Source organism: Podarcis muralis, chromosome 7, assembly GCF_964188315.1.
Source record: "Podarcis muralis chromosome 7, rPodMur119.hap1.1, whole genome shotgun sequence".
Classification (NCBI taxonomy): domain Eukaryota; kingdom Metazoa; phylum Chordata; class Lepidosauria; order Squamata; family Lacertidae; genus Podarcis; species Podarcis muralis.
Genome location: NC_135661.1, coordinates 73,115,767 through 73,239,241, shown reverse-complemented (window position 1 = coordinate 73,239,241; position 123,475 = coordinate 73,115,767). Strand labels below are relative to the sequence as shown.

At 46.0% G+C, this 123,475-nt stretch overlaps 2 protein-coding genes and 1 non-coding gene across 3 annotated transcripts; 2 read left to right on the top strand and 1 right to left on the bottom strand.

The window, feature by feature from the left end:
• Positions 1-8,177: 8,177 nt before the first annotated feature.
• LOC114603554 (IgGFc-binding protein-like) lies at positions 8,178-36,329 on the top strand. The gene is given in 17 exon segments (XM_077932084.1): positions 8,178-8,305; positions 11,871-12,305; positions 12,308-12,916; positions 12,919-13,092; positions 18,052-18,117; positions 19,050-20,321; positions 21,111-21,439; positions 22,437-23,118; positions 24,190-24,791; positions 25,329-25,890; positions 27,932-28,527; positions 28,612-29,182; positions 30,282-30,481; positions 31,737-32,117; positions 33,128-33,414; positions 35,150-35,185; positions 35,813-36,329. Coding segments are annotated over 16 exon segments (6,786 nt in total). The 5' UTR covers positions 8,178-8,292; the 3' UTR covers positions 35,157-35,185; positions 35,813-36,329.
• A 2,425-nt stretch (positions 36,330-38,754) lies between these two features.
• On the bottom strand, positions 38,755-109,695 carry LOC114602436 (IgGFc-binding protein-like). Its single transcript, XM_077932486.1, has 36 exons — positions 108,606-109,695; positions 107,015-107,694; positions 104,423-104,990; positions 101,291-101,868; positions 99,144-99,723; positions 96,734-96,933; positions 96,391-96,445; positions 95,263-95,591; positions 92,633-93,206; positions 91,214-91,815; positions 90,031-90,595; positions 88,037-88,614; positions 85,753-86,323; positions 83,772-83,971; positions 81,341-81,721; positions 79,998-80,285; positions 67,582-67,630; positions 66,405-66,458; positions 62,636-63,862; positions 60,967-61,316; positions 60,055-60,628; positions 59,028-59,629; positions 58,174-58,735; positions 56,576-57,174; positions 53,847-54,426; positions 53,556-53,755; positions 51,769-51,910; positions 50,058-50,386; positions 48,592-49,165; positions 47,105-47,700; positions 45,765-46,329; positions 44,330-44,922; positions 42,209-42,779; positions 40,557-40,756; positions 39,329-39,709; positions 38,755-39,174 (listed from the first exon to the last, which is right to left on the bottom strand). The coding sequence occupies exons 1-36, from the start codon at positions 109,609-109,611 to the stop codon at positions 38,884-38,886; spliced, it is 16,794 nt and encodes a 5,597-aa protein (XP_077788612.1). The 5' UTR covers positions 109,612-109,695; the 3' UTR covers positions 38,755-38,883.
• On the top strand, positions 105,032-105,107 carry TRNAV-GAC (transfer RNA valine (anticodon GAC)). The gene has a single exon. It is a non-coding gene; the product is annotated as a tRNA-Val (tRNA).
• Positions 109,696-123,475: the final 13,780 nt, after the last annotated feature.

Here is a 123,475-nt window from a genome sequence, read left to right as displayed (position 1 = left end):
AGGTATGGATTTGGTGCTCGTCCTCACCTAAGAACAGCTCTGTTGGATCAGACCAAAGTCCTCTAGTCTGCATTCTGTTCTTACAATTGCTAAGTAGATGATCATGAGGGCAGTAGCTTTCTTCTACTAGTTCTTCTGGTATTCAGAGGCACATTTACATCATAGGTTTGTGAGGATTATATAAATCAAAGTTCATATTATGTGTAACACAGCCAGATTTCAAAGCGTCCTTCTTTGATTTATTCCACAGAAGTAGCGAACAGGAGCAACACAACTGGCTTTAGGAGACACATTGTCATCCTCCTGGGTTGGCTGGGCTGCCATCTGATATTAGAGGTCCTCAGGGCCGGCTCCAGACATTTTGGCACACCACCCCAATTATAGTTTGTTAAGGGTGCTTATATACATACTGTTGAGGCTCATCACGTGTCCCCAACCCAGATGCTGATCCTCACTCCTGCCTCCTTCCTGATGCTGATCTTCACTTGGGAAATATGGAAATGAGGGGAGTGTAGATCAGCATCAGAAATGGGAGGAAGGCAGACTTATACAACGATATCAGACAACAAAAGGAAAGTCCCTAGGGTATACAGCAAATGATGCATTTGTTAAATGTTTATTTTCTCTTATTAAAAAAATTAAATACATGTGTAGACAGACAAATCTTTTATTGTCTAACACAATCAGCTAACACAGAATATGTTCCTGCTTAATGTAATGTAAATAGTTGCAATGTAAACTTACATAGTGTCTTAACAGCAGTGTAAATTCCAGAGTCAGGTGCCAAGATTAAGTTCCAGTTAGACTGATAGTCCAAGATGAGTTCCTATGTCAATCCATCCTTCTCTGAGTAAATTAAATATATTTCCTTTACTGTGTCCTGCAGCAAAGCTGCATTATACTGAATCAGACCATTTGGTCCATCTAACTCAGTATTGTCTACTCCAGGGATGGGTAACCTCTGGCCCATGCACCAAATTTGGCCTAGCAGGAGTCCCAGTTTAGCCCATGAGTCAATTTCTCACAAACCATGCCCACCTGCCCCGCACCTGATAACATATGGGTTGTCAGCTGTGTGGCATGTACTGGCCTGGCTACAAAGCAACAATCTGGCCCAACTACACTCTAGTGGGTTCCCATCCTCCATGGGTGGGCACTGGTGGGCTTACCCAGCAGCAGTGATAAGGATCATTAATCTTGATCAAGTTCATTAATCAGGATAGTCGAGGTTGTTTCACTGCCAAACCAGACTGGAGTGGTTCCAGATTATCTGCTTCCTCCAAGACCTTGACCTGGATGGCCACCACCCTCTCAATCACTTTGCCAAGGAAGGGAATATAAGAGACAGGATGTTAGTTTGCTAAATCTCTGGATTCGGGGAAGGCCTTTATAAGAGGAGCCATGTCTCCTCTTTCAACGCAATGGTCATAACCTTCTCCTTTAATAAAGCATTGACCACTCTCTGGCCCCATCCTGTCAATCCTTTCCCACTATATTTTACCAGCCTTGACAGAAAGAGATCAAGAGGGCCTGTTGATGGCCTGGCCACTACAAGTGTCCATTCTTGGGATGCAGCAACTTAAACCATACCCTCCAAGTGTCCTAGAAAAATGGGGACATCCCACTTTTTATTACAAGAGGAGGGTGATCATTTTGGGTGCTGTGACCTCGTGCAATTTCATAGTTCGAGTCTCCCCCCCCCCCCCAAAATGCAGGGTTTTTTGGAGCCGCAATCTTGCATGGCACACCCAAACACACGCTTTTGGGCACCATGCCCAAAAAGGGGGGGGGTCCTGCGGCACAAAATTGCGGCAACCAAAATGTCTGTTGAGCTCTCACAATAAAAAAACAGGAAGGTGGCATCCCGGATTTTGGCTTCAAAGTGTTGGAGGGTATGCCGAAACTGATGCCAAGGTGTAATTCAATATTGCTTCAGAGAGCTCCACCCAGCCTGATTCAACTGTGGCATCAAAATCAGCATTGATCTGAGCAATTTCCTCCTCCAAATGATTTGCAGATGTTTTGCAACTAGATACGGAGTGGTCCATTGTTAATGATGGAATATTGGCCTAGACCAGCCAGTTTAACATTCTGAACTGCTCAGTTACAATTGCAAACATCTCTGCCTTCTGGCTATGCTGGTTGGGAACAATGGGACAGTATCAGCGAAGCTCAGATGCAGATAGGAGGAGGAGAAGCAGGCACAGGCACAGGGAGAGGACAATTAACAGCAGAAAGCAGAGAGGAGGGGGAGAGCAGCTGTAATCTGAGCTCTTACCAAAGGGACAGACAGATGTGTTAGAACTACGATAGTGGGCAAGATGTTGGAATGCAGGAAAATGTTGTTGTTGTTGTTTAGTTGTTTAGTCGTGTCCGACTCTTTGTGACCCCATGAATCAGAGCATGCCAGGCACTTCTGTCTTCCACTACCTCCCGCAGTTTAGTCAAACTCATGCTGGTAGCTTCAAGAACACTATCCAGCCATCTTGTCCTCTGTCATCCCCTTCTGCTTGTGCCCTCCATCTTTCCCAACATCAGGGTCTTTTCCAGGGAGTCTTCTCTTCTCATGAGGTGGCCAATGTATTGGAGTCTCAGCTTCAGGATCTGTCCTTCCAGTGAGCACTCAGGGCTGATTTCCTCCAGAATGGATAGGTTTGATCTTCTTGCAGTCCATGGGACTCTCAAGAGTCTCCTCCAGCACCATAATTCAAAAGCATCAATTCTTCGGCGATCAGCCTTCTTTATGGTCCAGCTCTCACTTCCATACATCACTACTGGGAAATCCATAGCTTTCACTATACGGACCTTTGTTGGCAAGGTGATGCCTCTGCAGGAAATACGCTCTGCCAAATCTCATAGGATTTCAAAAGTGGCAGAGACGCGTGAAAAATACCGGAAGAGAAGGTGGGGGCTTCCGTGCTGGGGAAGGAGCACAGTCCGGACAACTCCATCTTCTGGGGAGGACGGATGAGTAGAGGAGCTCCATCTTAGTTTGTTGTTTTAGTAGTAAATCTGTAATAATTAACAGCCAGAGTTGTCTTGTGTTTGTGGGAGAGACCAAGATGTAACAATGATGCGAGGTAGTCTGTGGCCTCAGGATAAAATTTTGGGGACAGCAGGCAGGGACTGGTAGGGTGAGGTGGGGTCAGTGATGATATGGTTGGTGAGTAAAATGAGACATGAAAGTAATATACAAATGGGAAGGCAAAACAAAATAACTAAGGAAGACAATAGGTAGGACAAAAGTATAAAAGATCCTTTAACAATGTGAACAACACAACACACACATCCCAATTCTTTTTTATTAAAAAATAACAGTAACAATAACAAAAAAGAATATCCCAGAACATTTTAGCTATCAAAAGACACCAGGAATGTGTGGTCCTTTCAAGTTGAGTGGAGCAATCACTCTTTAGAGGAGGAGGAGAAAGATTGCAGGAAGGTGTGAATACTGGGGGAAGTGTAAGGTGAGAACTTTGTTTTTCTGAAAACAATGACAACGGAAGACACTGGGCGCAGAGAAATACCACCTATGGAGTTGGCAGCCAAGAATGAATGAATAACATTAGTCAAACTTAAGTTGCACTTTCAATCATGAAAGGAGTTTTGGGGACGAATAAAGGTCAAGGTCCATTGCAGTAATTTCACAATAAACTAGTTGGGGTTTGGTCGTAAGGTATTTGGCAAACTGAATGATTTAGCAAGCCAATTTTGCACAAGGTGATTTCGAAAGCCAATGAATTCTAAAATTTCAGAGAGCTCAATCCCTACTCCCATCAGCCCTAGCAAAGCATAGCCAATGGCCAAGGGTGACAAGAGTTTAGAGTTCAAAAAGTGAAATTCCGGACACAAAAGTTGTCAAGCTTTTTTCTTACTGCTTCCAACTGCAAGCTTGTAAAGGGCTTGCAATTCTGCAACATCTTGAGGGTACCAGCTTGATGGAAGGCTAAACCACAGCTTTCGCCTTCAGGGGCAGCAATGTGGGGGATCCTCGCTCAACACAACTAGAAGTGTGGCTGAGATGAGTTGGACCTGCTTCCCATTCTCAGACTCTGAGCTCCATCCCTTTCGGGTATCACCTGGCTGGGAAGAGGTGGGGAAAAAGCAAAAATCACCGGCATCTATTCTTCAGCCCCACCCCCGTCCCACCTTACCAGGATTCTGGTGGAGCTGGGGTTTGTATGAATTTAAAGGAACCGCCCAAATCCCTGGCTGCTGGTCTTTAATCTCTTCATGATAAATTGCAGTTTCTTAATATAACAGCAGTTTTCTGAAATCATTACCACATCCTGGATGAATTCCTCTTAAACTTGCCTCATCTCCTTTACCTATTCCCTAAAACGGTATCAAATATTTAAAAAGGAAAAAGAAACAACAATTGCAGAGGCTCTGTGCTGAAATAAGTAGTTTCTCATTAAAATGGAAATGCTATTTTAAGCGCAATGACCTAGGGTTAACCCTGGTATTGGAAATCCTATTAGACTGCAGAAATCCCTATTAGTTCATTTAAATTTTCCTGATTCTTGATGGACAAAGGACTCAGATCCAGATCTCATTTTCTACTAAAAACTTTACAGAATTGTAGAACTGTAGAGTTGGAAGGGACACCAAGGGTCATCTAGTCCAACCCCCTGCTAGCCAGTACTATCCCTCATATCCATGGGATGCACAGACAAAGCAAGGAGCACTGGTGCAGCAGGTGCAGGACATGGCTAGGCGAGTGGAGCCGCTGATCCACCAGCTGACATGCCCCCTGCATTCCTGTTATAAATGAGTGGGGCAAATGGGGCTTTAGCAGGGAGGCAGCTTTGGATTGAGCAAGCAAATGAAAACCCACATGGGGGTTGGGGTTGAGTTCATGATGACACTGGCATTTCCATGCCCCAGGCAATGGAGGGGGTGGCTATGCTGGCTTAGAATCGGACTGGGCATCCGTCATCTCCTTAGTGGGCAGAGGCCAATGCCATACCCTCCAACATTTCTGTGATGAAAACAGGGACATCCCATTCCACAATGATAATTTTACTGTTTATACCCCACACATCCGACTGGGTTGCCCCAGACACTCTGGGCAGCTTCCAACATATATAAAAGCATAATAAAACATTAAACTTTAAGAAACAAACAGAAACCCCCCCTTCCCTATGCAGGATTGCCTTCAGTTGGCTCGGGGGTCGGAAAACTCCATAATTTCCAGCATCTCTCCAATGAAAATAGGGACATCCTAAGGAAAATTGGGACATTCCAGGATCAAATCAGAAACTAGGACGGCTTCTGTAAATCAGGAACTACCCTGGAAAATAGGGACACTTGGAGGGTCTGTGATGCAGATGAAGGCTCTGGTGGCGGAACAGGCCAGACTGGCAAACAGCTACAGCTCTCTTGCTTAATTAAAAACAGGAGCAGAAATTACAGCTTAGCCCAAGTTGCCTAAGGGAGTGGTGTTGCAGTCCGACACGGCCGCAGCAAGTCAGGGTGGCCTCTTTATTGGTGTTTCGCAACTTTCTGACTTGTTGCAGGACCTTAGCCACACCTTAGCAGAGTATACGCAGAGTTCAAGAAAGCAATTGGCAATCGGCTGCAGACAGGATGGACGAAGCAGGAACCAGTAACTTGTACTTAAAGGTGTTTATTATATACAGTGGACTATTTACAGGATCTTTAACTTGCTCTCTCTTACACGACTCACAACTCTCAACCTCCAACTCCTACTCTCGACTGAACACATTCCAGTTAGTAGGCCATAAATCATTATTCTCCCGTGAGAGAGCTTGACCAATCATGGAGCTGTCTCCATGCCTCTGTATCACCAGGCAGACTTTACTCCTTTACATTGCCTTGGCTGTCGGCCAAACCCTAATTAACTCTGTGTGAAGCGGCACGTATTCAGATTCCCAACACTCTTGACTTCACCACAGCCAGGGAAGACATCACTTCCTCCTCTACCAGCCATGCTGGCTGCTGGTGCTTGTCCATGGTTGTAGCTCATAGCAGGTGAGCCAGAGGGCAGGGTTTTGGAAGAAGACCAGAAGGAAACAAGATCCACTCTCTGGTTATACAAGCCCAGGCCTCATTTGTTGCTGGATTCCAGAGGGTCTGGTCGATTCAGGATACACACCCCATGCCTATGCCAAAGCCTGCTAACATCTATAATCAACAAAGTTGTGACCTGTTGAAATCCCGTTTAGTTGCCCTGTGCTGCAGCCTCTTTATCATGCCTTCACCCAGGGGCGTAGCTAGCTGATTCGGCATGCGGAGCGGCAGGGGCAGGGCGACCCACCCAGGGGGGCACCATGGCGAGCTGCCCACAGAGTCTGCCTGGTGGACGCAAGCCCCATGCTGCAGTTTTGGGCAGCGCGGGGCCCTGAGCCACTGTGTCACTCCCAGGAAAGAAGCGTGGCTCGGGCGTGCTGCAGACCAAGCCCTGTGGTAAGTGCCGCCCCCTGTGGTGTGCCATTTTGTTACCCCCTCGGGGATGACACCTGGGGTGGACCACACACCCTGCACCCCCTTCTTATGCCCCTGCCTTCATCCCACTGCGCCTGGCTCCCCTGTACCCGTACCCACAGGTAGAGACTGCCTTTAAATAGGGACACGTACTGGGGAAGGAGAGGGAAAATCATTTGAATTTCACTTACTGATTTGAACAAAACATCCAACTCCTGGCTGTGGGTCTCTGGTCTAATAATGCATTTCAGCAGGCCCTTCCAATGAATACCACAATTTCTGCAACTTGGACCACAATGTCTAAAGTTTCAACATCTCATTCCAAAGAAATGTACAGTCCCTAAAACTGCACCACAGTTCCACAACTTAGCAGCTGCCCCAGAGAAGGCCCTCTCCTGGGTCACCATACCCCAAGCTTCTGAGGGCAGTGGGACAACCCAGAGGGCCCCATCTGCTGACCTTAGCACCTGTGTGCTCCACCTGTAGGGAAGGAGGTGGCCTTTTAGGTATTTGGGCCCCGAGTCTTCTAAAGCCCTAAATACGAATGTGAGCACCTTGAATTGGGCCTGGAAATTGGACCTGGCTGTTTTAAAACAGGGCTTATGTGAGATGGGCCAATAATCTGATTGCTGCCTTTTGCACCAATTGAAGTTTTTTTGAGTCATCTTCAAGGGCAGCCCCACGTAGAGTGCATTTCAAAAAAAATTTAAAAATGCCTAGAAGTTACCAGAGCAGGAAGTACAATGACGTAGTCATCTCTGTCCAAATAGTGTCACAACTGGTGAATCTGCCAGAGCTGAAAAAGGCACCCTTAGCCACTGAGCTCACCTGAGCCTTCAGTGATGGTGTTGAATCCAGAACTTGGAACTATGTAGGACATTGCAGAACATCTCTATCTCCATAGCTAGTTCCTTGAAACGGCCCTGGAGGTAGAAATGGAATCACTGAAGCACAGTTCCCACAACTCCCAAACCCTGGAGATGCACCCATAGGATACAATGGTCAACAGTATCAAAAGTCGCTGAAAGATCAAGGTGAATGAGCAGTCCCCACCATCTCTTTCCCAATAAATGTCATTAACCAGGGCTTTTCAGGGAGTTTTAAAGTACAGACCTGTGCCTAGAAAAGTGGTTCAACCAGGGTCTGGATAAGCCCTTAATTACATAGACAGTCATACCTTGGTTCCCGAACGGCTTAGTTGCTGAACAAATCAGCTCCCAAACACCCCAAACCTGGAAGTAAGTGTTCCGATTTGTGAAAGTTTTTGGGAAGCCAAACTTCCAATGCAGCTTCCGCTTGAGTTCAGGAAGCTCCTGAAACCAATCAGAAGCCGCGCCTTGGTTTTTGATCGGTTTTGGGAGTCAAACAGACTCCCAGAACAGATTAAGTTTGAAAACCAAGGTTCCACTGTACATTGAAGGATCACCTCTCCTGCTACTGCAGGATTATGCTTATGACTAACTCTCACTTCGAGTCATACCTACACCACAAAATGCTCTCTTTCCATTGCTACTAATAATTTTGCCTTTTAAGAAATTGCCTAATAAAAAACACATATTGTACATCATAGCTATGCAAGCTGCAAAGTTCTATGCGGCAATCTGAATGCTTGTGAAGTTCTGGAGAAAGAAAGTAGTTCCTTATTTACTAAGTTCTAGGAGAAAGCAGATAGTTCCTTATTTACATTGGCTGGATTATAGATTTTGCACAATGTCATACTAGGGCTGTCAGTTAGCAGGATTTCCTGTTTAGAACTATCAGGTATAACGTCTTAGGACACTGGCTGAGCCATTAAAGGATAAGCTACTATAGAAGCCCAGCTCCTGTGAATGCTGAACTAGTCAGATGCATTCAGTAGGTGAGTGAGATCACTTCCTTTCTTTGCTGAAACAAAAAAAATTCCTTCCAGTAGCACCTTAAAGACCAACTAAGTTAGTTCTTGGTATGAGCTTCCGTGTGCATGCACACGAAAGCTCATACCAAGAACTAACTTAGTTGGTCTTTAAGGTGCTACTGGAAGGAATTTTTTTTGTTTTGACTATGGCAGACCAACACGGCTACCCATCTGTAACTTTCTTTGCTGAGTTAGTGTTGCTTTGATGTCGGGAGAGGCTAACAACCTGCATGCCTGGTGCTCCTTGGCCCGCAGAAGAGCCATTTGAAATGGAATTTATTTTGTAAGATTTACATGCCACTTGGTAGGAAGATAAAAGTTCAAACCTCAAAACTATACAGCCAGTGGAAGTGACTGGAGAGCTTTGCCAGCCTGGTGCCCTCCAGATGTTTTGGACTACAACCACAGCTGGGACTCATGGCAGCTGTAGTTCAAAGCATCTAGAGGACACCATGTTGGCAAAGAATGAGTTAAGGTGTGATCAACTTTTGGAGTTCTATAGCACAACACGACAAATTAAGGGCAAATGTCTGCACCTTCATTCTCTTACACCTGCTTTTTCTTTTCTTTTAGCTTTAGGCGTTTTTTGGCCTTTAAGTTTAAAGAACAGAATTGTTGAGCAAAATAAATTAATCAGTTCACATTCCACTTTGTATGTTGACGTTTTACTAGTCTTCTTAAGCATATCTTATAATTTAGCAGAGCAGCTTCTAGTGTTCTGAATGCTGATATCTTTTTGACTACAATCATTTGAAGGAACCTGAGCTGAACTGTCATCTCAATGGGAACTGACTAACTTTGTTTTGTAAAGCGATGAGAAAAAAGTGGAATTAATTCCTTGTGAAACATCTTGAACTAGCCAAAAGAGCTTTTTGTATAACCGTAGTTGTAGCTGTTTGAAAGAAATGGAGTTAGAACGATTACAATTTGTTGGGCTGTGGGAGCCAGAATTTGTATGTCATCATGCAGGCTCTAGAAGGTATGTTGTAGATGTTCAAGGAGCAAATGATCAGAGTGCCGGGGGAAGGGGGAACTTATATGGAATCTGCAGATTACCTGAACCACTTTCTTCTGCTTTTCTGTAGTCATGGCAAAGAGGCTGCTGCTGCTTTGAAACTGGCTAGTGCTCCTATATGGTGAGTTTGGTACTAACCAGCAACTGGCAGGTTGACCCTACAAGGGAGATTTTTCTTGTACTCATATCTCTGTGGGGCAGTTGCAGATGCTGACAGAACAGGGACTTACTCACAGCCTGGCACATTTTTCATTGACTGAAAAATCTACTCCATGACTGTGGCTATCTGGCACAGAGCCTAGTGGAAGGTGACCAGTTTTTTTTCCAATGAATCCGGGGACACTTTTCAACTTCAATGGATTTTATATGGGGACTGATTTGTAAATCTGGGGACTGTCCCCGGGAAACGGGGACGTCTGGTAACCTTAGACTGTTGGCCGTGTTAACACATGTCCAGTCGCTACCATGGTGGGGAACCTATGTCCAATGTTGTTGGACTCCAACTCCCATCAGTCCCAGCCAGCACTGCCAATGGTCAGGAACAACAGTGCCAAGTAAAGGGGGCCAAGAGGAGTGCCCCCCCAAAATTCAGCGAAGGGCCTGAGACCCCTCAAAGTTCCATGTATCCACACCAAACATCAGCATGCTCCGTGACATCAGCATGCACTATGGCATGTGACACAGGACAAACATGTGGCAGGGCATGCTGATGTCATGCACATCTGCCATGGGGCTTGCTGATGTCATTTGCACATGCCGCATGGTGTGCTGACATTGCACAGCCTGTGGCTCATCTCGGGCAAATTGCCACATCTGTTTCTCTTTTCCCTGGCCTCTGAATTTGCTGCGGTCAAAACAGGTATGAGGTGAACAGCAGCAGCAGCTTCGGTTCCTGGGGAGCTGCCCTGGTCTGGCTGTTGCTCTGCAGCTTACCTGGGGCACCTTGCTCACCTGCTTGTCTGGGGCACTTGTTCACTCACTGAGCTCCTGCCTGACTCCTTGCCCTGTCTCCCTCCTCCTCCAACACTGCTGTCCCATCATCATGCTGCAGTTTGTAGCACCACCTGTGGGTAGATACACAAACAGCAGCATGACAACTTCCTTATATTTTATTATTTAGTAAATATCAACCTGCTCTTTAAAGACAGGTTTGTTGTTAAAGTTAAGAAGTTCCCAACAAATTAAGTACACCCCCTGCCCCAGAATGCTTTGGTGACAGCAGTCACCAAATTAAAAGATGCCTGCTTCTTGGGAGAAAAGCAATGACAAACCTAGAAAGCATCTTAAAAAGCAGAGACATCACCTTGCCGACAAAGGTCCATAAAGCTATGGTTTTCCCAGTAGCGATGTATGGAAGTGAGAGCTGGACCATAAAGAAGGCTGATCGCTGAAGAATTGATGCTTTTGAATTACGGTGCTGGAGGAGACTCTTGAGAGTCCCATGGACTGCAAGAAGATCCAACCTCTCCATGCGTGAAGCTGAGGCTCCAATACTTTGGCTACCTCATGAGAAGAGAAGACTCCCTGGAAAAGACCTCGATGTTGGGAAAGATGGAGGGCACAAGGAGAAGGGGACGACAGAGGACAAGATGGTTGGACAGTGTTCTCGAAGCTACCAGCATGAGTTTGACCAAGCTGCGGGAGGCAGTGGAAGACAGGAGTGCCTGGCGTGCTCTGGTCCATGGGGTCATGATGAGTCAGACACGACTAAACAACAACATATTTTAAAGCCTCATTTTTTCAGTAAAACAATAGTCTCTTTGCCAAATATTAATCAGCCATGTTTCCAATTCATGTCACTCTCGTTTTTTCCGATGTGTGACATAAAGTTATATGAACTGCTGTTTATTATAAAATGTCTAGATGTGAAAGATGAGGCTTGTTTGGTATCCAAAAGATGCCTAACTAGGAAGGAGAGAGCATCACATCTTATGGCTAAGTTTGGCTTTAAAATTAACATAGAAACAAAAACTACAAATACTGCCTTCCTGACAGTGAATAAGTGTTCAAAGTTTTTAAATGGTGCCAGCCACGAAAAGTTTGTCATCTTCTTCTTCTGTGAAATAGCTTCTGGAAAAATCTTATTCTGTTGTCCAAGTGCGATGGGGGAAAGAGATTATTTTGAATTCTGCTGGCAAGAGTGTCAGATGATTGAAACTTAGAATCATAGAATTGTAGAGCTATAAGATATATTGAGGGTAATTATGGGGGTTGGTTGGCATAGAAAGGAGTGGCATGTAGATAATCATATCTTGGTGGATTATTTCTAGGAATTGTCAGATGCTCTTCTGTTTACTTTTAGGTTTACACATGATAAGGGAAGATGGCAGAGGTTTATAGTGAAAGGAAGGAACACGTTTACCAGGTGCTCTTTCAATTCAGCTTGCTTAGAACAAGAGGGACTAGGTAGTGAAGTTTCTCTTCAGGCCTCTCAAGACCACAAACAAAACTTCTTAGAGCACAGCTTTAAGATGTTTGCACTTGACTGATTATCCCTTTCAATCTGCCTTTCAGGATATTGTGGAGCAAGTACCTGTGGGAAAGAATTTGTCACAGCCTTCCTGAAGAACTACTTGCCAAGCCAGCACAATGTTTCATTTGAGCTGCTTATCACTGGATATCAACCTGCCACCACCGTCACAGTCACAGTGAACAAGTCTACATTCCAGAAAATGGTTTCTGTCAATGAGAAAGAGACCGTGTCTGTTGTGGTCCCGGCCTCCTCAGAAATGAGGGGGAGCAATGTTTTTGATCAGACTGTGCAGATCCAAGCTGATAAAAATGTCTCTGTCTTTTCTGTCAATTACAAGGCTGTCACAAGTGCTGCCACAGTTGTGTACCCAGTCCAAGAGCTGGGCACATTGTATTACGTGGTAACCCCAGCAGACAATCACACACCACACAATTTCAAAGAATTTGCAGTTGTAGCCCATAAATCTCCCACTCGAGTCACCTGAAAGGGGCTGTGACATTCCAAGGGAAGGGTTATCCTGCAGGAAGCAAGCTTGTTGTTGACCTCAAAGCCTTCCAAGTAATCCAGCTGCAAAGCTCAGTTGATTTATCAGGCACCAAGGTTGAATCAGTTGTGTCTGTGGCTGTTTTGAGTGGGCACAGCTGTGCCATGCAATTCACAACTTGCGACCATGTTGTTGAGCAGCTCTTGCCTGTTTCCAGCTGGGGTACCAACTTCATAGTTCCCACCCCCCTCGCCTTCCAAACCAAATTTGACATTGTGTATGTCATTGCTTCCCAAAATACCTTGATCAAATACCATTCTGGAACCACTCAGGGTTCCCGTCAGGCAAAGGCTGGGCAAGTCATCCAGTTCAAAATGCAACCCTCTCAGCCACTTTACTTCTCTGCCAATGCAGGAATCCAGGTCCTTTTCTTCTATACTAGTGCCAAAAACCAAAACGTCATGCATGAATCATTCCTCATCAATATTCCAGCCTTCACCAGCTATTGCACATTGTATCGCATTGGTGGTATAAGACGGTTTGCAAATTTTGCTGTGGTCATAGCCAAAACCTTGGTTTCCAGTGGGATCAGATTAGAGAAGTCCTTACAAACACTGAGTGGAGACCAATTCCTGGAACAGAATATTCTTTTGCTCAGCTCAGTTTGGGCAGAAATGCTAATGCCGTCTCTGTAGAGCATCCCAGTACTCCTTTTGGACTCTTGATCTTTGGAGTCTCACCCTTCATTGGCATTGGTTCCACAGCCCTTTGCTCCTGTGGTAAGTATCCCAATCCGTGCATAATATATAGTCTTCTGTGCTACTAGACTGTATGGTTAAAGTAAGCAACATCTTATTTAAATATCCCTATATCCAGTGGCTTCTCCCACTCCCAATATTTCCAGCTTTTTGCCTTCCAGCACTGCATGCCAGCTTTTAACATTACTGTAGCATCGCCCATTGTCAAACAAAGTGGCCGCTTCTGGGCAGTAACTGAAAGCCATTTTATCTGTTGTTAAATTCTTGCTATTCTTCTCCTCCTCACAGCCTTGCCATGCCCTCAGAATAGCCACTATGAGTTCTGTGGCAATGCCTGCCCCGCCAGCTGCGCCGACCGCAAGGCTCCCTCTGCCTGCGAACAGCCATGCGTGGAAACCTGCCAGTGCAATGATGGCTACGTCCTCAGCATCGACAAGTGTGTGCCTGTCGGGAGCTGTGGCTGCACCTACAATGGGCTCTACTACAAACCTGGAGAAGAATTCTGGGCTGATGAGACCTGTGGTTCCCGCTGCACATGTGATCCCACCCTGGGCATCGCGGTGTGGAAACAAGCTAGCTGCAGTCAGTGAGCAGTGCACTGTGGCCGTTGTAAATTTTTTTTATTAATCAATTTCCACATAACAAATTATCAAACCATATGATCACAAACATTATTTTTCCCCTACCCCCCCAAGAACTTCCCTCAGCTCCTCTCCCTGATTTCTCTTCACATATTTTCACTGCATATTATAAAATTATACATATACTTACATGTCTATCCATCATGTTATCAACCAATAAATTTATTTATGTTTATTCAAAACCTGCCAAGGAGTCCAGTTCGTTTTCTTTTCTTTTTAAATAGTTTGTAAAAAGTTCCCATCCCTCCTTAAAGTCACAGTTGTCCTTTTCTTGCAGTTTATATGTCAGTTTAGCCAGTTCTGCATAATTCATCAATTTTTCTCACTACTGTTCTTTCGTCGAGGTTTCCTCATTCTTCCATCCTTGTGCTATCAAGACTCTTGCCGCTGTTGTAGCGTACATAAATAAATTCTTTATTTTCCTTGGCAGGTCTTGTCCTACAATCCCTAACAAAAATGTTTCTGGTTTTTTTTTACAAATGTCATTTTAAACATTTTCTTCATTTCATTATATATCATTTCCCAAAAATTTTTAACTTCTCTACATTCCCACCTGCAGTGTGCTGTGATCAATGGGGTCCAGGGTTGTCATCCCCTAAGCACTGCTACTTGTTCAGCAGCCGGGGGCCCTCACTATGCACCCTAGGCTATGAAATGTGCAATTCTCTTTGGTCATTATCTTAGCTCTGTTGATCTAGGATTCAGAGCTGAACATTTGTTGCGAATTTTATGATTGTATAAATGTATGGTGTTCTGATTGTTTTATTGCATGCCACCGTGATTTTTTTTGGTGTGAGTTGGTGGTGCAGAAATATTGTTATAAACAAAACAGAAAACAATCAATAATTTCCTTGTTATTTGACAAGATTTGCATACCACTTCCCTGACAAAAAAAACTTGTAAACATATTGTTCGCTTGTTTATAAGATTTCTTTGCCAGCGTCCACCATAAGGTCCTGGGTTGGGTTACAAAAATAGAATATAGAGCTGTAAAAATAGATAGAACCATTGCAATTATTAAATGAGTAAAGCTGTTCCAAATGGAAGAGAACAGTGTAAAGTTAGCAAGAGAGGTGGGCCCCACCAAACAATGCTTTATTGCATAAAGCAATAAAGAATATAAAAAAGCAGCATAAAAATATATATATAGGTATATGCACTCTGGCTTTCCCAAAGTAACCAGCACATATGCAGAGACATACAATATATATTGCTATATCAAAATGCTTGTGTATTAATAAAACAGAGGATCCATCTGTAAATCCCCCGAATACCCTTCGTCACCTTCATCCATTTCTTCCCCTGTGCTCATAGTTTCCTTTAATTTCCTTACAACTTGTTTTGTTACGATAAAAGGAGATCATTATTTGCCAGCTATCCTGTTCCCTCAGGGCACCATCTGCTTCCACTCCCCTTCTTGCAAACAATGATGAGCGAATGTTGGCTTTCCGGGCTCTAATGGTCCACGCAGGCCTCAGACTCCTAATCTGGGCACAGTCCAGGGCGATCCTGAACCTCCTTTTACACAAACACATGAAATTTGGCTTCCCCATTTGTTTGTTTAACTTGGCAACCAGCTCACTGGAATCTGCTGGTTTGGAGTGGGATGTTCAGACTTCAGACCTATGTCCTGCGGTTTCTGGTAACCCTTTGGGGTCTTGCTCATTGCACCAGATTTGCTAACTATGTCACTGCCCTGACACCCAATAAATAATTTATCTTCTGTCATTGGCTTAGACACGGTCAATTGTGAGCAGGTTGGTTTGGGGGATGCCAGAATATGTTATCATTTCTTCCTATTAATCACCAGTGGCTTTCCCATGGCCAAAACATTTCACAACCAAAGACATGACTGCTGCAGTCTCATCGGGAAAAGGGCTGGTCCAGGAATCTCAGGTCCCAAGTTGGTTGTTATCTTCACAGCCCATTTTAATTTAAATCTATTCTGGTAAAAAAAAAGAATCCATCAACCCTCAAGTCCCATTGGGGAGTTCCCGGAACTGGCATTTGTTCCCTATATAAAGGGAAACTATGGAAGAGGGAGAAAACAGAGGAAGGGATCCTGCAGCAGCAACTCCCTCTGTTCTCAATTCAAGTGCATCAGAAACACAAGCAAACTGAAGGTAAGAAAGAGTGGGTTTCCTTTATGAATAACTCCATATGAATAACGCCAGCAAAAACTGTTCTTAAATCTGGTGAGAGGGGAAATTCCCATTCCCATATAGAAACAGCAGATTTGATAGCAGGCCACTAGGGTTGCCACCTTTGGTAGGGCAAAATAAAGGACAGGTTGGGGGGTGTGTGTTGGGAATACACTCTCTCTCTCATGACACCAAATCCTTCCCTGCTTTGTGGGGGGGGGGGGGGTTCCCCGCGTTCAGCCTCCTGTCTCCCTCACCACCCCTGGTCACACTCTTCTCCTTGACTCATGTAGACAGCCACATACAGGAAGAACAAGGATACAGTCTGAGTTCCTCCCTTGTAGTTTCAGAAATCATTTAATGTGTCAAATAGAAGTTATTAATATTGCGGTTGTTGTATAAGGGCTTCTTATTATGACCGGAATGCAATTGAAATTAATAAGATTTTGTAACATAGAAATAAAGAAAATAATCAAGCCATCAAATCTAGCATCCGGGGGGGGGGGACCACTTTATCTAAATTACATAATTTAGTATTTGAATGATTGATATTAATAATTGCATTATAAATTGATATTGTTATAATGAGGCTACTATTGGACCGGAATTGGAAACTGATTTAAAAAAAATGTAAGAGAGGTGCTGTAGTCCAAGAGTATCTGGAGGACCACAATTTCCCCACTCCTGCAAGACAGTCCATTTAATTCTGAACCATGCCTATGTTCTGTTTTGACATAAGAGGGCAAGGTCACAATACTTCTTATAATTCTGGGTTACTATCTCCCCGCCAGCCTAACAAAACTGAAGGAGGAGGGTGTTTTGCAGATGTATGTTGCAGACTAGGACAGTGCTCTGAGTTGCAGCCCAGAGAAGACCTGCTTCATCAAACCAGTAGGGTCCATTTAATTCAGAATCCTGCTTTCAGTAGTGGCCATACTTGAAAACACCTAGGAACATAGGAAGCTACCTTATACTGAGTCAGACATTGATCCATCTAGTTCAGGGCTGTCTACGCTGAATAGCGGTATGTCTCTCCAGGGTTTCAGACAAGGGTCTCTCCAGTCCTTACCTGAAGATTCTAGGATTTGAACCTGGAACTTTATGAATGAAACACTAATGTTCTGCTACTGAGCTACAGCACAGAATCTTGGAGGTGCCGCAGAGGACGATGCAATTGTGATTTAGAGTGGAACCTTAAAAGTCAGGGTGGGGGGCTAATTTTGCGTCACACAGGGTGCCAATGAAATTTGAGGCCCCAATGTCCATCACTGGTATGACATGCTCACCCCCTCCGATAAGCTTGAAGCATGTGTAAGAATATAAGAGGAGCCTGCTGGATCAGGGTAATGTCCCAACAAGTCCTGCATTCTGTTTTCACAATGGCCAACCAGATGCCTGTGAGAAACCTGCAAGTAGGACATGAACCCAACAGTGCTCTGCCCACCTGCAGTTGCCACCAGATGATATCCAGAGACAGGCTGCCTCTTATAGTGGCAGTGGAACATGGCCATTGTGGCTAGTAGCCATGACTATGTACAAAATTATGAAAATGTGCTAACTAAAAGAGAAAAGAAGAGGTTCTTTGTAGTGAGACTATGTGTAATGTAAGTTCTGTAGATTTGCAATGTGCCAAACAAACAAACAAAACTTGTGACTTGTTTGTGAAGCACTTTGAGAATAAAATTGCATCCACCAAAATCTTGGCTCTGCTGTTATAGCCGATGAATCTCATTATGAGTGGCATCTACATCTGCAGACATGTCTAGATAGAAATCTACACTTGCTGGTTTCTGCAGATCAAACCACAGGAGGAAGCCAGGGCATTAATTATTATCTGTCCCTGGCCAGCTGGCACTATTATAAATAGATCTAACTGCTAGGAGCAGGGTAAGGAATCGATGCAGTGGGCCAATGTCTCTCTCCAGATTTCAGGGAAGTATGGCTGCATTCATCCGCATACCTGTGTGGGGAAAGCCCATTATTCTTACTGGGATTTACTCACCAGTATATGAAGAACTGCAGCTTCTGCATCACGCAGACCCCAGTTGAACTTGACTCACTTGCTCTCAAACACAGTTTGGGCTGACAACTTGTGTTGCGAAAACCTCCAGCTATTTTCATCTGGCAAATGTTGGGTGGGTGGCTATTGTCTTGGAAGGACCAAGTGTTCCAATCTAATCACAAAATGTATTTTGCAGCCTCTGTTAGTGCGCTGTCAAGCATGGGGATGATCAATCTCTGGACCAGGTTCTGTTTACTATGGGGTGAGTACTCTGTTGCATAACTGATGCTCATTGGTCTCCTTGTAGGGTGTCAAAGAGGGAGGGTAACTAGACAAAAGTCTTAACACCTCTGCCCCTTGTGAATACAAGCAAGATCCTTTCGTTTCTCCCAAAGCTGGCAGCAAACCCCCCAAATCCTGGCTGTAAACATATAGGAATCTTTCCACATCAACGCAGCACAAATCAGCAAAACTCTGGAGTCTGTTCAGTACTATTGGCTCTAATCCAGAGAATAAACAAGGCTGTACACTTGCTGTGCTTTCTTCTGCCTCCCCCTTTCCCAAATCTTCTCCTTTGTGAATGAGATTGGATTCCCTGACCTGTTTACCAATGACTTTATTTACCGTGCTGACATCAAACATCCTTGCAACTCTTCCCAGTTCATGAAGCTCCCTTTCACTTCCCATGCAGTGTCATACCCTCCAAAACCTTGGGGACCAAAACTGGGATGCTCTCTCTTTTTTGTCCCAAGCGCTCTGGCACGAGCCACCTGACTTGTGCCAGAGCAAGCATCCTTTGGTCCAGAGTTCTGCCGCAAGTCAACTTGGTGAAGACTGTTATGCAAAAGCTGAGCTCACAGCATGCTCTTTAACTGTGATGTGAACCTCCTGGTTTTGCAACTGAAGTGCTATGCATGCTGCCTTTTTCTTGCATTTTGCCTCTAAATGCCATTTACTGGGGTTTTGCAATCAGGATTGGAGTATCACACCCAATTCCTGCTTTGGGGTTTGCCACAGACATCTGGTTGGCCACTGTGAGAACAGGATACTGAATTAGTCCTTCAACAGGGCTCTTCTGAATTCATTAAGCAATTTGCAGTTAATGCATTCCTCAAGGAGCCCTACTTTAATAGTTTTTAGGCCCCAATGAAAAGTTTCACTGACTTTCTCAAACTTCGTCCCCACCCCCTTTAGGTATTTCAAGTGGCCCTGCCTGGATGATGTTCAACATGCTCCCTGCCACAGTCTCCTCTAGCCCCTTAGGAAGAGAGTTCATCACAGCTTTCATGCAGAACGGCTTGCCACGGATGTTCCAGGGAGATTTTAAGCTGCTCATCACAGGGTATGCTCCTGCCACATCCATTACTATCTCTATGAAGCGGCCTGCCTTAAGAGTACAGACCGAGGTGAATGCTGGCCAAACACTGTCAGTGAAAATCCCACCAGAGGCGGAGATGGTTGGAAGCACTGTCTTTGAAAACACCCTCACTGTCCGGGCTGACAAGGACATATCCATTCTCTCTCTGAACTACAAACCCCAGACAGCCGACACCGCCATTGTCTATCCCGTAGCAAGCTTAGGTACCGAGTACTACGTCGTTACCCCAAACGTGGGCACAGATCGCTACAGAGAGGTAGCCATCATAGCTTGGGAAGAACCTACAGCAGTTGAGGTCTACCTGAAAGGGGCTATTACATTCCAAGGAAGAGTCTATCCCCGGGGGACCATGCTCCCCATCTCCCTCCAGCCTTATCAAGCTGCTCAGCTACAAAGCCAAGTGGACCTCTCAGGCACTAGAATAGTCTCCCAGAAACCGGTAGCTGTTTACAGTGGACACACATGCGTCTCCAGGCAAGTCCATGCTTGTGACCATGTTTTTGAGCAGCTTTTGCCTGTTTCCAGCTGGGGCACCAACTTCATCATCCCCTCTTTGCCCTTTAACATGGAGTATGACATGGTGTTTGTTTCCACTTCCCAAAAGACTCATGCCAATACTCAGATGGAACAGAGCAAGAGAAGCCGGAATCTGCCTGCTGCCCGGGCGACGATGTATGGCATTCAAGGGAAAACTGCCATGTCCCTCTCAGCTAGTTCTGGCGTCCAGGTGATGTTCTTCAGTGATGGCGGAACCTATGGGAACCTCCAATATGACCCCTTCTTCATGGCAATCCCTGACATCTCCAGCTATTGTCAGGCGTACCACATCTATGGGCACGGCCATTTTGAAAACTATGCCCTTATCATTGCAAAATCTTCAGAGACTTCCGGGATCACTTTGGATAAGAGACCACTGAGTGGTCTTCAGTGGAAGCTGGTGTCTGGCACTGAATACTCCTGGGCATCACACAGCTTGGGCCAGGGATATACAGTCCACACAATAGAACATGCCTCTTCCCCCTTTGGGCTGCTGAGTGTTGGAATTGGAAATGAGAAGGCTTATGGCTCCCCAGCTATTTGTGCAAATGGTAAAATGAGATTCCTTTCCCCTCCTTCTCTCCAGCTCTTCTTTCCCCTCCTCTTCTTTCATCCTTCAACTCAGGGATAGGCAATGTTAGTGCCCTCTAGATCTTCTCATCATCCCAAACCATTGACCATGTTGTCTGGGGCTAGGGTTGGAAGAGAAATTCAGTCCTGCTTGCATACTAATGAGAAATGACCTACTTTGCACTTCTAAAACCATTATGCAAACTGAAACAACTGCCATGTGATTCAATGATGCTCAGCTCTATTATGGTCAGTCACACACACACACACACACACACACACACACTTTTATAGAAAATATAACAAGGCAGTGTTGAAAACTGGGGCCCCACATGCTTTAAAAAGCACTATTCTCATATATCATAAATTACAATAAATAGACTACAAGAACTTTTCAAAACTAGGAAAGATAGCACATATTTTCTCATTTTCTCTTATAAAATTTTATAAAAACCATAACTTATCCAGTACATCACTTAAATTACTCTTATTGATCAATTTCTATGCAATTTTTTTCTGAGCACCTAAATTTAAAAGTATTATACTTTGAAATACTTTGATCGTATTAAAAGATTATAGGAAAGGAGAAGGATAACACTCCTCACCATGCTCTTTATGCATTCTCCAAATGGTTTCCACTCCTACTCATAACTTTTCATGTTAGACTTCCATGTTCTAAGTGAACTTTCTCGTATTACTTTATCTTAAGGTTCAAGCCATTATCTACCTGAACCTACTTAAAATGACTTGGTTGCATTTTCCTCTCACAGATCCCTGCAAAAATCTCCAGTGCAGGACAAAGGAAACATGTGTGACGCAGAATGGTCAAGCGAGATGTGTCCATGAGTACATGGGGACCTGCCAGGGCTCCGCTGCCCAGGATTTCCAGACTTTTGATGGTCTGTTGGTGGACATTCAAGACTCCTGCACCTACACCATTGCAAAGTACTGTGGCAGTGACTCCACACTGGTCCCTTTCTCATTGGAGGAGAAGAGCAGCAACGTGAACAGTCAGGACGCTGCCAAGATGCAGCTGAGCCATCTCAAAGTGTATGGTTACACAGTCACCATTAACAAGGGAGAAAGTGTCCAACTCATGGTAAGAATCCAGGTTCTTTGGGTCATTTCCATTTATAACTATATAGTGGGGGTGGTGAGAGAGACCACATTAGAGTTCGTAATTTGGATCTATTCCCTTATTATTAAGAAGCTGGTAATTTGGGTACCCGAGTCCCGTGACCCAGGTACTTCCAAATAATTCCTCATATCTGTCTGCAGACCCAGAATTGTTACATGGTGTCAGAAGTGCATAATGAGCTGCAGTAACGCTAGTGAAAAAACTCGAGGGATCTCAATAAATTGGTAATCATCCCTGCCACAACCCCAAATAATCTGTTAAATGAGCTGCAAATAGCTCCAAATATCTTTTGGTCCTTTAAATGCTAAAAGTGGGGCATAAGGAGAGTCAGAGACCACAAGTGTTTCGTCCCAGTGACTCTTTTCAGTACCAGCACTAATAGGAATCAGAAAAACAAGGGCACCTCAAGACATGTTCATTCTCAGAGTGGTTTAACAATAAATCTTGCCTACTGAAGAACTCTGGGAACTGTAGCTCTGTGAGGGGAATAGTGGTCTCCTAACAACTCTCAACAAACTACAGTTCCCAGGATTCTTCGGGGGAAAGTCATGCATGTTTAAAATGATGTAAAAGTGCTTTAAATGTATGGTGCGAATGTATCCACATTTAGGTTGGAAGCTACAGGCTGAAGAGATGGCCACAAGCCTAGGTGTGATCATGAAAAAATATTGGCACATTCATGGAGTACCTAGAGGGAGAAGGGGCCAATTGGAAAAATTGAGCCTCCTCATCCGGAGGAAGCCTACTTCTCAGTGCCCCGTGGTGACCCAGGCACCAAAAGAGGAAAGGGTTATTTTGTTACATGGAGGGCATACTTCCCAGACAGCCTTGGTACCTATTTTTAAGGATATTAACCAATGACACACAGTGATGACTTATCCAGGGGACAAAGTTTGCTGGAGAGGACTATAAAGTGTGTCTCTCCCTTACCCTGCCACCCCTTCTTTTTTCTTCTTAGGTGAATGGTGTGGCAGCCAGCATCCCTGCGACTCTGGAGGGTGGAAAAATCAAGGTCTTTGAGAGCAATGGATTGCCCATCATTGAAACAGATTTCAGCCTCCGTGTGATGTATGACACTGATGGGGTTGTAGTGGTGACTCTCCCCAGCAGCTACTATGGAGCCACCTGTGGGCTTTGTGGGAACTTCAACACAGAACCCCATGATGACACAACTTATCTGAATGGTACCTTTACCTCCTCAGTGGTGGACTGGGCCAGGAGCTGGAAGAGCGATGATCAGGACCCTGCCTGTTCAGATTCTTGCCAAGGAGATTGCTTGGCCTGCAGTGATAGACAGGAGGAACTGTTTGGCAGCAAAAGGTATTGTGGGGTCATCAGTCAAATTTCAGGAGGCCCTTTTGGAGCATGCCACCCCACCGTCAGCCCCACCAGCTACTTTAATGATTGTGTCAGTGGGATGTGCTTAAAAGGAGGGGACAAAGATGTGTTGTGCCAAATAGTGGAGACATATGCCACCGCCTGCAAAGAAGAGGGCATTGCCATTGATGAATGGAAGGTGACATCCGGTTGTGGACAAGCCCAGCCTGACCAACAGGCAAAAGAGACGTATGCTGAAGAAATCACTCCCCAAGAAAATGTCCATCATTCAGCTGGTGAACCCATCCACAGCAGCACTGCATGTACGAAATGAGAGGTGGTCGCAAAACTAGGGTTGGGGTTCAAGGGAGCAGAGGCAAGGAGTTACAGGAAGAGCTCCCTTAGAGCAGGACTTAAGGGACCCTGTGGCTATCCAGATGTTGGGATCCAACTCTCAACAGCCTCAGCCACCATGGCCAATGTTGAGGGGTGAGGGGAGCTGCAGTTCAAGCAATATATGGAGGGCCATGGGTTCCCCATGCCTGCTCTACAGAGTAAAGCAACCCTCAGCTAATCCTGTGGCTTTCTCTTCCTTCATTGCTCTTCCCCATGAAAATGTACAGTCTCTGTGGATGCTCTTGAAGCAACCAAGGCTACTGGGAAAATGAAGGTGGGCCAGCAACAGTTCTTTAGGCTCATGTCCCCGAGTGTGCAATGATTCCCTGCAACTGCTGCCCCCATTATGCATCTACACAATAATTATTGAACTGCTGGGATAGCTTAGTTGGTAGAGCATGAGATTCCTAATACCAAGGTTGTCAGTTTGAGCCCTACATTAGGTGAAAGATCCCTGCATTGCAGGAGGCTGGATTAGATGACCCTCATGGTCTCTTCCAACTCTACAATTCTATCAACAGACTTGGTCCAAGTAGGATTTGGTCCATCAGCAGGTTAGTTATCTTTATGCCAGGAGTGGGGAACCTTCTTCATCCTGAGGACCATATTCCTTTCTAGGCAAGCTTCCAAGGGCCACATAACACTGGTGGGCAGGGCCAGAGGCAAAAGTGGGTGAAGCAGCATAGTAGCACACCTCTCTGTACCCTCCATCCAGACTAGCAATAAGAATGATCAAAGTATGCATTACAGTCAGGCAAAAATGCCCAGGGTGCAAAGCAGGGCCATTGATGGCCATATGAAGAGAGTGTGTGGTCCAAGGAGGGCTCTGTAGACCAGATAGAGAGGTGTGGAGAGCTGCATTTAGCCTTTGGGTCCTTGGTTCCCTTCCCTATTTTATAGTTTCTAAAAACTGACTATGAGCCCCACGTGCTGCTTGTCTAATTGATATGTAAAAGTAATATCTTATCAAATCTAATCCATTCTTCCCCACCACCCAGCAGCCGACACCTGCCCTGAAAACAGTCACTATGAGGCCTGCGGAAATGCCTGCCCAGCAACCTGTTCTGAACCGTCAGCCCCCTCTGCTTGCAAAGATCCTTGTGTGAAAACTTGCCAGTGCAATGATGGGTACGTCCTCAACGGTGGCAAGTGTGTCCCTGTTGAAAACTGCAGTTGCATGCATAACAGCCTCCGCTACAAGGCTGGGGAGGAGTTCTGGGCCGACGAGAACTGCCAGTCTCGCTGCAAGTGTGATCCAAGCCTGGGCCAAGTGAGATGCCAGAAGGCCGCTTGCAAAGGCAACGAGAAATGCGTCCTGGTGAATGGCGTGCGCCGCTGCAAGGGGACGACATACTCTACCTGCATAGGAACTGGAGACCCTCACTATACCACCTTTGATGGGAGGAAGTATGACTTCCAAGGCACTTGCATTTATCAGATGGCAGCGGTCTGCTCTGGGGACCCCACCCTCACCCCATTTTTGGTCACAGTGGAGAACAACAACCGAGGGAGTAAGGCAGTGTCCTTTACCAAAGTGGTGACTCTGGAGGTCTATGGCATGACCATCAGTCTGAGCCAAGAGCATCCACGCAAGATTAAGGTACCAAAGGGAAAAAGAATGCTGGAGGATGGGAAAGTGTGAGGAAGCTTTAAATTAGGGAACCTCAGGGGGTTGGACTTACCATTAGCACATCTTTCCCCTCCCAAGGGTTTTCTGTTTGTTTGTTTGTTTGTTTGTTCATTGCTGCTGCTTAAAATGACAATAGCAGCATCTGTGGTAGCAACTTGGACACTGTTTTTCAACTTTTGCAATACCCCATATGTAGTGTCATTCTAAGGCATTGTAGGAATCAGGAGAAATAGTGGCTGGCTGACACATATATGATGGAGAATATTCAGAGAAAATTCTACAATATTCTAGTAGTGTGGGAAAGAAAAATCTCAGAAGTGTTCTCAATAGAATGCCTTCTGAGCATAGGAGGATAAGAAGCTACCTTATACTGATACTGACCTTTGGTCCAACCAGCTTAGTATTGTCAATAGTGAGTAGTAGCATCTCTCCAGAGTTTCAGACAGGGAGCCCTACCTGAAGATGTCTCACTAAAACCCTATGGGTGGTCACTTCAATGTTTTCCAGGTGAATGGAGTCTTTGTGGACCTGCCTTTCTCCTACGAAAATAAACTGAAGGTCTACATCAGCGGAGTCCATGGCTTCATCAAAACAGACTTTGATCTGAGAGTCAGCTTTGACTGGTACAGTTATGCCAGGGTCATTATTCCCAACACTTACGCCAATGCTGTGTGTGGTCTGTGTGGCAATGCCAATCAGGATCCCAGTGATGATTTTGTCATGAAGGATGGAACTCAGACGACAGATGAAATCCAATTTGCAGACAGCTGGAAGTTGAAGGATGTCCCAGGATGCTCTGCAGGATGCAGTGACTGCCCAGTATGCAGTGAGGCAGAGAAACAGACCTACAAGGGGGACCAGTTCTGTGGGATCCTCAAGAGGAAGGATGGACCACTCAGACAGTGCCATGAGGCCATTGACCCAACATCCTACTTTGAGGATTGCATTTTTGACACATGTCAATACAAGGGTCATCATGACACTCTCTGCAGTGCCATCAGTGCCTATGTGACAGCCTGCCAAGCACTGGACATCAAGGTTGGGAAATGGAGATCAGCCTCTTTTTGCAGTAAGTTTGGGCTCTCCTGCATCTGCGCATCATGTGCTCATGTGCCTTTGCATGAGCATGTGTCAAATATCCACTGAATGCTAAAAATATATGCACCAGTCCAAGGTGCAAAACCATGATTTTGCCTCATGTATCAGGAGTGGGGAATCTGAGGGTCTCCAAATGTTCCTGGACTCCACCTCCCATCAGCCCCAGTCAGTCAGCGATAATGGGAGTTTTAGTTAAGTGACCGTTGAAGACATGGCTGGTCCACCCATGAGACAAGGGGAGAGAACTGCCTCAGGCAGCAGGATCCACAGGGGCAGCTGCTCCTGATGTAGACCTTTATTCTCCACCTTGTTCCTGATATAGATCTTCACTCACTTCTTCTTCCCTGGCAGGGAGTGATGGTGCTATTCTGTGGTTTGTTTCAGGTGCCAAAGTGTTTCGAGCCAGCCCCCCCCCGAAGGGTATTGTTCTCCCCACCCCTGTAAGTGGAGGGCAGATGCCTTGCCCCTCATTGAAAATGTGGTTTGAAGAGAGGGCATCACTTTTGTGACCTTTCAAATTTATGCTATTTAAAAATAATAATAATTAAAGATTCTCAGGAATAAAAATTGCATTAGACTATGTAGAGTGGCATATCCCCGCCCCAATATTTCCTACAGTTTTTGAGTTGAAATAAATACTGTATTTGACTTTTGATAATCTAAACAATTGCACACAGGCCATCAAAATTCACCCTCAAAGCCAATTTAGCCTCAGAACTGATCTGAGAAACCTTGTTTGGGATTCCTTCTGTTTCTGTTTTAAGGCGAGAAGGAAAGGTTGGTGACAATATTGATCAGTTCTGACACATGCCAAGATCTTTTGGATGCAGATTGCAGACTTCTGAACCTCATTGGGACTGAAATGCCCCAAGAAAAATCAACATCTGCAATGAGCAATAACACTTAGCAAGCAATGTTTGGGTGGGAACTCATGTAGTACATTGGGATAGCTGACATGTTGCCCTCCAGAATTTGCTGCCCCCTCATCACTGACCATTGTTCATACTGGCCAGGACTGATGGGAGTTCGAGTCCAACATCATTTGGAGGCCACCATAAAGTGTGAAGCTCTAATTAAACATGAATGCAGGCTTCTTAATCAATTTAGGATCCAGATTTGGGCCAGCCTTAGGCCAATCCCAGACACTCCAAGTGTCCCTCTTTTCCAGGGACATCCCTGATTTAGAGAAGCAGTTTCTGATTTGATCCCAGAATGTCTCACTTTTTCTTAGGATGTCCCTATTTTCATTGGATAAATGTTGGAGGGTATGGAGTTATCTGACCTCCGAGCCGTCTGAAGGCAACCCTGTATAGGGAAGTTTTAAAAAATGTTTAATGTTTTATTATGGGTTTTTATATATATGTTGGAAGCTGCCCAGAGTGGCTGGAGCAACCCAGTAAAATGTGTGGGGTATAAATAGTAAAATTATCATTATGGAGTGGGACATCCCAATTTTCATCGGAGAAACGTTGGAGGGTATGCAATCCAAAATGCTGGATTGGGCCCAGGATGCATAGCCCTATTGGCTATGTATTACATCAATCATTTGTTGTTCAGTTGGGCTATGACAACAGAACACAAAATCCTCTGTTGAAAAACAGCTGTCTACTAACTTAATAGTCTCCTCCTGGGATAGTCCCATAAAAGGCCCTTCGGCAGTATCATCCTTCCCTTTTCTCTTCTTTACTGGAAATCCATCCCAGAACAGCTTGCCTCTAATTGCAGTGTACTCTGGGAAGTCCTATTGCACTATCACTCTGAATGATACTTACACAATACAGTCCCCATGTAGGCCATTTGTTCTGTTCCAGCCACTCAGTCCCATCATCCTTCCAGAAAACATTAGGAATCCCAATGAACACATCTCTCTTCCTGGATGAGTGTTCCCTCCCCACTATCCAAGACCACTAGAATTTCCATTAATATAACCTTTGTTTGAAATGTAGGTTGGATGCATCCTCACTGTTAATCTGCAATGGTTGTCATTCTCCTCTCCTTTCTTCTCTTTCCAGGCACTCCCTGTCCACGCCATTCCCACTACGAGCTCTGTGGAAGTGGCTGCTCTGCCACCTGCAACAGCCTCTCAGCTCCGGAAGTGTGTGAGGCTCCATGCACAGAAGGGTGCTTTTGTGATACTGGCTTCATCCTCAGTGGGGATCAGTGCGTCCCTCCAGAAGAGTGTGGCTGCATGTTCCAGGGCAGATACTACAAGAAGGGAGAGGAGTTTTATCCTGGTAGCTCCTGCCAGGAGAAGTGCCGCTGTCTGGACAATGGAGCCACCACATGTGGGCAGTTCTCCTGTGGAGCACATGAGGAATGCAGGGTCGAGAATGGCATCCAAGGCTGCCACCCTGTGGGGTATGGCACAACTATAGCATCTGGTGACCCCCATTATATTTCCTTTGATGGACGAAGTTTTGATTTCCATGGCTCCTGTACTTACACCTTAGCCCAAGTCTGCAGCCAGGACCCTAATCTAGTGAAGTTCTCCGTGTTGGTGGAGAACGGCATGCTTGACTATGGACGTTCTCCTATTACAAGGACAGTTGTGATCTCTGTTCACGGACACACCATTGTCCTTGAAAGGGGGATGAAGTGGAAAGCTATGGTATGTAGTTCCTAGTGATGACCACTTGTGTTTGAATTTACAACCAGACCTCCATCCAGCTAATATGATTTCTTGTTTGCACAGGTGGGTGGAGAGCTCTACACTTTGCCAATGAATACAGTGGATGGGAAACTCTGGATCACCCAGGAGGGGAACAACATCATTGTCCATTCATCCTTTGGCCTCACAGTCCTTTATGATACCTCCTCGTTCGTCCATGTGTCTCTTCCTAGTACCTACCAGGGACATATGTGTGGACTTGGGGGCAATTTCAATGGTGATACGAGTGATGATTTCATGCTACCTAATGGACAAGTCACCCAAAGTGTGGATGAGTTTGGAGCCTCCTGGAAGGTCCCTGTGGATGGTGCCATTTGCTCTGATGGCTGTGGTGTGGAATGTCCCACCTGTGCTGCAGCACAGGCAGCACCATACGAAGCCAAGAGCTCCTGTGGAATGATCCAGTCCAAGACAGGTCCATTCAAAGACTGTCACTCTTTGGTGAACCCTGCTGAGTACTTGAGGCAGTGCCTGCATGACATGTGTGTGGCCGATGGAGCTGCAAAGACTCTCTGCCGAAGCCTTCAGGCCTATGCAGCTTCATGCCAACTGGCTGGAGTCAAGATTGGAGCATGGAGAACGACCTCCTTCTGTGGTAAGTCAGCAAATTTTAACCCTTTCCTCACATGTTCTATCCCTGAGGAAAATCACTCCTCTAAAGCTGTTTTGTTCTTGTCTTTCATGAGAGAAAGGTCTCCTGTTGGTACTATTGACTGAGAACAGGTCTAATGTCCGAATGGTGAGAGATAATTTGTAAATCTCAGTGAAGCTGGGTCAGACCTTTGCTTGACTGTTCCAACTCTATGAAGACACATCTTATAGCGATTTGATCTCTCTTATACAGCTAAGGGCACAACTAGTGGGGGGGGGGTCACATTAGGAAGTACCAGATCTGAAAGACCATTACAGTGGTACCTCGGGTTACAGATGCTTCAGGTTACGTACACTTCAGGTTACAGACTCCGCTAACCCAGAAATATTACCTCGGGTTAAGAACTTTGCTTCAGGATGAGAACAGAAATCGTGCAGCGGCAGCGCAGCGGCAGCAGGAGGCCCCATTAGCTAAAGTGGTGCTTCAGGTTAAGAACAGTTTCAGGTTAAGAACAGACCTCCAAAATGAATTAAATTCTTAACCCTAGCTACCACTGTAATGTACTTTCCCAAGTCCATACAGTATATTTTGTGTCTGAGGAGGGATTGGGGAGCCTAAGCTGCGTCTCTCTTTTCAGATACATCATGTTGCATTACACTAGCTCTTGACATATTTTTAGAGTACTAGAGAGAGGAGAAGAAGAAACAACTGTTCTGGGTATAATTCTATTTGCTGAATTTCATTTCCATTCCTCCTTTCCTCCAAGAAGTTCAGCATGGCATGCATCAGTGCTCATCAACCTTGGCTCTCAAGCTATTGTTGGACTCAACTCCCATCAGCAAAGTCAATGATCAGGGATGGTGAGTTGTAGTCCAATAACATTTGAGAACACAAGATTGAAGAACACTGGCATACATCATGGGAGCCAAGTCTTCAGATGTTGTTGGATTCAAACTCCCATCAGCCCTCCAAGGCCAATACAGTCAGAGAGCTACGAAGAGCTGATAGATAACACAGCTTATCTAACACAGCGTAGGAGAGCTGTAGGTAACCCTTGAATGCAGATCATCTCATTCTGTACATCTTCCTTTCTTCCTTTCAGCTCTGCCTTGCCCAGCTAACAGCCATTATGAGTTGTGCACCCGATCCTGCGATTTCACATGTGCTGCCTTATCTGCTCCATCTCAGTGCACCGGAGATTGCTTTGAAGGCTGCCAGTGTGACACCGGCTACGTGTTTGATGGGGAAGACTGTGTGTCCATGGACAAGTGTGGCTGTGCTTATGATGGACGCTACATCAAGGTTGGTGATGGTTTATGAAGCAGAAGGTGCCTCAGCATTGCAGTGATTGTGATACAGTTTAGAGAAACCTTTTGTATGTACACACACACACACACACACACACACACAAAACAAAAGAAAAAATTCCTTCCAGTAGCACCTTAAAGACCAACTAAGTTAGTTCTTGGTATGAGCTTTCGTGTGCATGCACACTTCTTCAGATACACTGAAACAGAAGTTGCCAGATCCTTCTATATAGTGTATCTATCTATCTGTAACACACACACACACACACACACACACACGTATATCTATTTATATCTATGTAAACAGACTGTCTGTCTGTCTGTCTGTCTGTCTGTCTTGCTCCAATGGCCAGATTATGGTGTATGTGCTGATTTTATGGTGGCTGTCGTATAAAAGAAGAGAGGGCCTCTTGTTTCTCAGTCTTTGCTTCCATTGCAGCAGCTGCCTATTTTGTATTAAAGTTTGATCACCATGGATCTATACAACCATCATTGGACACATGGCAGGGCCTTCTTGGTGGGAGTTCCTTGCCTGTGAAATGCCTTCCCTGGAGATGTCATCTGTCTTTTTTAAAACAAAAACCCCCATCATGTTTATGCTCATTTCATGGCTGAAAGATACTGTTCTCAGCCACATTGAAATAATCAGCTGCGGGGATATGTGGTTGGTTTAAAATGTTCTTAAGTAGGGGAGCAGGTGACGCTGTGGTCTAAACCACTGAGGCTCTTGGGCTTGCTGATCAGAAGGTCAACCATTCATATCTCCCTGATGAGGTGAGCTCCTGTTGCTCTATCCCAGCTTCTGCCAACCTAGCAGTTTGAAAGCATGCCAGTGTGAGTAGATAAATAGGTGCCACTGCGGCTGGAAGGTAAATGGAGTTTCCATGCACTCTGGTTTCTGTCACTGTATTCCATTGTGCCAGAAGCGGTTTAGTCATGCTGGCCACACGACCCAGAAAGCTGTCTGTGGAAAAACACTGGCTCCCTCGGCCTGAAAAGCGAGACGATAAGTTCTTAATTTTTAACAATGTTCTTCATTCTTCTTAATTTTTTTAAATGTTTCAAGTACATTTTTTTCTTTGTTTAGAAGTGGGGAAAGAAATTTAATAAACAAATAAAATAATTTTGATTCCATTTCCTATCCTTTCCTTCAACCCATCCTTCCCTCCTGGATTTACGGTATTGGTTTTGATATCTAAAAGTTGATTTTCAACAGGAAGTCTTATCATCTTTCCCGAATTTCTTTCCAGGCTGGAGAGACCATCATCTCCAATAACTGCTCAGAAAAATGCACCTGTCGTCCCTCAGGCCAGCTCACCTGTGCAGAAACCAGCTGTGCTGCAGGGGAGACCTGTGTGCTCACAGACAAGGTCCGCAGCTGTGTAAGGCAGGAAGGGCACTGCACACTCAGCCCAGGAGCCTGGTTCACCTCCTTTGATGGAGCCAAAGGGAAACTGCTGGCTAGTGGCATCTACAAGATTGCCTCCTACTGTGATGAGCAGTCACCATCCTGGTTCAAGGTGCTGGTGGATGTCAGTGAATGCAATGAAGACACTGTGCCAGCTGGGACAGCCGTCTATGTCTTCTTCCGAGAAGCGTTCATCTCAGTGACCAACTACAAGGAGACTTGGGTAAGCCACTGTCGGCCACAATAGTTCAGTGGAACCTTCAGCCGAAATGTTATGGGTGTCAGTTCACATCCAAAGGCAAAACCCACCTACACTGCACTTTTAATAATAGTAGTAGTAGTAGTAATAATAATAATAATACTAATAATATATAATAATAATAATAAATGTACTGAAGCACAGCCATCCTTTGACACCTGCAGTTCTCTGAATTTTGCAGTACACTGCACAAAAAATGTACTGGGGTAAAGAGTGCATAAAATGCATATAAGTTGAAAGAGCATACAAAATGCATTATATTAGGGGAAATGGCTCTGCAAATATGTGTATATGAGGCAAATCTGCATAGAAACACATGTATATGAAGAAAAATTCATACGAAAATGCTGGTGAATTTTCACAAGGACTTAAAGAGAGTTGCAAAATGATGCAAAAATGTGGAGAACTCAACTTTAGGCTGGAAAAATGAGAAACTGGGTGAACCCAAAATTGACAGATTCACCCACCCCTACTCTAAATATCAGTTGCTGGGAGATATAGCATAGAAGAGCCTTGCTTCTGGGCTTCCTGGAAACAATTAGCTGGACACTTTGTAAAGCAGGAAGCAGGGTTAGGGATGGACCTATCTCTAGTTTGTATCAATCGTTTAATGAAAGGGCTGGTGCCGTGCTGTTTTTATTGTAATTATTGATATGGTTTTAATAGAATTCATATATGCATATAATTTTAATTCCATCAATGTTTTAATTGTTTTTAATGTTTGTATTTTCTATGTTTTTAGCACATATTTTTATCTGTAAGCTGTCTTGAGCCAGGGAGAAAGGCAACGTATAATAATAATAATAATAATAATAATAATAATAATAATAATTCAAAAGTTTGTTATGTATGTCCTGTTTCTGCTTTGATCTGCCCCTCTTTTTCTTCTCCTTCTGGAATTGGGAAACAAATCCCATTCACCCCCAATGACTCTCAGCATGACTCTGCCTCAGCCTGTCCTCTTTGCCTTTCAGGTCAACGGGCTCTTGGTGCAGCTTCCAGTGAATGTCTCCAACGCCGTGTCTATCACTGAAGCTCAGGACACCATTGTCATTGACCAAAGCTCCCAGATGCAAGTTCTCTTTGGTTCCAACGGCAAAGTGACCGTGAGAGTCACGGAGAGCCTGGCAGGGAAGATGTGTGCCCCTTGCGGGAACTTCAACAATCAAGTCTCAGATGACCTGCGGCTGCCCAGTGGTCAGATTGCAGGAGACATTGCTGAGGTCGTTGATGCCTGGAAGGCTAGGGACTTCTTAGAGTGGTGAGTAGGTCTGACTGTGGCTCTTGGCTATTTGTGATAGGGTAAAACAGCCTCCCCCAGCTCCATGCCCTCTAGACGTATCAGGCTCCAACTCTCAACAGTTGCTTCCCATGGCCAGGGATGATGGGAGTTGTAGTCCAAATCATCTGGAGGGCACCAGGTTGGGGAAGCCGGGAGCAGCTTTAGGCTACAGAACTAGCCTACACTCATAGGAACGTAGGGGAAGTTGCCGTCTCTCAGGTCAGAGGGTCCATCTAGCACAGCACTGCCTACTCAGACTGGCAGCAGCTTCCCAGGTTCTCAGGCAGGGAGGTAGATTTTTAACTGGAGGTGCCCAGGATTCAACCTGGGACCTTCTGCACATGAAGAATATGCTCTACCTTGCAGAAATGACTTTCACTTCTCTCCAGGGCCATCCCTAGTGTTACAACTAATCCAGAATGCGGCAGCTAGACTAGTGACTGGGAGTGGCCACCGAGACCATATAACATCGGTCCTGAAAGACCTACATTGGCTCCCAGTACGTTTCTGAGCACAATTCAAAGTGTTGGTGCTGACCTTTAAAGCCCTAAATGGCCTCGGCCCAGTATACCTGAAGGAGTGTCTCCACTCCCATTGTTCAGCTAGGACACTGAGGTCCAGTGCCGAGGGCCTTCTGGCGGTTCCCTCAATGTGAGAAGTGTGGTTACAGGGAACCAGGCAGAGGGCCTTCTCTTCTTTTTTATTATTTTCTCTTCTTTTTTATTATTATTATTATCATTAATTATGTTGGGAGCCACCCAGAGTGGCTGGGGAAACCCAGCCAGATGGGCAGGGTATAAATAATAATCAATCATCATCATCATCATCATCATAGCTGCCTAAAGGCAGCTCTGTGCCTCCCGAACCATTGGCTTTTCTTCAAATTTTCACCCCCATATATTTCACACCAGGTCTAACACCCCACTTCCTCACACTGCTGCCCTCCTTCCCTTTCTGAGGCCCCATCTGCACTATGCATAGCAAGCAACATCATGCCACTTTAAACAGTCATGTGTCCCTAAAAAAGGATCCTAGGAACTGTAATTTGTTAAAGGTGCTGAAAGCTTTTGGGCCACCCCTTTTCCTCTCACAAAGCTACAATTTCTAGGGTTCACTGAGAAGGATCGGTTGTTATCTGGGAAGTGTAGCTCTCTGAGATGAATTTGGGTCTCCTGGCAACTCTCAGCATCCTTAACCAACCACAGCTCCCGGGATTTTGAGGGGGAAGCCCAAACTGCTTAAAGTGGTATGATACTGCTGCAAATGTCTAGTGCAGATGGGGTTTAGTCCTTGTTGGGTTGAACTGGGTTGCAAGCACTTCCTGCAGCTACAGTAGTACCTTGGGTTAAGATCTTAATTCAGATGTCCATTCTTAACCTGAAACTGTTCTTAACCTGAGGTACCACATTAGCTAATAGGGCTTCCCGCTGTGCGATTTCTGTTCTCATCCTGAAGCAATGTTCTTAACCCGAGGTACTATTTCTGGGTTAGCGGAGTCTGTAACCTGAAGTGTCTGTAACCTGAAGCGTCTGTAACCCGAGGTACTACTGTACAAGGACTTTTTATTCCCCACTCCTCAGCTCCCAACCAAAACACACACATGCTATGCACAGTCAGTGTTAGAAGCAATGTAACAAGAAGAAACATTTGGCTGCCAGATGCCACACCTTGAGGGCCAGCCTCACAATTCTCTCTCCTCTGCTTGCTCCCACAGTTACTGATACCTGCACATGAGATACTCCTTAGACTGGTAAGTGACTCTCCAGACTGCTGTTGTTTCTAAGGGCCCAATCCATGGTTTGTTTAGAGTAAGATAAATGAAGAGCGGAAGTCTGCACATCACACTAAGCCAAACCATTGCTTGGCTTGCAGAAGCACAGTACCAGGAGTTGGGAGGGGAGAAGCCGAGCAACCATCTTTGGGAGGGGAAGTTGCTATTTCCATTCCTTCAACTTATGAGAAGGCCAGCCTTTTTTCTGACCCCAACCCCAATTTCTTTATTTAATGTGTCCCGCTAGCATCCCACTACTAGACACATCCCACTTGCCTTTGAGAGCAATGCCACATCGTGTTGTTCCCAAAGCATTCTGGGAAGCATAGCTGGCAGAAAACCAAATGACCAGTGCCAATTTGAGATCGCCAACACACCTTCCTGATCATCAAAGGGACACCTTAGCCCTGTGTGTCCCTTTGACAATCTCAGATGGATTGCCAGCGTACCTTTCTGATGATCTGCCTCCTCTGTGCGCATTGGGTCCCCCCAAATGCTGAGTGCAACTCGGCGCCTGTGTTACTGTGCAACTAGAGCATCTACAAAAACAGGCTCAGCCCATGGCCTCTGCATAACACAACTCTTCTTATGCCTTTTCCTCTCTAGCTATATCTAAAATCCCAATCTGGAAGCATGCACTGGATGCACAAGCACCTTACAACAATGCTGTATTTGGTTAAAAAAAAAAAGAAACATCCAAAAGTTCCTGCACGAGTGGAGCATCCAGTTAATAAACGGAATGTGATTATCTACAATAACTGAGAATGGAGCCTTCATGTACAGAGGCAGTAGCTCTGTGTACCACATTCTGAAGACAAATAATTAGGGGGAATAGCTCTCAGCTTCTTGTTCTGCTTGTCAGCTTTCCATGAAGATCTGCCTGGCAACTGTGGGACTCAAATGTGCTCAAGTAGACGGACCTTTCACCTGTTCTAGCAATATGAAGTCCTTTATCTTCAGCCTGTCCAAATGTTTCCTGATGTTTGATGAGAGTTCAGCATCTGATCCCTTGGTGGCTTGTGAATCTCAGGATGTTCAGAGATGAAAATGTGTAAACCTATTGCACTCTAACCAAGCGCTATAAATTCATGTCCTTATCTATAAAGAAGTAAACCCTTTGACAGACTTCTGTTGTTTGTACAAACTCATTTTCTTGCACACCCAGGATGGATGCATATGCTATGAAACGGCTCTCCAGTCTGATTTAGCTTGGACCATTAAGGTGGGCCTGATATGAAATGGCATCTGCACAATTTGAGATGATTAGAAGCAGGAAAATATGGATGAATCTATTTACAGCTCATGGGTCTCTAACTAAGTTATACTTGGAGCAGACCCATTGAAATTAATGGACATAGCTTAGTCATGTGCGAACATTTAAGGGTCTACTCTGAGTAGGATTAGCATTGGCTTCTGTTCATTCATGAGTCAATTCCATCCATCACATTCCCACAGAAATGTGTGATTTTTCAAAAAAAATAAAAAAGGGTGTGAACATTTGTAGCTATATATAAATATATGTCTTTTACAATGAAATACAGATGTTTTTCCTCAATGCATGCATTTCCAAATGTATTTGACCCTAAAATAAATGTGCTTACAAATTTTAGCAGGTTTTGGAGCCAAAAAAAGCATATTGGAAAATTCAGAAAAGTGTAAAAGTTCATTCCAATCAAGTTTCTCCCACGTGTTAGCCAAAGACATGTAGAAGGTCATTTTCATGCCATCATTACTCACATGATCTGCTCCAATCAGCTGTTATTTATTACTGGGCTGTGTGATGTAAGAAGCACTGGCTGGAAGGGAATCTAAAGGAAATGCTGTTTCCCTTAGGTTGTCTTAAAGGATCTGAGTCTACTGCACCTATCAATCATCTCTCCCCCACCCCTCTCTTAAAAGAAACTTGCAGGCTTACATCAACCGAGCCTCCCGATTGAGAATCTGCAAAGGCTTGTTACATATGGTCAGAATTATTTTTCTAGAGACAAATCTGCAGATATCTTTATTGACATTCACCATGCACTTTTATTTCGCAACATCCTTCATGACTTTTTGCAGCTTACTCAGGCTTGACATGTAGCCATGCTCCAAAGCAACATTGTAAAAAACAGCTGCAGGCAACTATCACTGGTGCAGCAGGCAGGTGCCAGTCTTGATGGTCACTTTCAACTATTGCTCACTGCAACAGAGAGACAAAAAAGAATTAGGCTGTAGTCCTATAACCACTTACCCGAAATTAAGCCCCATTGAGACTTGCGTCTGAGCAGACATGACTAGGATTGTGCTATTAGCTGGTATTTGTGATCCAAAAATCTGAGGTACTCAGCAGGCAATACAGAAGGACCATGGTTTAGTGGATGAGTTTGGAAACTGCGGATCTTCAGTTGTTATGGGACATCAGCTTCCATTATCCTTGGCCATTAGCCATGCTGTCTGGGAATGATGGGAGTTGGAGGTCATTAACATCTGGATGGTCACTGATTCCCCATCCCTGGCTTAGTGGCAGAGCCCTAGCTTTGCATACAAGAAGGTCTCAGGTTCAATCCTTGGCAACCTCAGTGACAAGGATCAGATAGCGGGTGGTATGAAAGACCTTTGTCTAGACAATTTTTTTAATGAAAAAAGGTTGATTTTTTATTTATTTTTTGACTAGGGAAATGCTACTGGGGAGGATGGGGTATTAGTTCTTTATTGCTAAACAATTTAATCCAAATCTAAATCACTACTCCTGCCCCACACTGCAGACATCATGAAAGCACCTATATATTTTTCACCACAGGCCTAATAGCAGCATAGATGATTGCCCCAACTAAGAATAGGAATAGCAGCATAGATGATTGCCCCAACTAGGAAATAAATGGGTGTGTCAAAAAAACCAGAGGCTTCTTTAAAATATAAAAAAGCAAATTAAAAAATGGTGGGAGGCCATTTGTAGATCTCCCATGTCATACGTGGTTTAGCCTTTAATAGCCAAGATCTGACAGTCAAGTCTAAAACCAGGAACACACCTGGGTGAATGTTTCCAGGTGCAGTTAAGCTCACATGGCAGTGCCTGGAAAACTGCAGGTTGAGGGAGCATTTTTGTTCTATTTTTAGCCATTTCAAACATAATTTGGCTAGTCATTGATGGCTAGTCCAAGGAGTGGGTCAGCCAAAGACAGTGTTTGGAACCTGCCTCTCAAGCTCCCAAGGCAGCCCTTCCCCAAGCTCTGGAGATTTTTGGACTACAACTTTCAAATTCTCTGACTATTGGCGATGCTAGCTAGGGGTGATGGGAGTTGTAGTTTAAAATGTCTGGGAGGCACCAGGTTAGGGAAGGCTGTCCTAAGGGCAAGCCTACTCAATGCATCAAAGGCACTTTCAGTTCTATTCAGCCATCATTAATTAGCCAATTACCCAGTGGGAATCCCAGTTCCAGAAATCTAACAAAGAGTTAGCTCCCTCACAAAATTACCATTCCCAAGGATGCTTTGGGACAAGAAGACATGGCAATTAAACTGGATGTTAGTATTAGTTTTCATGGTTACTGTTGTGCCCGAAAAGGAGGTTAGGGGTTGGAAGGAAAGAGCTGTGACCAAAACTCTTTCTCAATTAGATGACAGGTCTGCCATTTCCAAGCAAACTGGAGATGTCTAGATTAGGAAACAAGCAGAGCACTGGAACAACTGGGAAGTGACTCACCAGCCAATAAAGTCTCTGGCTTTCCAAGCATCAATAACCTCAGCGATGTTCGTCACAACCTTCCCATTGGGTAGTATCAGGTCATCAGAGCTGTCACCATTGAAGTTTCCGCAGGATGCACAAAGCTTGCCCGCCAGGCTGTCTTTGACCTTCAATGTCACTTCCCCTCTGAGTCCATAGAGAACCTGAAGACCAGCCCCATGGCTGATTGCAACCACATCCTGGGAGAGGCTCACAGACACAACTTCAGAGACAGTCACTGGAAGTTTCACTGGCTGTCCATTCACCTGGAGCACACAGACAGAGAAAGAGAACATGGCACATATCAAGGTCACTTAGCTCACGAGTCTTTGAGTTGGGAGTCAGAACTCCAAACTGGGTTGTGGGCAGAGGAGAGGCACCAACCCACATGACCAGAAGGATCAAGTCAGGGCTTCTTACCCAAGCCTCCTTGTTCTTGTTGATGGCAATGAAGGCATCTCGGAAAAAGACATAGACTGCAGCCCCAGCCATCACGTCCCCATCACTGCACTCCTTGACATCCACCACCACTCGGAACCAGGCATGGGTGTGGATGTCGCAGAGGGAAGCCACTTCATAGGCACCGCTGTAGAGTATTTCCCCCGAGGCACCGTCAAAGGTGATGAGCTGGGCTCCTGAGGTGAGGGTACACTGGCCTTCCTGCTTCACACAGGCCCGCACGCCGTTCCTGAGGGCACATGCCTCTCCTTTCTTGCAGGTGAATTCTTCACAGGTGAGCCGGCCTGAGGCATGGCAGGTGCATTTTTCAGAGCAATCCTTGGAGACGATGCTTTCTTCAGCCTACAGGGGAATCCCCAGACATGCAAGTTGATTATTTGCACTGGTCTGATCAATAGCAGCTTTTGAACTGATAGGAAAAGGTAAGGTCATCAAACTTTTGACTAGAACTGGGCTGATACTTTTGACCTAGCTATATTCCGTAATGCCCAGAAGTGAAAAAAACCAAAATGGCCACCATGCTGTCAAGATAAAAATTGGGAAGACAGTTTCTGGGAAGATGGCATCCCAGATTTGGGCTTCAAAGTTTTGGAGGGTATGCCTTTGGTCAACTTGTCTAAAAACATGCAAAGGTAAGCCAACCCTCTGACATGGCCTGATATTTCCTCCTCTCCCTCCAAAACAGATGAAAATCCTCCTTCCCTGAATATTGTCACAGGGGAAATGGTTCTACGAAAGTTGGATGAGAGAGAGAGATTTTCTAAACAGCTCTAGCTTCTGTCATGTAAATTTTAAACAGTTAAAATCATTAGTAGGATTGGAATATCACTTGTAGCTTAATGGTAAGTTTTTGGATACAATGGAGAGATAAACATTTTTGATTGTTATAAAAGATGCAGGAGGAAATGATTAACAATAGGACCCACAAAGGGGAAGAGGGGAGGCCAAGAGATTCCCTGGAATCTTGTTTTCATGTTGGACACAGGGCCGTCTTAACCATAGGTGCCAGGGGTGCGGGGCACCCGGGTGCCAGGCTCTCAGGGGCGCCAGGCTGAGAGTCTGGGGCCTGAGAGTTGGCGTCCGGGGAAGAGCCTGCCCATCGGAGACATGTGACTGTAAAGTTTTAATCTGAAAAACCAAATAAATAAATTTATTAAATAAAAAGGAAAGAGGAATATATTGGACAAACCTTGATGTAGTACCCATCATGCACACAGCCACACCTTTCCATCGGCACGCAGGTTTCCCCATCAGACACGAAGCCAGCAATGCACTGGCAGCCTTCAAAGCATTTCTTGGTGCACAGGGTGGGAGCAGAAAGGCCTGCGCATGTAAAGTCACAAGACCTGGTGCACAGCTCATATTGGCTGTTGGCAGGGCAAGCAAGGGCTGAAGAGAGAAGGGAAACACAATGATACGATTGCCAAGAAAAGTTCCCCTGATTCTCATGCATGCAAGGAGGATATCAAGGGACAATTCAATGGAAGGAGTAATGGCAACTGAGCAACCTCCATTCCCTTCTCCGTTGGTGGTGGTGGGGAGGCAGTTGTTGGTTTGGGGTTTTTTGTTCTTGTTTTTATCATGTATTTTGTCCTTTTGTATTGTATTTTTTTGTTGTGAGATTTGCCCTGAGATTTGTGGATGAAGGGTGGTATACAAATTTTAAAAATAAATTATAATATATATATATTTAAAAAAATTGTAATATGCTAAGGGTTTTGGTGGGAGTGAAGCTGCTGGTCGTGATTGGCTGAACTGTCAGAATGTTGTCTGTGAAGGATGGAGCAAGCGGGAAACCCCCTCTGCCATTGGCTGAGCTAGCTGGAGACTAGTAGGGATGGGTAAATCTGCCAATCTATTTCTCTCAATTTGTCATTCCCGCCCCCTATATTAGATTAAGTTCTGCTCATTTCCATATCAATTTGGAACTTAACTTTTCTTTTTTAAAAAGTCATTGTTAAATTTTATCAGTATTTCAAGGCAAATTTCTCCAAATATGCATTTCTTTTTCTTCTTTCACAAAGCAATTTTCCACAGTAAAGTGGTACCTCTAGTTACAAACTTAATTCATTCCGGAGGTCCGTTCTTAACTGGAAACTGTTCTTAACCTGAGACGTACTTTCGCCAATAGGGCCTCTTGCTGCCGTTGCACCGCTGGCACACAATTTCCGTTCTCATCCTGGGGCAAAGTTCTCAACTCGAGGTAACTCTTCCAGGTTAGCAGAGTTTGTAACCTGAAACGTTTGTAACCTGAGGCATTTGTAACTCGAGGTACCACTGTAGTACTGTGCATTTAAAGATGCTTTTTTCACCAACATATGCATTTATTCATTTTTAAATGCATGCCCAACCACAGTATGTGTATTTTTGTCCACATTACTTGGCTGGAGAACCGCATAGCAAAATTCAGAGGAGAGCAAAGTTTGTTTCAGTTTGTGCACTGTTAATGGAAAGTGTGAAGTAGGTAGCTTTGCCTTTAAATGCAAACTGAATTGAATGTCTCCTCCATCCCTAGGCACTAGAGAGAGACAGGGCAGGAAACAAGGCTAAGGGCAGTGTGTGGGGTTGGAGGGTTAAATAAAGTGATTGGCCCAAAGCTGTTCCATGAGCTTTGTTGGATATGAGCCTGTGCCTCTCCAGCCCTAGTTCTATGCTCTAACCACTGCACCGCACTGACTGTCAGGAAGGAGGGAGGGAGGTGGAAAACCCAGAGAGCGTGAACAGAGAGTAGACCTACATTTGGGTCCAGAACTGCAGAAAAAGCTGAGGAACCGTAAAACGCTGCAGGCCTATAGTATATGCTGACCACCAATGGAGAAGCAGATCCACATATAAACTTACGGCAGAAGGAGGCTGTCCTCCACGCCTTGATGTTTGCTCCAGCTGCTTGGCACACAGCAACGTAGGCCTGGAGGCTCTGGCAGAGGATGTCCTTTGCCCCATGGGCAGCACACATGCCATGGAGGCAGCGGTTATAGTACTCAGTCGGCTTTACCAGGGAGTGGCATTCGCTGAAGGGGCCTGATGTGGCTTTGATCAGCCCACAAGAGCTCTCGACCTGATACGGCTTTGTCTCTGCAGCACCACACAAGGGACATTTCTTCCCGCAGCCATCTGAACAGCCGGCATTATTAAGCTCTACTTTCCAGGATGCCCCAAACTCTGTCACGTTCCCAGAGCTCTTCTCATTGGGCAGTTGGAATTCGTCGCTCCTGTCACTGTTGAAGTTGCCACAAAGGCCACACATCTGACCTTGGTACACGCTGGGAACATTTACCAGAATGTAACGGGAGGAATCATAGAGGACCTTTAGGCCAAAATCTGTCTGCAGGACAATATTCTTCCCCTCCTGATTTACCCAAACGTCTCTCCTGTCTATCACCAGCGGCAGGGCGTGCATCTCTCCATCCACCTATGCAGATCAGACAGAAGAGAAAAGAAAAGTACATAGGCCATTGTATTAGAATGAAGACAGACAATGGTGCAAGTTCATATGATACAGCTGGGAGGGAAGCATGATTGAGTCAGTTGAAGTGTAGGAACTTCCTGTCCCCAGGCTTCCATGTTTGTACAAATTTGAACATCTAATAAGGAGATGCATGAGCAGTAGTTACCACTTTGTACATTGCAGCATGTCGTTTTGCAAATGTGTAATTGTTTTTAAATTGCTGGTTCTGTTTGTACCTTGATAAATTTGATGTCGACATTTGATTTCATTTGATTTTGTCTCAATGAATGCTTTGCATTGTTTGATGCAGACTGCTCTGATAACTGAGCAGTACACAAATCATGTTAAATAAATCAACAGCTTAGCCAAGTCTACCCAGGCATGTAATTTTTAAAACATGCATTTTTTAAAATGTACATCTGTTTTCAAATTGCTGATTTTATCTATATGTTGACACATTTTATGCCCATTTGTCTCTAATGTTTGATTTGAATCGGTATTTTATATTGCATTACGTAAACCGCTTAGAAGTTTTAGTTGATTAAGCGGTATATTGTTAAATAAATAAATAAAATACACCAAGAATACAGAAATGGGAAGCCTGATTCACTCACACTTCCTCTTATCCTGCTGCAACCTGCAATGCTGGTTGGAGAAATAGTTAAGAATCATAAGCTGAACTTTTAAGTTGGTGGCAGGACCAGCATCAGTACTCTGAAGTATCCAGCAGATGTTGGGGTCATGAGATCTACTGGTGCATGCATTGGGACACCTTTTTTAAGCATTCCTGTGCACCAGTCAGTGCTGAGCAGCTGGGTGTGTGAACTGCCATCTTAGCGTCACTTCGAAGCATTGTGGGAAATCTAAAGGGCAGCTAAAACCAGACACCAGATGGTGCTTGGGATGATACTGTCTGCTGCTTCTCCTTCCTATAGGGGAGGGGACCAACCAGAAGGAACTTTGTTCAAGGCCCCCCTCAAACCTGGAGACAGCCCAGCCTGGTGGATATTCCATACAAGTTCTCCATAGTAGCTCAGTGGCAGAGCATCTACTTTGCATGCAAAAAGTCCCAGGTTCAATCTCGAGGTAGACTGAGACCTGTTGGCCATCAGTGTAGACCAGGCATAGGCAAACTTGGACCTCCAGATGGTTTGAGACTACAGTTCCCATTATGCCTGACCACTAGGGGTCCTGTTAGCTAGGGATGATGGGAGTTGTAGTCCCAAAACATCTGGAGGGCCAAGTTTGCCTATGCCTGGTGTAGACAATAATGAACTAAATAGACCAATGGTCTGACTCAGTGTAAGACAGCTCCCTATGTCCACTATTTCTTGGAATTGGCTACAGACCTTTCAGATCTGGGGGAAATTAATGATGGAAGATCAGCAGTGCCCAGTGGAAAGGTAACAGCGCCGCAAGGAAGTGGGAGACTTTCACATAGTGTCTCTATGTGATGTTCGTATGTGGACAGGAAGGAGACAACTTCTAGCAGATGAACAGAACAGGACACCTACCAGAACCTTCCAGGTCATTCCTTTCACAAGACTGATGGCGTAACCATGCACAGTGACAACAACCATCTTTGGCACAACTTCACTGTCGCCTGACCCCTCGTTCTCCACCACCACCGAAAAGTGTGCAAGCTCGGGATTCTTGCTGCAGACTTTGGCCAAGGTGTAAGTGCAGGAGCCGAAGAAGTTGAAGGTCTGTCCATCAAAGGTAAGGTACTGGGTTCCTCCAGCCACGCTGCATTTGCCACAGCTGATGGAGTGGCAGCCTTGCATGCCGTTCTCCACCCTGCACTCCTCTTGGGCCCCACAGGAGACCTTCTGACACTCCACAGCTCCGTTGTCTCCGCAGCGGCATCTTTCGTGGCAGGAGGCACTGGGGACAAAACTGTCTCCCTTCTTGTAGTACCTGCCTTGGTACACACAGCCACAGTCTCCGACAGGGACACACTGGTCTCCGCTCAGGACAAACCCAGCATCGCAGTAGCAGCCCTCTTTGCAGGACATTTGACATCCATCAGGAGCTGAGAGGCCGTGGCAGGTGACAGGGCAGCCATTGCCACAGAGATCATAGCGGGAGTTACGGGGGCAGGAAGGACCTGAAAGGAAACATCAGAGACCATGAACAGCTGAGGAGGAAATGATGGGGCGGGGTGGGGGATATCAATGCTAGGTGTTTATCTTATCCAGGTGGAATCAGCCAGGACTTTCTGTTCTGTCATGCACACACACAAAATCATTTGAATTAGTTTAATTTTAATAATCCCCTTCCCAACTTTGCCAGCCTGATTTTAGGCTAAAATGTATGTGCGGTGTATTATTCCTGCATTGCAGGGGCTTGGAATAGATGAACCTTGGGGTTCCTTCACTACAATTCTATGATTCTATGTTTGCTCCATCTATTACTGACCCCTAGTGTTGCTGGGAACCATGGCTTGACTGGTTGTTTCACCCACAAATGTAAGTTTAGTAAATGTATAAACTGCATTTTAGAATAATGTAAATAACCCATCTAAAGGCTATTTCAGAATATTAGGTGGTATCAAACTAAGTCAGAATAAACTCAATAATATCAATGGGTTGTACCCAATGCCAGTTCTACTTTGAATAAACCCAAACCTGACTAAGTTAGATCCATTATTTACAATGGATTTACTCTGAGTAAGTTAGATACAACCCATTCAACTAGTTATATAAGCCCATCAATTCCAATGGGTCTACTCTGAATATGACAAGCCCATTGATTTCAATGGGTCTACTCCAAGCATGATTCCCCATTAAATACAACCACACTCCATGATAAAGGAGAACAATCAAAGCACTGCAGTAGAGAACAATCTGCTTGAGAACAATCAAAGCACTGCAGTAGAAACTCTGCATGCTAGCAGCAATTTTAAAAATCACTGTAGCCCAATTTAGATAAGTGCTACCCAATACTTACTGCAGAAGGAGGCTGATCGCCATTGCCCAATCTGGATGCCTTGAGCTTGGCAGGCTGTCAAGTAAGCACTGATGGCACTGCAGAGAGTCTCATGGTGGCCCTTGTATCGGCAGACATCAACAACACAATCCTCGAAGTAGGCTGTTGCATCAATAGCTTTGTGGCACTGCTTGAATGGCCCATCCTTTCTGATGAGGATCCCGCAGTACCGGTCCTCCTTGTAGGCTTGTTTCTGTGCTTCTTCACACACAGGGCAGTTGCTGGTGCATCCATTCCCACAACCAGTGATCTCACCTATCTTCCAGCTCTCTGCAAACTGGTTGACATTGGCTGCTGGGCTCCCGCCCTTCATGATCAGATCATCACTGGAGTCCTGGTTGTCATTGCCACAGAGGCCACAAAGCGCATTGCGGTAACTCTTGGGAACAGTGACATGGACCAGTCTGTTCCAGCCAAAGGTCACGGTAAGATCAAAGTTGGTTATTACAAGGACATGGGCTCCGCTGATGTAGGCCTTCACCTTATCTTCATGGTAGAAGGGCAAATCCACAAATACTCCATCCACCTAGAGGAGACAGAGAAAATGTTGTCAAGGTGCCAAAACATAGCCTGCCAACCCAAAGAAGGCGATAGAGGAGGGTGGATTAAGAACTTGACCAAAAGGTCTATTGCTGGGAAGGAGGCACCTATGGCACTTCAGATGTTGTTGAGCTTCACTTCTCACTACCACAACCATTGCTTATGTTGACTCGAGAATAGGGGAGACAATGATTAATTGTGTGGAGTTGTGAGGGTTGTTAAGGTTTAGATACAGGAATATTGTCCATGAGAGATAGCTTTTCTGAAAACCTAGGCCACTGATGCCAGTCAGTATCAACAGTACTGAGCTAGATGGGTCAATTGATCTGATTTAATTTGAGGCAATTTCATTTGTTTATTGCTGCCTTTACTTTGCTACTGTAGCTGCTGCTTTAAGACCTGGATTACAGTAAATACTACTTTTGCTTTTTCACAAAAACAATGTTTATGTGCAGCTATTATTTTTAAGGGGGAGAAAAGGGGTAATACCAGGGAAAATCCAGTCTGCCTTAAAGCATCCTGGATCATTATTTCGAGGAGGTTAAACCAACCTTGTCTTTGCTTCCAAGTTTAAGCTGCAAAGGATAGTGCACTGCTGATCTCACTCTCGTGAGCAAGGAAAGATAGCAGCTAAACAATATATCTTCTCCTAGTGCCTAAATCAATTTCTAAAGGAATTGCAGCCCAGTGGCTTCTGGAGGGCCACAGGGTCCCCATGCCTGCACTACCCCATACCATTTTTCTCCCTATGTCCCCAATACCTTGATTGTGTGAGGATGCTCCTGGCTGATCATAATGGTTCTGTTGTAAATGTCCAAGGTAACCACAGAGGAGAAAGGCATCGTCTTACTGCCTTGGCTGTTCTGGATCAAGATGGTGAACGGAGTGAGAGTTGGGTCCTTGGAGCAGAGCCCAACCAGCTGATAGACGCAAGTTCCCGAAAAGTCATATCTCTTCCCATCGAAAGTGGTGTAGTGATGGTCCCCAGTTGCTGTGCAAGTGGCATAGCTGATGGGGTGGCAGCCCCGGATGCCATCCACCGTCATGCACCTTTCGCTAGCCTTGCAGCTGGCTGGACTGCACACCACAATGCCCAGGCTGGGATCACACCTGCAGCGAGAGCCACAGGTTTCATCGGCCCAGAACTCCTCCTCCGGCTTGTAGTAGAGGCCATTGTGAGTGCAGCCACAGCTCTTCACGGGGACGCACTTGTCAGTGCTGAGCACGTAGCCTTGGTCACACTGGCAGGTTTCCACGCAGGGCTTATCGCACGTCGAAGGAGCAGATCGGTCAGAGCAGCTGGCTGGGCAGGCGTTTCCACAGGCCTCATAGTGGCTATTCTCAGGGCATGACAAAGCTGAAAGAGGGCAAAGCAACAAAGACTTTGCAACAAAAGGAGAGATCAAGTACCAGCACCGCCACCTCATGGCCATCTACCACTGACTAACCTAGGTGTCAGAGACCAGACTGAGGATTACAGCTCTGATAAGGAATGGTGGGAAACTTCCCCTCTTGCTGCTCCTGACAGAAGCTCCCCAGGAACAGTGGAGCAGTATAGATTTAGAGAATTGTTTTGCAGAGGGACATAGTTCGGAGAACAACAGCTGGGCAGAGCTGAGTGGGGAACAGCTAGGAGAGAGAGATAACTGACTCCCCTTCACTAGAAAGTGTCCAGAGATTCAGTTTCTGCGACTTCTTTGGAAACTGACCTGGTCCACTCCTGCCATAACTACGTGCAGAGCAGAACAAAACGATCCTTCAGATTTCAATCTTCAAATTTTGAGTTAGTTTTTGGCTCAAAAAAATTAACATAATTTGTTTTAAAATACAGATATATTAGAATACAATTAGAATGCATATGTTGAGAATATATGCATTTCAATATGTATTTTGTAATGAAACGTATGTTAAAAATGTATTTCAATATGAAATTTGTACATCCCCTACCTCTCACTCGAGGAAACTGTGAGTCGCATGAGACAAACCATGAGCAGAGATTCAGACTTAGCACTAAACCAAACCATGGCTGAGCCTTGGGTAGCATGGCAGCAGCTGCAGGGCTGTGCGGGGAACATAGCAGCCATGATCCCCCCCCAACACACACTCTGCAAGCCTGCACGTTTGTTCTTTCATGCTTAGCCATGGTTTAGCTTTGCAAACCGAACCAATGAAACTTTGTTGGGGATCAGCATTTGAGGACTGGGAGCACAATGCAGGGGAGCTGCTTCCCTCCCTGACTCATTCTCACCGCAGCCGCTCCGTGCTCTCCATTCGTGGATGACCACGCCTTCCTTGCGACAGTCAGTAGCATAAGCTTCCAGCGCTTTGCACAGGATGTTTTTGGCCCCGTGGTTGAGGCAGACGTCATAGAGGCAGCTGTCAAAGAAGTTGTCGGGGCTCAGCTTGTCATGGCATTCGCGGAAGGGTCCCTCTCCCAGCTGGGTGAGAAGCCCGCAGAACTCCTCACTTCCAAAGAGCTGCCGCTGGCTCTCTTCACACGTCGGGCAGTTCCCATCGCAGACGTCCCAGCAGAAAGGGTCGCGGTCGTTCACCTTCCAGCTCTTAGCCCACTCCACCTCAGAAGCAGGCTTGTGGCCTGCGGGTGTCACCATCTCGTCATCTGGGTTTTGGTTGAAATTCCCGCAGAGGCCGCAGATGGTGCCGTAGTAGCTGCTGGGCAAAGTCACCTCCAGGATCATGCTCCAGTCGAAAGTCACCACCAGGCCAAAGTTGGTTTGCAGCACAGCGTTTAAGCCACTCTGGAAGAGCCACAGCTTCCCATCCTCCAAAGTTACAGGCAGGCTTGTGATGATACCGTTCAACTGGAGGCAGGGAAGAGAAAGTCGTCAGTACACTAGTTTCTGAAATAGCGCCCTCGATTGCCAGTTTAGGACGTTGACACTGCCTCCCACTGCCTGCAAAACTACCCTTTACATGAGCATCCTTGGCACACACATCCCTTAACTGTTCTCCAGTCCCTGTCAAAAACATTCCTCCTGGACCAGATATGTACCCTGTTTGTAGGCAAAAATAGTCACTATCTAGGACCTGGGAGACCAGGGAAATAAATGTGATAACTAAATAAAGGTAACAACAACAACAACAACGGTTTGTTGGTCTGTTTGTTTTTAAGTTGCCGGTACTCACCATATAGTTCTTACAGTAAGTACATTTTAACATTTGGGAGGGGGGAAGCTGCCAATACTGCATACCCTTGAGTAGCTCAGAAAACAAAGCACTGAATAATAATCGAGGATTTTTTTTGCATTTGCATTTGTTTATTTAATATGTCAAAATGATTGTTTGCTGTATCTATATTATGATGTTCTATGACTTTAAGAAATGAAGTTTATTCATTCATACATTCATGTAAAATTCAGTGAATATAGCATTTCTTTTTCCACGCTAGGGTTGGGCAAACATGACGGTTTTTTGTTTCTCCCCGTTTCTCATTTTCCCAGCATAATTTCATGCCCCAAAATTTCCACGCTAGTGTGTGTGCCTAAGGAAAAGGAAGTGTCGCCGGGAAAGTGTATGTTCTGGGGAGAGTCCCGAGGGCCCAATGGATAGGCCTGCAGGATCACATCTGTCTCATCAGGAACACCCCAGAGGACTTTCCTCCTCTGTAGCATGTCCTGATGTATGTAGATTCCCCTTGGGATCCTTCTCAACTCCACAGTTCTGTAATTCTAAGACACCGCTGCAAAGACTCACCCGGATTCTGCCTGCTTCCTTCCTGCGGATGGAGATGCTGTGCCCATAAACATAGATATTGGCCTGTCTCACATAGGACATGGTCTGGCTCCCCCGGTGATCATTCTTTGCCTCCACCGTGAACGGCACCAAGGTGGTGTCATTGCTGCAATACTTGGCAATTGTGTAGGTGCAGGTGCCCTGGAAGTCAAAGTCCTTCCCGTCGAAAGTGTGGTAGTGCGGGTCTCCCCAGCCCCAGCAGGTCTCGTTGTAATTCGGGACGCATGTTGCTCTGCCATCCTCCATCTTGCACGTCTCCTTGGTCCGGCACTTTAAGGCTTTGCAAGGATCTAAAATGAAAGAAAAGAACCATTGTGGGCTCGATGCAGAAGCAGAGGTCCCACATGGGAAGCCTTTGGCAAAAGAGGTGTACATCACCGCATGGTCGCTGAATACATGACGCCCTATGGTGACAGCCCAGATCCATTTCAATGACTTGTGAGTCTATGTGTACAGATGGTTGTGTTTTGGGACTGCTCCAGAAGTTAACCAGAATTTCTATGATCAGAGCCAGATGTTCTGAAAGGCAATCCATGTACAACAGTGCCCTATGGGCATAAACATGTGAAAGACAGACACGCAATCCCAGAACACATTAAGGTATGCATTCAATGGCAACTCCCCAATGGATGCTCAGTGTGTGCATCACCACAGCCTTCATCATGCCATGTGCTACATTTATTACTCTGCATGCAGCAGTCCTGTTGGGAGCTGAGACTAGGGAGGGGCAGATCTGTCAATTCCAGCTTTTCTCAGTTTCTCATACAGTGGTACCTCGGGTTACATACGCTTCAGGTTACATACGCTTCAGGTTACAGACTCCGCTAACCCAGAAATAGTGCTTCGGGTTAAGAACTTTGCTTCAGGATAAGAACAGAAATTGGGCTCCGGCGGCGCAGCAGCAGCAGGAGGCCCCATTAGCTAAAGTGGTGCTTTAGGTTAAGAACAGTTTCAGGTTAAGAACGGACCTCCGGAATGAATTAAGTACTTAACCCAAGGTACCACTGTATTTCCAATCTTAAATTGTTTTCCACATCAGTTTATGATTTTTCTTAAGAAGCGCTCATGAAACCAGCATGCTAGTGTATATTTCCCCCAGTATGTACCTATTTATGCAAGTTTGTTTAATATGAACAATTTTGCAAGTAATTTCCCCTACTATTTTTGCACGCCGTGTAATATTTCTGCACTACTATACATGCATTTTACATACATTTTACCTATTTGTATGCATTCCAAACACATTTCTAGATTCAAGCTGTAAATCTACAATAACATCTTTCCATTGCACATAATTTATATTATTATTATTATTCACTCATTCTCTGTGCTTCTTGATATTATGACCATTTTTAATTGTTCTTAATATGCTTATTTTTAATTGTTATATTTAGTGTTGTTCATTTTGGACCATTTTGGGCACAATTGTGGAAAAGTGGCATACTTCTAAGCTGACATTGGCTTCCCTGGAGGACTGCATTGCAAAATTCAGAGAAGACTGGACACGAAAGGATGGCTTTGTTTCAGTTTGCATATTGTTTCAGGAAGTGTCGATTAAGTAGTTTCATCTTGGAATGCAAACTAAATTGACACCCCCCACCCCATCCCTAGTTGAGACCTGGGTCAGCCAGGTCCTCAAATTGTCCTTCTGAAAATGCATCCAGTCTCTCACCTTTATTGACGCAGCTCATGACCCCATCCTGGACCTCACAGACCTCATCGCTGGAGCAGCTGTGTGACTCGCAGGTGACTCCCCGGCCTGGGTCGCAGCTGCAGATTTGTTGGCATTCATTCAGCATGACCTTCTCATGGGGCTGCCGGGGCATTTGCCAAGGGGAAAGCAAACCATTAAATGACCAGCCACCATAGCCTTTACTGGTAAGCACATATTTCAGTTATGTGAAGGCTAGACTGAGGAACAGGTTCCCAAACCATATGTGCTCTACCTGCGATATCGCTTCCCCCTCTTCCAGATCATTCTAGAAAGAGAACTCAAGAATCTAGGCTCCCATATATGGATATATCATGGGTACAATCTGCTAGTGTGGTATAGTGGTTAGAGTGTTTGACCAGGATCTGGGAGACCAGGGTTCAAACCTCCACTTGGTCATAAGCTCATTGGGTGACTTTGGGCCAGAGATTCAGTGGTGGTGGAGGAGAAATGAACCACCCATGAGTGGAACCTGCAAGAAAATAGTAGCAGTCCTAAAGGGGTGCTATTTTCCCAATCTCAGTGCCAATGTGGCCATTTGCAGCTTAGAGTCTACCTTCTTCTGGAAGATAAGATAATATCTGGCCAACTACTAAATGGCCTCGGCCCAGTATACCTGAAGGAGCGTCTCCACCCTGATCATTCAGCCCAGACACCAAGGTCTAGCTCCAAGGGCCTTTTGGCAGTTCCCTCTCTGCGAGAAGTGATGTTACAGGGACCAGGCAGAGGGCCTCCTTGGTAGTGGCACCTGCCCTGTGGAATGCCCTCCCATCAAATGTCAAGGAAATAAACAACTATCTAACTTTTAGAAGACACCGGAAGGCAGCCTTGTATTGGGAAATTTTTAAAGTTTGATGTTTTGCCGTATTTTTAATATTCTGTTGTGAGCTGCCCAGAGTGGCTGGGGAAACCCAGCCAGATGGGCGAGGTATAAATAAACTATTACTACTACTACTACTACTACTACTACTACTGAGTTCTGTTTACTGTTTGTCAATCCCTGGTGCTTGTGTGATGCAAGACCTTGGATAGCCACTGCATGAAGAATACAAAACTGGGATAGGCTCAGTCATACAACTGGAAGCAACCTCATAGGTCACCTAGTTCAACTCACTGCCAACAGCATCCCTGATAGGTGGCCATCCAGACTCTGCTTGAAAACCTCTAATGAAGGAGCAACCACCACCTTCGTGCCATCATCATGTTCTTCCAAATGTTTAGGCTACATCATTTTTTTTCTCGGAATTTGAACCTATTGGTTTCTGTTCAGCCCTCCGGAGCAACAGAAAATAAATGTGGCTCATCAGGGCCACATTCCCTTCTGGGCAATGTTCTGAGGGTCACATGCCAGAGGTGGGCGGGGCCAGGGTAAAAGTGGGTGGAATTTAAATATAAACTAATTTCACCTTTGTACAGTAGTCTAGTTCCCACACACACTCACACATTCCTCTCTATCCTACATCCAGACTAGAAAGAGGCATTATGAGTTCAAGGACACATTCTAGCCAGGTAAAAACACTCAATGAAGGTGTGAAGCAGGGCCAGTGAGAGGGTGTGGCCTGAGGAGAGGGGAGTGTCCTGGATATAGTCCAGAGGGGCAGATAGAGAAGCCTGGAGGGCCACATTTAGCCCCTAGTGCTAAGGTTCTCCACTCCTGGTTTAATAGCCCTTTAAATAGCTGAAGAGGGAACTTCCTACCTTGCACTTGTTCAAAGCAATGCAACACTATCTCCTTTAGGAGAAAGCACCTTATAATATGTTCCATTGTCATTGCACCCGCAGGTCTCCACTGTGACACAGCTGAGGCCATCAAAGAAGAACCCGTCATCACACTGGCAGCCCTCTGCGCACGTCCCGGGGCATATTCTGGAGTCGGTGATCCCAGCACAGTGAGTGGAGCAGAGATCAGCACAGAGTGAATACTGGCTGTTTGGAGGGCAGCTGAGAGCTGCAACAGAGAGAGTACATGGTACATGACAATTTTTTTTTAAAAAAAGATACTTATTATAATAATACTACCCATAGTTCTCAGTACTCACGACAGAAGGATGGACTCCTCCAGGTCTGGACGGGGATCCCAGCTTCTTGGCAGGCAGACGTGTAGCTCTGGATATTCTGACACAAGGCCTCGCTGTCCCCATTGCCCAGGCACACATCGTAGATGCAGTCGCTGAAGTACACACTGGGGTCCACCTTTGCATGGCAAGCACTGAAGGGGCCATCAGGCGCAGTGAGGATCCCGCAGTAATGGCGCTGCTTGAAAACCTCCTCCTTCTTTTTCTCGCAGACTGGGCAGCTGCTCCCAGAGCATCCATCTGAGCAAGGTCCAACTGCCCCAGGGACTGGAACCTTCCAGGCAGCACCAAATTTAGCTACATCAGAGGTTGTCTTGCCATCAGGGAGCAGGAAGTCGTCTTCCATCTTCCCGTTGTAGTTCCCACACAGGCCTTGCATTTGGTTCCGGTAGCTTCCTGGGACGGTGATTGTCACACGGTAAACCAGGTCATAGCTCACAATTAGACCAAAGTCGGTTTCTATCAGGACTTTAGTGCCATGCTGATAAGCTCTGAGACGTCCACCAGAAAATTCAACGGGTAGGGAATGAAACACTCCGTTCACCTGGAAGAAGGGGACATGCTGACTCTAAGGGCAGATGTTCAAAGGACACAAAACTGGTCTCAGGGATCTTTGACCCTCCAGCAATAGGCCCTTCTCTCACAAGTATTGTTGAGCTCCACCCAAGTTGACATGCACAGGGGCACCTTGTGAATGGTTCAACATGTAACAAGCTCATGAGCAAAGTTATCTTTAAGATCTGTTAGAAAGCAGATTCTTGTGTATAGATATATGTAAACATATCCACTCACAAGGATCCATTCACATGCAAATCTAGTGTGCAAATTGTATTATTGGAACTTGGCAGAAAGTCATACTTCCTGGACACTAAGGAAGACATATTGTATTATAGCAGCCCCATCTCGGAGTTGCTGAATTGGTGGCTCTTGTGCTTAAGAAACTCATCACTGGTTATTTTTGAGTAGTGCAACCGCTTCAGCACAAAAACTACAGGACCACAGCTTAGTGGTAGTGTCCATGATTTGCGTGCAAAAGGTCCCAGGTTCATTCCCCAGCATCTCCAGGTAGAGCAGGGAGAAACAACCTTTCTGAAATGCTGGATAGCTGCTCCATGTCATTGCAGAGCAAATAATACTGAGCTGGATGGACCAAAAGTTTTACTCAGTATAAGGCAGCTTCCTTTGGCCTAACCAAGGTCAAATGCATCTGTGGTCTTCCTGGGATATGCTAATGTAGAACTAGAGCCATGATTAAAGCACTGGTCTTTCTCTCCCAAGTCTGGATTTATTCAGTGAAGTAGATCTCATGTTCAAACGTAGCAGCTGAATTTTTCATTGAAATGATAGGGCTGTAACTTTTCATTGGCTTAAGCAATAGCTTTATTAATGTTTAATTGACTTAAGATGTGCAGGAGATAATATATACAGTTAGCTATGTTTGCATGAGCTCCTGGCCATTGCACTTTGTGTACAAAAGTGCAAATATATGTTAGCACCACCGAGGAGATAAAATTGCCAAGTGAAACCGAAAATGACACAATTAAAAATTCAGAGAAGATAGTTGTGACCCTAATTTTAAACATACGCATGTGTGTGAGTGTTAGATATAATTCCTTGTAATTAGCTGTATAAAATGAACTGTAGATGGCAAACTCCATCCGATGTGCACTGTCTGGACAAATACATCAGGTATAAGGTAAAGGTAAAGGTACCCCTGCCCGTACGGGCCAGTCTTGCCAGACTCTAGGGTTGTGCGCCCATCTCACTCAAGAGGCCGGGAGCCAGTGCTGTCCGCAGACACTTCCGGGTCACGTGGCCAGCGTGACATCGCTGCTCTGGCGAGCCAGCGCAGCACACGGAACACCGTTTACCTTCCCGCTAGTAAGCGGTCCCTATTTATCTACTTGCACCCGAAGGTGCTTTCGAACTGCTAGGTTGGCAGGTGCTGGGACCAAACGACAGGAGCGCACCCCGCCGCAGGGATTCGAACTGCCGACCTTTTGATCGGAAAGTCCTAGGTGCTGAGGCTTTAACCCACAGCGCCACCTGCGTCCCACACATCAGGTATAGGCAGTGCTATTTTTTTTAGAAAAAGAGGTGCCGGAACTCACCATGAATATCTCCCTTGTTCTCTTATAATAGCAATGGCACCCACCTGAGAGGTGCCAGAACTGAGTTCCACCAGGTTCCGGCAGGAAAAAAGCCCTGGGTGAATGTAACGAGCAGGTGGATGTGATTGGCCAAGACAGCCTGGTCTGCCTAATTAGGCATCCCCACCCTTGGAGTTTGGCAAATCTAAACAAATGTAGTATAAACACCAACAACTGGGACACACTGGCCTGCGAGCTCTCCAATTGGAGAACAGCCTTTACCAAAGGTGCCATGGACTTTGAAGACGCTTGAACTCAGGATGAAAGGGAGAAACGTGGTACGAGGAAGGCACAGTTGGCAAACCCTCACCGTCATCAACTCCTGCCCGGAAACCAATGTCCCCACTGTGGAATGATGTGTGGATCCAGTATTGGCCTCCACAGTCATTTACGGACTCATTGTTAAAACCGTGTTTATGGAAGACAACCTTACTCAGTTACGAGTGATTGCCAAAGAAGAAGACCCTTGGAGTTAAAATGGAGACGTATGTGCACTGCCCAGAGCTTCTTGGATAAGAGCATGGGCAGCATGCAAACACCTACCTTGATCTGTCCCTTCTTGTTCTGGATCAAAGTAAGTGTGGTGCCATAGACTTCCACAGAGACCATCTTGGTGACCGAAGCTTTTCTGCTCCCCCAGGCCTCATTTTCTTCAGTGATGGTGAAAGCCTTCAAGTTCTTCTTGTCTGTGATGGCAGCCTTAGCAAGGACATAGGTGCAGGTGCCCTGGAAGTTGAAGCGTACTCCATCGAAGGAGATGTAATGGGGATCGCCAGAGACTGAGCAAGTGGCTGAGCCAACGGGGTGGCATTTATGGACGCCGTCCACTGCCCTACACTCCTCACCAGGGCCACAAGAGGTTTCCTTGCAGGCAACCGCTCCACCAGCCTGGCACACACACTCCACATTGCACTTGCTGGTTGGGTAGAAGGTTTGCCCAGCTGTATAGTACCGCTCCTGGTAGACGCAGCCACACTGAGACATGGGGACGCAGCGGTCGCCGCTGAGCACAAAGCCTTCATCACAGACACAACCTTCTGCACAGTGTGCTGAGCAAGGCAGAGGGGAGTAGAGGCTGCTGCAGGTCTGTTGGCAGCTCCTGGCACAGAGCTCATAGTGGCTGTTTCGGGGACAGACCGGCTCTGGAATGGGAGGGTTAGAAAATGCATTTCCCATCAATATATCATTTCCCAACGAACTCTTCTATTTCCATCACTACACCGGAGACTAACATAAACCCAGGTTGTTGTGACAGCATTGCTTCCCCTGTTTCCAATGTTCGGGATGTGAGTGCTGTTGCTTATGTAGCCAAAGCTGCATCACCCCCACCCCCCCATACAGGAAAGGGAGATGTCAGCAGGCTCAGGAGAACCTTAAGGGGCAACCCACCTGCCCTAAATAGCCCAATGGAGACATAGCATGCTCAGGGGGCCACAGATTATTGGCTGCCTGTTGCAGATGTGGAAAACTGTGGGAGAGTGAAGAGGAAATGGAAGGGTTGGAACCAGGGCTGAGGGCCGCCTCAGCAGGCAGATGCTGGGAGGTGGAGAGGAATGAGACATAGGAGGAAAGAGCAATGTGTAGGGACAGGGAAATCTGCTAGTTCTGGTTTCTCAATGTTAAACCCAGTTCTCCATATTTCCACATCAGTTTGCACCTCCCCCCCTTAGAAAACAATGCCCAAATGTTCCCATAAACATTCTTCAGCATTTTAGAGCAATTTTCTCCTTATATATTTTAACGCAACTTTCCCTTTTATAGCATCTTTTCCCCCTGTGTTATTGTCATTGATATATTCATTTGTTATCCTTTACCCTACCTAATATATGCATTTTTGGAGCACATTACTTGGCTGGAGAAATGCATTGTGGAATTTGGAAAAGTGTAGATTTTGAGGGGTGGCTGCCTTTTGGTTCACCCATTGCTTTGGAAAGCGTGAATTGTGTAATTTCGCCGTCTGATGAGAACTGGATCAAATCTTTATCACTCCTATCCTTTATGCCATATAACCTGCCTTGCACCTTCTAAACTAACTCCATTCTACACAATCCAGCAATATTGAGGGGCCCAAGCTTAAAAAAAAAAACTGCCCTAGGGAGCTCCACCCTCTTTGCAACTGGAGCAAACTGGATCATACTTACTCCAGAATATGTGGATCCTCCAGATATATATGGTCACCTGTATGGCTTGGCAGGCTGCAGTGTAAGCAGCAATGACATGGCCCAGCACAGCCTTCTGACCATTAAAGGTGCAGTAGTCAAAAACACAGTCCAGGAAAAACACCTCAGGGTCAATTCTGCCATGGCACTCCCTAAACGGGCCCCTCTTGTCCACCAGGAGTCCACATTCTGCACTGACACCTCGCTGGCGCTGGGCAATGTTTTCCAAGTCTGGACACACCCTGGGGCTCACTTCTCTGCATCCAAGGGACTCGGCCACCTTCCAGCGCCGTCCCAAGGCTGTCGAACCTGAGGCTGCATCACTGGGTGCCAAGTCATCTTGTTTGTTGCTGTTGAAGTTGCCACAGAGACCGCCAAGGGCCCCTTCGTAGGACTTTGGCACAGTGACCGTGAGGCGGCTTTGCCAGTCAAAGTTGATGGTGAGGCCGAAATCTGTTTGGGTCACAACATCCCAGCCCTTCTGATAGATGAGGACTTGGTCCAGGCCCATCCTGTAGGGCAAGTTGGTCAGCAAACCATTCACCTGAGAGGGGAGATAAAGTGGGAAGGGTAAGTGGGGAAGATCATGCTCAAAATCTGGTGCTATGGCTTTGAGCTATGCCAAACGATGGCTTAGCAAAGACATTTTTGGTGCGTACAATTTACGTGCGATTGCTGACATGTGGGTTCTTTTGGACCCAGAAGAAGGCAGAACGAGGGTGGAACAGAGGGTGGAACAGGGTGGAATGGGGACGGGGCACGCACATATGTGCTCCATAGATGTGTGCAGGATTTTAACAGACTCGCTCCCCAAAGGAGGCCTCATTTAGACTCACCAGAACTCTTCCATGATGAGCCCAGCTGACTGTTATCTCCAGGCCATAGACTTGAACCTTGACCAGTTTGTTGAGGGATGTAGACCAGCTGCCCTGGCCCGAGTTCTGGACTAAGACTTGGAAATCCACCAAGTCGTTGCGCTTCTTGCTGAGTCCTGCAAATGTGTAGAGGCAGGTGCCCTGGAAGTTAAAACTCTGACCGTCAAAACCGTGGTAATGAGAGTAACCGGCTGCAGAGCAGGTGGCATAGCCAGTTGGGTAGCAGTTCTGGAGGCCATTCTCCACCCTGCACTGCTCTCCAGCCTTGCAGCTGGCAGGCTGGCATTTCATCTGCTTGCTCTGCGGGTCACAGATGCAGCGCTTTGTGCATGTGCTGTCTCCCCAGAACTGCTCGCCGGGAGAAAAGAGCTTCCCTTCGAAGGCACAACCGCAAGCTGCCTTGGGGATACACTTCCCAGCTTCTAGCACAAAACCCTCCTTGCACTGACAAGTTTCCACGCAGCGTGATGAAGAGCAGTTGGAAGGAAGAGCTTGGTCGTTGCAAGTGGCTGGGCAGGCTGAGCCGCAGAGCTTGTACTGGCTGTTCTCAGGGCAGGAGAGCACTGCAAAAGAGAGAGACAGAGAAGAACGAGGGCACAATTATCCACAATCCCTTTCTTTTTCATTGGGATTTATTATCAGAGAGATTGCACACCCATTACTCCCAGCACCAATGGTAAGACAGCCTTTAGGTAGATTGAGATGGATGCCCCAAGCTGCTGAGGCTGGGTGTTGTGAAATAGAGGCAAATTGTTTGTTATTTAATTTACAGTGTGACTTAATACAGTTGCCTCCTGTGTTTTATTTGTTTTGAGCAATGTATAAGTGTTTTGAATTTTTGGGAAGGAAAGCATTATGAGCACCACCAATTTTTCTTCTGGGAAATGGGCAATTTGCGTTGCCCACAACAGTTTCTTATATTTCCAAATGTGATCCTGGGCCCAAAGGAGCTTGGGGACCCCTGTCATAAGCAATTAATTCTACTCACAGCAGCCCGTGAGTCTTCTCCAGTCCAACAGGGTTACGCCTTCCCTCTGGCAGGCATCAGCATAGCTCTGCAGTGCTTGGCACAAAGTCTCTCGGTGGCCTTCATAGATATAGAGGTCATAGGCACAGTTTTCCACAAAGATTTCAGGGTCAACGACAGAGTGGCATTGGCTGAACGGGCCGCCCTCCCGTTTGCTGATCCAGCCACAGAAAGTCTTCACTTTGTATTTGATGAGCACCTCCAAGGTGACCTTTTTGCATTCTCCATGGCAGTCATCCCAGCAGAGCTTGTTGCCATCTTCCACTTTCCAGCTCTTCCCAAACTCCACAGGGCTGGGGGCCAAGGACCCAGCCGAGGTCTTGAAGTCATCAGTAGGGTCACCATTGTAGTTACCGCACAAGCCGCAAACGTTCTCAAAGAAGCTGCTGGGAATCTTCACCCAGAGTCGGTTGTTCCAGTCATAGGAAACCTTCAGTGAGAAGTCAGTCTCGATGAAGACAGAGGTCCCGCTCTGGTATAGACGTAGCTTCCCCTCTTGCAGGGAGATGGGCAGCTGGGAGCGTTGGTTATTCACCTGGTACAGAATATGTTACTGTTAGATATGCATTATGGAAGCCCCTAGTGTAGGGTGATAGAGTTGGGAGTTGTTCCAACTACCTGCTGTGAAACAGGACTAGCCACACCCAATGTGGCACCCAATGTATGCAATCCAAGTCATGGTGTGCCACAATAAGCTATTTAAAATAGAACTACACATGTCCATTCAGAAATATCAGGAGGGATAGTCCTAATAGGATGATCAGTCCTCAGTGTAATTAGCTGACCCATTCATCCCTGACTGACCCATTCATCCCTAGCCTGATATGGGCCCTGGTTCATGCAGTTAAGACAACGAAATGCTATTGTTCTTACCCTGACTATGCCATACTCCTTTCTGGCCACACTTATGTGGTATCCATAGACCTGGACTGTCACAAACCCTATGAAGGACACGCTCCGTCTGCCTTGGTTCTCATTTTTGGCTGTGATGTGGAAAGCTGGGAGTGTCGTGTCCGATCCACAGGTCTTGGCCAGTGTGTAGGTGCAGGTGCCCATGAAGTTGTATTTCTGCTTGTCAAAAGTACGGTAATGGGGGTCACCCAGAGACCAGCAGGTGGCAGTAGACTGTGCCACACATACAGGCTGGCCGTTCCTGATCTGGCAAGTCTCCTTCTTCCGGCACTTGGTGGAACTGCAGGATGGTTGGGGGACAGGCTGAGAGGCTGGTGAGAAAAGAGGAGGGGTTAGTATAACAGTGGGGAAGAGAGGAAGAGAATGGGCACAAGAAGAGAGAGAGAGGAGAGGTCGAATGGGTGGCCTTCGACACAATCAGAGCAATAGATTGAGGGATGGAGGAAGCCAACGTTTTCCCCTGTATAGCCCAACACATCCAACAAGTTAAATGATAAAGTTCTCATAGTAATACTTAAGCTGTCCTCCCATTGTCTGACCTTCTCCATATACACGCCAAAAACTTGGAGATGAAGGTTGGTGGGTCCATGCCAATGTTTCAGGCCCTCAACATCATGCATGCTGCTAGCTAAAGCCTCTAAATGTGCACATGCTCAAGGCAACATGTGCAAAGGGCTGCCTACCTAGGCATGCACAGCTATATAGGCACTGCACACAGCAAAGGCTCTTGCACTTGAGGCTATAGGGCAAAGACCTCCCAAGGAGAATTTCAATGAATTTTTTTTTTTAAGGATTTCCCCCCAAAATCTCAAAGCTACACATGCTTTCCTGCCTTGCACACATTTTCTACTAACATTTGAATTTAGAGAAGCTCCTGGTGACATTTCTGTCCATCTTCTCTTATCTGGCCAGCGCTCTGCTCCACTCAGCCAATCCCAGTCCAAATGTGTTGCTGTGGCAAGAGGTCCCTCCCATTTGTTTCCAGGCAGAAAAGCCACGAGAGAGTTGTATATGACTAAGACTGTCAGCTACTCAGTCCTGATTGCACACTCTCTCTTCTTGCCATGTGGGCAATCCAGAAAGACTACGTAAGACTGGGGTGGGGGGAGGGGGAAACTGCTGCTATGGCAGATGATCCACTGCCCATCAGTGTTGACAATACTGAGCTAGGTAGACCAGTGGTCTGACTCAGTATAAGGAGCAGACTGCTTTGGAAGGTGGTGACCTCTCCAACATGCAAGGTTTTTAATCAGAGGTTGGATGGCCATCTGTCATGCATGCCCTAGTTGAGATTCCTGCATTGCAGGGGGTTGGACTAGGTGACACTTCCAGCTCTACAAATCTATGATTCTAAGGCAGGTCCTATATTCCTATGTCCCCATGAATTGGAGGCTATCTTTGTATCCAACCCTTTCTCCAAGAATCTCAGTGCTATGTACAAGGAGGTAAGCCCAATTTATTTCCACAAGAGCCCTGTGAGATAGGTTACGTTGAAAGAGAGAGATTGGCCCAAGATCACGCATTGAGTTCCATTGCTGAGCAGGGATTTGGACCCTGCAATGCTGATCATCCTTTGCTCAATGGAAATTCAGCACCTTGATCTCCCACCTTAACAAGCCCCGCAACTCACCACGATGGCAGAGTGCCATTGCACCATAGGCATTCCTGCTGGCAATGCCAAAACTTAGCAGGGCAAAGGGGGAGCTGGGATGTGTCATGGAATGGGTGCTTTCTTTCTTCCCCAGACTGTACTCGCTCCAGGAGTATTCTGTTCCTGGAATCTGTCTCCAAGAGGTGCCACTCAACGCACGGCCATCCATGGTGATCCCAGAAGCAGCAGCGGTCTTAGCAACAATGAACGCAGAATTGTCAAAGTTCTCCAGGCCTCCGAGGGTGTAAGATGTGCAGTAGCTGAACACGTCAGGGATACTAAGGAGGAAGGGGTCGAAGGTCAGGCCAGAATGGGTACCACCGGTGCAAAAGAAGAAGACCTGGATGCCCACATTGGCTGTGATGTAAATGGGACCCGAACGTGAGACTTTCAGCTGAAGCACCTGCCCAGCCACAAGGTTGTAGTTCGTATGGATCCCACCAGAGACACAGGTGACTGTGGTGGGCTGGGACGCCACTATGTACGCAAGGTCGTACTTTGTCTGGAAAGAGAGTGGGAGGAGAAAGAAGGCCCGGCCCCAGCTAGACACTGGCAGAAGCTGCTCCACCACATGGTTGCAATTGGTGTTCATATTGGCGCAGGTGTGCCCACTTAGCACAGCCACTGGCCGTGCTGATCTTACAAGGGTGCCAGAGAGGTCTTGGCGGCTCTGGAGCTGGATGGCTTCGTAGGGAGAAAGGACGGCATTCAGCTTGCTGCCTGCTGGGTAGATACGCCCCTGGAATCTCACGCTGCCCTTGAGATGGATCTCCACCGCAGTGAGGTCCTGCCACGCAATGATGGAGAACTCCTTGTATGAATTGGACAGCTCTCCAGGAGGTGTGAGGACATAGTATTCTGTGCCTAGGCTGTGGACTGGGTAGATCACAGTGGTGTCGGCTGTATTCTTCTTGGAGTTGAGGGCCAACACAGAGATGTCTTGGTTAGCTTTCACCACAACGGTGTAGCAGAATTTAGCTGTGCCGGCCATCTCTGCATAAGCTGGTATCTTCACTTTGGCAGTCTGACCCCGGGCGAGGGGGAATTGGCTGTGGAACTTAGATTTGTAGACTGAGATGGTGACGGTGGTAGAAGGTGAGTAGCCGGAAACGTAGAGCTGGAACTGAGCTTCAGAGTAGTCCAGCTTATGGTTTTGCAGGAAGGCTGTGATGAACTCCCGGCCAGTGGGCATTACGGCATGGAAGCCTGGAAGAAAAGAAAGAAAAGTAAGCATGCTCTTCTACTGTCCTTCTGCAACCCAGAAAGCACTTTTTGGGGGCTGCCATCTCGCGTGTTTTTAGGCACCTCATGAGATTTGGGGAGCGAGGAGTGGGTCACCTGACTTGCCCAAGAGCACATCCCAGAAGACTTACCTCTGGGTTTGGATCTCCAAAGGTATGATGTCTGGGTATTATAACAGGGTCTATAAAACCCCCCCACCAAAATATCTGACAGTGGGAAATAAATATTTTGTTTTTCCTTTAATTGAACAAGGACTTTATGGGAAGACAGTAAAAGAATCCAAATGCCCAAGTAATGCCCACAAGTCTTGACAATGTGCCCTACCAAAGGGTTATCCCATCAAAACATTTCTGTACACACCCCAGAAATAAGAATACTTATTACATTATCTAACAGAGTACCCCCATGTCAGACGTTTCCAACTTCCCAGTGCAATAGGCATTTTTGGAAATTGGAGAAAGTGCCATGGGCGCCCCTCACAAAATGAATGTCAAAAGGGTGGCATAACACAAAATGGATCTAGAAGAGCAGAAAAAGAGACGGGACCACAAAAGATCAGAGGGGGAGGCAGTGACATCAGCCCCACAGAGAGACATTCTTTGCTGCTTCCCTCTGTTCAGCAGGGAAAAGATGGCGAGTGTCCAATCCTCACACCCAACAAAATGTGGGCATGCCTAAGGGGTGGTGTTCAAAGCAGGAGAGGCTAAGTCAGTGCAAATGGGAACTGATTGAGAAAAGCAAACACTTCTCTCATGCATTGTGGATATTTGAGGTGGCATAGACAGAGGTCATGTGTGCCAGAGAAGATACGGGCAGACCCATGAGCCCCTGGCTCATGCGGAATATCTGGGCTTCTCATGCATGTGTAGTTAGCTCTTTTTCAAAAGGTTTCATTCTGGCCATCAACTGTTTTGCTGGGGAAAGGGAGACTGAATCCAGACTTGCCTCGCTGCCCTCTAACAACCTGCTTGCTGGATTTCATTTATTACCTACTGCTACTGCAGCTACTGCTACTTCAAGCATCTCTTTAACTTTAAATGAGGCTGAGGTGGAATTTGCACACATATAAGTAATGTGAAAATGCTTTTAAAAAAAGTTTTGAAAAAAATATATTGAATTTGCCATAGCTCACCATTGCCATCTAGTGCCACACTTGTATAATGCGCTTTACAACACACTTAAAACATTTTATTTGCAGCTGTGTAGCTGAGTCCTATCAGACTAGGCATCCCTTCAAACAGGGGACTCTTTCAAAGGGAGGGCTTCCCCTCTAGGCCATTCCTTAAGTAGAGGGACCAGCCTCTGCCAAGGAGGGAATACCTAGAATCCTGTGTAGATATATCCTCTGCTTTCTGAAGCTTCAAACTGACACTATCTTCTATAATAATATCTCAGACTTTCCACTGGCTAGGAACTTGCTCTTTTTTAAAAAAGGAAAGAGTAGCAGGGAGAAATAATTAAATTCTCAGGACCCCAGATTTTGCTCAGGATGAAGAAATAGTACATTCGATTCTGACTCTGTTTATTCACACCCTCATATTCCGCGTCCTTGCATGCACACAGGCAGTGGTGGATTTACATATAAGCTAAACAAGCTGTAGCTTAGGACCCCACTCCCTTGGGGGCCCCAAAAAATTTAAAGGAAAAAACCTGGATGTACATTTCCAAAATATAAGATACAAAACAAATAAAATAAAACCTACATTCAGCAACAGTGTTTTGTGTTGTGTAGGCTCCTATGATGTAAGTAATGGGCCCCGCCTGCTAGCCTGCTCCCTAGAATATCACTGGTTTGCTCCTTTCTATATACAGGGTGCCTACATTCTGCATGGACTGGTTGCATGGCAACATGTGCAAATGACTTTAGATTCCTATTAGGTTCATAAATTACCATATAGCATATATTCAACACAAAAAACAGCGACCATTTGTTGTTGACAAAGGACAGCTGGACATATGAAGGGCCCCATTACCTTCAGCACCTTAGGGCCTCATCAAACCTAAATCCAGCCCTGCACACAGGTACACATATCGCTACACACTGAAGTGTCGTGGCCCGTCTAGTCTTATTATCTACTCTGGCTTGCAGAAGCCCACAAATGTCTCAGGCAGGGTAGGGGTTAAGACACTCTTAGCCCCGTGATCCTTTAAAGTGGTGATTCCTACTCCAGGTGGGCTCACAAAACAAGTAGAATCCACTGCATATCACCTGAAGGATGTTCATTCTAGTACATGATTTGAGGGTCCGCCTAGATTTTGCAATCACTAAGCCCACAACCAGCCCATATCCAAAGCCTGTACTCCTGACAATTCACTTAATTTGTGGCAAACCTCATCAGAGGCATGGATACATTGCCTATAGATTTCCCCAACTATGTGACTCTTATCTGCCACCTATTGTTATCTGGTCACATGGCTGAATTGCAGGTTGCCCATTCAGTTCTCCTATTTGCAGACTTTCGTTCTTGGACGATTTCCTAGTCACACCACCCAAGTCTCTACTCACCACTGAGGAGGGTGAGCCCCACAGCGACTGGCAGCAGCATCCTCATCCCCATGGCTGCAAAACAAGAAGAGAAGAAAGAGGAATGGCACTTTGGTGATCAACCTTATGATGCAAGTGCATCAAAGAGTAAGGACCAAACTAGAGCCAATGGTAAATGTGTGAATGTATTGTTTCTTTTTCTTTACTGGCATACAGTATGATATTCATTCTGCATCTTCAAGGAGTCAACCTTTCAACATGGCATCATTTATGCTTTGGAGCTCCCTGTCTATTAACATTATGCAGGTACCTTTGCTATCCAGTGGTACCTTGGTTTACAGACGCTTCAGGTTACAGACGCTTCAGGTTACAGACTCCGCTAACCCAGAAATAGTACCTCGGGTTGAGAACTTTGCTTCAGGATGAGAATAGAAATCGCATGGTGGCAGCGGGAGGCCCCATTAGCTAAAGTGGTACCTCAGGTTAAGAACAGTTTCAGGTTAAAAATGGAACTCCAGAATGAATTAAGTTCTTAACCTGAGGTACCACTGTACTGTTTTAGATGCCTACTGAAAGCTTATTTTTCTACCAATTTTTGCTTCTGTTTACTGATTCTATCTGTGTTTTCTCTTTTTTGTGTATACCCAGGTGGGGTTTTTTTAAGGTTTTGTGAATTTTAGCTGTGTTCTGTTGATAATTTTACTGATAATTTTTGCTTAGAGAGTTTTGTGATTAAGTGGTCTGCAAATCTTTCTGAATGAATAAATATGTCAAACCCTCCTTTAAGAAATACTGCATCTATCTATTAAGGCTGTCTCATTTTATAGGATTAAACGGTTAGGAACAAATGGAATAAAAAGTCTTTGATGGATGAATCACTTTATTTTATTTTATTTAAAAAATTACTATATCATTAAAAATAGCAAGAGTGGGTATTAAGCAGGCATTCCCAATTCTCTCTTGCAAAGCACAGAGTGCTTCTTCTAAGATGATGCTTGCTGTGAAGTATATTTTTTCCTCTAAAAACAAAGTATGTTTCCCCATTTACTTCATTTGCAAATCTATTAAGATATAATTTTGAATATAGCCTGCATACGGACTTCTGAAACTGGATAGCACATAATCAAAGAAAGCTCGGTGGACTTATCCATTTCCTCACACTCCTCCCATGTTCATTTCACAAGAAAAGTCCACTTACCTGCTGGGAAGCTCCTAATTCTCTCGGTGACAAGTTTGCCACATTTATACTGGAGGGAGTCCCCAGCACATTAAGGGAGCATATACGGAGGTGTGTGATAGGTTGAGTCATTGCTTCCTGGAGGAGGGACAGTAAGCTCAGATTTGGATCAATGCACATGCAATTCTCCTTACCACGAAAGTGTTTACGTGTTTAAGTTTGGATTACTTAAAGGATCATGAGTTGGAGTGCTTGGGGCAGTGTGGTTTACTCAGCGCAGTGTGCTTAGGGCCCAAGAGAGGCTTTCTGGAGAAAACCTTGAATTTCTTCCCAACAGTACTAAAAGGGCATGCAGTACATCCTCTTTTGCAGATGCATCCTGTAGATGTTTACTCAGAAGTAATCCCCACCAGTGGAAGCTGATTGATTAGGACAAATGCCTCACCACTGCCCGACCAACCTCCTATACTAAGAACTGGCTGGCGCTTTGCTTCCAGGCCCAATTCAAGGTGCCATTGCTGCTCTTCAAAGCTCTACATTATTTAGGCCCCAAATATCTGAAAGACCACCTTCTTTCCTACAGCTCGTCTCTGGGTCTATTAAGATCAACAGAGGAGCCCCTCTTGGTAGTTCTACCTTGCACATAGGTTTTGTAGTGATGGCCTGGCAGGGGACGTTCTCTGAGGTTGTGGAACTCCCTCCCACAGAGATATGTCTGGCTTCTTCACTACAGCTTTTGGTGAAATACATCCCTCTTTGACACCTGAGATATGTGCTTTCCGGGTTCTCCCTATCTCTGTGGCTGTACTCTGCTGCAGCTGTTTTTAATTCTGAATTTTAAATTGTTGTTACCTGCCCTGGGACCTGCTGGTGAAGGGTAGATAATAAATGGAATTAATGATAATGACCACCACAGTGTGTCCTCAGCCAGCCCCCTCCTGCCTGCCTTACATGCTACCAGTCTAGGGGGTAAAACTTCCTGACAGTTTCTACCCCTCCTCCTCCTCCTCCTCCTCCTTCTTCTTATCACTTGTAGCTGAGTGAGATTGTCTTCCATGAATATGGTCTTGACAGTGTGTCTGTAGGTACCAATAAACTGAAACTGACACAGGGACAAATAGAAGAAGATGCTTTTACCCCGGTATGGTTACCCTTTATCACATACACAGCCCACCAAGAAAACAACAAGAACCCGCCAACAGCATATGAATCAATCTGGCAAACACACACACACACACACACACACACACACACACACACCTCACTACAACCAACCAAACCCTAGGCCACCCCCAAGGAAATACAACAAGCGAATAGTAAGAGAACCCACACAACTGACGCTGACACAAAACCCCACACATACACTAAGTAGAAGAATTGAAGCATTGCCACCCAACCCCACCCCACTCACCATTCCCCCTCCCCCTCTTCTTCCTAACCTAACATTGTAATGTCTCACAACAAATGAAACTGACCTGTAGAAAACGCAACTTGGAAAAAGAGACAATGCATTTTTATTTATATTTTGTAAATTAAGAAATCTTTAATATATATTTTTTTAACAAGTGTGACTGTAGGTGACTATGGAGGACAATTTTGGATCTGCACATCCTTCTGCAGTGGGGACATAGATTGATCAAGGTGAGGATTTGCCCAGCATGCCTTCCACTTAGCTTAGCTTAAGGGATCTTCCTTTATTAACATCTCTAGCCTTCGTTTCTTACTCTCACACCACACGCCCCTGTCTTCACTACTCAATGCTACCGCACCTCTTACTCTAACATTTCTTGGAACCCCCTCCTTAAAAGAGTTTGCTGAGCCCTTTGGTCAATATTTGTTGCCTCCTTTCACATGGGAGGGGATGGGAATAGATCTTGGGCAGTCATGGCTCCTTAACCCTCTGTTGACTTAAATCATGTCAGTCAAGAGGATTAAGAGCTCATGCCACCCACTGGAACTCACCCACTACAAATGTTTTCTGTTATTTGATGCCTTGTGTTGCATGTTACACCGAGGGACTTGGCCAGGGGTGGCCAACTCAGTCATCCAACCAATGACATATGTGGGGACATAGAGGCCACCTTCATAACCCTAGCACTTACAGACAACTGGGCTGTTTCCCATGAGATTCCATTAGTTTCATGTAGCGCTTGAGGACAAATGGAGCACACAGAATGTGACCGTTTTGCTGCAGTAGATGCAAGAATCCACCAGAACTTTGCTGTGACCATCTGTGCAGAGCACAAACTTGAGGGTTTAAAGTGACCATTGTGGGCTGTGACATCACGAAATGCTCAGGATGACAGGCATCACTCTTTACTTGTGAGCAAACAACAAACTCAAGATCCTGGATTGTGCACCCGGTACAAAAACAGAGGTGCTGAATGAAACCTTATCTCTGCATCGACTTTTTCTCCAGTGAAGTCAGATACCACAGATGAAAAAGATGACATTATGTCAAAGGAAACTGTTTGCAAAAACATCTACACTGGGAGAAATGTACACGTAGATGCTGACAACTTTCAAAAGGACTTTTTTTTTTTAAGGGAACTAATGTGGGAATGCACAAACTGACTTTAATATTTTTAAAATGTGTAATTGACGGGCTCATCCTAGGGTTGCCATACATCTGGAATTTCCCGGACATAGCTGGAATACTGGTAACCCGTGTCAACAATGTCGTTTTTGGCGATTAAAAAAAAACATAGCTCAAAAACGTCTTTTTTGTGATTATGCCAAAAAAGCTCAACAACCCTAGTTCATCCAAACCTACTCCTTTCCAGTGAGTTGAGTTTTTTTGTTTTGTTTAATCCATACTTTCTGGCTGAGGCATAGGATATTGTAAAATAAGCAAAACTGCATACAAAATTATGTGCACTTGGGGAAATGTTGGGGGGGGGGTGGAATCATGTATATTAGACTTTTAAAAAGAACTACTGGTGCAGGAATGTAGCAAGCTGAATCTCAGACTGGAAAAAATGAGAACCTGAGACAAACAAATTAGTTCACGGTCCCACATACCCAGCATGAGTTGCAGATTTTGCTGGATTGAGCAATACAAGAGAATGAATGTGGAAGCCAAGCTTGCTGAATACCCCTGTGTATTCAGGAAACTGCTGCTGCAATATATCTGAAATGACTCAAATTGGAGGGGAAATCATTTTATGCTTGGTGTTTCCTGCTTACAGCAGGGTAACATGAAAAGCAATTTGTCTTAGGTGTCTCACTTAGCACATTTATGAGCTGGTGCTATTGTGAACCACAGGACAGCAGGCCAGGGGTTGCCCCACAGTGTGGATTGTGGATGTGTAAGAACAACAAGAATGGCACAGCAGCATTTTGGAATTGAACATGGCCACAACTTTATTGATTACAGATGTAAGCAGGCATTGGCTATGTATCCTGAATTAGCCAATGCGCCTGCAGGATGATAATCCATCATAGTTGATCCTACTGATAAGGAAGCCCCTCACAACACAAGTCATAATGAGGCGAAACCCACCAGGTGACCATTTGATGTGTTTCTATGGCTTCAGGATATAACACTCACCCTGGAGCCCTTTAACCCTGAAATTTGATCCTGAAACTGAATTTGATCCTTAGCTTTAGGCTAAGGATCCAACCCTATGCCTTTTCCCACCAAAAGTTGTGACAATTGCTCCTAATAAGGCAAAACCAAACCAAAACGAAACAAAAACCCAGACAGGCTGAAATTCCATTCCGGCCCCAACTACAGCGATCAAATAATTCCACAGCAAGGCCAGACACGTGCCCTGCCCACTTACCTTCGGACAGAGCCACAGCATTCAGGGTGGGCAGGTGGGACGTCCAGTTTGTGACTGTACTGCCCAATTGTAGCACAGCTGCCTTTGGCCTGTTACCTGGGCATAACAGACCCTAACAGGTCTGCTGCCAGAGCCCCACCACACCCCCAGGGCTGAGATTGGCCCGTTTGGCGGGCAATCCCACCAGCACCCACAGCTGCCACAGTTGCGTGGCAATACCCGCCCCCTCCCACAGATGGGTAAATAAAGACACGGACAACAGAATTTAGGTTAATGGGCAAAAAATGGCCACAACTTTATTGATTACAGGTAAGAGCGGTATTGGCCTTAGGCATTGGCCCTAAGAGACTATCCGGTTCTAACCGGGAAGGGTTAAACACCAGCAAGGGGAGCCCCCCGAGATGTACATCCGTAGGCGCTCCCCGAGGGGTTACCACTCGGGAGCACGCTTTAGGCCCTAGCCTCCATAGGTTTCGGACGAGGCGACGCCCCTCGGAGTCCTTTAACGAACCACCCTTCAAGGATTGGGGGAGGTGATGGCGTTCCTCCCCCCCGACCTCAATTTGCATAACAATACCCCCGGCCAATGCCTAACCGCCAAAACCAAGGAGTTGTGACGTTTTGCTACGAGGTAGGAGAAAAAACCAAGTGGCTTCAAATTCAGCCAATTAGCCAAATGGAAAAACTCCTACCAGGCCCCTTGCGGTGACCAGCCGAAGCCCATAGCAAAGTCCAAAGCACGCCTAAAGGGAGGGTGGGTGGGAAACCACGGCTGCAGCGAGGAGAGAAAAGGGGCGAGCCCAGGCTATCCTGACCTTAAGTGCCCTCCGGAAGATCCGCCCCCGACGCCGCCCCATTGGCTGGCGCCGTCACTGAATAATAATGAGTTCCTGAGTCCCGAAGGGCTGGAGCTAGCCCCACGAGAGTGTGGGTGGGGTCGTGAGCCCCGCAAACCCCCCCCTCCTGAGATCGGGAGTGGCTTTGACACAGGACTACCCCCGGCTCACCAGCACCCAAGCTGGGTCGCAACTGCTGCCGCCCTAGAAAAGCTAAGCCCTCTTTATTAGTGGAGCCACGCCAAATAGTTATTCCTCTGTTTACTTTCTCTCCATATGCCAATAACCCTTATCTGTAACACGACACAAAGCAATTGCAGCCACACAATCAGCACAAACTGCTTCCTGTTCTTTCCTGATTCATATGGTTGCCACAAAGCTCCATTGCTGCAGGAAACATCTCATGGTCGGGGGTATAGCAAAAATGTCCTCTGTTGACTCACAGATTCCCCTTGTCCACACCTCAGATAACTGAGCGCTCATGAAGGCTCAGAGACTCTCCCATCAACTGCCTGCTTCTGTTGCCTCTTGTGCTACCATGTTCCCCTTCCCCAACCCTCAAGGCCATGACATAGAGACAGAGAATCATAGAGTTGGAAGGAATCACATGGGTCATTTTGTCCAAGCCCCTCCAATGCAGGAATCTTTTGCTCAACATGGAGCTCAAGCCCACGGCCCTGAGATTAAGAGTCTGGCATGAGCACCTGACATCCCTGGGGATGCAACCATGTTTCAGCTAGCAGTGTCAGCCAATTACAGTGATTAGTGAAAGCTGAACCATTTGTATCCTGTGTGCCCTTTTGGACATTTTACTTGGTAATTTATCTCTTATTGTGTAATGACCGTTTGTAAAATGTTCAGGTATATCATCTCATTTATTGGCCTCATGGGCCAAATTGGGACTCCTGCTGGGCCAAATTTGGCACATGGTGACCCACAGCTTCCCCACCCCTGGTGTAAACAATGCTGCACTAGATGGGCCAGATGGTCTGATTCTGCAGTTCCCCCGGTTCCTAGGTGCAGATCACTTGCTCTGCAAGCGCAAGAACCTTCGCCTGCATATTGCTGGTTCATAGCATAAATGCCCAATTTTGTTCCATGCCCATGTAACAAACAAATAAACAACACCTCCTGAACATGCAGAATGATGAAGGAAATACATTTAATTTCCTGACCTAGGGACTTGTCCCGGAAGATCAGTTTTTGACTGGAATTTAACCGCTCGCTACGAAGTCTCAGAGAGCCTATTATTCTGTGGTTTGTGGCTCTCAGCCAAAGCTCTCCCTGGGGAATATGCATTGCTTGTAAATCACTGTGTAAGTTTACATTGCCAGAGGATGGAGTTAAACAGAAACCTCCCCTGTGTTAGCTGAAGGTGTTAGACAAATAAAACACCTGACATCCTACTCACGTATATGAGATTCCCACTGAAGCCTGAAGACGTACACCTCAAGCCGCCCAGACCCAATGACCAAAGCAAACCATCCCTTTCTCCCCTCTTGGAACCCAGGAGGATATTGGATGCAATTTTCATGTGGGCTTACTGCAAAAAATATCTGATTTAAATAATTGCATCTCCATCTAAAAACAAAGCCCTGTTCACTAGTCATTCAGGCACACCTTCCTTCACAATACTCCAGTTCATTTTTAAAAAAATAATTTATTTGGTTTTTCAGATTAAAATTTTACAATCACATATCCAACATACAACATAAAACAAAATTCCAAAGAATCTCCTGTACTTCCCTTCTCCCCTTTGTGGGTCCTATTGTTAATCATTTCCTCCTGCATCTTTTATGATAATCCAAATTTTTTACATCTCCATTGTGTCCAAAATTCACCATTAAACCACAAGTGTTATTCCTTTTTTTTGTATATAATTTTATTAGTTTTCCATTTAATAATATACAACCATATCATTGTTATCCACTTTACCTCTCGGGCTCTTTAGAGCCCATCAACTTCCTTCCCTCCCACCTTATGGCTTTCAAAATCATCCTTTATATCACTGCATTTTATACATTTTCCAATTCTGGTTTCATCCCTTACAAAAAGACATTAAAATTTAGGTTAAAATAAAAAGGGAGAACGTTTCTCCTTACGGGTCTTCAGACAACCCTGCTAGTGATGCTAAATTGCTTAGAGTAATATTTCAAATATCATATAAATTTACTCCAGTCCTTTTGGAATATTTGATCATGCTGGTTTTGGATTTTTCCTGACAGCTTCACCAGTTCTGCAAAGTCCATCATCTTCCTCTGCCACTCTTCTTTCGTTGGTACTTCTTGTTGTTTCCATTTTTGGGCTAAAAGAATTCTTGCCGCTGTTGTTGCATACATAAACAGTCTTTTTATCTTCCCTTGGTATCTCTTCACCCACTTCACTATACTTTTGGTTTCTTAACAAAAGTATTTTTAAACATTTTCTTTAACTCATTATCTATCATTTCCCAGAAAGCCTTTACCTCTTTGCAAGTCCACCTCACGTGGTAAAAGATACCTTCCTTTTCTTTGCATTTCCAGCACTCAATAGTTCTTGTCCTGTAGCAAATTTAGATATCTAAACTACAAATGTTATTCCAATCCTACTAACTATTTTAACCGTTTACAATGGTTTTTAAGATAGATTATAAATTTCCCCATTCTTTTAAAAAAATTGGTCTTCCTGATTTCTGATTCTTCTGGTCATTTTAGCCATTTCAGAATAATACTCCCGTTCAGTGGTAGAGCACCTGCACCTGCTTTGCATGCAAAAGGTTCCAGGTTCAATCCCGCCATGTCCAAGTGAAGCTGGCAATGTCCCCTGCCTGAAACATTGGAGAGCTGCTGCTGGTCATTGTAGACCAGGGTTTCCCAAACTTGGGTGGCCAGTTGTTTGAGGACTACAATCCCCAACTGGAGACCCAAGTTTGGGAAACTCTGAAACACTGAGCTAAACTGACTAGTCTGGTTTTTTCCCTTCCAAAAATATATATCCCGAGTCTGTTGATACTTCTCTGATACACAGTGCAGGGAAAGTCATGGCTCCCCAGATGTTGCTGGACTCCCATCAGCCCCCTGCCGGTATGGGCAACAGGCAGGGATGATGGGAGTTGTAGTCCAAGAAGACTTGGAAGGTCACAGGTTCTCCATCCCCCTGGTAAGAAAAAGTAGTTTACCAGGGATAGAGGTATTTAGCAAAGAGAGGGCTCATCTATATTTACCTTTTGTCCCGTGCTTCCAAGGCAAAGGTCTCACACTTTAAAACTCTGTTCCTGAGCAGCTACTAGCTAAAAACACTGTGAGGTGCAGGGCCGGATTTAGGTTTGATGAGGCCTTAAGCTACTGAAGCTCCAGGTGTCCTTTGTCAACAACAAATTGTCACTGTTTTTTGTGTTGAATGTATGCTATATGGTAATTTATGGACCTAGATACAAGCAGTCCATGCAGAATGTAGGCACCCTATATATAGAAATGAGCAAACCAGTGATATTTTAGGGAGCAGGCTAGCAGGCAGGGCCCATTACTTACATCATAGGAGCCTACACAACACAAAACACTGTTGCTGTATGTAGGTTTTATTTTATTTGTTTTGTATCTTATATTTTGGAAATGTGCATCCAGGGTTTTTTCCTTTAATTTTTTTGGGGGCCCCCAAAAGAGTAGGGTCCTAAGCTATAGCTTGTTTAGCTTGTACAGTGGTGCCCCGCAAGACGAATGCCTCGCAAGACGAAAAACTCGCTAGACGAAAGGGTTTTCCGTTTTTCGAGCTGCTTCTCAAGACGAATTTCCCTATGGGCTTGCTTTGCAAGACGAAAAAAATTCTGGGTTTGAATTTCTGTGTGGTGGGTGGCTGGGGGAACAGTTGGGGAGGGGTTTGCAAGAATCTGGAAGCTTGTGGTTTTTTTCCTGCATTTTTATGATTTTCTGTGACCATTGGGCCACTCTGCTGTTTTTTAAAAAAAATTCTGGGTTTGAATTTCTGTGTGGTGGGTGGCTGGGGGAACAGTTGGGGAGGGGTTTGCAAGAATCTGGAAGCTTGTTTTTTTCTGCATTTTTATGATTTTTTGTGACCATTGGGCCACTCTGCTGTTTTTTTTAAAAAAAATTCTGGGTTTGAATTTCTGTGTGCTGGGTGACTGGGGGAACAGTTGGGGAGCGGTTTGCAACAGTTGGGGAGGGGCTGGGGGAACAGTTGGGGAGGGGTTTGCAACAGTTGGGGAGGGGCTGGAGGAGCTTTTCAGGCGATGCTTCGAGGTGACTGATTGCACCACCATCACCCTGCGGGAATTCTGGAAGGACCACTTCAACATCGTCACCTGCTTGAAGATGATCACCACGGCCTGGAACGGGATCAGCCAGAGAAATTTGAATTGCGCTTGGCATTCCTATGGGATTTCGTGCTTCGCAAGACGAAAAATCCGCTAGACGAAAAGACTCGCGGAACGAATTAATTTCATCTTGCGAGGCACCACTGTACATAAGTCTGGCACTGGTGAGGTGGAACAGCCACCCGAGCCCCTTTGAGAGAAATCACTTAGGAGATTAGCCATCCTCTCATAGAATTACAGAATCGTAGAATTGGACCCTGATGGTCATCTAGTCCAACCCCATGCAATGCACGTTTGCATCACACTTTTCCCTATAGGAGGGCTAGAGACTATAAAAAAAGAAAAGAAACAAAGCACACAGTTTGAGGCCTCTGCCCAGGGCCACCAATTAAAACCTTCACAGATACCCTGGTTCCTGCAAGCACCAGGTTGGCAACCCCTTCAAAAGGCTGTGGGTCTGCAGGATGTCTGACTGGGGCCTCTCATAGTTCTACTTGTAAATTATAGTTCCGGGGACTCACTGCGGGAAGCCATGCACTTCAAATAGCTCAGTTGCTTAGAGCATGGTCTGATAACGCCAAGGTTGCAGGTTCAGTCCCCGTAAGGGACAGCTGCATGTATTGCAGGGGGTTGGACTAGATGATCCCCAGGCTCCCTTCCAACTCTATGATTCTATGAAACGAGTGTTAAGTGTACTTCAAATGAATGGCATGGTGCATGTGGCCATAGTGGAGCACACACATCTGTAAATGTCATCCACCAAAGTGACCATGGCCAACTCAGTCCCTAGACTGAGCTGAGGCCATTCCAAACCAACAGATTTCGGCAAGGTTCTTGCCAAGTTAAACAAAAAAGTGTGGAAGCCAAATTTCATGGGTTTGCGTAAGAGGAGGTTCAGGATTCCGCTGGACTGATCCCAGAGTAGGAGTCTCAAGCCTGTACAGACCATTACATACCCCAGAGCCAACATTTGTTCATCATTATTTGCAAGAAGGGGAGTGGAAACAGATGGTGCCCCGAGGGAACAGCTGACGAATAGTGGTCTCCATTGAACATAACAAAATAATTTATAATAATTGTGGAAACGAAAGGAAAATGTGAGCAAAGGGGAAGAAATGAATGAAGTGGGACAGTATCTGGGAGACTTAAAAAGATGGATATGAGTATTAATGCACCACTGTTATGAGATGTGGGTGGCGCTGTGGTGTAAACCACTGAGCCTTGGGCTAGGCAGTTCGAATCCCTGCGAGGGGGTGAGCTCCCATTGCTCGGTCCCAGCTCCTGCCAACCTAGCAGTTCGAAAGCACGCCCAAAAGTGCAAGTAGATAAATAGGTACCGCTCCAGAAGGAAGGTAAACGGCATTTCCGTGTGCTGCTCTGGTTTCTCCAGAAGTGGCTTAGTCATGCTGGCCACATGACCCGGAAAAAGTGTCTGCAGACAAATGTCAGCTCCCTCAGCCAGTAAAGTGAGATGAGCGCCACAACCTCAGAGTCGTTTATGACTGGACTTAACTGTCAGCGGCCTTTTACCTTTTTTTATTTTGAAACTGAGATATGTACTGTTGTATGTACAGTGGTACCTCGGGTTACAGACACTTCAGGTTACAGACTCCACTAACCTGGAAGTAGTACCTCAGGTTAAGAACTTTGCTTCAGGATAAGAACAGAAATCGGGCTCCGGCGGCGCAGCAGCAGCGGGAGGCCCCATTAGCTAAAGCGGTGCTTCAGGTTAAGAACAGTTTCAGGTTAAAAATGGACCTCTGGAACGAATTAAGTACTTAACCCGAGGTACCACTCTATATGTGCTGCTTATTTTAGGGAACCTAGCATATTTTTATATTGCTTTATTTATATTTTATACTGCTTTATGCATGTATTTTATATGGCTATTTATTTTATATCGCTTTTATATAAAGCAGTGTTTTGTGGGACACACGTTTTCTGCTGCATTTATACTGCTCTGTTTCATTAGGAACAGTTTTATTTCGCAAATAATTGTAGCGTTTTGTCTCTTTTTACAACTGTGCATTGTAGGCTGCCCTTAGTCCTTATGGTGAAGTGTAGTCCGATAAGCTCTGTGGACTTAAGGCTGAAGAACACTGCTCTAGACCATATTGCTTCCTTGCCTTCTTGCTTGAACATCGCCATGAGTTTCCTACCAGACCTCTCACATCTCTGCATATTCCCAGAGTTAAAATCATGCCGACAAAGTGAAGTTTGCAAAAAAAAAAAAAAGCTTTATTGATTCTTAAGCAAAAGTGCCACCATTTTATTAGGCGGTCAAAGTAAACCTGATATCAGGTTGAGCAACACTGAACTGTGAAGCCAGGGAATAAGCCATGCCAAGGAATTTTGCCCGAGAGCTTAAATGCGAAGTTTCTCCCAGAAGCAGCATAGGGAGGGGTTCATTTTGCTTCAGGCACCTTTTAGGCCTCACTAGAAGAGAAAATTGTGAAGAAGGCAATGTGAGTGTATTTATGCTTCAGTGAGAATCTTCCCAATGCTTCCCGCAGCACTGCAGAATTTCATTTAACACGTAACGGCTCAATTTGCAATGACTTTGCTCTCTGAGTGTAATTAATCAATTACTCCTGGTTTTACAACCTGCTGCTGGCTACCAGATGCTATTTTTTTCTGTCTGTAGGGAGTAACTGCCTGCCTGCCATCCAGCCTGCTCTCTGGGGAAAGGGCTGCATGGCAGGAGCTGCCTTGTCCTCTTGGCCTGGACACTGTCACCTTCTCTGCTCCTGGATTTGATCTGGGATGGAAGGATGCTTCCAGGGAGAGGCTGCTCTTTTTAAAAGACAAGAACTTAGAAAACCCCAAGACCTGTAACTTGAAGAGGTTGAGCCTGCTTTTCCATCCTTCCTCTTATTCCTGGTTTCGCCCCTTTTGTGTCATGACCTTTTAGACTGCAAGTCTGCAGGCAGGGATTTAATAACCAATTTTTGTAAACTGCTCTGAGTGCCTTTTTAGCTAATGAGCAACGTTCCATGGCCTTACTTCTGCTAAAAGACTGATACTGATACATTGGAAAGATAATACAGTGGTGCCTTGGTTCCCGAACGGCTTAGTTGTCGAACAAATCGGCTCCAAAATGCCGCAAACCCGGAAGTGAGTGTTCTGGTTTGCGAACGTTTTTCGGAAGCCAAACGTCCGATGCAGTTTCTGCTTGAGTGCAAGAAGCTCCTGCAGCCAATCGGAAGCCGCGCCTTGGTTTCTAAATGGTTTTGGGAGTTGAACAGACTCCCAGAACGGATTAAGTTCGAGAACCAAGGTAGCAGTGTACCATGCCCCCCTTTGAATGAAGGATCGAAGATATGACCACACTTGCAACATGCAAGTGGATTTCTTTTAGACATAGAGTATGTATGGATAAATACAATGATATTTGAAATCCATTTATTCAAAAAGCATAATGACTTCTTAATAGGTATATATACTTGTTAAAATAATTGCAACACTTACATGTCCTCTTTGGTCAAAGACCTTTCTCAGAGCCGCTCACTTAGCACAGAATTCCTCCTCCTTCCAGACAGCAATGACCTCAGACAAGCTTCTTGCTACCTTCCCACTGGGCAGCTTCAGGTCATCAGCACGATTTCCGTTGAAGTTCCCGCAGGAGGCGCAGAGCTTTCCTGCCAGGCTTTTACAGACTTGCATCTTCATTTCCCCACGAGGTCCGAGCAGAATTTTTACTTCAGAGGCCAAATGAATAGTTATCCCATCTTGAGAGAGGCTCACGTGGGCATCTTCAGAGACCTTTGCTGGGAGTGTAATTTTGCGCCCATTAGCCTGAAGTGCAGAAAAGGAGAGAGAAAGGTGTTGGGTTAATGGGTGGAGCAGGGCAGGGAAACCTTTCAGCCTGAGGGCCACAATCCCTTATGGGGGGACCACATACCAGTGGTAGGCGGGGCCAGACGCAAAAGAGCCGAGGCAATGGATGGCTGCACACTTATCTTTGTATAAGGTAAAGGGACCCCTGACCATTAGGTCCAGTCATGACCGACTCTGGGGTTGCGGCACTCATCTCACTTTACTGGCCGAGGGAGCCGGCGTACAGCTTCCGGGTCATGTGGCCAGCATGACTAAGCCGCTTCTGGCGAACCAGAACAGCACATGGAAATGCCGTTTACCTTCCCGCCAGAGCGGTACCTATTTATCTACTTGCACTTTGACGTGCTTTCGAACTGCTAGGTTGGCAGGAGCAGGGACCGAGCAATGGGAGCTCACCCCGTCACGGGGATTCGAACCACCAACCTTCTGATCGGCAAGTCCTAGGCTCTGTGGTTTAACCCACAGCGTAGGCTATAATTATGTTAATTGTGTGTTTTTTATATGTTGGAAGCAGTCCAGAGTAGCTTGGGCAACCCAGTCAGACAGACAGGGTATAAATAATAAAAGGATGATGCTTGAATATGATGTCCCTTCTCTATTATCCATCTAGGCAACCAATATGCATTATTTCTGCTGAAGGGCTATGATAAGGGGTGCGGCCAAGGATGGGGGAGTGACCCAGGAAGAGTCCCATGGGCCAGATAGAGAGGACTGGATGGCCTCAGTTTACCCTCCCCTGCTTTGGTCAATGTGGTGATCTCTGGATGCCGCTCAACTACAATTCCCAGCGTCTCTCACCTTGGCCAGGATGCCTAGTTGCTTAAAGAAGCCTGTTGCTCTGTTGGTGAAAGCCTAGCAAGGCTTTGCACTTGAGCAGCACACATTCAAGCAGAAAGTATTCGGCTGACGTCTACTCAGGGAAGATCCACTGAAATGAATGGACCTAAGTTAGTCCTGTCCATTGTGTGTGACTAACATTGGACGCAAACCAGGATCCTGCACCGGGAACTTACCCATGCCTCCTTGTTCGGTTTTACAGTGAGAAACAGGCATTTGAAAAAGACATGTATCGTTGTCACCGCTGGCAAATCCCAGCCGTTGTGTTTGTCGACAACTGCCACGATCTTGAACCAAGAGGGGTCACTGCCATTGCAAAGGGTTGCAACCTCATAAGCCCCTAGATAGAGAATTTTCCCAGAGACACCGTCAAAGGAAGTCAAGTGTGCTCCAGGGATGACGGCACACTCTCCGTTCTGCCTTATGCAACCGCGCACACCGTTATGGAGGGCACAGATTTCTCCTTGCTGGCAACTATTTTCTGCACAAACCAGTTGGCCTGATGGGCGGCAGGTGCATTTTTTCAAGCAGTCTTCTGAAACAATATTCTCTCCAGCCTGTAAGATTTACAGCCCAAGAGAGAGGGAAGGGAGAAAAAAGAATTAAAATTTAAATGCAAGTGTTTTAAAATATTATTATTTTTAATTCAACATGTACAAGCCTGAGTACTTAGAATTACCTCTATAATGCTACAATCTAGTACACCAGTGCTGCATAAATGATAAATCGACAGTAAAATGGATATTAAAATAGGTCACATTTTGTACTTTAATACATTTACTCATACTATTTTCGCATGAACTCTACGCCGTGCTAATCAATGGATGTGAAACTGACATAGACCAGAAAGAGACTGATATATCTATCCCTGTTAACAGCAGAGACATTCAATGGGGCAGAGAATAGGGAAGAATCTAATATGGATTATTCGAAGGGTCCAGACTTATATGCCATAGCATGCTGCATATAACATTATCAGGATCACACGAAGTCCCATAAGCCTTTCAGATTTTTCTGGCCCCTTGTCAAACTCCAAAATGGAAGCAAATAACTCCCCCTCCCCAAATACAGTGGGCAGGTCTGGACTCAGTCCATCCATCCTCTCACTAACTCCTTTGTGCTCAACATGTTTGGAGGTGAAACCCTGTTCTTCATGGGTCAAAGAAAGCTTTGTTATGCGTCAGGGGTCAAATAAAGCTGCGGTTATATAGCTCTGTTGGAGCACAGCCTGAACAAGGAATAGAGTGCCCATCTGTCCTCCTTTGCAGTCCTATGTTTGAAGGCATACTCTATTTGAAGGCCTGTCTACTGTCCTATATAAAGAATCATAAAAAGGGAAAACAGGAATTATTGCCCATCAGCAGTTCAGTGCAGATCAGTGGTGTGCCATCAGTGGACTAGGGGGGACTAGGCTAATCTCTTAAATGTTCCCCTGCCACCTCCTTCCTGAGTCCTGGGATGTTTCTGCCCAGCTTAGGGATGGAGGCACAATGCTCACCTGCACTACGTCTCCCCCCATGTCACCCTCGCAAGCTGGCACCTCTGGCCCTAAGTGTTCCCCTAAGAAAAAATTCACCAGATGCCACGGGTGCAGATCACTTGGTCGCAGCCTCTCCCGCCCTGGCACAATGTATTGTATTCCTACTTAAATAATACTAATTATTTCAGATGTTAAGTTTTCATGTGTCCATCATCTCCAAGGATTTTCACACAGCCAGTTGCTTATTGCAGGTTCCACCTCTTGGCTCCTCAACTCCCCAAGGAGGAAAGTGCTTTTCTTATCAAAGGTTCTCTGCTGTGATGTGCAGGCCTTCTTGGTTACCTTTGTTATAACCTCAGATCTCCCTCGCCACCCATCTCTTTCTCCTTCCCAGCTGTTCCTCTCACATCTGCTTCCCTCAGCCTCCCTCCTTGGCCTCTGCAACAGCCAGCTTTCTCTCGCTGTCCTCCCTCTCTCCTTTAGTACTCTGCCCCATCAGTTTTGCTGGACCAGAGGCTGCCTCCCTCTATTCTTATTGTATCTCCTTTGCTCCACAATCTTGGCCTTTATCAGCAACTCTTCCTCTTTTTCATCTCTCTGTGTTTTGCTGCTGCTGTCAGCCTCACCAGCTGTCCTTTATGAGGCCGAGGTGGGTGTGAGAAGGTGACAACCACCCTTTGACATGGTGCGCTCCTTCAAGCCTCTCACTTACAAGCATGCATATACCAGTACATTCGCTTATGTTACTGTTGTGAAAATTTGAGTTCAGCACAAAGCAATGCATGAGAGGCAATCCGAAGGAGGGAAGAGATACTAGCCCTTGCAGACTCACTAAGGGCTCATGTAGACTTCTGCTTGTCCCCTGCCTAGATGTTTTCCACTTGTCCTGTGCTTTCCAAGCTGTTTTGCCTTTGCCTCACCTCTTCCCCTTGGAAAACCCTTTCTATAATGCTAAATTGGAGCAATCCGCAATCTGCAGAAAACCTAATTGCCATTTGTTCCAATTTAGCTTTAAACCATGGGCTTTCCTGGTGGAAAGCGGCAGGGCAAAGGGAAGTGTGAGTGAACTCTTAAAGTGACACACACATACGCACAGACACAACAGTTTCCACAAGTGCTGGACTTACCTTGATGTAGCGCCCGTCATGCACGCAGCCACAGTTCTCCATTGCCATGCACCTGTCACCGTCAAACAGGTAGCCACTGTCACACTGACAACCTTCGAAGCATTTCTTTGAGCATTGGCCCGGAGTGGACAAACTGGTGCAGGTGGAACCACAGGTCCTTGTACACAACTCGTAGTGGCTGTTGGGTGGGCAAGTGAGAGCTGAAAAGAAGGAGAGAGGGGACCAGGGGTTATAGGAGGCAGGAACAGTCCAGGCGTTCTTAAATTCTGAAGCATTTCATCCATACAGGACACCCCTCCACTCACCGTTCCATCTCTGGCTGCTTTACTGTCCCATATCAGGGTTTATTTTTAAGGGCAGCAATAAAAGGACATAGGTGCTGCATCATCAAAATGAGGGCTGGATAAGCAGGCCAGATCTTTATTTTCCCCAACCCCGCAGGACAACTTTGACAGGTGAGTGGGACCTCCTACCTGCCCATCATCTGATGTCATAATGATGTCAGGTGCTTCACACGTGTCAAAGTTGAAAGAGCTTGCAAAGCGCTTTGCCTAGTGTGTCCCAAACACCCAACAATCTGCAAATTGACACAGGACTGGGAATCACACAGTGCTTCCAGCTGGTGGTGGAGCATTTGGAAAGCCCTTGCACAAAGCGATTTGTAAGTCCTGTGCTCAGTGCTTCTCAAATGCCAGGCACAATGTGCAAATCTTGCAAAGCTCTTCCAAAGCTCCTGGAAAACCATGACTCAGTTAGCAGTGCCTGCAAAGCCCCTTTTGGCCAAGCCTCATTCTTACCTGTGCCACACCTGACATCATAGCTGATATCAGGTCTATGCGGGGCAAGTGGGTGTAGTTTAACCAAAATGGCTTAATAGGCCAAATGGAGCAGTGTGGAGGGTCTCATTTCTCACCCTGATCTAAATGCCAGGCTCTTCAAGTGTCCCTATTTTCCAGGGACAGTCCCGGATTTACAGAAGCCATCCCGGTTTCTGATATGATCCCAGAATGCCTTGCTTTTCTTTAGGACATCCCTATTTTCATCCCTGGGACGCGGGTGGCGCTGTGGGTAAAAGCCTCAGTGCCTAGGGCTTGCCGATCGAAAGGTCAGCGGTTCAAATCCCCGCGGCGGGGTGCGCTCCCGTTGCTCGGTCCCAGCGCCTGCCAACCTAGCAGTTCGAAAGCACCCTTAAGTGCAAGTAGATAAATAGGGACCGCTTACTAGCGGGAAGGTAAACGGCGTTTCCGTGTGCGGCTCTGGCTCGCCAGAGCAGCGATGTCACGCTGGCCACGTGACCCGGAAATGTCTCCGGACAGCGCTGGCCCCCGGCCTCTTGAGTGAGATGGGCGCACAACCCCAGAGTCTGTCAAGACTGGCCCGTATGGGCAGGGGTACCTTTACCTTTACCTTTTATTTTCATCCCTATTCATTGGAGGGAATGGAGTTATGCGACCACCAAGCCAAGGAGATAAGTAACAATACAACCTTTAGAAGACATCTGAAGGCAGCCCTGTATAAGGAAAGTTTAATGTTTTATTGTGTTTTTATATATGTTGGAAGCCACCTTGAGTGGCTGGGGCAACCCAGTGAGATGGGTGGGGTATAAATAATAAAATTGTTGTTATTATTATGGAGCAGGACATCCCTATTTTCATTGGAGAAATGTTGGAGAATATGAAATGCTGATTTAAATGTTGACCATGTTCTCCCATTGTGCTCCTCCCAATGGCATATATCAAAGTGGCTGTCTATTCTGTTACCGTGGAGTAGCCAACTGTAACTGCCCTACGGTTGTTTTTGGACTCCAGTTCCCATAAGCCCAAGTCAACATGGTCAATGGCCAGAGTTGTTGGGAACTGTAGTCCAGCAGCATATGCAGGGCAACATCTTGTCTAATATAGCAGAATGAATATTTTAAGCATCAGTGTGAGTGGGTGGGATAAAAAAGAAGGTGGTACTTCAGGTTACTGAGCAAACTTACGGCAGAAGCTGTTTGTTCTCCAGGCTCCAATTGTAACTCCTGCAGCCTGACATACAGTGACGTAGGCCTGGATGCTCCTACAGAGAGTTTCTCCTGCACCATTGGCTGCACACATGTCATACAGACAGTGGTTGAAGAATTCAGCAGGGTCTACCAAGGAGTGACAGTTCCTGAAGGGGCCGGATTTGGCTTGGATCATTCCGCAGGAACTGTCCGGTCGGTACGGCGCTGTCTTGGCTGCATCACAGATGGGGCATTTATCTCCACAGCCATCGGAGCATCTGACACCATCAATGGGAACCTTCCAAGAGGCCCCAAACTCGATCACATTCTGGGTGCTTTTCCCCGTAGGTAGAGTAAAGTCATCGGTCCTGTCACTGTTGAAATTACCGCATAGGCCAGTGACATGTCCCTGGTAGTTACTGGGGACAGACACCAAGATGTACGAAAAGGTATCAAAAAGGACTTTGAGACCAAAGTCAGACTGGAGAATGATATTATTGCCTTCCTGGTTGGCCCAGAGTTTCCCATCCTTTGTCTTCATGGGCAGCGTGTAGAGCTGTCCATCCACCTGCATTAACCACAGAGAAGGTGACCATGTAAGGTGACAGTTTTAAATTACTATTATTTATTATTAAATGGATTTATCAACCACATTTTTTTTGGGGGGGGGGATACCTCCTAACACAGTTTTTGAACTAAGGGTGTCTGCAGGCTGCTACTATTTTGCAGGAGGGATTCAAACACACGCCAGAAATTTAAGTTTGCTTAATTGAAGCAGATTAAAGTACCTTTCTCCCCAGGGCAAGAAATCCACTTTTTTTAAAAATGGACTTTTTTCAGGTAGGAAAGTGATGGGGAAATCCACTGAAATGTGTGGAATGAGCAAATGTTTAACAGGAAGATGTGTAAATGCCCCTCAAGCAAATTAGGATGAATACTCGGGGACATATGACCTGCCTGAAAACAAATCAGAAGGAACGCTCAGTGAAGATCAGACATAGTCTAGCCAGCGCACAAGATTTGTACGAGAAAATCAGGATGGTTGCTCAATAAGGTGGTCATCTGAAGGAACCCTATATCAACACAATATCGATGCATCAAATATCAATATATCAAATATATCAAAGCACAATATCAAAACCCCTTTTAAATGTTTCCTTCAACAAGACCATTAAAAGCAAGCATAAAACATACAATAATAATAATCCAGCACTACTCTAATATTTCAGAGCCAGGCCACATAATACCATCACTACAGCCCAAGTCATAATTTGTTAGCTACTAAAGGCTACAGTCAAAAGGGAAATCCTTAAGGTCTATTTGAAAGAGCTGAGGAATGGAACTTGCCTGTTCTCACTCAGGATCAAATCCCACAGCTATTGTATAATTGCATGAACACATGTGCAAAATCCATGCAACCATACCCTCAGTATAATCAAAAGCATCTTTAAAGTAGAGGTGGGTGAGTCCCTCAAAGCTCTTCTTGCATTGGATTAAGATTTTCCCGAGTTCCCCATGGAAAGAAGAACAGGAAAAACCTGGAAATTGTCCTGAGTTGTTCCATGGGCTTGGAATGATTTTCCTCCACACTCCTTTCCTTGTCTCCACTTAGCAGGAGCAACAGCTACAGAATACCGAGGGGAAAGCAGAGAGAGGTTTTCCTCTCCTACCCTTCTCCCCTCCCTACCATACTTGCTTACAGTGTGATGGGGCAGAAATTGGGTCTTGTTTGCATTTGAATGTACCTCCCAGAAACAAGACATGAAGTGAAGTGCAGCTCCTCTAAGAAATGATCAATTCTCCAGATTTTACAATGCAGTTCTCCAACCAATGCATATGTGTACAAAAACACATATATTTGGGGAGAATGTTCATAAATGTAATTTACTGGCCAGAATAACATATGAAAATACATTCTGTTAGGGAACGTTGCTTGCCAAAATGTGTATATTATTTATTTTATTATTTAAAGAAGTTATAAACCACTTCATATTTTAAAAATCTTTGAGCAATCGAGACTGCGTATCACTAAAATGTTGATGGATTTCTATGAGGATTTTTAAAATAATAAAAAAAATCACATATTGCTGCAGAAATCTGGAGAACTGAACTTGGGGAAAATGAGAAATGGAGGGGAAACAAAATTAGCAGATTAGTCAATATTTACTGATAGGGAATGGGGGACAATGGAAGATGAAGTTCTCCCCAGGGAGCCTGAAACAGTGGGTGAACTTTGTCACCATTTCTGCCATGAAGAGACAAAACCTGGAATAGGACTTACCTTGAGCTTCCATTTCATCGCCCTCTCAATGACAGCGGTGTATCCATGAAAAGAGACTATAAGCGTCTTGGTCAATGACCTGTCATTCTCCACCAACACTGAGAAGTTTGCCAGCTGAGAATTCTTCCCTTGCAATTTAGCTAAAGTATAAGTGCAGGTTCCTTGGAAGTTGTAGGCCCGTCCATCAAAACTTACGTAGTGGGAGCCCAAAGCCAAACTGCATTTCCCGCACCCTACCGCATGGCAGCCTGGGACACCATCCTTCACCCTACATTTTTCGTGGGGCCCACAGGAGATTTTCTGGCATTTGACAACTCCATTGTCTGCACATTGGCATCGTTCCTGGCAAGAGGAACCAGGGTAGAAAACCTCTCCCTTCTTGTAGTAGTTGCCCTGGTGCTCACAGCCACAACTGCCAACAGGGACACACTGGTCCCCACTCAAGACAAACCCAGGCTTGCAATAGCATCCTTCCTTGCAGGACGTCACACACCCCTCAGGAGCCGAGAGACCACGGCAAGTGGCAGGGCAGCCGTTTCCGCAGAGCTCGTAGTGAGAGTTTGGTGAGCAGGCAAGGCCTGGAAGAAAGGACAAAAACAGAATGTGGATAATTTCAAGCTAGCATGTGAGTTATTTTGGCAGACACCTGGTTCTTTGGACACCTGGAGTTGAATAGGTCTGTTGTGCTCTGTTGCAGATTCTGTCTACAGAGTGACATCTGCTGGTTAGAGCAGATCCTAGTCTGACTAAAAAACAGCTTTCTCATATGGCAAACTCGCGACTTCATGCATTTAACTTGTGTACGTTCAGCTTTATGCTCTTGGCAAATAAGAATAAATAAATGAAAAGGGGGAGGAAAAGGGGCTCGGGTTCCAGGAAGAATGACTTGGCAATTCCACACACCAATAATTCATTAATTCATTAATTCATTAATTCATTAATTCATTAATTCATTAATTCATTAATTCATTAATTCATTAATTCATTAATTCATTAATTCATTAATTCATTAATTCATTAATTCATTAATTCATACCCTGCCTGTCCAAATGTGTTTTGATTATAAGCAATTTGACTTTTGGTGTGATCCCCAGAATGTAATCCCTGCATAAGTTGTGGGCTTACTGTATTTCCCATGTTACTGGAGTAGTTGAACAACATGGATGTCTGTCTGTGCAAATACTACTATCACTACTACTATTACTACCTGGCTTTGTCCTGTAACACCTAAAATTGCTGAACAATACCAAGCACAGATATTAAAGATGTAACACCATTCATAGTGTCTGGATGGACTAAGATTGATAGTGCTGCCCAGCTGTTCTCTGGGGTCAAGACTAAAAATTGGACAGATGTGAACCAGGGGCATGAATGATCAGGGTTGAAATGAAATTGATGTGGAGATCAGTAAATTCAAAACACTTGAAATCTCATGTCAAATTTCTTATATGACCTTTTTAACAGAGTGGGTCTTTCAGGTGGATCTGAATTCTTAAGTGGTCTGTACATGCCAGGACATAAATGTTGGCTGACAAGTCCAGAGGATCAAACAAATTAAGAAATATTCCAAGTAGTCTTTGAAATCTATACACTATGGGTTGCATCCAACTAAGCTGTACTCAAAGTTTCCCCACTGAAATGAATGGACCTGAGGTAGAATTTCCGATATTTATAGTTAGTCTGCTCTGAGCATGACTCAAGTTAGTACTGAAATAAAAACATTTGGAGAGAGGAGAAATTTTACTTCCAAACCTCAAATTTTACACTTGTCAAGGTTTTGTGCAATTTGTTTTCAGCTCATGCACCTTCACATTTGGCACACAACTCCCTACAGCAAAACATGGTAGGGGTAAAAGGTACTTGGTTTAATCCTTAGTATATCCAGATACAACTAGCAAAGGGCCCCTGTCTGAGCTGCTAGAGAATGCTCTGACTTGGCATTAGGTTGCTCCTCATATTCCTATGCTAAAGCAGCACCAGGAGGTGATACTTACTGCAGAAATTGTTGGATCTCCATGGTTCAATCACAGCTCCCAGGTCCTGACACGCTGCCACATAAACACCAATGGCATCACACAGAATGCTGTGCCGGCCACGATACTGGCAGACGTCAAAGATGCAATCAGTGAAGTAGGGTGTTGGGTCGATGAGCTGATGGCATTGCCTGAATGGTCCGTCCTTTTTGATGAGGACCCCACAGAATCGGTCACCCTTATAGGGGAGTTTCTGTGCCTCTTCACATGGTGGGCAATTCTCTGCGCAACCTGGTGTACAACCAGGGACCTCTGCCACCTTCCAGCTCTCTGCAAATTGGGATATGCTAGACGTTTGTCTCCCATCCTTCATGATGAAGTCATCATTGGGGTTCAAGTTGTTGTTGCCACAGAGGCCACCAACGGCATTGGCGTATGCACTGGGTACAGTGACTCTGGCGTAGCTGTTCCAGTCGAAGGTGACAATCAGGTCAAAATCTGTCTTGATGAAGCCATGAACACCACTGATATAAGCCTTTATCTTGTCTCCTTGGTAGAAAGGCAGGTTCACAAAAATGCCATTAACCTGGAATGTGATGCAAAGGAACCATCACCAGTGCTATAGTAAGTATCCAACATTGGTGAACACCAGTCGTCCAAATAAGTAGACACAGTTAAATTAATGAGCATGACTGAATCTATATCCATTAATTCCAATGGGTATATTTTGAGTAAAACTATCACCGCTGTCAAAATGCAAGAGCTACTTCAATGAGTGTAAATTGTATTTTGCTGTGGCAGCACCTGCACTTTGAAACCTCCCCCACCCCCTTGACATCAGGTAGGTAACTTTTCTGTATTATTTTTTTTGTGTGTGTGCTGGTTTAAAACAATTTGGCTCAGGCAAGCTTAGTAAGACGCATAGATGGTGACTTGCTGTAAATTCACTTAAGTCTACTATTAACTTTAAGCATTTTTAAAAGTGTTAATCAGTTGTAGCTAACTGTTCCATTATTTCATGTAAACCACCCAGAGGTTTCATTACAATCAAGTGATGTGTACCTTCTGTGAAATAAATGAAAAGTTTACAACATTGGCTAGCCCCCACCCCCACTCACCCTTGGAGCCACAGGCACCATTTAAAAGGATCCTGCAATGATCCAAGGAACCAACACAATGATCCAACTATTGCCCATGTCGGTACCTGGATTCTTTGTGGATACTCCTGGCTCAACATGATGGTTGCATTGTAGACTTTCAGAGTCACCACCTTGGTGTAGGAAACTTCTGTGTTGCTGCTCCGGTGGTTGTTCTCCACACTGACAGTGAAAGGCTTGAGAGTCGGGTCATTAGAGGAGAGCCCAGCCAGCTGGTAGATGCAGGTACCCATGAAGTCAAATTTCTTCCCATCAAAGGTGGTATAGTGAGGGTCCCCAGTTGCTATGCATGTAGCAGAAACACTGGGGTGACAGCCCCGGACACCGTTGACCACAGTGCACTGCTCACTGGCTTTGCAGCCAGCTGGTTTGCACACCACGATGCCCAGGGTGGGATCACATGTGCAGCGGGAACCACAGGTCTCATCAGCCCAGAATTCTTCTCTAGGTTTGTAGTAGAGCCCATTGTAGGTGCAGCCACAGCTCCCGACAGGCACACACTTGTCGACGCTGAGGACGTAGCCATCGTTGCACTGGCAGGTTTCCACGCAGGGCTGTTTGCAGGCAGAGGGAGCCTTGCGGTCGGCGCAGCTGGCAGGGCAGGCATTGCCACAGAACTCATAGTGGCTATTCTGAGGGCACGGCAAGGCTGTAAGGAGGAGAACAGCGGGGGTCTTAAAACGGAGAGAATGCGCTAAAGCTTCACGTTGGCAAAAGCTGATGTAATTAATGTTAGACGTACAGGTACTTTGGAAATTTATGGATGAAACAAAGCTGCTCTTTGGTGTGGGAGAGGGTGCAGCATAAAATAAGATTCAGCTGTCAGCTTCTGTATATATACATGTTAAACAGAATGGGGAAAAAGATGGAACCCTGTGGGACACCACAGGCAACTCCCATGGCACTGAACAGAAGCCTCCCATGACTACTTTCTTGAAATGGCTCCAAAGATAGGAGCAGAAACACTGAAGTACAGTGCCACTAAACCTCCACCTCCCTGAGATGCTGCAGAAGGATCCCAGGGTCAACAGTATGGAAAGCCACTGAGATATCAAAATCAAGGAGAATGAGCAGGATTGCACTCCCTGCATTCAGTGCCATGACCTGGCCTAAAGCCAAACCAGAATGGATCCAAGTAATCAGCTTCCTCCAACATGCATGAAGCTAGACCGCCGCCACCTCCCCAAGCACCTTGCCCAGAAAAGAGATATTTGCTACTGGCTGATAGACATTGTAGAACTTCTGGTACCTCGCCCTTCTCCAGTGTAGCATTAATCACTCCTTGGACCCACCTGGTCAATCCCTTATGGCTTGTTTGAAGAAGCCAAGATGGGCAAGCACGAAGGAGGCAGGTGGTCGGCTGTGCTTCTTCAAACAGCATGTCCATATCCACAGGCTGCAATAATCTATAGGCCTTACTGAGACGACTAAGCTATTGTGTTTCTGTATAGAGGAAGAGCACTCACCACAGCCAGAGGTTGTCCTCCAATCGTATATGGTGGCCCCTGATTTCCTACAGGTTTTAGCATAGGCCTCCAAGGCCTGGCAAAGCATTTTCTTGGTCCCTCCGTTGAGACACACATCATAAATACAACTATCAAAGAAGTCATCTGGATTCACTTTGGCATGGCATTCTCTGAAGGGCCCCCCTGAGGTTTGGCTGATCAGCCCACAGTAATCTTCCTTTCCATACCGCTCCCTCTTGCTCTCATCACATGTTGGGCAATTCCCTTGGCAGTGATCCCAACAAAAGGGGTCCCCGTCTTTGACTTTCCAGCTGCTGGCCCAGCTTTCGATGGAGGAAGCCTTTGTGCCATTGGGGTAGGCCATGTCATCTGCAGGGTTTTGATTGAAGTTTCCACACAGTCCGCAAATGGCCCCATAGTAACTACTGGGGATTGTGATAAGCAGATACCAGTTATAGTCATATGATACTTGGAGGCCGAAATCTGTTTGCAGGATAGCATAGGAACCACTCTGGTACAGCTTGATTTTACCATCTTCAAGGGTCAGTGGCAGGCTGGTAACGATGTCATTTAACTAAAGGCAGAATGGCAAGACAGAAGACACACAGGAATTATTGGATGCTTTTTAGAAACCGTGCCATAAAATCCCACAAAGCTTTAGGTTGCAGTTCCAACTGCACATACCTGGGACTAAGCCCCATTGAATTCAATATGACTCATATCTGAGTAGATTTGGTTAGAATTGTGTTGTTTGATGTTAAAGTTGTCATTGGGACCAGTAGCTGTATATGCAGTAGCAGCGCTTACCTGACCTCCCATTGCCAGCGTCACTGCGGCTTATCAGGAAGGGGAGGCTCAAGGGGTTAGTGAGGCTGCAGAAAGGCAAACACACCAATGGTGCCAATCCAGTGCTCCTGCTGGTGCATTTTCATTGCACTGAGCTTGCTGTGGTCTCAGCCCTCCCATGAAGCCACAGTGACACCAGTGACAGGAGGTTAAGTCAGTGATGCTGCCCCATCCCACTGACCAATACTGGATTTAGTATTTAACAGAACAGCCTATTTTCAGAAGAGTTTTGACAACCCCTTTGGGGTCCTTCTTCTTCTGAGATGTCATCTTCTAAGATGACACTCTTCTAGACTATATCTGTAAAAGGTTGGAGTGGGATATTTGACATCAAAGTTGGCTGTTTGTAGGTTGTATTCCTAAAAGAGAGACAGACAGATAGACAGAGACAGACAGACAACAGCTAAACAGAGAAAGAGAAAAGTTCCCTGTATGGAAGGAATTACCCTTCATAATCAGGGAACTCTGCCAAATCCAGCCTGGATGTTTTTCTTATTTAATTGGCTTGGCCTTGTGCCTTTGTATTGGACTACATTTGTACTTGCTGGTGGTTGACATCATCCTGATTCATGTTTGCTGAGCTGCGTCACAGCCACCTTCTCATTCACTGACGTCTCTGTTAGCGATGGCTCATTTCATCCCAAGAGACCATGACTTATTTACATGATCAAACAACATTACGCACAACAAGGCCTTGTTTAAACACAGGCTGGGAAATCTGCAAACATGAGGAACCTGTAGGCCACCCAGATGTTCTTGGACTACAGCTCCCATCAGCCCCAGACAGCATGGCCAATAGTCAAGGAGGATGGGAGTTGTAGTCCAGCAATACTTGGAGGGACACAGGTTGCCTATCTTTGACCTAACCTATTGATTGCAGGTGACTCACAAGGAACTGAGACCTTTGCTAACTACCACTATCCATTGTTCTGCTTCGCATGACCAATGATCTATTTGGTAGCTTAAACTGTTCAATGGTCCTTGGGAACATTACTTGGCAAGCCAGACAAGTCAAGTGAACACTTCTGGTTTGGCAGTGCGTTCACATAAGGGGGTCCATAACCAAGCCAACTCCAAAAGTACTAACAGCTGCTCATAACCCAGCTTGAACCCATGAGCTCAAGACAAGGATTCAAATTGTGTGTGTATTTATGCACCATTCAGTCTTCACTTTGCAGCATTTATAGCATCATTATTTAGTGTAATGCAAAGTTGTGTGTTGGCGATTACCACATTTTTCTGAATTGTATAGATATCTGAATTCTTGACACTGGCCTGCAATCATTGGCCTCTATTCCCCCTCCTTATTGTTTTTGTTCTACATTAGCCCAATATTAAGGGATGGGGTGGCGCTGTGGGTTAAACTACAGAGCCTAGGGCTTGCCGATCAGAAGGTCGGCGGTTCGAATCCCTGCGACGGGGTGAGCTCCCGTTGCTCGGTCCCTGCTCCTGCCAACCTAGCAGTTCAAAAGCACGTCAAAGTGCAAGTAGATAAATAGGTACTGCTCTGGCGGGAAGGTAAACGACATTTCATTGTGCTGCTCTGGTTCACCAGAAGCGGCTTAGTCATGTTGGCCACATGACCCGGAAGCTGTATGCTGGCTCCCTCAGCCAATAAAGCGGGATGAGTGCCGCAACCCCAGAGACGTCCGCAAATGGACCTAATGTTCAGGGGTCCCTTTACCTTTACCTTTTAGCCCAATATTGGGCTTTCAAAGTGCTGTATAGCGGAATGAATTCCATTACACTCAGTGGGGTCATTACCCCCTGACTATTTAACATACCCGGATTTTTCCAGTTTCCAGTTTGTGGATGGAGATCTTGTACCCATAGACATAGATGTTGGTCAGACGCACATAGGACACAGCCTGGTTGCCCCTGTTGTCATTCTTCTCATCGATAGTGAAAGGCACCAGTGTAGCATCATTTCCACAGTACTTAGCAATAGTGTAAGAGCAGGTGCCCATGAAATCAAACTTCAAGGTGTCAAAGGTGTGATAGTGTGGGTCCCCCCAGCCCCAGCAGCTTCCTGAGAAGTCTGGGATACATTTAGCTTGGCCGTTCTCAATCCTGCATGTTTCCTTTTCTCGGCACTTCAGGGATTTACATGGATCTGAAAAAGAAGGAGGAAATATGAGAAAGTGCTAAATGCTATTTAGGGGTGGCAACTATCAGTGGAGAGGTGGAGCTAAGTTTTAGGCATGGCGAAAGACAACAGGACATCTTCTTGCCAGTATATCTGTGCCATGAACAACGTTCAGGGCTGATGTAAATTGTAGTTCAACAACATCTGGAGGGCCACAGGTTGCCCATCACTCTCTTAAACGAATCTTTCCTTACCCTTATTTACACATCTCAAGACGCCATCTATGGTTTCACAGTTCTCGTTTGCTGCACAGCTATGGGCTTCGCAGATAACCCCCCAGCCTGGGATGCAACGGCAGCTCTCCTGGCATACATTTTGCAGAACCTTTTCATTGGGCTGATGGGAAATTTGGGAAAAAATAAAATGTAGTAGTGATAGAATATGGGCAGAATCAAATCTACAGATGTAGGTGTGTATTGCTAATAGTATCCACTAGGACTGTACAAAGACCACCCACGAAATGGGAAGAACTGCCCTGTGTGTCCCCAGGGGCCAACCAGGTGTCCTCTGGTGTCAGGGACTGGAATGAAGAGACGGAGGAGTGGTGGAGATCGCCTCCCCCTTCTCCTGTAGCTGACAGGGGAGAGAGAGAGAGTATTGAATTACAGCCAAGCTATGAGGGAGGTAACAAAGCAAAGACTGGTGAGCAGCCAAGCTTATATGGAGTAAGGAGACGTAAGGGGGGAGATAGAGCAGCCAGCGAACACTTCAATAGACAGCATAGAGGACCCTCCGTCCCCTAAAATGCCACGGTCATTAAGGGTACAAGAGCAATGTACGCAGAGACCTTTGGCAACAGGAGGCTTCCGTAGGGACCGATGCTGTTGAGGAAGGGGGAAGGAGGAGGAGCCAGAGTGAGCAACTCAATCATGGAGGAAAGACTGGAATGCTTTGTCTGTTACCGCAGTGACTGAATAAATCATAAGTAAAAGCTTCCTTGTTTCCTCCTTGAAACCATCGGGATTGGAGGGAGAGAATTCCTCAGGCCTAACATCTGGCTGCTTTCTTCCTAAGCCCTCCTGGCTGTTCACCTCTTTGGAGCTATGTAGGCTACATGACATGTCCTTTGAAAAGGAAAGGAGGTAGATAAGGTTCAGAAAGCCACCTACCTTGTAGTAGCGTCCATTCTTTAAGCACCCACAGTCTTTTGCAGAGACACAGCTGACACCGTTAAAGAAAAAGCCATCATTACACTGGCAGCCCTCAGCACAGGTCTCCGGACATTTCGTAGAGTCTGTGATCTTGGCACAGGAGGTGGCGCAGAGCTGGGCGCAAATCTCATAGTGACTATTGGCAGGGCAGTGCATAGCTAAATTGGAATAGAAGAAAAACACTCATCTTAGGCAAAAAGATACCCAGCGATACTTAAGATGACTGGGAAGCTGGAGAATGAAATCAGAGAGTGTGACTAGTAAAGTACAGAAAACACAATCCTGCTGTGCAGCCTGCTTGAGTGTTTCTGTTTGACTAGAATTATTATTAATTATTTAAAATTCTTATATTAATTAATAAATTAATTTTGTGCAGGGCCCTATACCTGCAGGGTGAGCCACAAGATAAAATCAGAATATAAAACACAAAATGCATGATAAAAAGAAGAACAAGAACAAGCTAATAAAGCCACTTCCGAGCTTGAGAGGAGGTGGGGTTGCGGGCTTCACGCCCTCCCCACGTGCGCGGGGGCTGGCTCTCAGCCTCTGCACCATTGAGGGAATCCTTGGCCACGTCATCTCCCTAGCCAGCCAATTGGCTGGCCTGGGGGAGGCGTGGTTTGTGCTATTTAGCATCAGCTAAATCTCCCTCTTTTGCTGCCGTAGCTCCTCTGGTTTCCCACCCACCCACCCTTTAGGTTTCACAAGACCTTGCTATGGACTTCGGTTGGTCGCCATTAAGGGGCCTGGTAGGAATTTTTCCACTTGGCAAATTGGCACCAGCCACTTGGTTTTTCCGGCTACCTCGTAGCAAATCGTCACAACTTCCTGGGATTGGCAGTTAGGCATTGGTAGGGGTATTGTTATGTAGATGAGGGGGGAGGAAGCGCCATCACCTCCCCCGGATTGTGAAGGGTAGTCCGGTAAAGGATTCTGGGGGGCGTGGCCCTCTCCGAAGCCTATGGAGGTGAGAGCCTAAGGCATGCCCCCAAGCGGTGACCCCGGGGGAGTTCCTAGTTGATGTGCATCAGCAGGACTCCCCCTACTGGTGGTTAACCCTTCCTGGTCTTCAAGCAAACAGGCTGAAGCCGAATAGTCGGTAGGACCAATGCCTAAGCCAATACCGCTCATCACCTGTAACCAATAAAGTTGTGGCCATTTTTAGCCCATTAACCTAAATACTTGTGTCATGTGTCGTTATTTCCACGGGGGGGGGGAGGCGGGAACTCACCACGCAACGCCCCCTTCTACAACACATTTTAAAAGGGCATTGGATGTCAATCAGCCAAAGGCCTAGTTAAAAAGTAACATTTTTGCCTGATTCCTAAAGGTGTATAATTAAGGCAAAAGGCAAACCTCCCTGCAGAGACCATTCCATAAATGGGGAGCCACTGCAGAAAAGGCCTATTCTCGTGTTGCCACCCCCGGACCGCTGATGGAAAATATATCCTTGAACTTAAATAATGTCTCTTGCTTGAAGGGGTGCATTTGTGTATGTGTGCATATTAGCCTACTGTCCAATGGTACAAATTACATTAAATGTTCCACCCCTGGAAGGTTATATGACACTATAATATAGTCAATTATAGAGGCTCCTACGTTTGATATGAACATGAATTCCCCAACCTTCTCCCCTTTGGTTCGCGACCATTCAATATGACCAGGTCCTGCTTGTTAGACAAGCGCAACAGGCACAGGCCTGCATAGTTGCAACCCTTATCTTTTGAGTGCCTGATTTGTATAGAATGGGCTTCCTCTAAGATGGGTGGTGATTCGTGGAAGTGAGCATATAAGGCATCGTCAGACTGCCCAATTCTAGCATTTAAGTCGCCTGCCACTATCACTAAGGCTGCAAGGAACTGATTCATCAGTTTGTCAATGTACGATTCCAGCCTAGACCAGATGTTTTTAATCAACTGCTTTCCTCTTTGAGGAGGAAGATATACTGTACATTAATTAGTAGCAGGCTATAGAATCTACATCTCACTAACAGGGCTATGGCCAGGTGGTTCAGTGGCTCCAACTTTTCTAGGGTCACCCTCAGCCCCTGGAAGGTTTCCTACAAGGTTTCCTACAAGAGAATGGCACTTGAGCTGAAAAGTTCTCCCCATCACTGCCTTACACTGCTGCCTCTGGCAGAAACTCATTCCTAGCCATTCTCAGCACTCTTAGCAAAGTACGGCTGCCAGGGTTTCTTGGGGGAGGTCATGACTATCAAAGTAGCAAATGAGGACTTGAAATGTATTGGGTGCATTTGACCACACACACCTTGGACTGTGTCCCAACGCCATAGGGAGTCAGATCAGAGCCTGCTCTCCTTTCACCTCTCCAGTTAAAAGCACAGCACTGCTCAGTCCCCAGTACTTACGGCAGAAGGAAGGGCTCCTCCAGGGCTTGACAGAGACCTTGGCCACTTGGCAGGCAGACACATAGCTCTGGACACTGTCGCACAACACCTTGCTGTCCCCGCCACCCAGGCACAGATCGTAGACGCAGTTGCTGAAGTATAGCCTGGGATCGACCTTTCCGTGGCAAGCACTGAAGGGGCCATCAGATGCAGTGAGGATCCCACAGTAGTGGCGCTGTTTGAAGACCTCCCTTTTCTTCTCCTCGCAGACTGGGCAGTCGCTTCCAGAGCATCCATCTGAGCAAGATTCAACTGCCCCACGGACCCGAACTTTCCAAGCAGCGCCAAACACAGCTACGTCAGAGGCTGTCTTGCCATTGGGGAGCAGGAAGTCGTCCTCCTTTTTCCCGTTGTAGTTCCCACACAGGCCTTCCACTTGGTTCTGGTAGGTGCTTGGGACAGTGACTTTTATGTCATAAACCAGGTCGTAGTTCACAATGAGACCAAAGTCAGTTTCTATCAGGACTTCGGTGCCATGCTGATAGACTCTGATCCGGTCAGCAGAAACGGTTATGGGGAGATTGTAGAACAGGCCATTCACCTGGGAGAAAGAAACAGAACATCCTCTGGTTGAGTAGGGCTGGCTTCTTGCAGAAATGTTGGAAGAATGTTCATGAAGCATATGCAGGGACCCTATTTTATCCCACTGCTCTGATATATTAGTCCAGGCATAGGCAAACTCAGCCCTCCAGATGTTTTGGGACTACAACTCCCATCATCCCTAGCTAACAGGACCAATGGACAGGGATGATGGGAGTTGTAGTCCCAAAACATCTGGAGGGCCAAGTTTGCCTGTGCCTGTATTAGTCCCTTTCTGCATGTTATAGACATGAGAGGAAGAGAATTTGTGTGTATGAGCATACTGACAAATCAGGAGGCAATAAAAATCTACATCAGAAACAAGGAGGGATTGAAGATCTACATTGAGAACTGGGGCAGGAGAGAATCAAAGGAACCTTACCTGACAGTTGAAGTGGGTATCAAAGGACACAGTGGAGGTGGGAGGGTTCTGCTCTAAATCATGCCAGTCAGGTGCAAAGCCCAGGAGACTCCAGAGGGCAGCCCCACCATTTCCTTCTTAGAAGACGAGCAGTGCCTCCTACTCACCAAGAGGCCACTGTAGAGGACCATGGGGGGGTGTTTCTGAGGATGCATCAGATCTGGCCTTCAAGGACTGTGCAGCAGCTGTTGTTGCTTCTGTGACAGCAGCAGCAGGCAATGCATTTTTGAAGGCCAGATGTGCTGCCCCTATGGATCCTGCCACCTGAGGCCTTCCCTCATGGGTGAGCTTGCCCTGGGTATTGGACTCCAACTCCTCTCAGCCTTAGCCTGCAGAATCAATCGTCAGGGATAACAGGAGTTGGTCCCATCTGGAGGGACACAGGATCCCCATCTCTGTTTTAAGTGCTCTGCCCATTCATAAATTTACCAGAGACAGAATAGCAAGACTTTCCCCTCTCATATATGGATAGCTCCCAGTGCCAATCTGATCTTCTGCATAAGCGTACAATCACACAGAAGCCCAATTTCATTATTCATTCCTCTTCAAGAAAGGAGGGTAAGAATCATGCAAACAGAATGCTATTCGCATGGTGGAAGGGAGGGGCTCACACTGCTCTTTCCTATGATACTCAATTGGGGATACTGAGGCAGGAGATAAATTGGGTTTGGTTTTCATTTTTATGGAAAATCTATGTAATTTGTGCTTCCAGAAACCATAAACAAAACAAAACACCTTTCTGAATTTTGCAATGCAGTTTTCAAACCAAATATGTACAAAAATACATACAAATGTCCTTTAATGCATACTTTTAAAGCTTCTTATTAGTGAAAACAACATACGAAACGCATCGTGGTAGGGAAAATTGATTGCGACAAAATGTATATTAAACAAATCTGCATACAAAACGATGCATGTTAAGAGAACTTCGCAATAACGCAGACAGCTGAACTTAGGACTGGAAAAATTAGAAACTGAGAGAAACAGAAATTGGCAGATGTTTTCATGACTAATTGAATGAATGAACAAAGACAATTCCTTAATGGAAAAAGGGGGTGGGGATAAGTAAAGATTTAAAGATTGTCCTCCCCCTTTAGCATGGACTCACCTGCACTTGACCGTCCTTGTTCTGTAGTAATGTGAGTGTCATGCCGTAGACCCTGACCGAAACCATCTTCGTGACAGACGCCTTCCCATCCGCCCAGGCCTCATTTTCCACATTGACAATAAAGGGCTTCAAACCTCGGCTGTTTCCGCTGGCCCTAGCCAAGGTATAGGTGCAGGTGCCTTGGAAGTCAAAGGCCAGTCCATCGAAGGAGAGATAGTGAGGGTCACCTGAAGCAGAACAGGTGGCGCTGCCAAGAGGGTGGCATTTCCGAATGCCATCTGACAACCGGCATTCCTGATTGGGGCCACAGGAGAATACAGCGCAGCTCACACTCCCCCCAGTTTGGCACGTGCAACGCTCCTGACACGAGGGGTAAAACGTATCTCCTGCCTGGTAGTATTGGCCTTGGTGGAGACAACCGCACTGGAATTCTGGGATGCATCGATCACCACTCAGCACGAAGCCCTTGTTGCACACGCAGTCTTCCTGGCACTTAGTGGGACACGGGGCTGCAACACAGGTCTTGGCGCAGCCGCTGGCGCAGAGCTCGTAGTGGCTATTTGGAGCACAAGAAAGACCTACCAAATCAAAGCAAGGTGGTAAAAAACTGGCAGGAAGAACATGGCTGAGAAAGCAAAGTTCTAAGTTGACCTGCTAAAAGAGTTCCAGTTACAGATAGGTAGCCGTGTTGGTCTGCCATAGTCAAAACAAAAAAAATTCCTTCCAGTAGCACCTTAAAGACCAACTAAGTTAGTTCTTGGTATGAGCTTTCGTGTGCATGCATACTTCTTCAGATACACTGAAACAGAAGTTGCCAGATCCTTCTATATAGTGAGAAGGTGGGGAGGGGTATTACTCAGAAGGGTGGTGGGAATGGATGATTGGCAGATAGCTGTGATGAGCCTGTTGACGCCTCTTAACGACTGCAATAGGTCATTGCTGCTGCTGAATTGCAACTCATTACCAAACTTAAAACCATGGAGAGACCTGGTCTGAACAAAGACATTGGATTCTTATCTCATTATACATGACAAAGCCATTTTTCACCTTCTCACCCCTTGCTTTTTCCTGTAAGACCTATTGCAGTCGTTAAGAGTTGTCAACAGGCTCATCACAGCTATCTGCCAATCATCCATTCCCACCACCCTTCTGAGTAATACCCCTCCCCACCTTCTCACTATATAGAAGGATCTGGCAACTTCTGTTTCAGTGTATCTGAAGAAGTGTGCATGCACACGTAAGCTCATACCAAGAACTAACTTAGTTGGTCTTTAAACTGCTAAAAGAGGTTATGGGCCGAGGGACTACTGTATCTCAAAAAGGCTCCCAGGGTTCCGTTCTATTCTCAAAGTGGCTAATCAGATGACAATGGGAAGTCCACAAGTAGGACAGAAGCACAATAGCAGTGTCCTACTTGTAATTCCCCTGCAGGGGCGCCAACTTCAATAAAATATCAGGGGAGGGCAGGTAAGGCCAACCCCACATACCTGATCACAGGTTGTGGTGCATGCACACCATTTGAATGGCAATTACTTGGGGGGGGGGGGTGTTCCTCTTCAAATATTTTACTGGGGGCCCTGGAGGGACTTTGGACTTAGAAGAGGCACCAGGTTCTACCCAACATGGGGAGGGGGTCATCATATGCTCATGATGTCAAAAGTGTGACACACACGTGTGATCTCACAGGCACTGGGAAGAGGCTGTGAGGCCTGATTAGGCCTGCCACCACTGTGCGGAGGCCCAGGAAGGCCTGACCCCTGGGGGGGGGCGGTGGCTCAGCCTGGTCCCCACATATTTTGTGCGGGGAGGAGATGTTCTCAACCCTATAGAGTTGGCGTCTATGGCTCCTAGGAGTTGGCTCTTGTGTTTCCAGCATTGTATGGACAGTTTGAAGGCAGATTCCAGGCTGTGAACTAGTCTTTGACCTATTACTCTCATCTGGGTGCATGCCCCACAAAACACATTTACATTTCCCCCCTTTTTGATGATAGTATGTGCAATTCTTCATAGTGAGTGCCTCTACCGATTTACCAAAGTCCCCTGCTCCTTTGCAGCTGATCACTGAAGAAGTGAATGTTTGGCCAGGGGGTCAGGTGGGGCAATGAGGAGCCCCTGGGGCACAGGCAAGGCAGAATTGCTTGCTTGGCTTGCCAATACTGCATAAGCAACGCTGTCCTGTCCTGTCCAGGCCATGCCACTGGCCACTACTGGGGTCATTGCTACATCCCACCCATCTGCTTCAAGGCAGATCATCAGCAGGGAGATTTTTGGACATAAGGTTTTACCCAAAATGGCACAGAAACAAAGTTAGTACAGTGGTACCTTGGGTTAAGTACCGCATTTTTCGCCCTATAGGGCGCACTGGCCCATAGGGTGCACCTCGTGTGTGTGTGTTTTTTTTGGGGGGGGGAATAATAAAAAAATTATCCCCCCCCCCAGGTGCGGGGCTGGGGTGGCAGAAGCCCAAGCTCCCCCGACCCCAGCCCCCAGAACAGGCTGCTATCCGCAAGCCTTGCGAGCCCGGTGGGAACTCCCGCCGGGCTCGCAAGGCTTGCGGACATCTGCGCGAAGCATGGGGCGCGCTCCGGAACGCACCCCCTGCTTTGGGCTGCAGGCTGCTGCCCGCAAGCCTTGCGAGCCCGGCGGGCACTCGCTCTCCAGCAAGCCTTGCGAGCCCGACACCTCTCGCTCTCCAGGCTTCAGCGAAAGCCTGCATTCGCCCCATAGGACACACACACACCCCTTCATTTTTGGAGGGGGAAAAGTGCGTCCTATAGGGCGAAATATACGGTACTTAATTCGTCCCGGAGGCCCGTTCTTAACCTGAAACTGCTCTTAACCTGAAGCACCACTTTAGCTAATGGGGCCTCCCGCTGCCGCCACGCCACCGGAGCCCAATTTCTGTTCTCACCCTGAAGCAAAGTTCTTAACCTGAATCACTATTTCTGGGTTAGCGGAGTGTGTAACCTGAAGCATATGTAACCTGAAGCGTATGTAACCTGAGGTACCACTGTATATATATTTCAGAAGCAAAAGCAGTGTTGGTAACTTTGTTTGCCATTTCAGATAAATTACCATGTTCTCTGAAGATCTAAGGAATTTCAGAAAACAGCTCAGGGCATTAGCACTTACTGCAGAAGGTGTCCGATCTCCAAGGATAGAGGGTCACCCCAGCTGCCTGGCACGCTGAAGCATAGCTGGCAATGACCTGGCAGATCACAGCTTGTTGGCCATCAAAGAAGCAATAATTGTACACACAATCTTGGAAGTATCCTTCTGGATCCACTTTGCTGTGACATTCTCTGAAGGGGCCGCTCTTGGCTAGGATGAGCCCACACTCTTTGTTGAGGCTCCGTTGACGCTTCTCGATGGTCAGCCGTGCAGGGCACTCTCCCTTGCCCCCCTCACTGCAGCCTGGCACCTCCCGCACTTTCCAGCTCTGACCAAAGGCCGATGGGCTTGGAGCCACTGTGCCATCTTTCATGGTCAGTTCATCCTGCTTGTTGCCATTGAAGTTCCCACAGAGACCACACAGGGCGCCATCGTAGCTGCTGGGCACAGTCACAGTGGCGCGGCTTTGCCAGTCAAAGGTGACGGTCATCTTGAAGTCTGTCTGGACCACTGCCTCTTGCCCTCTCTTGTATATGGAGATTCTGCCGTTGCCGATGCTGAAGGGCAGGTTGGTCAGCAATCCATTCACCTAGAGCCCATTTTAAAAGGGGAACATTTCTAAGTGCCTTTGTAATAGTTAGCTCAGTTGGTTAGAGCGTGGTACTGACAATGCCAAGGTCACGGGTTTGATCCCCGTATGGGTGCATATTCCTACACTGCAGGGAGTTGGGCTAGATCAGTGTTTCTCAACCTGTGGGTCCCCAGATGTTGTTGGACTACAACTTCCATCATTCCTAGCCAGCATGACCAGTAGTCCAACAACATCTGGGGACCCACAGGTTGAGAACTGCTGGGCTAGATGATCCATGGAGTCCCTTCCAATTCTATGATTCTGTGATACTTGATGTATCTGTGGCAGCTTTGCTTAGCCTTATGCATTCTGATCCTTGGGAGATCAATACTATCTGGAATGCATAAGGCTAACCAAGGCTGCTCCAGAGTACAGAGGTCAACAGCAAAACTTATCATTTGGGGTAGGAAATTCAGCTCTTATAGTCCAATGCCTCTGCAATGCAGGGTTTTTTTGTTCAACGTAATACTTCATTAAAAAAAAAAATACTGCTGGAAAATAGATTTCATATAATCACAAAATGGTCTCTTTGCAAAAGCAATGAAAAATGGACACAGCCCACTTCATCTTTCTTCTGGGCACTAGCCATGGAGAGGAAAGGAACCACGCCAAGAACAGTCGTAGCTTGGAAGTCAAATAGAATCTGTTCCGGAAATCCATTCGACTTTCAAAACATTCAAAAACCAAATCGTGGCTTTTGATTGGCTGCAGGAAGCCAAAAGAACATTCGGCTTCCAAAAGAACATTCGCAAACCGGGTTCACAGTGTTTGGGAACCAAAACGTCTGAGCTCCAAGGCGTTCAGCATCCAAGGTAAGACTTTACCTTAATTATAATAATCCCCTCCCCTGTTCTCAGTAGTTTCCAACTGTGATGTTCCAGATGAGGAGCGGGGAACCTTTTTCAGGCTGAGAGCCACATTCTCTTCTGGGTGACTTTCTGGGGGCCACATGCCACAGGTGGGAGGGGCCAAAAGCAAAAATGGGCAGAGCAATTAATGCTAATTTTACCTTTGTACAGTAGGCTAGTTTCACACGTGCTCATATATCCCTCTTTATCTTTCTTCCAGAAAAACATTATTAGGACTCAACGGACACATTCAAATCAGGAAAAGCACTCAAGGAGGTTACAGAGCGAGGTTAGGGAAGGATGTACCCTGGAGAGAAGTATGGCAGGGCAGGGGGTGCACTGTTGGGAGAGTCCTGAGGGCCAGGAAGACTTGGAGGGCTGCATTTGGTTCCCCACCTCAATGATTGGGCATTTGAAACATGCCACAGAGTGTGTGCGGAGTAGACCACACAGATGAAAACACTGAAGAGACGCAAAAATATCTTTGCATGGTTTAATAAGAAAACTCCTCTAACATACATCTTAAGGTAAAGGTAAAGGTACCCCTGCCCGTACGGGCCAGTCTTGACAGACTCTAGGGTTGTGCGCCCATCTCACTCAAGAGGCCGGGGGCCAGCGCTGTCCGCAGACACTTCCGGGTCACGTGGCCAGCGTGACAAAGCTGCATCTGGCGAGCCAGCACAGCACACGGAAACACTGTTTACCTTTCCGCCAGTAAGCGGTCCCTATTTATCTACTTGCACCCGGGGGTGCTTTCGAACTGCTAGGTTGGCAGGTGCTGGGACCGAGCGACGGGAGCGCACCCCGCCGCGGGGATTCGAACCGCCGACCTTTCGATCGGCAAGCTCTAGGCGCTGAGGCTTTTACCCACAGCGCCACCCACGTCCCATAACATACATCTTACATAGTGTCTATAAGCATCACCCATCCATCCACCAGGGCAGAGTAAGCTACATCCTGCACATTATATATCATTCACAATTGCTGACACGGCTAATTACAGTGACTTATCAGCACCTGCTACACAGCTGTAAAAACTAGGTCAGGATATGCACCCTGGCTTTTAAAGTGGCACACATCCTGTGATACAATAACGAACCCTAACATTTAAACAAACTATTCAACAAAACTCACCACGACTTTTGCAGGGTTGTCTCTGCTGATCACAATGGATGCCCCATCAACCTTCACTTCTACAAGCCGGGTAAAGGACACAGACTGGCTGCCTCGATGGTCATTTTGGACGAGCACCTGGAAGTCAGCCAGGCCCCTCCGCTTCTCACATAGCGCAGCAAACTGATACACGCAGGTGCCTATGAAGTCAAACTTCTGGCCATCAAAGCTAATGTAGTGGGGGCCACCGAAAGCAGAGCAGGTGGCATTCCTGGTAGGGGAAATGGTGGTGGTAGGGGAACTGGGGGTTGTGGGGGTTGTGGGGACAGGAGTGCTGGGGGGAGGCTGCATGAAAGGGTAACAGTCCTGGACTCCATTCTGCACCTCACACTTCTCCCAGCTTCTGCAGCTTGTTGCCCAACACCTCACATCTCTGGTTTTTGCATCACAGACGCAGCGCTTTGTGCATGTCTGGTCTGCCCAGAACTGCTCACCGGGGGAGAAGGCGTCCCCCTCGAACACACACCCACAGACCGTAGTGGGAATGCATTCCCCTTCATCCAGCACAAAGCCCTTATTGCATTGGCAGCCCCCCACACAAGGCAACAAGGAGCAGTCCTTGGGCCCAACTGTGTCGCTGCAGGTGGCCGGGCATGGAGACCCACAGGCTTCATAATGGCTGTTCTCAGGACAGGATTTTGCTGTCAAAAGAGAGAAGATCCCAGTTAATGGTGCAAGATCAAACTATTAAAAGATAGTCCTCGACAGTGCTCTGAATTCTTTTAGCCTAACGTGGGTGGCACTGTGGGTTAAACCACAGTGCTTAGGGCTTGCCGATCAGAAGGTTGGTGGTTTGAATTCCCGTGACGGGTTGAGCTCCCATTGCTCGGTCCCTGCTCCTGCCAACCAGCAGTTCGAAAGCACGTCAAAGTGCAAGTAGATAAATAGGTACTGCTCTGGCGGGAAGGTAAACGGTGTTTCCGTGCACTTCTCTGGTTCGCCAGAAGCGGCTTAGTCATGCTGGCCATATGACCCGGAAGCTGTACGCCGGCTCCCTCGGCCAGTAAAGCGAGATGAGCACCGCAACCCCAGAGTCGGCCACGACTGGACCTAAAGGTCAGGGGTCCCTTTACCTTTACCTTTTACCTCCCAAACATAGCCTCATATGCATCTTCCTGAGCTGCTTGGAGGAAGTCTTCTATGCAGATGTGCTAATATATCCTCCCTTTGCCTTCCTTGCCCATATAACTCAATTCCTCTTCTGCTGCAACATGGAAATAGCCATAAAGATCAATAAGAGCAACTTTTCCTGCTGCTGCTACTGCTACAACCACCTATATCAGGAATGAGGAACCTGTGCCTTGCCAGATGTTGCTGGACTACAATTCCCATCATCCCTCACTATGGGTCATGTTGACTGGAGATCATGGGAGTTGAACAACATCCAGAGAGCCACCGGGTCTCCATTCCTGATTTATACAGTAAATTTTGCCTATAGTCATGTTCCTTTCTCTATTGGAAAAAAATGAGCACATTCAGTTCTCAAGTACAGAGAAGATAATCAAACTACTCATTCATAGGACAAATTATATGTGCAACTTAGGATACTTACCACAAGAGCAAAGGGCCACAGAGCCATAGCCATCAGCAGATGCACCTCCAAGGATGAAGAGCCCAAAAGGAGCGCTGGGATGCTCTACAGAGAGGGCACTGGCTTCTTTGCCCAAGCGAAGTTGACTGAAAGAATACTCTGTTCCAGGAATGTGTGTCCACTTGGCATTTGCAATGGCTCTCTTCTCTAGTGTGATCCCATTTGAATCTAAGGTTTTTGCTACGATGACAGCAAAATTATCAAACTCCTTAATCCCATCAATGTGATATGATGTGCAATAGCTTTTTAGAGCAGGAACATTGATGAGGAAAGGGTCGTTGTTCTTGCTGTTACCAGCAAAGAAGAAAAGGACCTGGATTCCTGCATTGGCAGAGAAGAAATAGGACTGAGATGGCTGCATTTGAAACTGGATGACTTCCCCAGCCACCGCGCGGCGGGAGCTTGGAGTGGCCCCAGACTGGAATTGGATCAAAGTGTTATCTTGGGAAGCGACGACATACACAATGTCAGTTTGAGTTTGGAAGGGCACTGGGGGAACTATGAAGGTGGTGCCCCAGCTGGAAACAGGCAAGAGCTGCTCAGCAACATGGTCGCAAGATGAGAACTGCTTGGCACAGCTGTGCCCACTCAAAACAGCCACGGGCGCAACTGATTCAACCTTGGTGCCAGACAAATCAGCTGAGCTTTGCAGCTGGATGGCTTGGAAGGCTTTGAGGTCAGCAACAAGCCTGCTCCCTGCAGCATAAACCTTCCCTTGGAATGTCACAGCCCCTTTCAGGTGAATAGTGACTTGAGTGGGGAATTCATAGGCTACAACTGCAAATTCCTTGAAAGTGCTTGCCATATCCCCCACTGGTGTTACCACATAATATGATGTGCCCAACTGATGAGTTGGGTACACAATTGTGGTAGCACTTGTGGAGCTCCTGTAATTGTGGGAAACAACTGAGATCTCTTTGTCGGCTTGAATCCACACAGCTGCATCAAAGATTTCAGTCCCCTTCATCTCCAAAGAGGTTGGGACCTCAACTGACACTGTCTGTTTATTGACAGAAACCTTTTTATTGAATGTAGACTTGTTCGCTGTGACCGTGACGGTTGTTGCAGGATGATATCCAGTGATAAGCAACTCAAACTTAGGATTGGGTTGACTTTCCAAGTAGTTCTGAAGGAAGGCTGTGACAAATTCCTCCCCACAGGAACTTGCTCCACAATACCCTGAAAGGCATAATTAACAAAGTGCAATTAACTTGCAGCTTGCACAGGGATTACGTTCTGGAGATAGTGCATAAAGCTGAAATTCTGTATAGACAAAACAATCCTCAGAACCAACTCTTCATGAGAAATCTTAACTTTCCAGAACAGTGCACCGACTGAGCCTTGCCCCCCCCCCCATGGAAAGCAGATAGTTTCTGAGCTCTTCAAGTTGTTTATTGGGCTCTCGGAGGTTCCCACAAGATCTTGGATAGCCCCACAAGATCTTCCAGGAGCCTCCCAAGCCCAGTAAACAATGTGGAAAACTTAAAAGCTCTTTCCGCATTGGGAAAACCCAACACAGAAAGGTCTTTTAAGCTCTCTACCTTGTGTGCTTTTAATTTGTGAGGTTTCAGTTGGTTGCCAAACATGTAAAGCTGCACAAAGTTCAATACAGCTCAATACAGAGCTATAATCACATGGTGTTGTAGCATTTGAAATATTGTGTACTCCTCTGACTATATTCTTGTAGGACAGGACAATTGTGATAATGGAATCAAAATTATTAATTAAAGGAATCCTTTAATAATGCTACTTGGTTATATCAAGGACGTGGCATTTCAGGAAGATAAACAAAATGGGTATTAATCTTTTAATAGCAGCTCACATGCATGACCTAAACATGGGGGGGGGGGGAATGATGATGACGATGATTTATTTATACCCCGCCCATCTGGCTGGGTTTCCCAGCCACTCTGGGCAGCTCCGAACAGAGCATTTTATGCAGCTCTCTACACAAACCACTGCAAGCAAAGTGACTTCTAAGCATCTGAATTAGAAACCTGGATGATTAAATTTGGGGATTTAATAAAGATGGCAAAATTTAAAGATATAATTAGGGCTAGGAAAGGGAGGCAAAGAGATAATTGCTTTATTGAAAAACTGAGGGTTTAAAAAAAATGTCATATGGGAATGAAAGTATAATAATAATGATGATGATGATGATGATGATGATGATGATGATAATAATAATAATAATAATAATAATAATAATAATAATTTATTATTTATACACCACCCATCTGGCTGGGTTTCCCCAGCCACTCTGGGTGGATTCCAACAAACGATTAAAAATATATTAAAACATCAGTCTGGAAGATGATGGAAGTATGGAAGATGTCTTGAACCCTGAAATGTTCAACACTCTGCTACAAACACCAAGCCTTAACAGATGAATAACTGCTGCCTCTTTTATCTGTTAAAGTTTGGTGTTCATAGCATTGTTAAGTGACCTGAGAAAAGACACACTGCAGAGTTATACTTTGTAAATACTTGGCTGCAGGGATGAAGAACTGGTGAACTCCAGATTCTAATGGACTACCACTATCATCCCTGAATATTGGCTGTGCTGTCTGGGGCTGATCATTATTACTGTTCCCACCCTCTGGACCTCTCATGGAGGAGGTGGCCCATGAAGAAGGGCCTCAGATGATGATCACAGGGTCTGGGAGCTGAGCATCATCGGCCATAGGCTCCCCACCACTGCAGGGGAAGGGCAGGTTTTCCCCCACAATAAACAGGATATTGGGCTCTGTGCCAGATATCCATCGCCGTGCACTGTATGCTTTTGTCAAGGGGAATTTGCCAGGCTCTGAGTGAGTTACTGTTCTGCCAACATCTCTGATTGCCCCACAGAGGTCACATCCACACCATGTGTCTGTAGTACCCTTATACAGTGGTACCTCCAGTTACGAACTTAATTCGTTCCAGAGGTCCTCACTTAACTTGAAACTCTTCTTAACTAGAGACGTGCTTTTGCTAATGGGGCCTCTTGCTGCCACTGCCGTTCTCATCCTGGGGCAAAGTTCTCAACTCAAGGCAACTCTTCCAGGTTAGCAGAGTTTGTAACCTGAAGCGTTTGTAACCTAAGGCGTTTGTAATTTGAGGTACCACTGTACTGCTGTTAGTTATGGCTTCCCCCAAAGAATCCTGGGAACTGTCATTTATATATTCTAAGAGTGCTGGGACTCGTACCAGGCGTACCAGGCTGGGACTCTGTGAGGCGTAGGGTATGCAGTTCAATTGTTCTTTGGGAGAGAGTTCTGACCAGGTACAAAACTGGAAGGAGTGTCTGCCTAGATGGGTCAACCTGCAAGTTCATAGTTAATTCCAAACTCACCACATAGGAGTGCCAACCAGGTCCAAAGCAGTAGCTGTTTCCTTGCCATGGCTACAAGACAGCAAAATAAAGTAGTTCAGATATTATGATTCAAGGTACAATTCAGTCCAAGCATCTCCTTTTACCTAACACTGGTAAACTCCACTCCCCAAAGCTCTTGGCAGTAAAGAAATATGTATTTGTTTATGTCAGTCTGCATTTCTTGATACAGAAAGTATTGATCTGATGTGTAGAGATCTTTCCTGTTCTAATTAATTCAAAAGGGTTCTGGGAGCTTCTATGTGTGAAAGAAACTGGTGCTGACAGTAAGTTTCTATTCTGCCTAGAAACAAGCAGACGCTTCATGATGTTTGGGTTATTGCTTCAGAGAAGCTGAGTACAGCTGGCTTAAACTGGTTCTGTTATCTCTTTCTGTCAAGGTCATGCTGGCTATAATAATAAGACCAGAAGGAGCCTGGGTTTCACTTTCTATCTCTCTTTCCTTCTGGTGTGGTGTTCTGTACATAGTATGCTTCATGTTATGGTTTTAGTTTTACTATAAGTTATTGTAAATTTAAGTTAAGTCTGTTGCAACTGGATTTCTTATGGACGGTGCCAATCCTGAATGTATTGGATCAGTGACATTACACTCATTTGCCTTCAGCAGCAGTAAAGCTCTGCTGGATGAAATATTAATCACCTCTGGTCTATTTTGGGAGGAATCCTGCAATGTGTTTTAAGTTTTTACCCTGCTAACTATACATTGGAATCTCCCCTACTCAATATGAGTAGAATTTCATGACAGTTTATTGTAATAATCGGCAAAATGGGACATCCCAGGATCCAATCAGAAGTCAAGATGGCTTCTGTAATTCTGGGGTGTCCCAGTCAAATCGGGACAGTTAGCAGTTTGGCCATGGTAGGGAGAGCCCTGATGTCTATCTCTGCAAGATTGCTCAGTATTCCCAAGCTCAATTCTTCTTCCTGTCTCTAGTTTCATATCTGTGGCTCTCTGGGCCTGGCCACCCTCCAGAATGCATAGGTTTACATGATGTGGCACACTGCCAAAGACGCAACTGGAGATGGAAATCTGTGCTTGTGGCGGTGGTGGAGGAAAGGAAGAGTGAGTTTTATTAGGCTAGTGAAATGTAGTAATGTTTTCCCAGGACTGAGCAATTAACTAGTCTGCGTGCTTCGTTAGCTCTGGAATAAATGGCCCTGCAACAACGGCCTGATAACAAGGAAACTGTTGGACTTCAGTGGAGAAGCACACAGGCAGAGAATGCTTTTTCTGCAGTGTGGGCTGGCACCAAAGAGGGTTGCAGTGTGCCATGTGCAGTGGTACAAAAGGGAGATGTAGTCCATAACATTATTGGTTACAACAAGGCATGGGGCTAGTATTGGTGACGAGAGAGCCTGACTGATATCCGATGCTGTGCCCACAGCCCATTTGCTAGGGCCCCACCAGGGAGCTGCATATTATCTTCCTATATACATGAAAATGTAAGGTGTCGTCATGCAGCACAGTTTGTGTGGCTGCCAGTAGGTGACCACACCCCTTGCAGTATGAGGAGAGGCAGGCAGGCAAAGGAAAGCTGTTTAATGCCAGAGGAGAGGCTCTTCACGCAGCAATTTATTATTATTATTATTATTATTATTATTATTATTATTATTATTATTATTATTATTAATGCATTTCATATATTTATACAGTGGTACCTCAGGTTAAGAACTTAATTTGTTCTGGAGGTCCGTTCTTAACCTGAAACTGTTCTTAAACTGAGGTACCACTTTAGCTAATGGGGCCTCCTGCCGCCACCGTGCAATTTCTGTTCTCATCCTGAAGCAAAGTTCTTAACCCAAGGTACTATTTCTGGGTTAGCGGAGCCTGTAACCTGAAGCGTATGTAACCCGAGGTACCACTGGATCTCACCTTTCTCCCAAGTTAGGATTCAAAGCAACGTACAACATTTTAAGAAACACCCAATATAAAATACAAAATAATAAGCCCTGGATATGAGCCCCACTGATATGTAGCTCTTTGAAAGTTGCCTGTGAGTGAATATGACACTCATGCTGGAGAAGGTTACACATTTCTGAACTTTGGGATTGCGTTTTGAAATATTGTTTTGGTATGTTGAATTAGTATCCCCGTTGAATTGCTCAGGAAGTAGTGTGGCAGAAGTCTTTAAAAATAATGAAGCAAAGAAGCAAGCATTATATTGTTGCAGTGAAAGAACTCTACAATGTTGTTGCTGCTGTTGTTGTTATTTTAAAAATGAATTTGAAATTACCTTCTGGTCACCATCATTATGGTTAATGGTGGTGACCAGAAAAGGTCCCGTAGCTCAGGTACGGCCTTGGTTGGCTTCATTTAGCAGAGGTGGTTGACAAAAAGAACCCAAAGCAATATCTTACCTTCAGCCCTTCAGTAGACTTGTTACGGCACTGCGAAGGAGAGAAAAGGAGGGTTCTGCCCACCCACCCCTCTATCTCTTCACCATTCGTTCCCTTTTTATAGGGACGAGGTGTCTTAAGTAAGCCCAGTTCCACCAAACTGTAGAGGAAGCAGCCGTAGGGACACTACAAAGGTCAAATAATGGTAGGATAGAGAATATGAAACCAATGTTGCACATATAATTCAATTGTGAAATTTGGCTGATCCTGCCCTCCACCCAAAATCTTATCTCTCTCTTCTTTCTGCACACACCCAGTTCTAATTTGTGTGGCTTGGTTCAGTTCTTTGCTTCAGTTTATATATATATATTTTAAAAAATATTGTTTACCATTTGTGAGCTGTGTTGCAAGGATCTGAAAAGGCAGGATATTGGGAAAGAGATGGTGGGGACTGCTCATTCACCTTGATCTTTCAGCGACTTTTGATACAGTTGACCATTGTATCCTATGGGTGCATCCCAAGGGTTTGGGGGTTGTGGGAACTGTGCTTCAGTGATTCCATTCCTACCTCCAGGGCCGTTTCAAGGAACTAGCTATGGAGCTAGAGATGTTCTGCAGTGTCCTACACAGTTCCAAGTTCTGGATTCAACACCATCACTGAAGGCTCAGGTGAGCTCAGTGGCTAAGGGTGCCTTTTTCAGCTCTGGCAGATTCGCCAGTTGTGACACTATTTGGACAGAGGTGACTAGGTCATTGTACTTCCTGCTCTGGTAACTTCTAGGCTTTCTATTTTTATTTTTTTTTTGAAATGCACTCTATGTGGGGCTGCCCTTGAATATGACTCAAAAAACCTTCAATTGATGCAAAATGCAGCAATCAGATTATTGGCCAATCTCACATAAGCCCTGTTTTAAAACAGCCAGGTCCAATTCAAGGTACTCACATTCGTGTTTAGGACAGAGCCCAAATACCTAAAAGGCCACCTCCTGCCCTACAGGTGGAGCACACAGGTGCTAAGGTCAGCAGATGGGGCCCTCTGGGTTGTCCCACTGCCCTCAGAAGCTTGGGGTATGGTGACCCAGGAGAGGGCCTTCTCTGGGGCAGCTGCTAAGTTGTGGAATTCCCTTCCCTCAGAAGTGCATCAGGCACCTTCATTATACAGCTCCTGGCAAATGCTCAAGACATACCTCCTTACCCAAACTTTTGATAGTTGAGTCCGCAATACCTCAAGGACCGCCTCTTTCCATATGAGCCTACCTGCAGGGGCGTAGGAAGGGGGCAGGGGTGGTCCTCCCCGGTTGTCATCCCAGAGAAGGGTGACAAAGTCCACCCTGGGCAGATCGCCACATGCTGCGTACCCCTCTAGGTGGATCGCCGCGCGCCAGTCACCCCCTGATTGAATCGTCTCGCCCCTGAGTGCCGCTCTGGGTGCCTGAGCAGCTAGCTCCGCCACTGCCTACCCAGACACTGAGATCATCTTCTGAGGCCTTCTTTGTATGCCTCCTCCTCGAGAGGTCCGGAGGGTGGCAACATGAGAACAGGCCTTCTCTGCAGTGGCTCCCCATCTGTAGAATGCTCTCCCCAGGGAAGTTCACCTGGCGCCTTCATTATACACCTTTAGGTGCCAGGTAAAATTGTTCATTTTTAACCAGACCTTTGGTTTATCTGATTTACATCCTATGCCCTTTAAAAAAAATGGGGGGGGGGGAGGCTATTGAGTTGTTGTTTTTGTTATGTATTTTGTGATTTTATATCTTGATTTTATTCTGTGAACTGCCCTGAGACCCCCAGGTATAGGGGAGTATATAAATTCAATAAATAGTAATAATAATATTTTTAGAACCCACCTTATTTCTGTATGTTAAAGTTGTTTAAAACTGTTTTTAATGTTGTGATTTAATTGTTGTAAGCTGCCCTGGGTGTTTTTAACCCATGGTGAAGTCAGAGCTGTAACAGGTAAGTGAGCCATTTTGTGTTATGCCATGAACCACAGAGCAGCCATATTGTGACTTCCACCAAGAGCACTAAGGACAGATTCCAGTCAGACAAAAAAACTCATGAAGAGCATACCCTCTGACATGGGAAGGTGTGAATCAATGCTGGGGACGGGTGTGGCCTGGGGAGAGCCCCCATGCCAGATAGAGAGGCCTGCAGGGTGACACCCCCCTAATGCTTGAAGATCCCAACTCTGGTTTAGAGAAACTGTGAAAGTACAAGAGGTAGCAAAATATTCTGCATGGCCCTTGTGGCCATTACAGTTCCCCATTGTCTGTGGCATTATCCCACGTGAAGGTATTTAAAGCTCTGCCCTTAAGTTCCAGTAGTATAACCATTGATTTTCCACGGAATGCCAAGCCTTGGGGCAGAGCATTTTGGCATCGCCATAAGGCAGATCAAGAAAGTGCTTAAGAGATGTCAGTCATTTAGGCTGACCCATTTCTTGGACCTTGCTCACCTGAGCCCTGTGATTGCAGAGCTTCTTGTCAAATCTCAGGGGCTTGACCAGATTTCCCTGCAGATCCCCAAAGCCTTAAAAATTACTTGTCCAAGTCTTGGGGGCAGGGATGTGGAGGCAGGTTGAAAATGATTGGGCAATATGGGGTGGTGTGGGGGGAGATACCTGGCCTCTTTCTGAGCATTCTGCAGTGATACTTGCAATTGGCTAATCAGATTCCAAATTGAGTCAAAAGGTAGCTTGCCCATCAAGTGTCAACTCCAGTGCATTGTGTTCTTTTCAGAGCAGTTACTCATTTCACAACCTAACTATTGCAATATATGAGGAAGGCCCATGGCTGAATGCAGATGGTCTCAGGTTCAACCTTCAGCAACTCCAGGTGAGATTGGGAGCATCCACTGACTGAAACTGTGGAGAACGTTTGCTAGTCAGTGCAGACAATAGCTAGCTAGAGCTAGATGGCTCAACGGTTTTATTTGGTATAAGGCACCTTCCTATGTCCTCATGCCCCAGGGGCCTGGTGCGGTTTTAGGGACTGTACATTTCTTTGGAATGAGATGTCGAAACTTGAGACATTGTGGTCCACTTTGCAGAAATTGTGGTATTCATTGGAAGGGCCTGCTGAAATGCATTATTAGACCAGAGACCCACAGCCAAGAGTTGGATGTTTTGTTCAAATCAATAAGTGAAATCCAAATTATTTTCCCTCTCCCTCCCCAGTACGTGTCCCTATTTATGAAAGGCAGTCTCTACCTGTGGGTCTGAGTACAGGGGAGCCACATGCAGTGGGGTGAAGGCAGGGGCGTAGGAAGGGGTTTGGGTGGGGGGGGGTCTGCCCTGGGTGTTATCCCTGAGGGGGTGACAAAATGGCACACCCCAGGGGGCGGCACTTACTGCGGGGCCTGGCCTGCAGCGCCCCAAGCCACGCGTCTCTCTCTCTTTTTAAAAAAAATTAATTTTTATTGAATGATTTTATGTTACAAAAAGCATTACAACCATACTACCACAAAATATAATCAAGAAATAAAAATTACATACATCAATATTTTGTTTGTTATTTGTTATTTACTGTCTTATTTCCTCCCAAATACTCCCTTCAAAACACACACCCACACAAACACAAAAAATAGTGATTATAAGGGAGTGACACGGTGGCTCGGGGCCCTGCTCTGCCCAAAACGGCAGCGTGGGGCTTGCGTCCACCAGGCAGACTCTGTGGGCAGCTCGCCACGGCGCCCCCCTGGGCAGATCACTCAGCCCCCGCTGCTCTGAGTGAAGCTACGCCCCTGGGTGAAGGCATGATAAAGATGCCATAGCCACAGGGCAACTAAACGGGATTTCAACAGGTCACAACTTTGTTGATTATAGATGTTAGTACTCTGTAGCATAGGCATTGGGTGTGTATCCTGAATCAACCAGCCCCTCTGGAATCCAGGGACAACTGAGGCCTGGGCTTTTATAACCAGAGAGTGGATCTTGTTTCCTTCTGGTCTTCTTCCAAAACCCTGCCCTCTGGCTCGCCTGCAATGAGCTACAACCACGGACAAGCACCAGCAGCCAGCATGCCCAGTAGAGGAGTCTGTGGTGAAGTCAAGAGGCCACCCTGACTCACTGTGGCCGTGTCGGACTGCAACACCACTCCCTTAGGCAACTTGGGCTAAGCTGTAATTTCTGCTCCTGTTTTTAATTAAGCAAGAGAGCTGTAGCTGTTTGCCAGTCTGGCCTGTTCTGCCACCAGAGCCTTCATCTGCATCACAGACCCTCCAAGTGTCCCTATATTCCAGGGTAGTTCCTGATTTACAGAAGCCGTCCTAGTTTCTGATTTGATCCCGGAATGTCCCAATTTTCCTTAGGATGTCCCTATTTTCATTGGAGAGATGCTGGAAATTATGGAGTTTTCCGACCCCCGAGCCAACTGAAGGCAATCCTGCATAGGGAAGGGGGGTTTTCTGTTTGTTTCTTAAAGTTTAATGTTTTATTATGCTTTTATATATGTTGGAAGCTGCCCAGAGTGTCTGGGGCAACCCAGTCAGATGAGAGGGGTATAAACAGTAAATTTACCATTGTGGAATGGGATGTCCCTATTTTCATCACAGAAATGTTGGAGGGTATGGCATTGGCCTCTGCCCACTGAGGAGATGATGGGTGCCCAGTCCGATTCTAAGCCAGCATAGCCACCCCCTCCATTGCCTGGAGCATGGAAATGCCAGTGTCATCATGAACTCAACCCCAACCCCCATGTGGGTTTTCATTTGCTTGCTCAATCCAAAGCTGCCTCCCTGCTAAACCCCCATTTGCCCCACTCATTTATAACAGGAATGCAGGGGGCATGTCAGCTGGTGGATCAGTGCCTCCACTCGCCTAGCCATGTCCTGCACCTGCTGCACCAGTGCTCCTTGCTTTGTCTGTGCATCCCATGGATATGAGGGATATTACTGGCTAGCAGGGGGTTAGACTAGATGACCCTTGGTGTCTCTTCCAACTCTACAGCTCCACAATTCTGTAAGGTTTTTATTAGAAAATGAGATCCGGATCTGAGTCCTTTGTCCATTAAGAATCAGGAAAATTGAAATGAACTAATAGGGATTTTGGCAGTCTAATAGGATTTCCAATGCCAGGGTTAACCCTAGGTCATTGCGCTTAAAATAGCATTTCCATTTTAATGAGAAACTGCTTATTTCAGCACAGAGCCTCTGCAATTGTTGTTTCTTTTTTCTCTCTTTTAAATGTTTGATACCATTTTAGGGAATAGCCAAAGCAGATGAGGCAGGTTTAAAAAGAATTCATCCAGGATGTGGTAATGATTTCAGAAAACTGTCGTTTTATTAAGAAACTGCAATTTATCTGGAAGAGATTAAAGACCAGCAGCCAGGGATTTGGGCGGTTCCTTTAAATTCATACAAACCTCAGGTGGGGTGGGGGTGGGGCTAAAGAATAGATGCCAGTGATTTTTGCTTTCCCCCCACCTCTGCCCAGCCAGGTGAGACCAGAAAGGGATGGAGTCTGAGAATGGGAAGCAGGTCCAACTCATCTCAGCCACATTTCTTGTTGTGTTGAGCGAGGATCCCCCACGTTGCTGCCCCTGAAGGCCAAAGCTGTGGTTTAGCCTTCCATCAAGCTGGTACCCTCAAGATGTTGCAGAATTACAAGCCCTTTACAAGCTTGCAGTTGGAAGCAGTAAGAAAAAAGCTCGACAACTTTTGTGTCCGGAATTTCACTTTTTGAACTCTAAACTCTTGTCACCCTTGGCCATTGGCTATGCTTTGCTAGAGCTGATGGGAGTAGGGATTGAGCTCTCTGAAATTTTAGAATTCATTGGCTTTCGAAATCACCTTGTGCAAAATTGGCTTGCTAAATCATTCAGTTTGCCAAATACCTTACAACCAAACCCCAAATAGTTTATTGTGAAATTACTGCAATGGACCGTGACCTTTATTCGTCCCCAAAACTCCTTTCATGATGGAAAGTGCAACTTAAGTTTGACTAATGTTAATCATTAATTCTTGGCTGCCAACTCCATAGGTGGTATTTCTCTGTGCCCAGTGTCTTGTGTTGTCATTGTTCTGAGAAAAACAACGTTCTCACCTTACACTTCCCCCGGGATTTACACCTTCCTGCAATCTTTCTCCTCCTCCTCCTCTAAAGACTGATTGCTCCACTCAACTTGAAAGGACCACACATTCTTGGTGTCTTTTGATAGCTAAAATGTTCTGGGATGTTCTTTTGTTTGCTATTGTTATTGTTATTTTTTAATAAAAAAGAATTGGGATGTGTGTGTTGTGTTGTTCACATTGTTAAAGGATCTTTTATACTTTTGTCCTACCTATTGTCTTCCTTAGTTATTTTGTTTTGCCTTCCCATTTGTATAATACTTTCATGTCTCATTTTACTCACCAACCATGTCCTCACTGACCCCTGCTCACCTTACCAGTCCCTGCCTGCTGTCCCTAAAATTTTATCCTGAGGCCACAGACTCATTAGATGTCAAAGAGATAAATAATTACCTGATATTCAGAAGACATCTTAAGGCAGCCCTGTTCAGGGAAGTTTTTAATATGTAATGCTGTACTGTTTTTAACACTGATTGGGAGCCGCCCAGAGTGGCTGGGGAAACTCAGCCAGATGGGCGGGGTATAAATAATAAATTATTATTATTATTATACCTCGCATCATTTTTGTTGTCATTTAGTCATTTAGTCATGTCCAACTCTTCATGACCCCATGGACCAGAGCACGCCAGGCACTCCTGTCTTCAACTGCCTCCCACAGTTTGGTCAAACTCATGTTAGTAGCTTCGAGAACACTGTCCAACCATCTCGTCCTCTGTCGTCCCCTATGCAATTTTTTTCTTTACAGCATTGGACTTTCCTTTCACTTCCAGGAACATCCGCAACTGAGCGACCTTTGGCTTTGGCCCAGCCGCTTCATCAGCTCTGAATCTACTTGTACTTGTCCTCTGCTCTTCCTCAGTAGCATGTTGGATGCCTTCCAACCTGAGGGGTTCATCTTCCAGCGTCATAACTTTTATATGCCTGTTGTTTTTGTCCATGGAGTTTTCTTGGCAGGGATACTGGAGTGGCTGGCCGGTTCCTGCTCCAGGTGAATCACGTTTAGTCGAAACTCTCCACTATGACCTGTCCGTCTTGGGTGGTCCTGCATGGCATAGCTCATAGCTTCTCCATTCAAGCCCCTTCGCCATGACAAGGCAGTGATCCATGAAGAGGTCACATCATTTACTATAATTCAAAAGAGTGATCCATTGCCAACAACATTAGGTTTTACTACAATCTCCCCTGCCTTGTCCCGCAATGTTCACTTATGGGTTTGCAAGGGGTAAAAAAGATCCCTTAAAATTCCTGGGTGCCAGGTTCTCCCCATAATTTCTGAAAGCAGTAAATGCGGGGTTTGATCAATGGATTTCACAAGGGCTAGAAAATAAGTCGCGCCAGCTTCCTTAGGAGATTGGCTGAGAGAGATGCCATAAAAAACCAAAAACAGGTGATGGCAGAGCCATAACCCTGAGAAAAGGTATCACATAAGAAGGGAAGATGTGGTTGGATTACAGTTCGCATCATCCCTGTTCATTGCCATGCTGGCTGGGGAAGAATTGGAGTCCAATGATATAGCCACTTCCAAGCTAGGGAGGAGGAGGGGTTGCGGGCTTCACACCCTCCCCACGTGCGCAGGGGCTGACTCACAGCCCCCGCGAGACTGGGGAATCCTCGGTTGTGTCATATCCCGGGCCAGCCGATTGTCTGGCCCGGGAGGCATGGCCCACCCTATTTAGGGCCAGCAAGCCCAAGGATTTCCCTCTTGCCGCGCTACAGCTGGTTAGGTTTTCCCACCCCTCCCACCCGTTAGGTTGGCTCTCTGACATTGCTATGGACTTTGGTTGGTCACCGTCAAGGGGCCTGGTAGGAATTTTTTCCACTTGGCAAATTGGCAAATTGGCACCAGCCATTTGGTTTTTCGCCTACCTCATAGCAAATCATCACAACTTCCTCGGCATTAGCGGTTAGGCATTGGTAGGGGTATTGTTATGCAGATGAAGGGGAAGGAAGCGCCATCACCTTCCCCCAAATTGAAGGGTAGTCTGGTAAAGTAGTGTTCCCCAACCTTGGGCCTCCAGCTGTTTTTGGACTACAATTCCCATCATCCTTGACCACTGGTCTTGCTAGCGAGGGATGATGGGAGTTGTAGTCCAAAAACAGCTGGAGGCCCAAGGTTGGGGAACACTGCGGTAAAGGACCCCGGGGGAGCTCCTAGTTGATGTGCATCAGCAGGACTCCCCCTACTGGCGGTTAACCCTTGCCAGTCTTCAAGCAATCAGGCTGAAGCCGGTTAGTCGATAGTACCAATGCCTAAGCCAATACCGCTCAATTCCTGTAATCAATAAAGTTGTGGCCCATTTTGCCCATTAACCTAAAATGCTGGTGTCTTGTGTCTTTATTTCCAGGGGGGGGGGCGGGAACTCACCATGCAACTAGAAAGCTCCAGGTTTCCATCCCTGGTTTGAACAAATAGACCCATGGTCTTCAGGCCTTTGGCATATTTGGCAGGCAGAGTTCTTCTAACTGTAGCCACTGCTGATCAACGCCATGCAGCCATTTTTTGCAGTGTCTGAGCACGAGCAAAGAGCCTTTCTGTCATCACCATGTTACTTTAGCCATGCATCCTATGCTACTGGCATCAGAAGACACGAGTTCTGGGTGAGGTGGGCTGGACCTTAGCAAGGGAACTGCTGGCAATTCTCATTCTTTATTCCACTTTTTATCAAGCAAATACATTCTGTAACTGCGTTGTGCTGCAGGTGTTCTTGACTCCCCGAGAGAGCAGTTAATCAGCGGAGGTTCCTGGGAAATAATAGGGCAGAGAGCAAATGATTTTTGGCCTTTGCTTACCATCTCATCTGGATGAGAGAACTTGTCGTACTTGGATCCTTTTTGCTGACACAGGCAACTTTTAATAACTATTTCCAGAGAAAGGGGAATTAGAACTCTGGAGGTTTCCTTTAAAAAATGAAGTGGAAACTATAACTGGCCTCCAGTTCCTCTTGTTGCTGGCCAAAATGCAGAGAGCATTTGACAGCTGTCAAGTTCCAAGGTCTTGGTAGTCAATAGAACATGAGACCCTTAATCTCAGAATGTGAGTTCGAGTCCCATGTTG

Bases quoted from the DNA above. Each gene is read 5' to 3' on its own strand.
- LOC114602436 (XM_077932486.1), bottom strand. From the start codon at position 109,611: ATGAAGGGGACTGAAATCTTTGATGCAGCTGTGTGGATTCAAGCCGAC. The intron at 95,592-96,390 runs GTACCCTTAATG...CTTCTTTTTCAG, and splicing joins TCTCTGCGTACATTGCTCTT to ATCCATGTAAATCCCTGAAG. The intron at 88,615-90,030 runs GTAAGTATCACC...CCTTTCTTCCAG, and splicing joins GAGATCCAACAATTTCTGCA to GCCTTGCCTGCTCACCAAAC.